General features: G+C 34.6%; 5 protein-coding genes and 5 pseudogenes across 5 annotated transcripts; all 10 read right to left on the bottom strand.

Annotated features, from left to right (window-relative positions):
* Positions 1 to 5,497: 5,497 nt before the first annotated feature.
* LOC114082344 (olfactory receptor 4K17-like) lies at positions 5,498 to 6,476 on the bottom strand (annotated as a pseudogene).
* Positions 6,477 to 13,604: 7,128 nt separating this feature from the next.
* LOC114082349 (olfactory receptor 4K13-like) lies at positions 13,605 to 14,546 on the bottom strand. The gene has a single exon (XM_027923615.2). It carries the CDS (start codon positions 14,544 to 14,546, stop codon positions 13,605 to 13,607), a length of 942 nt encoding a protein of 313 aa, XP_027779416.2.
* A 6,521-nt stretch (positions 14,547 to 21,067) lies between these two features.
* On the bottom strand, positions 21,068 to 21,981 carry LOC114082350 (olfactory receptor 4N5-like; annotated as a pseudogene).
* Positions 21,982 to 37,726: 15,745 nt separating this feature from the next.
* Positions 37,727 to 38,600, bottom strand: LOC114082961 (olfactory receptor 4K14-like; annotated as a pseudogene).
* A 12,563-nt stretch (positions 38,601 to 51,163) lies between these two features.
* On the bottom strand, positions 51,164 to 52,105 carry LOC139704619 (olfactory receptor 4K13-like). Its single transcript, XM_071607408.1, has one exon. It carries the CDS (start codon positions 52,103 to 52,105, stop codon positions 51,164 to 51,166), a length of 942 nt encoding a protein of 313 aa, XP_071463509.1.
* A 19,048-nt stretch (positions 52,106 to 71,153) lies between these two features.
* LOC139704549 (olfactory receptor 4N5) lies at positions 71,154 to 96,772 on the bottom strand. Its single transcript, XM_071607302.1, has 2 exons — positions 96,718 to 96,772; positions 71,154 to 72,091 (listed from the first exon to the last, which is right to left on the bottom strand). Exon 2 carries the CDS (start codon positions 72,078 to 72,080, stop codon positions 71,154 to 71,156), a length of 927 nt encoding a protein of 308 aa, XP_071463403.1. The 5' UTR covers positions 72,081 to 72,091; positions 96,718 to 96,772.
* LOC114087916 (olfactory receptor 4K3-like) lies at positions 84,744 to 85,672 on the bottom strand (annotated as a pseudogene).
* A 1,139-nt stretch (positions 96,773 to 97,911) lies between the features above and the next one.
* LOC139704618 (olfactory receptor 4K13-like) lies at positions 97,912 to 98,853 on the bottom strand. The gene has a single exon (XM_071607407.1). The coding sequence runs from the start codon at positions 98,851 to 98,853 to the stop codon at positions 97,912 to 97,914; it is 942 nt and encodes a 313-aa protein (XP_071463508.1).
* A 7,912-nt stretch (positions 98,854 to 106,765) lies between these two features.
* Positions 106,766 to 107,692, bottom strand: LOC139704548 (olfactory receptor 4N5-like). Its single transcript, XM_071607301.1, has one exon. The coding sequence runs from the start codon at positions 107,690 to 107,692 to the stop codon at positions 106,766 to 106,768; it is 927 nt and encodes a 308-aa protein (XP_071463402.1).
* A 7,335-nt stretch (positions 107,693 to 115,027) lies between these two features.
* On the bottom strand, positions 115,028 to 115,978 carry LOC114082960 (aldo-keto reductase family 1 member B10 pseudogene; annotated as a pseudogene).
* Positions 115,979 to 123,031: the final 7,053 nt, after the last annotated feature.

Genomic DNA, 123,031 nt, shown 5'->3' with positions numbered 1-123,031 from the left:
AAGCTAATTGACTTTACTGGACATTAGATAGAATTGTTATGCAAATGATTTGCTGAGTAAGTGCTCTGATAAGAAAGGAGTGAGGAAAACAGAGAAGTAAGGTGAAAAGTTAAACAGTGATTATGGTTTCACCTGGAATATAGGTTATATGCACTAGTAAGTGAAAAAATATCTGAGTGTGAAACTCCTGATCATTCCATTTTATAACAAAAATTAAATAATGTACTTCATATCATGGTGACTGATACTGCAGTGACAGGATCCTATCATTTCCTGGTCCTATATTTAATGATTCCTTCAAGTCTTGTTGGAACATCTTGTTAAGATATCGTAAGATTAAAGTTTTAATTTATCCCTGTAAAATAAAAATTGAGCCAACCTTTTAATACATTTGCTATGATGCATGCAAAACCAGGAACATAATTTACCATCGATTTCAACATATAAGAGAATGTATTTAATAGAGTAAACAGATTAGTAAGTAATAATAATCAATTTACAGTCACATAGACGTGGATTAACCAAAGTGTATACCAGTTCAAACTTAGATTAAAATACAATGAACTCTCAAAGTTTCATATAACAAAGTTATATGAAAACATTTGCCTTAAAATTTTTCATTAGATGCTGTAAAATACCTAGACTTTGAAATATTTGTCTTTTGACTATGAAAGATAAAAATCAGTCTCTTTACATACACAGATACATATTATTTGTAAGATTAAAATAAATTACATCAATGTGTAAGTAAAATGTATCTTCAAATAGTTAGTGCTGAGTGAATGTGAAGTTAAACCTTAAGTAGTGAACATCTGTTATTCACCTTTAATTATAAAGATGTTGCTAAGAGCATCTCTGAGGCACTGCAAATTAAAGTTGTGTACATTGTTGTTAAGACCATAGAAATTTTACTAGGAACAGAATAGGAGGAAAAAATCTATGGATTCTCAAATTGTCAGAAGCTAATGAAGTATTCTTATCTCCAGGCATAGGGGGCATCCTTAAAATAAAGGCATGAAAATAATTTAAGAATTTTCTTAAAGAAAATCAAATAAAAGGAATGATTTACTAAACACACAGTTTTCTCTTAGAGCAGATTCTGTCTTCTTCTGAAGTGTGCTTGTGACAGTGTCTGTGGATGTGCTCTCCCTGAGCATGACCTGTATTCACCACCTGAAGCCATCCCCAAATTTTTCTACTTTATGCTCAGAACACACACACATGGAAACAGTTACCTGGACAACTCTTGGGATCTTCTCTCTAAGAGTGATACCAAGTGTTGCATATACTCTTGAAGTCGGACAAATAAAAATTCATGCAAATCAGCCCAATGTTACAAATTATTGAAGTTTTAAATGTTATTCATTGAATCAATAAGTACTTAGGAGATATCACTGTGATCTTGATCTATAACTCTATAGACATAATCATATTTAAACAAAAATTTTATTTCCAATTGCCAGAGAGGTCATATATGATACATGACCACAAACAAAGTGAAACAGTGCTCTAACACATATCAAGATTGTCTGAATCAATAGGGAATCTTGGTCAAATGACTAGATCTGAGTCAGTTTATTCTATGATTACATGAGATACTGACTGGTGTGTATTTTATGCCAAATTGCTAAAACATTTTTAGGGTATTTTTTAAAGGACATTGATGCAATTTTAAAGTAAATTTATTTTGACCTGCTAGGTTTGAAAATAACTTTATTGTAGTAGATTAACATATAATAAATTGCTCATTTTAAAAATGTACAATTTTGTGAGTGTGGATACATGGATACAGCCATGAAATGGTCACCACAATCTAGATAGTCACATGTGCCTCTACCCCCAAAGCTCCTTTATCCCTCGGAATCTCTTTGCAGTCCTTGTACACATTCTCTCTCCACAGACAACCACCAACCTCAACTCATATGCTAACTTTGCATATGCCAGAGCTTCATGCGAATAAAGTGAAGTAGCATGTACTCATTTAAAAATCTGACTTATTTTACTCATCATAATGATTTTTGATATTCAACATGTTGTTTATATCAATAGAGCATTCCTCTTCATTGCTGGGTAATATTCTATTGTACTTTGTTACCCATTTATATCCTGAAGGAACTTTGTATTGTTTCTGCTTTATTAGCTATTACAAATAACCTTTGAACATTTGTGTACAAATATGAGTGACAGTTGAAAAGTTATTGAGACTTTTTTAATGGCCCAGAAATTGTCTAATTTAAAAATTTTTAAACATTTTTAAAAGGCGTATTCTCATATTTTATTCAAGGTATTCTGAAAATATCAATTATATCTAATTAATCCCTGATGAATTATTGTCTGCTTCTCTAAGTTATTGAGAATGGGATTTGAACATTTTTAAATCATGGTATTTTAAGCGTGCCTCTTTCTCCTTGTACTTTTCTTAGTTTTTTCACATATTGTAATGATCTATAATTAGAGACAAACATAATTGAAATTATTGTTTCATTCTAATTAATTGACCACTTTCTTTATGTGAGATGATTGTCATTTTATATTATTAACTTTGTTGTACAGTATAATATGCATGTTATTAAAATAGCCATTGATATTTTCTTTTGATTTGTATTAACATTGCATATATTTTTATCCTCCAAATTTTATTTTGTTTTTATTAAAGAGACTGTATTTTCCCCATTGTATGTTGTTGGCCACTTTCTTATTTTTTTGGGGGGTGGGGTCATTACATTATTTTATTCTCATATATGCTTGACATTTTCCATAAAAAGAAAGTTCCAAAAATTAAAGGTTAAATTGTGTTTTATCACAAATCTATGCAATCTGAAAGACAAGGCCACTAGAAATAACTGTGGTGCAATGTGTTTGGTATGTAATATATTGTCACTGATACTGAACATTGAGAGAACTTAAATAAACTTGTTAGGAACTCTTTCTTTCTTTCTTTCTTTCTTTTTAAAGAGAGAGAGAGGAAGAGAAAGAGAATTTTTTAATATTTATTTTTTAGTTTTTGGTGGACACAACATCTTTATTTTTATATTGTGCTGAGGATGGAACCCAGCGCCCTGAACATGCCAAGAGAGTGCGCTACCGATTGAGCCACATCCCCAGCCCACTGTTAGCAACTTTCTTGAAAACAAATTGATCAAAAAGGCACAGAATTCTTTCTGTACTCACTATTGTGTCCCCATTGAGGTGAATATATTTTTATGTCAAAACCCATGTTTTTTACTACTACACATTCATAGTAGATTTTACTACTACACATTCATGAATTGATAGATTGCTTTGCAAAACATGGACATTTTAGCAAGATTGATGCCTAAAATTCATAAATGTTTGGTATCTTTCCATCTGTTATGTTCAATTATTTTCAAAAAAGATCTTAAATCTTTATTTGTAAGTATTTCATTTTCTGCATCTATTAATAATGAGGTAGTTTGAGGATTACCTTATATATTCTAAAGGTAGTAAGTAGAAATACAACTAGATTTGGTATATTGATTATTTATCCCACAACTTTAATAGATTTGTTTACTACAATTCTTTTCTGCTGAAGTCTCTAGGAGATAGATGTGCTCTCTCTCTCTCTCTCTCTCTCTCATATTTTTTGCTATAAACTTCTTAGACCTATATTTGCTGCTATCCTTTAGTTTTGGTGTTGTATGTGTTCATTTCATTTGTTCACATGTTTTTAAATTTTCATTTGGATTTCTTCTTTGTCCCATTGTTTGTTTAGAATTGTGGTATTTACTTTTCATACTATTGTAAATTATCTTAAAATTCTTAGCTATTGACTTCTGATTTCATACCAATGTGGTCAGCATAGACACCTGAAATGATTTGAAGATAAAATTTTACAGGACTTGATTTGTGGTCTATATCTGGTCTATCCTGGAGAATGTGCTACCTGCCCTGGAGAGAATGTGTGCTCTGTTGCTGTTGGATGCTGTTGGATTGTGTGCTTTTTAGGTCCATTTGCTGTCATTGTAGACTAAGGCAGATATTTCTTTATAGATTTTTGTGTCTGCATGATATGTACGTTGTTGAAATTGTAGCACTGAAGTCCTTAATCATCACTGTATAACATTCTATCTCTCTTTGCAAAATCTTTCCCTCAATGTTAGTACACATCTATTAAAAAGTGTTAGGGTTTCATGACTTAATCATTTTGCAATTATATAATCACCTCCTGTGTTTCTTTGTACTTTGTGTATGTAATTGTATTTAACTTATATAAGCTTAACCACCCTTGCTCTCTGGTTTCATTTGCACACATCTCATAATACTTTTTAAAGTGAGTAAATATTTAACTTTTTTCATATAAGAAAGTATACTTTTACTCTATAACTTCCCATGTTTCTTCTAGGAAATATAAAAGATATAAAATGTTTTCTTTATGTATTTTATATTTTCTTTTATGTTGTTAGTCCTTCAAAAAGTTTTTATATGTTTTATATGATTTCAACAATTCTTTGGTATTTCAAATTTTGTTTATTGATTTTCTGAAATTTTTATCATTGTTTAATCATTTCTTTCTATAAGTAAGTTTGCTCAGCTTCCATAAAACTGTAATTGGAAATTCTTTGCCTGGTTTTCCATAGGTCTCCATTTCTTTGGAGTCTACTACTGAGGAAAATTTTGTATTCGTTAGGTAGAGGGAAGTCTTCATGGTTTTTCATGTTTCTTGTTGTCTTAAGTAGATTTCTGTGCATTTATTGGACCACTCAGCACTTTTAGACTTTATAGGGTTATTTCTGTGGGAAAAGATCTTACTCTGTATGGGTTTGTAAAAGAAATGACTGAAAAGGGCAAAACTGTCCTGGCTAGCATGGGATCATTGAAGAGTGGAGCAGGGATCTTTGATGGCTAACAATTTAGGTGTTTGCCATGGTGGAAACAGTTGATGTTCTCTGAGATTCTTTGTTTCTTACCTGAGATCTTGAGACTCAGAGAAGCCCTCTTGGCATTGAGTCTTTCCTCATGGAGTATTGTGATAGTGGTGGCATGAGGATCTGATAAGTGATGTTCTTGGGAAGCCGTGGAACTGAGAAAAGAAGCATGGGCAGGTGTTGCCTTACTATAGATCTGTTTTCTCAGGTAGCCATGACAGAAAACCAAACTTAGGCCCACAGTGAATGCCACTTACTCAAACTGTACAGGAAAACATTCAAAGGATTACCTTTGTTTCCCATCCATCTAGAGCCATCAGAATACTAGGGAAAAAAAAAAAAAAAAAAAAATATATATATATATATATATATATATATATATATATACACTAATCTGCTCTGAAGAACAAGTAAGTCTTTGACAATTATTATAATTCAGTCAACATCATTTTAAAAATTAATAACCATTTATATATTAATATTATATAGATCAAAATGTGACAGAATATCTGACTTTCATTATTTTTCTTCATTTGCTTACTTCTATATGACTCTAGTGACTCTCTTGTAAATAAACTTTTAAAGATTTGAAAAATACTATTTCTCTTCAATTATATTTTTAATCTGGAATTCACCAAAGCTCTCCAGAGTTTCCTCATGGCTGTCTTCATTTCTTAGTTTCCTAGAGTGTAGATAAGTGGATTGAAGATAAGGGTGATAATGGTATAAAATACAGCAAGGAACTTATCCATGGAGTGGTTGCTAAAGGGCCAGACATAGATAAAGATGCATGGACCAAAGAAGAGAATGACCACAGTGATATGTCATACTGGAACAGGCTTTGGACTGCCCAGTAGAAGAGCATCTCCTGATGGTTGTGAGGGTCACAACAGGAAATAAGAAAAATAAGGAAACAACCAATGGAGAGAATGCCACCATTGGCAACAATGACTATCTGTATAAAATATGTGTCTGTGCATGTTAGTTTGCTAACTAGACGGCGATCACAGAAAATGCTGTGCACCACATTGGGACCACAGAAAGGCAAGTTTACTGCTTAGACTAACTGAAGTCCTACATGAATGAGACCTGAGCACCATGACATCACTACAAGCAAAGTACACAGTTTCTTGTTCATGATGGTCATATAGTGTAGGGGCTTACAAATGACCACATATCTATCATAGGCCATGGAAACAAATAGTACCATTCAACATCACCCAGCACATGAGAAGAAATTTTTGAGTGAAACAACAGGAAAAGAAAATAATCATTTTTTTTTAACCAAGTTCATGATCATTTTACGGGTGGCAAAGGAAGCAAAGATCATATCCATAAAAGAGAGATTTCCTAGGAAGAAGTACATGGGGGTGTTCAAGTTTGGGGTAAAAAACACTGTAACCATTATGAGAAGGTTACCTAGTACAGTTACAACATAGATAGCTAAGAAGAATGCAAAGGGAATAATCTCTGCATCCTTGAAGACTCATTTAATAATTCCAAGGACTCTGCCATGTTGCCTGCTCTTGGGTGACCTGTGGAGAGAAAGAAGAGATGAATCATACCATGAATGTGGCCAAGCTTTTTCATTCCTTTGGGTTTTTCAACATAATTCAAAAACACAGAGAACAAAAGAAAACTAGACAGATGTGATTTCTTTAGACTAAAGAGCTTCTGTACATCAAGGGAAACAATTGACAGAGTGAAGAGATAACCTACTGAACAGGAAAAAGTATTTGCAAACTATAAATCTGATAATGGTTTAATATCCAGAATATATAAGGAACTCCAAGCACTCAATAAAATTTAAAAAATTAACAGATTAAAAGACAGACAATAGACTTATCTCACAAGAAGATATACAAATGGCCAACATACTTAGAAAAACTGTTCAACATCACTAGCCATCAGGCAAATGCAAATTAAACCACAATGAGATATCAACTCCCTGTAATAATAATGGCTACTTAAAAAAGAAAAAAAAAACTGAAGATAAAAATGCTGGTGAGGATATGGAAAAAAAGGAACTGTTGCACACATTACATTTTCAAAATGTGAATTAGTCCAGTCATTATGGAAACCATATGGGATTTCATTAAAAAAAAATTAGTTGAATGATCATGTCCATCAATCTCACTACTGGGTATATATGCAAAGAAAATGATGACAGAGTGGACCAAGTAGAAGAACAGTAATCATAATGATCTTTTAGGATAATGAATTAAACACATTAACATACTGATAAAAAACAGCCAAAGATCATAAGACATTAAAAATGCAAAAAATAGATTTTCAACAAATTGTGATGGAAAAATGGATATGGAAACAAAAAATAAATCTAAAATATTAAAAATTGGCAATTACAGCAGGAGCAAGGTTTTAGAGAGTGCTGGGTACTCTAAGGTCAGGACAACCCCTGGCCCTGTGCTGCCCTGCAACCTGGGCACCTTGCTTGTTTTCAGAAGTTTGGTCTCACTGGTTGGTATAGGCTTCTACCTCATCTGCTTTTGTCTGCTAAGGAGGCTGGAGAATTACCAGAAGGAACATCCATAAATTGAGCTGTTATTAAAGATGATATGCAGCATCAAGGGTTCAATGTCTGGTCTGATTCATTTGGCAGATAGATAGATGTAATTCCAATTGTCTAATTTTTAATTTCATTTCATGTCCTTTTAAAGTCAAATTCAAAATAATTTTGCCCAATCCATGTAAGTTTTCTTCTATTAGATACATATTTTAAAAGAACAAAGGATAAAAATCACATGATTATTTCAATAAGTGCAAAAAAAACATTTTCACATTTTTAAATGTATACTTGAAAAACAATTTACATAGGATATTTTACCTAATATTTTTACTTACAATATTTCTTGAATGTTTCCCTTAACATTCAGTTTCACAAGTCTTTATATGCCAGATTACAATTCAATTTGTAGTTGTATAAGATAAAAAAATTGTGTCTTTATTAGAAATATATAGGCTATCTACTTTTTTATCTATCCCACTCTATTTTATAATAATTCAACCTAAATTTCTATATGTATGTGAAGAATATATTTCTAGAAATGTAATTTGAGGGTCATTGTTAGTGTTTGTATAGGTGTGTGCCTGGAATATTTCTGACTTTTACCATTATAATTTATGTACAGTTATAAAAATAAACATTAAATAAACAGCAAAAACTACTTTTAATATGAATAAACATATGAACACAATTAACATTTTGATTCATAATATTTCCTTCACCTCATACTATGAACTTGTTTAAAAATGGCCGAGCCTTATCTTTAAGTGCATGTGCATTTTTTCATATGACATATTACATTTGGAGAGAATGTTGCCTAACACTTTATTATGATGTAAGAGGTCCAGAGCTTTCCATCTTCCAATATTACTGTCTTTACTGCTGTTGAAGAATCACTAGTCATTTACTCATGGCTGTTTTTAGTTAGCTTTTTTGCTGAGACCAAAAGACATGACAAGAAAAATTTTAGAGGAGGAAAAGTTTTTTGGGGGATCCCAGTTTTAGAGGTCTTAGTCCATAGATGGATGACTCCATTCTTTGGGACCTGAGATGAGGAAAAAGAGTGTGGCAGAATAAAATGGCTCAGGACATGGCCATCAAGAAGGACAGAAAGAGAGAGAGAGAGAGAGAGAGAGAGAGAGAGAGAGAGAGAGAGAGAGAGAGAGAGACCCATTCTTCAGTGACAAAATAAATATCTCAAAGGCAAACCAATGATGACCCACCTTCTCCATCCACAACCTGCTTTCAGTAAATCATTAGTAGTAGATGAATGCACTTACTAGGTAACGGATTTCATAACCCAATCATTTCACCTCTAAGTTTTCTTTCATTGTCTCACACATGAACTTTTGGGAGACATCTAATATATAAACCATAACACTAGCCTTCCAGCCTTTGTTGCTTGACCACAAATACAATGCCATATGTTTTCATTTATGTTTTAGAAGCATCCCAATACTGGTACCTATTTCCATTTCAATTTTTATAGCTCTATGCATATTACAATATGACAGCAGCACAAAATAATAATTTTAAATGGCAATGCCACTTTGGAAAGATAAATTCAGACAAAGAAAGAAAAGATTTATGGTACAAAACATTTTTGATGAATTACACTGGCCAAATTCAAAACAATCCACATGCAAGGGTTGGTGAAAATCTATCCCTTGGTGGGAATAACCTCAAGGAGGGGTGAACACTTTTTTTCCCAAAATCATTCCTCCTAGATAGGGTTTATTCTTGATTCCTTCTAAGAGATTTCTTACAAAAAATGCTCATTGAGTTATTCTATTTTTAAAAAATTGTCTATTTTTTTGAGTGGCAGTTTCTGCTGTTAGAACTGAATATCATAGACCTGAAAAATCTATGAAGAAACAAGGACCATTCAGCTTTTGTTTCTGAAGGCTGAGGTATTCAAGATTGGGTGGCAGCACCTAATGAGGTCCTTCTTCCAGCTCTGGACTCTGCAGACTCCCAAGGTGATGCTGGTCACTGCACTGTCTCTCTATTATCATAAAGTCACCCCTACAGTCATAGGGGCCCCACCCTAATGAGCTCATTTAATTATCTCCCTAAAGTACCACTGCAATACACCATAAACATCCAACTTTGGGGATTACATTTTGACATGAATTAAAGAGAGTACAACACCCACAGTATAGCTGAGTTTTCCCTCCTATAACGTTATTGGATTTTGTTTCTTTTTTCTCTATAAATCTTGAAGGTTTATTTAGTCAGCTTTTTTGTGCTCCTGTGACTAAAATATCTGACAAGACCAATTGTAGAGAGAGGAGGAAAAGCTTATTTGGAGGGTTACAGTTTTAGAGGTCACAATCCATTGACAGCAGATTCCATTCCATAGGGTTCAAGGTGAGGTAGAACATCATGGCAGAAGAGAGTGGTAGAAGAAAACAGCTCACTTCGTGATCAGAAAGCAGAGAGACAGGTCTCTACTTGCCAGATACAAATATATACTCCAAAGCCACACCCCCAATTTCTACATCCTCCAGCCACATCCAACCACTTCAGTTACCAGTTAATCCCTATCAGGGGGTTAATTCATTAATTGGGTTAAGAGTCTCACAACCCTACCATTTCTCCTCTGAACCTTCTTGCATTGTCTCATGTGTAAGCTTTTGGGTGATACCTCACATCCAAACTTGAACAAAGGTTTTGTTTCAGTGTCACATACCTTTTTAAAAGATAGTTAAGTGTTTTCTAGAGCAATACATGAGGAACCAACTATTTTGCCTCCCAATGAGAACTGTAGAGACTACACCTCTCTGAATGCTGTTAATAAAAATCCTTTCTCTGAGATTTTTTTGTAATTTATGTTTCATATTTTTTATTTTAGGAAAATGAACTATTTTAGTGTGTAATTTAAGAAACTATCTCCAATTTTGATACATAAATTATTTCCATTTTTATAAAAAGTATAACAGTGTGTTTTGTTCGCAATAGCTAATAAGACATAAATAAGTGGAATATAGACCCTAATATTTTAGATAAACCAGAGAGTTCTGTATTCTGTAAAACTATTTGTTTTATATCAAGCCACAGACTTTTTCCAGAGAATTTTCTCTAACTAAAATTTATGAAATATTGTGTGGCTAAATAAGTAAAATTTTAGGTATTCTAGAGTTAGAGATGTGATATTATGGTAATAAGACATAAGGTAGAAAAGAGAATCCATAATAATATTTACATATATAATATCTATACCTTTACTTCATTTTTTTCCTATTTTCATTTCTTTTTAGGTAGATGTTTGATCATATGTTAGAAAATCTATTGTTTCATCATTTCTGGGTAAAATGAACTCTATTCAAGATCTAAGAATCATACTCAAAACCAGTCTTTAAGTGTTTAAAATAAAAGTCACCCTAGTATTTGTTAGGTCCTTAGGCCAAAGTAACTCCATTTTGAGAATCACCACCTGTCCACCCAGGCAGAACCATCCCATTAGAGCCAACCTGAAAGAGTCCCTCACTACCAAAACCACAGCCAAGAAATCAAGTAACAATCTCAAAATCAAACAGACTATTTTTTAACTACTCCATTGTACTTGACTATGTAGTTTGGCGGGCTGCCTCACATTGCAGAAGGACAGCCTGGAAGATATTCTCAGTCAATGAACTTTTCCTTGAACTCAGAGATGTGTCAGCTACCCTAACAGTACTGAAGAAGGAAGCAGATGATTGCAAAACAAAATTCAATCTAAAAGAAACAGTCATGTCTTTCCCCAGTCCACATTGGATCATAACTGAAAACTATTCTTAGTGGAAAATTAACGTCTCTTTAGATAAATTGAACCTCTTATCCATCTTCTGTTATTCATTCATTTATTTTTGTTCATTCACAAGAAAATTGTAGAATTCCACTTCCCTGAGCTGCTAAACACATCAACTTCTTTCTAGCAGGAAGACTATGGCTTAATCAAGTTACAGGAAAGGACTTCTTCCTTTGATGATTCAGTTTCTTAGTTTGGGAGAAAATTTGATATACATACACAGAAAAGTCGTATGTTTTAAGCTGTGGTCTAAATCATAATGAACGGTCATTTATTAAAACCTTAGTTCCAGTAAAGGAAAAGTTTACAGAAAGAATAATTTATTGGTGTATTGAAATTTATTTTGTTGCAAAGAAATAGTGAATTAGAAAACACAATCCATTAAAACACGTTAGTGATTTAAATTTAACACATAAGACAAACTTACAGACAAATTACAAATTAAGACAAAGAGGAGAATGAAAAAAATACAAATAAATAATAAGACGTGCCTTAAGCCCAGCAAACAAGAATTTCTTTCCCCTTTACCTGCTTTGCGTTTGGGGAATATAATTAGCCACTGGCTATCAGAATGCAGAGTTGGCTAGAAATTACCTAAGGTGAGATTTTAAAAAAAGAGGTTTATGATAATGCAAAAAAGACACTGCTTTTTGATAACTGATAGGGTATCTACCATGTGCCATTTTTTGTTTTTGTTGTTGCCTATATGTTGAAAACATCTACCCTGAACACTATTTTAAACCAGTACATTCTTTTGGCTTTGCTATTCTTTTTCTTACCAATTGAATTTTAATTCCTATTATATGAGAATTGATTTGTAGATACTAAAGTTCAAACTTTTAAATGATAAGATGGAAATTTTTCCCCTCATAAATGTACCTAAAATTATCACATTTATCAATTATCAAATATTTTTCTCAAAGTTAAATTTTCCTTTATACACTTTGCAATCAGTATCAGTAGATACAATAACTATTCTTATATCTATGATCAAGTATTAGTTATGAAATAAAGATAAACAATTTAAAAGACATGGTCTAGGGCCAAATTGAAATAGGGAACAATAAAGGGGTAAAAAGGGAAGATATGTAAGCTTGATTTCCAGGTATTGGACATCACCCTGGAAATGGTCTGTTAGATTTTTTTTAAGAACTTTAGATTTTTATTTACCTTTAGAAGGCTTTATTGTACAGTTTCAATAAATTTACTATCATTTAACAGATTCAGTATATGAAGAAGAGCCTGCTCACCTCCCTTTTTCACTTATCCACTTAAGAAGACAGAGCTGATTAAAATCAAAGGTTACTATCTCTAATCCCTCCCATTAAAATTCCTTTATTCATAATTTTTATTAAACAAGAGGATTTACTATTTACATATTCTGGAGTCTTCACCTGTATTCAATCTCAGTATTAAACTTGCCACCTTTAATTCATAGAACTTCTTCATAAAGGTCTATCTTCAGTAGACACAGTTCTTTTTGACTCCACAATAGCTATATAGACTGACACTTCTGTCTGAAAATCTCTTCCTCTCTCTAATGTCCTATTATGCAATTTTCTTAATTTTTATATCCTTGGTTTAAATATCTCATTCTCACAGTGGTTTTCTGAGATCACTATGACAAACATAGATTTCAAACCCAATTCAACCTTGTAATCCTCTCTGGGACAGGAACTAGACAAATATCACAAACAATGTATTATATTGCTTGAAACAGACTCTGGTTCTTAGTAACTATAAAAAAGGTTTCTTTGCAAACACTTCAATTAATAATTAATTGAACAACACTTGTTATTTAGTATAAAAAATATATTGACACAGAAAAAGTTTTAGTTATTATTACTGCCATTGATTTTGAATTTTAGGAAATGAATTCAGAGCACAAAGAAGTGTTTGAAAATATTTTCCTAATTTTTATACCATTAGTATAATTACACTGTTGAGGCCATAGAATTGAAGGAAGTTTTTATAAATTCTAATTTAATACCACTAAGAAACCTTCATAATATTTATATATAATGGAAGATATTTTTAAGAACATTAAGTTAAAGAACACAATGGTAGAAGTAAAAATTTGACACCATCTTTGATATTCTTACTAAAAGTAAATAGTTTGCAGTTTCATTAACCAAAATATTACAAAGATTTTATAAGGAAACAAAGTGTTTACATATTTTTGATAACTTAAGACTCATGTTATAAAATGTCTGTTTTTCCAGGAACTGATCTCTGTTATGAACATTTTAAATCAAAACATTTAAAGTACCTTAATATATAGAATATGGCAGGAATTTAACTGACATCATGTAGTATTTTTATTTCAGCCACTTGATTAAGTACTTAAGACTCAAGTTTCTAAAATAGTAGAAGGCAGACAAATAAGCAAGAACACGAACAATATCTAAGAGAAAACACAGGAACCAATCTGTTGACTGCTCAGTCTCTTAATGGCTGCCTTCATCTCCTGATTCCTCAAAGTATAAATAATTGGATTAAGAAAGGGGGTGATTATAGAGTAAAACACAGACAGAAACTTATCTACAGAATAACTATTGAATGGAAAAGCATAGATGAAGATAGCTGGGCCAAAGAAGAGGGTCACTACAGTGATGTGAGCCGAGAGTGTGGACACAGCCTTGGAGGAGGCCCTGGAGGAGTGCTGCCAGAGGGTGACAAACATGATGATGTAGGATATGACCAAGAGGATGAAGCACACCAGGGACAGGAGCCCACTGTCTGCAATCACCAGGAGCTCCAGGATATAGGTGTCAGTGCAGGCCAGCTTGATGACCAGAGGGAGGTCACAGAAGATGCTGTCCACAACATTGGGACCACAGAAAGGTAAACCCACCGTGAAAACCATTTGGCTTGTGGTATGAATGAATCCAACTGCCCATGACAGCACCAGAAGCCCAATGAGCATCCTGCAGTTCATGATGGTCTGGTAGTGCAAGGGCTTGCATATGGCCACATACCTGTCAATGGCCATCGCTATCAAGAGAGACATCTCACCACCCCCAAAGAAGTGCATAAAGTACATCTGGACCATGCAGCCCCACAATGAGATGGTTTTGCGTTTTCTAAGGAAGTCTGCAATCACTTTGGGAGTTCCAACAGAGGAAAGACATAGGTCAAAAAATGATAGATTTGCCAGAAGGAAGTACATTGGTGAGTGAAGATGGTTATCAAATATCACAGAGATTACAATGAGGAGGTTCCCCACTACAATGGCTACATAGACAAGAAAGAAGATAACAAAAAAGAATATTTGAATTTCTTGGGAATGAGAAAGTCCAAGCAGGATAAACTCAGAAATACTTGTGTTTTTACTTAGGATATCCATATATCTACTTTTGTGAGTCTGTCAGAAGTTGTCTAAAAGAAAAGAGAACACAGAAATTCACAGAGAAAAATAAGGCAGTGTTCCTATTCAATACTTCTGCATTTCAGTTTATTATTTATTCAGAGCATCAACCCTTAAGTCTGTCTTCATATTTGGCTCCAGATCAGACCGTGGTTGAATTCTTAGTTTATTATGAACATAAAGAAGGACTTTGAAAATGAATAATGAAGTACATTTTTATCTTTGAGTTTTGCAGAAGTTCATTGACTGAAACATTCATATCCTATCTTCAGTATGCACTAAAAAGTTTCGTCATTGTCACATTAAAAAGCAGTGTTCAAACAAAATATGCATTGTATATTACTGAAAGGAAGTATATGAGAGAATACTCATATCATTAATGTAATGTTTAATGTTAATACAGTTACATTGTTAATTGAAATTAAAGTCAGTATGTCAAGAAAGAGGTTTTAGATTGGAATGATTCCTATTGCCTCTGTAACATTAATGTTATTCAGCTTATTTATCCAACAAAATAATTGCTTGCAAGTGTTTTACAAAACTGGATTCAAAATCTGAATGTGATATTTCTATATAGTGCATGAGTCTTCATACATCAACCATACACAGAACTTTCAAAATCACCTCCATAAGATTAGGATGTACCAAAGTTCACCATTATTATGTTACTCAACTTTTCTCAAAGAATTTGAGAAAAAAAATAAGAGAGATGAACCATTAATTTTTGTTTATTAAAAGAAAAAAAAAGACAATACCACAAAAATGTAGATGCACTCTATGTACAGTGTCATGAAAGTTATTGTCCCCTTTGGATCATTGTTTCTTCTCAATTATTTTCAAAAAGGCTTATTTAAACTTAAGATTTTTGAGGATGAATTAAATCAAAGACATTGTGACACTGACTGAGGCGGACTCAGCTAAGTGAATTTAAAAAATGAAAAAGGGCTTACATTTAATGAGGTCAGAACTTGATCTACTTTAAGCCATAAAGTGCAGAGCCTCCCCTTTCCCTTGATGTAGGGCTGCAGTGCAATTCTTATTAGAGGCCTGCGAATTATTTCTAGAACTTTTCTTGTGTGTATCAGAATCTTATAACCAGAGCCAATAATGATTATTAAGAAAGAAAATTAGATACGTGGGAATGTTTTTTTTTTTTTTTTTTTGTAAATTTTAACCTGTAAGTCACATGATTTAAATGTGAAAATACAGTGTGTGTCTAGCTAACCACACAAAGCATGCAATTACATACCTTCCCTTGCATAGCTAGCATTAAGGCAAATATCTTATCAGAAGTGTCCCAAATACCAACCATTATATTTGACTCCATCTTCCAGAGTTATGTAAAAATTAAATGAGCAGAATTTGAAAGTGGAAACGTCTGATTATTCTCACTGGCCACCAGGACTTGTTGATTGTGCTTGTACTCTTGCAGTAAGACTATCAGGTGAAGTTATTTCCTCTGGACAGTCTATATTTCTAGGAGGTATTAAATAATATACTTGCAGGAGCACGTGAACCTCCAAACTATTGATTGTTTTCCAGTTGAATTAGTGTTTAAATATTTACCCATTTTTAGACTGTTTCTTAGAGATGTTAGATTTTCTCTTATGTCATTCCTCTTAAATTCTAATGAATATAACAATAGTATCATGTGTGGTAACATGTTGTGACTATCTAAGCTATGGATCAGGTATTTTATGCTTGCAGTCTTGTTATTTATCCACTTTTAAAAATTACTGCATGCCTTAAAGAGAGTAGGTAAAGATTCTTATATCATGTGATAATATAAAACCATTCTATCTGATCAGTGTGGGCAAACAATTTAAACGCAACATCTCTTTTTTAAACATGACTTATTCAGCTAGGAGTATTAAATTAATTTCTTAGCATCCAATATAAGATGTATTTTTAATATTTTTTCAATTTGAAACAAAGTCAAATTTATTTCCATTTAGTTAGCTCTTTTCAATCCCCTCATTCTTTTAGAAATTTGGCATTTGTATTTATTATTTAGATACACATTCCATTTGTAACTTCAAAAACTGTGGCGTATGTAGTTTAAAGGTAGGGTAATGTGTCAGAGTCAGGAAACCTACCAGGTTGCCCATGGACTTTGGAAGTAACAACTTTATGAAATCCTGAAATGCTTAGTCTTCATCATCCAGTGAACTTGTCTGCTCTGGATTGAAAAGAGTACAGTATTTAAAAGTATCCATTGGTAAGGGACATATAGGAGAAAACAAATTTGATAGTTATTAGATCCCTCAGAGACTAGTGGTAAAAATACACTAGGGATTTTTAAAATATCCTTTTGCCATTTCATAAAATGTGATTATATTTTGTGGTGAGAACACTTAAAATACAGTCAGTAAGAAATTTTTAAGATCATAATATAAATTTTTAACTATGGTCTCCTTGATGTATAATAAACTTTTAAAAATTTATTCCTATTTTATAACAACATTCTGTGCTCTTTAATTAAACTATCTTCATCTCAGCCTCTAGTAACCACTTTCTACTCTATATTTCTATTTGGTTGACTTTTTTCTTTCCACATATAAGTGAGATCATGTGGTATTTGTCTTGCTATGCCTGACTTATCACATTTAACATGATATCTTCCAGGTTCATCCATGTTGTAACAAATGACAAAATTTCACCCATTTTAATTCTAAATATTATTTCACTGTGCATATATACCCACATTTCTTTATTCATTTGTTGATAAACACTGATGTTGATTCTGTATCTTGGCTATTGTGAATAGTGCCAAATACACATGGGAGGGCAGAAAAATCTTCAGATATTGTTCTTTGAATACATAGTCAGTAGATAGGTAACTGGACTATGTGCAGCTCTATTTTGAATTTTGAGAAAACCCCCATACTTTTTTCCCATTTAGGTTTACTAATTTACATGCCCTCAGTATTTTCCATTAATTGTGAATGAGTTCCCTTTTCTCCACGTTACTCTCATCTTTTTGATAGCAGCCTTTGTAACAGGTGTGAGGAGACATCTCATTTGAGTGAATCCTGATGACTAATGATAAAGGAGATTTTTCATATACATTGGCTATTATTTTTATACTTCTTTTGAGAAATTTCTACTCAGATCTACTGCCAATTTTTGAACTATTTTTTTCTTAACATTGAGTTGTTTGAGATTTTTATATATTGTATCAGATGTGTATGTGTTGCTAATATTTTCTCACACTCTAGAATGTTTTCTTACTTGAATTCTTTGCTTTGCAGAATCTTTTAATTTGGATCAATCCTTTCTATTTCTGTTTTTTTTTTCTGTTTGTTTTCCTGTGGTCATATTCAAAAAATATTGGCCAGAGTGATATCATAGCATTTTCTTTATTTCTGTGTTCTAGAAGTTTTAAAGGTTCAGCTATTGCCTCTGTAAAGACAGTGACTCACTATTTAAATATTTCTTGATTAATGAGTGTTTAAGTACTTACCCATTTTTTTTTAATGTTTTCAGGAAGATTAAATTTTCTCATCTATTGCTCCTCTTGAGTTCTAAGGATTGTAATGAGATCATCAGTATTTTATTGTGGTAACATTCTGTGATTTTCTAATGTATTTTATCCTTACAGTCTTATTATTTATCTATCTTTAAAAAAAGGCAGCCTAAAAGAAACTTTTATTTATATTATATAATATAACATTATAATTAATTTTTAATAAATTGACAATAATTTAGGAAATAATGCAACATATCTTTCTACAAATCTCTGGTCTCAACATTTTCATCAAACAATCAATACATTTTTTTTTATCTGTGTTTCTTTAAACAAAAGAGACTTCTATTTTAAAATGACCTCACTGCCACCAGCATCACTCCTGATTGAATGAAGCTTAACTAACACAAGCATTGGTCCCTAAGGCATATCACAGGATCATTGTGTTTTGGAATGTACTTAGCACTCTGATGGGGGCTCTTTAAACAGCAGAATCACCAACAACAACTGTAAATACATGGAAAACAGTGCTGTGAACAGACTGTGAAAAGGACACTTGTTACAGGAAGAGAGCTGAAAGAAAACTCAGTGTCACTTTGTGCCACCTTAGCTGGGAGTGCACACACAGGGTGATTCAAGGATTTTTGTTTTTGTTTCTGTTGTTCTCTGCATGTCCTCAAATCACTCCAAAAGCATAACAGATGTTGACTTGGGGTTTCAGATAAATTTCCTGAGTAGGCAAATAAACAAATATGGAACCCATGAACAACAAACAACAACTGTATTTATTTTATTTCAAACTTTCCTTTTATTTCAACTTTTTTCTACCTATTAATTAAATATGGAAAGCATTCATGCTTGAAGTTTAGCAATTCCAGAATTTAAATGAAGCTTTTAATGTTTATTTTTTGTAGTATATTTACTTTTCTGTTTTTTTCTTATTTCATAAACTCTTTCTTTCTCCTTTCTAGCTGTTTTCAGCCAAATAATCCTTTTTCAAAACTTATCTTGAATTTTACAGTTAGAAGACTTCTTATTAGTATTTCACAGGATTTCATAAAGATTAAACATATATCCAGAGATTCTACTCAAAGTATTAGTTTTACCAAATATTTTAATATATTAGAATCATAGAACACTTAAATTCCTTGTTTATTGTTTCTTTCATTGATATGACTCTTGTCATGTGCACATACAGACACACAATATGTATATTATGTATAATTACATATATGCTGTATGTATGTACTGTACATATGTATAATAAAACCTTTAAAATACACTACAGTTTGTACAGTCAATAGTCAGTCTGTACTTATTTACATGTATCAACTTGACAGTTAACGTATTCTTTATTCTTTCATTTAATTTATTGTTTCCTTTCAGGATTAGGGTCTCTTTATTGAAGAACTACTCCCAATACTGATTTAGTACAAATTTTCAGAAAACAGATTTTCTGTGTAAAAAATGTCTTTCTCTTAACTTAAATGGTTTTCTTTTTCTAATAACAATAATTTGACTTATTTTGTCATCTTTCGGCAATTTCAAGGTATCATTGTACTCTGATTTACATGTTTGTTTTATGGGGAAAAGCTGTCCTTACTGTTTATTCTTTCAAGTCAATATGTGCTTCCTTCTATCAGTGGCTTCTAAGAGTCTCTGTATCATTGACTTTTATCTGCTTTACATTCATGCATTTGGGTCTTCTTTTTCAAAACTTTATTCTGCTTATGGACCAAAGACTTGTGGTCCATGTGGTCCATGGTGATGCCCTTTATCACTTTGTAGAAGTTCTCTGCAAATATTGCATCTTTCCCATTTTCTCTTTTTCCCACACTACTTGGGTGTCAACTATACATAGGTAGGACATTTCCATTGTATCTTACATATTTCTAATACCCTTTCCTTATTTTCCTTTTTATCCAATTTGCATTTCATTTGAAATTTTTTATTCACTTTATTTCTAGATAACTTTTTTGTAGTTTCCTGTGTTTAATCAGTTTTAAAGTTGTGATGAATATATATATATATATAACTTGATTCCAAGTTCATAGGCTGCTTTTACCACCCATTCAACTCTTTCAAATATAGGATACTTGGCATTACCCTCATCCAAGCAAACAAATAAACAAAGAAATTGAAGTGGTTTAGTCATCTATAACTAAATAAAGATTAACACACCAAATAGCCAACATAATTACATTCAGGATGAAATCATTTGAAGGGAACTCAAATTTTTCTCCAAGATTAACACAACAGTGAGGGAAATCACAACACTTTTCAAATTTAGAAAAAAAATAACTAATTAAGGCTCTAATAAAATTACTTAACAGTATGAATTTTTTCTACTTAATGAAATTTTATTTCCCATATTCCTCCAGAGTCTTGAGGCTTTTTCCTTAAGGCAAGTAGAAAACATTAATACTCTCCAGTTTAATGCCTTTTATGACCTCATTTGAGGTTTAAATGGCATGAACTTTTTTTCATTCCTTGAAATACTTCAGGAGATTTTTACCTGCCAAACTCTTTTCTTTTCGATTCTTGCCACTTTCAAATGCTTCAACTCCACTAAGCTACATTGTTGTTGTGGTCTTCAAATGTATCAAACTTATAAAATTGTGGATCCTTGTATTAGTCATCCTTTCTGCCTAGAATATCTCAGGTAATTGTGTGGTTACTTCTTTCAGATCATCTTGTATCAGCTGAATCCCAAGGACCAGCTGGTTTGTGTCAGAATACCTTATTGACAATCAAAAGCAAGGTATTTAACACCTCCCCAGTCAATCTACAGTGTAGCACTGCTGTTAACATTTTTTTCTTATTTAAAAGTTTCACCTGTATTTATTCACTTGAATATAATCCTAGGACACCTGGATGTTGTTTATCTCCTTCATATGCCACACAGCCCCAAAATTGAAAGTGATTGAAAACAGTATGTTTACCTAATGAATCATTGTTCAGTGCATAAATAAATCATTTATTTCATTTTTATTGGACTTTCTCCGCTGTTGATTTACTCATGTTTCTACTCCATTTAGAACACTCTGTGCTGAAATAACAGCTTTATCATGGAGGCTTTCACTTCCTGATTGTGAAGTGTATAAATTACAGGGTTCAGCAAAGGGAAGATGAGTGTATGGAAGAGAGAAAACACTTTGTCAGCTGGGAAAACCCAGAAGGGGTGGGTGTAGATAAAAATAGCAGGTCCAAACATGAGGAACACAATGATAATGTGGGTGGTGCAAGTGGAGATAGCCTTGCTCTTCCCTTCTGAGGAGTGTCCCTTTACTCTGCAGAGGATGACAAAAGGCTCAGGAAGCACAGCAGGGTGAGCAGGCCACTGTTGGAGACCATCAGGAGCTCCACCACAAAGGTGTCAGTGCAGGCCAGCTTGATGACCTGTGGCACATCACAGAAGAAGTTGTCCAGCTGGTTTGGGCCACAGAAGGGCAAGTGCAGGATAAGGGCCACTTGCACAATGGAGTGGGCAAAACCCCCAAGCCACAGAGCCAACAGCAATGCATAGCAGACCCTGGGGCTCATGACTGTTGCATAGTGTAGAGGCCGACATATGGCAATGTAGCGGTCAAAGGCCATGATAACAAGGAGGAACATCTCTCCTACACCAAGGAAGTGCAAGAAAAACAGCTGGGTGATGCAGCAACTGTAGGAAATTACTTTCTTCTCAGAGAAGAAGTCCACCAGCATCCTGGGAGACACAATGAAGGAGTAGGAGGCATCCAGGAAGGCCAAGTTTCCCAAGAAGAAATAGAGGGGAGCATTAAGTCCAGGATCTGATCTTATAGTAAGAATGATAAGAACATTGCCAGGGAGGATTATGAGGTATAACATTGAGACTAGCACAAAGAGCAGGATTTGGGCATCTTGAGATTGGGTCAAAACAAGGAGGATGAATTCTGTTACCACTGTGCTGTTTCCTCCGTCCATCGCTTCCTAATCTGGAGAATCACAAAAAGCAAATTGTTACCTGTTATGACCAACCTTTTTCTGCTCAATAGATCCTCTCCTAGTAAAAATAATATTTGCTACATCCGAAATTAGCATAGCTGAAAGCAACTTATGCCCTATAATTCCCCTGAACCCTGAGTTCACCCTTCTTTCATTCTACTCATTCCTCACCAAGACTTTGGTTTTCTAACTACACTTTCATTCCATTTAACCATGAATTTCTATATAACTGTGCTTCTGTAGGACTCGAGGCTATTTTGCTTACAATGTCTTAAGAATTTATTCACTAACACACAACATAAACTTTAGCAAGATTCTCTGTTTTGGGGTTATTGATGACTAATCTTTGTTGTTAATGGTAATTCACTGTTTCTGATTGTCAGAATATGGGCAAAGTGTGGGTCCCTGCTTCTTATTGACACATAACAAAGTGCTTTTTCAAGTCCTACAGAAGCCCAAGTCCCTGCTTGTTATCTTTCTGTTTGTTTTCTGAATTGCAATGATAATTCTGATGTCATGCTCTGCATAGATAGCCTTATGAATTCTCAATCTAAACTGGTCATCAGGTTCTTAAAACAAGATCTGTACCTTTGGCTTGACTTAGAAGTATTACCCTGGTTATATACATGACCAGGTGCCGATCCTGTTTAGGCACTATATCCTGTTCCTAAATTCTAATTAGTAATCCTTTATTTGCTTACCATATACCTAAAATCTTCTTCTCTGAATGCCAGAATGGTAGCCAAATAATATCCTTCTCACAGATATTTTTTAATAATAAAAAAAAGGAATTTGACTATCCTAAGTAATATAATTAAAACAGAGTGCATTGGTATTGGCCATATACAACATATAATATATTCATTTAGGAGACAATTAAATTAAATTGCAGTTAACTTTTTTTCTGCAATGTATTTCCTTCTTTGTTATCATTAGCAAGTGATTAAATGAGTGTATATACCTCTGTCAAAACTAATTAGGAAAGTATTGGTATTTCATTAACTGACAATATTTCATCAAGGCATTAAATGACAAATCATGACTTTGTTTGACTTAATAATTCCCATTTTTGCCAGGTGAGGTGGTGCATGCCTGTAATCCAAAAAGCTTAGGAGGCTGAGACAGGACAATTGTGAGTTCACAGCCAGCTCAGCACTGTGAGGCACTAAGCAAATCATTGTGTCTCTAACTAATACACAAAATAGTGCTAGGGATGTCACTCAGTGGTCGAGTACCCCTGAGTTCAATTCCAGTACCAAAAAATAAGTCACATTTTCTGTCTAAATCTTTGTCTAAATAAGAGTTGCAATCATGTTGGAGAAATTGAGACATAATATTTAGTCTCTATACTAGTCTCTAATGTAGAAAGTATTCATTCTAGGATGGAGGGTAGCAAGGTAATCTGTTGGAGTGCTGAAATCAGTGGAATTTCTCTCTTTTACTACAGATGTTTTTAAAAATCATGTATTTGTGTTAGTCTAATATAAAAACATTTTACAAATACATAATTAATACTTTGAGACTACATAGTTCACTGTTGTAGTGGATTATATGGAAGAGAAATGACTACTGATTAGAACCAATTCTGCAATGTGAAATATACAGATGCTGGTTTGATTTTTAGTTACATGTAATACTTTTCAAAAGTGCTGTGAAATAGACAAATACAATTTGGCCAAAAAGAAAAGAAAAGAAAAGCAGTAAAATATTGATTGATACATGTTACAATAGGAAGGAACCTCAAAAACACTATACTGTATGAAAGAAAAAAGACAGCACAAAACAGTTGTGTAAAATATCCAGACAAGGAAACTGTTAGAGGCTGATAGGTACAGTAGAAATTTACATAATGTACATGAGGATATATTTATCCTGATGAAAAGGTTTTAGAGTTATATCATGCTGATTCTTGCACAGTAGCTGTGCAAGAATGTTATATTGTTATAGAATAAATAGTTAAAATACAGGAGCTCATTTTGATGAATGCACAAATACATAGTCCCACATGCATCAGCACAAACATACTGAGTCTAAGAGATCTGAAATTTAACAAAATGTCTTTGATGTCCTTAGAAGTAGCTGGAGAGCTCCTTTCTCTGAACCCACTTAACCCAGTTGACCTCCATATCCATACTTTCTACTGTCTGCAGAATCTGCTCCCAGGACAGTGAGCCTTGGAGCTCCCCTCCTGTAATTACACATGGTGCATCCACTGCTCCCCTGGGTTGGGCTCCTGTGCTACTTCAGGTTCAGGATGTCAAGACACAGGTAGCACCTGATAGTCACAGTTTCTCTCACTCTTCCTTTTTCATTTTCTACTGTGTCTATTCCCTGTCACCCAACAGATGGAATTCCATATCACCCCAAGTCTTTGATTCACTTCCTGCCCTCTTCTAGTCTCATTTCTGTACTCTGTTCCAGACAGTCTCAAATTGTGCTCATTACAGAGACTGAGGACAGCTGTGTCTGAGATGGACATTCCTCTGCACAAAAAGAGTTCCTGCACAAGAGGGTGTCACAGGTTCAAGTGAGTATTCAGGCAGGGAAGACAAAGAAATGCTGTTAGTGTAGGCTAAAGAGGAGCCCAAAGGCTTTCACCACCTCTAGCCTTCCGTGTCATTTTACCTGACACAAAATCCTCTGGCATTGAAGATGCACAGGCAGAGCATGTCAGCTGGATATGCATACCTGTTGCATGCTTGTGAAGTCAATGAAGTTTGTCTTGAGACTCTGCCTACATTTTCTGACTGATTGGGATTTCTTATTCCTTTTTCCACTTTACCTTTGTTTCTGGGGGTGGGAAGGTTGGAATCAGTCATTTGTATTACACCCAAATTAATATCCAAATAATTAATCTCCAAAAGTTCTTGGCATTCCCCCTTATTTTAATCTCTTTCAAATAAGGAATTAAATATAAAATGGGCTTCATTTCAGTTTCAGGGTAGAAAGTGCTCACCTTTAATCTATTTCTGCAGAATTTTTCTCTTCTCATAAATTTGAAGGCAGCAGATGTCCCAGATAAATGCATGATTTTTTTGCATTTATTTTTTCTATTTCAAGTACAAAAGATGAAAATTTCACTTTGTCAGGAATCCAATCCTACCCTCAAACAGCTATCCTCTTCCACCTACTGAAGGGGAAGTTCAAAGAACATTCTAAATAGTTTCTTTAAATATGGTCTCATGTTTGTATATCATAGATTCCAAAATATGCACTTCTAATTTATGATGCAATACAGAATGTGCTCTGGGTTTTATAACAACTTTCATCCATTAGAGTACTACCAGTGGGAATTAGTGGAATGCCATCTAGAAGCATACAAGGAAAATCATAAGAATATGTTTAATATTAAATAATCAAAGTATGTGCCCATTAAGGTTCCCACATTTATGTTTTCACTTTTATTTTTGTAATTAGTGTCTAATTATATACAAATAGTAGGTTTCATTATGGTGTATTTCTACACGCACATAACATACTGTGGTAAATTTCATTTCTTAGTACCTGTCCTTTCCCTGTACTCATCCCTCTGATCACCTTCTTCTCTACTAGTCTGTCTGATTTTGTTGTAATCTCTTTTTCTCATTGTTGTTTCTCTCCAGAATCCACATATGAGAGATTACATTTGACCCTTGATTTTGAGTCTGCATCATTTCACTCAACATTATGATCTCTAGTTCCATCCATTTTCCTCTAAATGACATAATTTTGTTCTTTATAACTAAATAAAACGCTATTGTGTATATACACCATATTTTCTTCATCTCTTCATGTGTTGATGGATATCTAGGCTTGTTCCATAACTTGACTATTTTGATTGTGCTGCTACAAGAACAGGATTACACGTATCTGTGTAATATTTGACAATTTGTTAGTGGCAGTGAAAATAGAATGTCAGATGTTAATCAGGCATAATGAAAGCAGTAAGCCTAGACAGGTTATTTTAGATATGTGACTCATATCTGGGATAAGAAGTCATAGATCTTATCTAGGAAGTTAAATAGTGGTCCTGAATCAATAATAAATATCATAGTATCTGCATATTTTTGGTGCAAAAGAGTAAGATGAAGAGAATACATTAGGTTTCTAATGAATTGTCAGAAATAACAAATTATGCTTATCTAAAGACCTTCATGGTGTCTTGGAGATCAATGCCTTTAGGTTTTTGTCCTCTCAAATAAAATAATAATCTATTGCACGTTTTGTATTGATAGTTATAGATTTTTTCTAAAAATGTGCTTGGTAACATTCCATTTCTCAATTAATGAAATGAAATAGAAGAAAATATTTAATCATTCAAAATTCTGCCTAGTTTTTCTTTTGTTTTAAATTTATTTTTTAGTTATAGTTGGACACAGTATCTTTATTTTAATTTTTTTTAAAATGTGGTGCTGAGGATGGAATCCAGGGCCTCACATGTGCTAGGTGAGCACTCTACCACTCAGCCACTACCCCATCACTGCCTAGTTTTTCTTATACATGAAAAATAACCATGGCGTTATTCTGAACCACATTAAAACTAAAATAAGGAACTTTAATTTTACAAAGTAAATACAATATTCAGTCAAGTATTCTTTCATTTAAATGTTTGTCAAGTTCAGACAGAAAGGAAATAGGAGATGATGAAAAGTGAATAAAAGAGGTAAAGGAAGGAAGATGATATTTGTAGGGATTTCTTTCCTATTAGAGTCTATGCTGCTAATAACTTTGAACATATATAAGTAATCTTGCATGAAAAATATATCTGTAGAGTAGATCCTCAGTAGTAAAAGTTAAACATATCAGAATCTGGAAAAGAAAGCACAGAAGAAACAAATAAACAAAAATACATATGAAAATATAGAAGCAAAGAGGAAAAGAAAGAGTGATGATGCCCAAAGAGATGGGTGAACTCAGAAAGTCATGATGACAGAAGGGAAGGAGCCTGAAGAGAGAGGGAGAGGGAGCCAGGGAGCATCCTTGGAAAGACAAAGTCTTTCACTTAATTTTGGATTTTTGTGGAGTTTTTCCTTTCCTTTTTTATATAATTACAGACTTTCTTTGGCTCCCATTTCTCAGTGTATAACATAGTACATTAGAATTAGTTAAAAGTAGTATCTTAAAGCTTTACTAGTCCAAAAGAATCTCTACCTCTGAGAAACTCTTTCATGTTAGGCAATTTTATAACATTATAAAGATATACTTTAGTGTGCATTCATGTGTAAGTTTTTAAAAATTACTTTTTAGAATTATTAATACTAATGATACACATTAGTGATACTTATTGTGATATTTCTATACATGAATATACATTGACTATTGATCATGTCCATCTCCTTTTCTACCCTCTCCCCTCATCCTTCTGCTTTCTTCCCTTTGCCTCCTTATCAATCACTAATTGTTTCTCTCCTGTTTTCAACTTTTTCTTCTCATGTTTCTACATGTGAGAGAAAGTATGCTCTACTTGTCTGTGTGCCTTGTTTTGTTTAACATGCTGCTCACTTGTTCCCATTCATTTTACTACAAATGATAGGATGTCCTTCTGCTTTATGGCTGAATCACAATCCCTGGCATAAAGACCACATTCCCTTTATCCATTCAGCTGTTGATGGGCCCATAGAATGATTGCATGTCTTATCTATTGTAAATAGTTTATGAACAGTATTGATATAAATGTGGGTCGGCCAGTATCTCTTACTACATTTCTTAAGGATATATACCTAGGAATTGAATAAATGGATCATATGGAAGTTCCATTTTTACATTTTTGATGAAGCTCTATACTCTTCCATTGCAGCTGTATTAACTCACATTCCAAGCAATAGTGTGTTGCTTTTTTCCCCCACATTCTTCAAAGCACCTATTATTTTCTATCTTGTTGTTGTTGTTGTTGTTCTTTTGATGGTAGCAATTCTACCTAGGATGAGATGGAATGTCATTTTACCTTTGACTTCAATTTCACTGATGGCTAAATATATTTATGTAACAAAGTATATATATATATATATATATATATATATATATATATATATATATACTTTGTTACATTCCATTTCTCAGTTAAGAAAATTAAATAGAAGAAAATATTTAATTATTCAAAATTCTGCATAGTTTTTCTTTTGTTTTAAATTCATATTTAGTTGTAGATGGACACAGTATCTTTATTTTAATTTTTTTTTAAATGTGGTGCTGAGGATAAACCCAGGTGCTCACACATGCTAAGTTAACACTCTATATAATTTGTACCAGGGATTGAACCCAGGGTCACTTGACCACTGAATCATATTGCCAGCCCTATTTCGTATTTGATTTAGAGACAGGGCTTCACTGAGTCGATTAGCATCTCACTTTTGCTTAGGCTGTATTTGAGATCCTCCTGCCTTAGGATCCTGAGCCTCAGGGATTACAGGTGTGCACCATTGCACTAGGATTTTTTTTTCATATAATTATTTACTGGCTGTTTTTATTTCTTATGAGAAGTGTCTACACAAGTCATTTGCCTATTTTTAACTAAAATGCTTATTTTATTGATGTTTGTGTTTCCTATGTTGTAGATATTAATTCTCTGTCAGAAAATTGTTGCCAAAGATTTTCCCCCATTTTTAAGTAGTCTCTTCTCTCTATAAATTATTCTCTTCATTGTGCTTCAGAAGCTTTTAAATTTGGTGTAATCCCACGTGTCACTTAACCAGTACATAAAAATATAACTTTGTACATATGAATGGAACACCAAGTAACATTGATAGATGTATATCTTCTGTAATGATTACATCAGGTGAAACAATTACCTCCTCAACCCTCATCTTTTCTGTGTGGAGAAAACTCATTACTTTTAAATGGGAGCTTTTTGATGACTTTGCTTTTACTTCCACTTTGAGTGAAAACATTGAACCTTGACCTTTTGAATCTGGTTTACTTCACTTAGCATTATATTCTGCAATTCCACCCTTTTGTTACCATTGGGATGTCCAGTAACAGTATAGGTCCTTGGTGTCTCATACAAAGAATTGAGTGAAACATGCGGAGGAAATAGATAGAAAGGGATGGCCCAAGCAAGATAGAGAGGCTCAAGGCCCCAAAGTTTGGAAATTAGGGTCACATATCCTGAACTCTGGAGTGGTCTATTTCCTATATGGTTGTGATTGAAGAACTAAAAATATTTTGTCCTATTGGTTATCTTATGATATCTGATTAGAATAATTTTCAATTTCCTCCCACCATTGGTTAGGTTAGAAAACCTAATTAGAATACTGCACATTTTACTTCTATTGGTCATGTTAAAATTTGAACTTGTGGGGGGCAGTTGTCATGGTCATAATTCCTCATTGATGGGAATTGTCATGGTGATGTCCTCAGTGGGAGGAGTTTTCATGGTAATGAGATTTATTATAAATAGGGACCAGACACTGTAAGTATTCTGACAGTGGAATTAGTCAGGGGAGCATTCCCCCAGTGAGCAAACTCCCAGCGGATAACTGGAGCCCTGATTCCCACAATCAGAATGCCCAGCCTCCTCCCTCTGAGGCAACTATGCAGGCCCTGCCTGGTTTCTTTAGCAAAGTCCTTGGAGAGAAGGGGCTCCATGTTTGTACTAACCTGGACCTTATGTCAGTTAGCTAGCACTTGGGTTAAAGAAATACTAATTAGAATATAGTCATGGTAATGGGAGGTATGTGTTCTTTGAGTTAACAAACTCCCAGGCCAGGAGGAACAGACACTTCACTTCTGCACTTCTCATTTACACTTCACTTCACTCTCTTTACTCCATCCTGTCTACTTACACTTTTGTATCTTTGATTGTTCTTTTTTTGTGCCTTCTCCACAGGTCTCCAGATAAGGGTGTTCCTTTGTAAGACACCTTTCCTTCTTTTGTCTAACACTTTGTCACCAACATCCTGATGTCCCTGAGCTCCTACCTAACCTTTTTCCCAACAAATGCTATAATTTCATTCTTTATGGTTGAATAAAACTCCATTGTGCATGTGTATCACATTTTCTTTATTCATTAATCTGTTGAACAGCGCCGGGGATGGTTCCAAACCTTTGCAGTTGTAAGTTGTATTGCTATAAACATTGATGTGCCTGTATCATATAGCATGCTGATTTAAGGTCTTCTCGATAAATACTAAGGAATGTGATAGCTAGGCTATATGGTGATTTTATTCCTAATCTTTGAAAAATTTCCATACAGCTCTTCAAAGTCATTGTAGTAATTTGTAGCCCCATCAACTTGTATGAGTATATCTTTTTCCCCATATCCTTACCAGTATTTATTATTACTTATATTATTGATTATTGTTCTTCTAACTAAATGTTGAACCATGATACAAAGAAAAGACCACTGTTTGATTTTTGCTTTAAATCAAATTAAAGCAAGCTTGTATTTGTGTACACAAAAGCTGGCCAGCAACTGTCTCTCCTGAAAACACCAGACTAGAGACCAGCACCCCAGCTCCCCAGGAAAAAGATTTTATAGCACAAAAAGTTGCAAAAGAGGGGTGTCTTGAAAAGTTACAGCTAAAAGGAATTTGACAAGCATAATATAAAGGCAGATAGTAGGTTAATGATCTAAATGGCATGATATTTCAAGGTAGGGAGTAAATTTAGATCCCAACATTAGAATTTCTAAGGGGACACTAGGTTTCAGACAGGGTTGTTATCTGGTCAGGGAGAGCCAGGCATGGCTGAGTTCAAGACATGGGCAGGAATTCCATACAAGTTTAGAAATCTCAGTAATTTATAGTAAAACAGAAATTAATTTTTCATGACTTTGTGATGAGATGGTTCTCAATCTTAAAATGGAATTAGGCTGGGTTCATCTTAAAACAAAATATGTACATGTGTGTGTGTGTGAAGAATAAAGTTCAGAAATGAAAGTTAAAGGTCAGCATTAGTGTGCATACCTGCATCTTCCTCTTATTTTTTTCTGAAATTTATCAGGTTTTAATTTATGTAAAATAAATGAACAATTCATATGAATATAATAAAAGTATAACAGGGGTCACTTGTTGCTTTGAAAGTTACATGCTTTTATTCTTTTTCCCAACTTTCTTCTCTCTGATCTTCTCCTGAGTAATGATGTCTTATTTGGCTCACAGTTCTGAAGTGGAGATGTGCAAGATCAGGCAGCTGCCTCTAGTGAGGTCCTTCTTATTTTGTGGGCTGTCTGCATGTGATATAGAACAAGATTTCTACCTTTTGTCTCTCTCCCTATTATTATAATGCAGTCATGGAGGCCCCACCCTCATGACCTGGTCTACCTACCTCCAAAAAGCCCCACTACAAAATACTATATAGCTTTGAGAATTAATTTCAACCTGAGTTAAGGAGACTACAAATACCCAGACCATCGCTGGCAGTTTACCTAAATATGAAATCCTTGGGTCAGGTGTTCTCCTCTAAAACTTGTCAAAGTTTTGCTTCAGTGCCACTTCCATTTTCTTAATGATAAATAATCATCTTCTGGAGCTATATATGGCTGACCAACTATATTCCTACCCAATTAGAACAATAGAGCTTACAAGTCTAATGAAGAACTTCTTTATCAGGGTGATTATTTTGTAATTTATATATTTCACATTTTTAATTTTAGTAAAATGAGTTATTTCAGTTTGTAATTTAAGAACCAGTAGCTGCAGTTAATTTTAATAAATATCACTTCCATCTTTTTCAGATATATAGCAAACAGACTCTTTTACTCAGGAAAGCAAATGAGGCATAAATGAGTCAAGTTGAATCGAATATTTTTGTAAAGTCAGAGAGTTTTTGATAGTGTAACAGAATGGGTGACTCAAAATCTTGTTTTATGTAATAATAAATTACTAATATTAAAAGCAGTTGATACCCAGGAGTTTGAAGGGGATGTAAGTGGAGGAAGCCATCTGCGATTTACATGAGAGTCATCTCCAGGTATGGTGGCCAGGGAGATTTTGGTTTGGTATTGTGAACTATTCAACTACTCGTGGCCCTCCCAATAGATTGCCCAAAGTGCCTGACTTCTATCTCTGCTCTGCTAGGAAGTCCCCCCATAGTAGCTCAGGAGATGGGTGTAACCTGTTGGGAACTGGACAACCTATCTTTAACCTTTTTTGATGAAGAACATTCTATGGAAGGCCTTTGCTATTTCCTAATATAAATAAAGCAGGCGCGGGCTCCATTTTGTCAGTATAGAAGCTTGATCTGTATGATCGAAGTGCCCGTCCTGCCCCCACTCTTGAAATTACTTTCTGTGTTCAGTGATTTTTTGCTGTTTTATTTCTCTTAGCTTTTATTTCTCACCCAGCCCATTCCACCAAGGGGAACCCCGTTTCCACCACCTAAGCTGGAAGAGGGCGAGATATAAATAGGAAAGAAACCCAGAAAGCCTAAATTCACATTGGTAAAGCTGAGCAGATGCTGTTGCTTCGCGTGTGAATTTGGTGTTGGCTGGCTGAAGCAGAGGCAGCAATGCACATCAAAGGCTTAGCTAGGAGGTTCTGTTCTACCTCTCTCTCCCATGCACCTGCCTTCTCTGAGCCCCACTATAGCATGTCCTCCACAGTTCAAGTTAGCTCTATGCTTTCTGAAACTTTCTTTCTACTTTAGTTCTTAAATTCTCATGTGGTTTTGAAGTTAGCCATACTTCATCGTTTTACAATGATCGTTTGTTTGTTTTAGGATCCATAACATTATTTAGATATGTATTACGTATTTTTTCATTTTTTTCTGTTTTATTTCTGTTAGGTGGATGTTTGATCCTATGAAAAAGTGTATTGTTAAATCATTTTTTAAAAGAAAACTCTATTCCAGACCTAAGTATTATAACTCAAAACCAGTCTTTAAGTTCTAAAATTAAAAGTCACCTTAGTAGTGAAGATGGAACCACATAGATGATTGTAGGAGACATTTGAATCTCAAAGAAGCAGCCATGTCTACCGCCTTTCCACATTGGAACATGAGGTGCAACCTCTATTTTTAATGGAACATCAGTACATCTTTAGATAAATTGAACCTCTGGTCTTGCTTCTGTTACCCATTCATCTTTGTTCATTCACAATGAAATTGTTGTAACCCAATTTCTTGAGCTGCTGAACACATCAACTGGTCAAATAAGAAGACTGTGGCTTTATCTAGTTACAGGAAAGGATTTCTCTCCTTGATGACTCTGTGTCTTAGATTGGGAAGAAATTTGATATACATACACAGACATAGATGAAAAGTTATGTGTTTTAAACCATAATGAATTTGGTCTAAATCAAAATGAATGATAATTTATTCAAACTTTTGTGCCAGTAAAGACAAAGATTACATAAAAATTTAATTTATTGGTGCAATGAAATTAAGTTCATTGCAAAGAAATAACAAATTATTAAGTGAAGTTAGCTAATCCCCCCCCCAAAAAAAAAACAAAGGCCAAATGTTTTCTCTGATATAAGGAGGCTGACTCAAAGTGGGATAGGGTGGGGGAGCATGGGAGGAATAGATGAATTCTAGGTAGGGAAGAGGGGTGGGAGGGAAAGGGAGGAGGCAGGGAATTAGCAAGTATGATTGCATATGATGGACACCATTATCCAAAGTACATGTATGAAGACATGAATTGGGTGTCAATCTACTTTATATACAAACAGAGATATGAAAAAATGTGGTATATATGTGTAATAAGAATTGTAATGCAAAAAGAAAACAAAATAAAGTTGGCTTGAACATACTTTATATACAAAGATATGAAAAATTGTGCTCTATATTTTTAATAAGAATTGTAATGCATTCGCTGTTGTGTATTTAAAAAACTAAAATCAATTAAATGAATAAAAGAAAAAATTAAGGACAAGGCTGGGATGTGACTTGGTGAGAGTGTTTACCTGGCAAGTGAGAAGCCCTAGGTTTAATGTCCAGCACCAGGGGCTTAAAATGCGGGAAATAGGATGTGTGTAATAATTTGATTGCAAGAGTATGCTTTACTCCATTGTTTATTATTTAACTAGATTAGGAAACACACCTACGATGAATTATTCTCAACCATTAAAAATAATATGGAGAAAATTTTAAGAAATAGTAAATTGGAAAACACTATCAATTAAAATACATTGGTGGATTAAATTTAACACATAAGACACAATTACATACAAATTACATTCATTTTCGTCCTTTGTCTTAACTTAATACAAGTTAAGACAAAGGACGAAAATGAAAAACTACAAATAAATAACAAGATGTTCCCTAAGCCCAGCAAACAGGAATTGCATTCCCAATTGCCTCCTTTCACCTTGGAGAATATAATGAGTCACTGACTATCATAAAATAAAGTTGGCTAAAAAGTACCTCAGGGGAGATTTTTAAAAAGAGGTTATGATAATGAAATAAAGACACTGCTTTTTAATAATTAATACTATATCTACCATGTGCCTAAATTTTTTTTGACCTGTATATTGAAAAGATCTACCCTGAACATTTTAAACTATTTTAAACCAGTACTTTTTTTTTTGTTTTGCCATTGTTAATTCCTGTTATTATATGAAAATTAATTTGCAGATATTAAGGTGCAAACTCTTAAATGAAAAGATTAAAATTTTCCCCACATAAATGTATCTGAAATTACCACATTTATCAACTACCACATATTTTTCTCAATGTTAAAAGTTTCCTTAATCCACTTTGCAGTTAGTATCACTAGAAAGAATGACTATTCTTATTTCTATCATTAAATATTCATTTCTCTATTTGTTTATTCCTATTAAATAAAACTTTGACAGGATTTACACTTGTTTTAAATATCTCCTTATCAATATAAATAATGTTTTAGACATATCTCTATACTGTTCATGTATCAATTCTGTTTATCTTGCTGTTTTCCCTGTGTGAGTATACTGGAATCCAGCTTTATGTCTGCCTCTCGGATTAGCCAAGCTTACACAACTAGGTAGGAGAATAGCTTGGGACAGTAGATGGTAAATGTGGATTTGTGGCTGATTCACTGAGCAACTTGGTGGAAAAGTAAGACTCAGTCCCAGGGACTATATGGATTCCAGTTCTGGAAGAAGATTCCTGATTGATAAAAGTTTTCACTGATGATCCTGGGGGAAAAAAAATTGGTCTTTGTTTTTAGTCTTGTTTTTAAATTTAGTTTCTTTCCACTTGCCCAGTCTGGCCTTGAAACCACAATCCTCCTGCCTTAGCCTGCCACCAAAACTCACTGGAAAAAAATATTCATTTGGAAATGAACACCCCTGCGGGAAGTGATTTAAGTGTTCAAAGATTAGGAATAGCCACTCCTTTCCTATAGGGGAGTTGTTTACTCATTGCTAAACTGTAGGAATCCCTTCAGAGGGATAGTGAACAGAAGGCTACAAACAAGTACTTAAAGATACAGTGTAAGGGCCTGAAGAAATATTTGGTAGGAAAAAAAACAGAAGCTTATTTCCTGTGGTGAAGGGACAGTACTGACCTACATTTAACATCTAATGCAATAACACAGCTCCAGAAATGTATAAGCACTTAGTCCAGATATGGGTGTTGTTGGGAGATTCCCCTGAGGATTCCTTGGGTTTTTCTCATAATGGGTCCATGAATGTAACATGGCGGCGGGCAAATTGCCAATGGGCGGATAACAGGTTATTTTAAACATTTTTCAGTTGATTCACCCACCTGGGCTTGTGAACAGCTCCTGACCCCCATGAATCCCATGCACCACAGATGATGACCTGACCGTTACTATGATTGGTCCCAGGGGGTTCCTGTTTTAGGATAACTGACTTTCATTTCCCTATATAAGCTGGCAGCAGCTTGCAATAAAGTGCTTCATTTTTGTCATTGCTATCTTTGTGTGTGCATTTTAATCTCGGATGACGAGCCTTGACTTTTCATCTGGTGCCGAAACCCGGGAGGGGGAGTTTCCTCATTCTGAGGACCCCCTCTCTCAAGGTTTGCCCTCCTCCTTCACCTTTTTGAGCGCTGCTACATTCCACCCAACATCGGCTCTCCAATAGGTGATTCCTTCTGATCGACAATCAGTGAGTTCCCCATCCCCTTTTTGGGAGTCCATCTCCAAATGGCTATATGCAAAGGCTTTGGCTGTGATCTTCAAGCAAGGCCCTTGACACTTAGTTTGGAGGAGAGAACGCACCCCACCACGACTTTCACAGTAACTGTGGACTCACTGGATACCCATTTCATAGATGACAAGTTATAGGAATGGAAGAATAAGTGCTCTCTGACTCTCTTCTTCCAAATTCTCCTTCTCCTCTCCTGGGAAAAGCCCTGACATCAGGTGGCCTGTGACTCCCGGCCTTCAGAAGGTCTCACCCTCCCGGCCCGACTCTCCCGAGTCTCTTTGGTTGACTTCTCTTTCGGGGATGCCTGTAGGAAACTCAACCAAAATCTGTTCCAGTCCAGGCCATTCACCACTTTTCTTCTTGTCAAGAGTCATTATGGGAGCCTCTTCTTCCCTCCCTGCTGATTCCCCTCTCAAATGCCTTCCGGCTAACCTCAACCGGTTGTCCCTCACTCCAGACATCAAACCAAAACTTCTCATCAAATTCTGTATGCAAGAATTGGCCATATTACCAATTAGACAATCAAAACCAATGGCCCCCAGAGGGGTCTCTAGATGCTTAAATTCTTCATGACCTTTTTAACTTCTGCAAGTGCTCAAAAAAGTGGAAGGAGATCTCTTACATAGAGGCTATTTCCCTCCTCTGCTCCCCCCCCCCCCCGAACTATGTTCCTCCTGTAATCCTCACCAGGTACTTTTAGCTTGTAAACATTCCCCCCATTATCCCCTTTCCAAACCTTCCCCTCCTGAGCTTTCAGAACCTCTTCTTGATCCTGCAGATAAACCCCCTCCTTATCGACCTCCCCCTGCCGCCCTTGCCAACCTCCCAAGGAATCCTCAGGGAAACTCCCAACAGGTGTTATGTTCAGATCAGGGCCCTGGCAGACAAAACCTAGAAGTCCAAAGTGTGGGAACAACTGGATGTTGCTCATGAAACATTTACCCCAGCAGTCTCCCTACCTTAGAAGAACCAGAACCTTACACTGCTCAAAGAAGCTTCAGCCAACAGAAGACCTTTTTATTTGCACCTGAATTCCTCTCCAAGAGGATTACTAAAGTCCCAGTGACACCCCTGGGCCATGCTAGGCCTGACAAATGAAGAAAAAGCCTACACACCAAATAAATTGAAAGAAATAGCTTTCATGTTTTGAAAAGTTCCATGGGAGTACTCTTAGAATTGGATTTTTAAAGAATAATCTTGTTGAGATAGAATTACCATACCATAAGACTCACTTATAAATGTGTGTAAGTTGAAAGTGGTATATTCACACAACTATGAACAAAGATGAGAATCTCATTTTAGAATGCTTTCATGTCCCACCAAGAAAAATCCACACCATTTTAGCAGACATGCTTAATGTGGTTCACATACAATGAGGTTTTATTTGGTGTCCTGTACTGATACATGCCACAGTGGGGATGAACACTAAAGTCACTATGCTTGCTTGTAGGTTCTTTTTCATATTATTAGTGGTGTGGAAAGACTGAAAAGATAATTTTTCCATAACAAAGGATTGTTCTTGTATGGATTTCAGGGAAATAATTCACAACATTGGCTGATAAGTAAAATTTAAAATCTCTACATTGCCTCAAATCTACAGATGTATATGGAAACTGGAACTATTTATAAGTATAAACTATATCCCTTGATTTTTAAACTATATTATAAGGTCAGTGTATTGTCAATTTAAACTACATGCAATGAATTTCTGGGCATTAAGCCTTTTCCTGGGAACCTACATAATAACCCCTGAGTCTTTTCAAAGCCTTTTTTATCTCTTTATTTCTTAATGTAAAAATGCTGGATTGAGGAGATGTGTAAAAACAGAATAAAACACAGCAAGAAGTTTGTCCAACCAGGTGATGTTGAGTGGCCACACATAAATGAAGATACAGGGCACAAAAAAGATAACCACAACTGTGATGTGGGCACTGCAGGTGGACAGGGCATTAGATGCACCAGTTTTAGATCTCTGGCAGACACTGAGAAGAATATATGTGTAGATTATCAGCAAGAGGATAAAGCAGGTTACAGCCACAAACCCACAGTCAACATTCATTAAAATGTCTAAATTATAGGAATCCATGCAGGCCAGCTTGATCACCAGAGGCATATCACAGAAGAAGCTGTCTGTTCCCCTGGGGCCACAGAACAACTGCACTATCACAGCTAGGTGACTCATGGCATGCACAAAGCCAGTAGTCCAGGAAGAAACCACCAGCCCAGTGCACCTTTGCAGGCTCATAATGGTGGAGTAATGAAGTGGTTTGCAGATGGCCACATAGTGGTCATAGGCCATGGACACTAGAAGCACCATCTCACTTGCTGCAATGAAATGGGCAAATAAGATTTGGCACATGCAATCTGCAAAGGAAATGGTTTTGCTCTCCCTGAGAAACTCTTTGATCATCTTAGGACTGGTGACTGAGAAAAGCCACATATCACAAAAGACAGGTTGCCCCAAAAGAAATACATGGGGGAATGGAGATGAGGGTCAGTGATGATTAAGGTCACAATGACAATATTTCCAGATACAATGATCATGTAAAGCAACAAAAATATCATGAAGAGTAAGACCTGCATACTCCATGAGTATGGGAGAGCCAGTCAGGACCCACCCGTTGCATTGGTCACCCGGCAAAGGGAAACGAACTGTCGATTTGCATGGGATACCACCATGGCAGAGAACTGACTTCACCAGAATGTGGCGGAGGGGATAACTTCATTTAAACCATCGGCGACAGTGACTTCTTCCCTTCCCTTCTAATACTTTTCCTCCCAAGCATCAAATAAATTTATAGGAGTAAACAGTAACTCAGCAGTCAAACAGAACAGAAGTAACATGAGCAGCATGAAAAAGCAAGGCAGAAAAGGAGTACAAACAATGCAAGACAGCCTACATATTCAGGAGGACCTAGAGTCATCAGAAAAAATGGTCATATAAAGAACTCAAGGAATACCTTAGACAGATGGAATGGAACCTTAAAGAGGATATGAGACAGCGAATTCAAACAGTGAAAGAACACATTGAAATTGAATTACATAAACAGATAAAAGAAGAAGTTAAGCATCTTTAGAGATTATAAAAAAAATCAAACAATAATTCTAGAAATGAAGGAAACCATAAACCAAATTAAAAACTCAATTGAGAGTATCACTAACAGAGTGGAGCAAGTAAAAGCCAGAACGTCAGATAATGAAGACAAAATATATCATCTTGAAAAGAGTCTAGCCAACTCAGAAAGGCTGGTAAAAAATCATGAGAAAAACATCCAAGAGATATGGGATAACATAAAAAAACCAAACTTAAGAGTCATCGGGATTGAGGAAGGTATAGAGATTCAAACCAAGGGAATGAGTAACCTGCTGAATGAAATAATTACAGAAAATTTTCCAGAAATAAAAAAGGAAATGGATATACAAATTGTAGAAGCATACAGGACACTGAGCATACAAAATCACAGTAGATCAACGCCAAGACACATTGTTATGAAGATATCCAATATACAGAACAAAGAGAAAATATTAAAAGCTACAAGAGAAAGGAGGCAGATTACATTCAGGGGTAAACCAATAAGGTTAACAACGGATTTTTCATCACAGACACTGAAAGCGAGAAGATCCTGGAACAACATATTTCAAACACTGAAAGACAATGGATGCCAACCAAGAATTGTGTATCCAGCAAAATTAAGCTTCAGGTACGACAACAAAATAAAAATATTTCATGATAAACAAAAGTTAAAAGAATTTGCAGCCAGAAAACCAGCATTGCAAAGCATCTTGAGCAAAACACTACATGAGGAAGAAATGAAAAACAATAACCAAAACCATCACTGGGAAGTGCTCAGTAAAGACAGAGGGCAGGGGGAAAGCTAATCATGGAGAAACAAACTAAATTAAAAAAAAAGATAAATAATCAAACATGGCTGGAAGTAAAAACCATATATCAATAGTAACTCTAAACGTTCATGGCTTAAACTCTCCAATAAAGCGACATAGGCTGGTAACATGGATTAAAAAAACAAATCCAACAATATGCTGCCTCCAGGAGACACATCTGATTGGAAAAGACATACACAGGCTGAAGGTGAAAGGTTGGGAAAAAATATACCACGCACACGGTCCTCATAAGCAAGCAGGGGTGGCCATCCTCATATTAAATAAAATCGACTTCAAGACTAAGTTAATCAAAAGGGATAAGGAAGGACATTATATACTGTTAAAGGGAACCATTCACCAACAAGACATAACAATTATCAATATTTATGCACCAAATAATGGTGCTGCGATGTTCATAAAACAAATTCTCCTCAAGTACAAGAATCAAATAGACCACAACACAATAATTATGGGTGACTTCAACACACCTCTCTCACCATTGGACAGATCCTCCAAACAAAAGTTGAATAAAGAAATTATAGAACTCAATATCACAATCAATAACCTAGACTTAACTGACATATATAGAATATATCAACCATCATCAAGTGGATATACTTTTTTCTCAGCAGCACATGGATCCTTCTCAAAAATATACCATATATTATGCCATAGGGCAACCCTCAGTAAATATAAAGGGGTGGAGATAATACCATGCATTTTATCTGATCATAATGGAATGAAACTGGAAATCAATGATAAAAGAAGGAAGGAAAAATCCTCCATCACATGGAAAATGAACAATATGTTACCGAATGATCAATGGGTTATAGAAGACATAAAGGAGGAAATCAAAAAATTCTTAGAGATAAATGAAAATACAGACACAACATATCGGAATCTGTGGGACACAATGAAAGCAGTTTTAAGAGGGAAATTCATCGCCTGGAGGTCATTCCTCAAAAAAAGAAAAAACCAACAAATAAATGAGATCACACTTCATCTTAAAGCCCTAGAAAAGGAAGAGCAAAGCAACAACAAAAGAAGTAGAAGGCAAGAAATAATTAAAATCAGAGCAGAAATCAACGAAACTGAAACAAAAGAAACTATTGAAAAAATTAACAAAACTAAAAGTTGGTTCTTTGAAAAAATAAATAAGATCGACAGACCCTTAGCCATGCTAACGAAGAGGAGAGAGAACTCAAATTACTAACATACGGGATGAAAAAGGCAATATCACAACAGATGCTACAGAAATACAGAAGACAATTAGAAATTATTTTGAAAACCTATATTCCAATAAAACAGAAGATAGTGAAGACATCGATAAATTTCTTAAGTCATATGATTTGCCCAGACAGAGTCAGGAGGATACATACAATTTGAACAGACCAATATCAATGGATGAAATAGAAGAAGCAATCAAAAGACTACCAACCAAGAAAAGCCCAGGACCAGATGGGTATACAGCGGAGTTTTACAAAACCTTTAAAGAAGAATTAATACCAATACTTTTCAAGTTATTTCAGGAAATAGAAAAAGAGGGAGATCTTCCAAATACATTCTATGAGGCCAACATCACCCTGATTCCGAAACCAGACAAAGACACCTCAAAGAAAGAAAACTATAGACCAATATCTCTTATGAACCTAGATGCAAAAATCCTCAATAAAATTCTGGCAAGTCAGATACAAAAACACATCAAAAAAATTGTGCACCATGATCAAGTAGGATTCATCCCGGGGATGCAAGGATGGTTCAATATACGGAAATGAATAAATGTTATTCACCACATCAATAGACTTAAAGATAAGAACCATATGATCATCTCGATAGATGCAGAAAAAGCATTCGACAAAGTACAGCATCCCTTTATATTCAAAACATTAGAAAAACTAGGGATAACAGGAACTTACCTCAACATTGTAAAAGTTATCTATGCTAAGCCTCAGGCTAGCATCATTCTGAACGGAGAAAAATTGAAGGCATTCCCTCTAAAATCTGGAACAAGACAGGGATGCCCTCTATCACCACTTCTATTCAATATAGTTCTCGAAACACTGGCCAGAGCTATTAGACAGATGAAAGAAATTAAAGGCATAAAAATAGGAAAAGAAGAACTTAAAGTATTACTATTTGCAAAGGACATGATTCTATACCTAGAAGACCCATTAGGGTCTACAAAGAAACTACTAGAGCTAATAAATGAATTCAGCAAAGTGGCAGGATATAAAATCAACATGCATAAATCAAAGGCAATCCTGTATATCAGCGACAAATCCTCTGAAATGGAAATGAGGACAACCACCCCATTCACAATATCCTCAAAAAAAATAAAATACTTGGGAATCAACCTAAAAAAAAAAGAGGTGAAAGATTTATACAATGAAAACTACAGAACCCTAAAGAGAGAAGTAGAAGAAGATCTTAGAAGATGGAAAAATATACCATGTTCATGGATAGGCAGAACTAACATCATCAAAATGGCGATATTACCAAAAGTTCTCTATAGGTTTAATGCAATGCCAATCAAAATCCCAATGGCATTTCTTGTAGAAATAGATAAAGCAATCAGGAAATTCATATGGAAAAATAAAAGACCCAGAATAGCAAAAGCAATTCTAGCAGGAAGTGTGAATCAGGCGGTATAGCGATACCGGATTTCAAACTATATTACAGAGCAATAGTAACAAAAACAGCATGGTACTGGTACCAAAACAGGTGGGTGGACCAATGGCACAGAATAGAGGACACAGAGACTAATCCACAAAGTTACAACTATCTTATATTTGATAAAGGGGCTAAAAGCATGCAATGGAGGAAGGATAGCATCTTCAACAAATGGTGTTGGGAAAACTGGAAATCCATATGCAACAAAATGAAACTGAATCCCTTTCTGTCACCATGCACAAAAGTTAACTCAAAATGGATCAAGGAGCTTGATATCAAATCAGAGACTCTGCGGCTGATAGAAGAAAAAGTTGGCTCCGATCTACATATTGTGGGGTCGGGCTCCAAATTCCTTAATAGGACACCCATAGCACAAGAGTTAATAACAAGAATCAACAAATGGGACTTACTTAAACTAAAAAGTTTTTTGTCAGCAAGAGAAACAATAAGAGAGGTAAATAGGGAGCCTACATCATGGGAAAAAATTTTTACTCCTCACACTTCAGATAGAGCCCTAATATCCAGAGTATACAAAGAACTCAAAAAAATTAGACAATAAGTTAACAAATAACCCAATCAACAAGTGGGCCAAGGACCTGAACAGACGCTTCTCAGAGGAGGACATACAATCAATCAACAAGTACATGAAAAAATGCTCACCATCTCTAGCAGTCAGAGAAATGCAAATCAAAACCACCTGAAGATACCATTTCACTCCAGTAAGATTGGCAGCCATTATGAAGTCAAACAACAACAAGTGCTGGCGAGGATGTGGGGAAAAGGGTACTCTTGTACATTGCTGGTGGATCTGCAAATTGGTGCGGCCAATTTGGAAAGCATTATGGAGATTCCTGGGAAAGCTGGGAATGGAACCACCATTTGACCCAGCTATTGCCCTTTCGGACTATTCCCTGAAGACCTTAAAAGAGCATACTACAGAGATACTGCCACATCGATGTTCATAGCAGCACAATTCACAATTGCTAGACTGTGGAACCAAAGATGCCCTTCAATAGATGAATGGGTAAAAAAAATGTGGCATTTATACACCATGGAGTATTACGCAGCACTAAAAATGACAAAATCATTGAATTTGCAGGGAAATGGATGGCACTAGAGCAGATTATGCTAAGTGAAGCTAGCCAATCCCTAAAAAACAAATGCCAAATATCTTCTTTGATATAATGACAGCAACTAAGAACAGAGAAGGGAGGAAGAGCAGGAGGATAAGATTAACATTAAACAGAGACATGAGGTGGGAGGGAAAGGGAGAGAAAAGGGAAATTGCATGGAAATGGAAGGAGACCCTCATTGTTATACAAAATTACATGTAAGAGGTTGTGAGGGGAATGGGAAAATAAACAAGGAGAGAAATGAATTACAGTAGATGGGGTAGAGAGAGAAGATGGGAGGGGAGGGGAGGGGGGATACTTGAGGATAGGAAAGATAGCAGAATACAACAGTAACTAATATGGCATTATGTAAAAATGTGGATGTGTAACCGATGTGATTCTGCAATCTGTATTTGGGGTAAAAATGGGAGTTCATAACCAACTTGAATCTAACGTATGAAATATGATATGTCAATAGCTCTGTAATGTTTTGAACAACCAATAATAAAAATAATAATTTGCAGGAAAAAATAAATAAATAAATAAATAAATAAATAAAAATTAAATTATACTGGGGAAGATAAAGGAGAACTGATATTGCAACCCAGTACAAATGATTTGACATTCTCTCACTGTTTCTATGTCCTATGTTTAATGATTTTAAGTCCTGATAAAATTTCCTCTTCAAAAATGATAAAATTAAAATTTTACTTCTCTTTCTAAAAGACTTCCTCAGCCACCCTTCATGGGAGAAGCTGAATTGAGGGCCATATAATAAAAATTTGGCATATGATTTGGATACAAAACCAGACATAAAATTTATTAGCATTTAAAACCTATCAGAGGATAGAATGTATTTAGTAAAGTGAATGGGTTAGGAAAAAAATTTTCAGAAAGCCTCTAAGATGAAAATCATCTGAAAAAAACCTGGGACATTTTAAGCAGGGATAGTTTTCAGGATATGGACATTTAAGCAGTAAATGTTGGTTTCTATAGGAAGAGAGAAAATGGATATTTACAAAAAAATCATTTTAATTAATAGAAGTGCCATTAACAATATTGCATGTTTTTCAGCCAGAGAGGCACAGAATATGAGAAATGTATGTTAAAATTTCATACATCTTGTTTGCATACATAGATTGTATCTAGATACATTTGTTGTTTCTATTATGAGTTCATGCATTTATGCTTTGTACCAGTTGGCCAACCTTTCCCCATTTCTCCATTCCTGTAACTTCCCCAGACCTTGTTAAGCAACATTCTAAACTCCACTTTTATGAGATCAACATTTTTTTAATTAATATATGAGTGAGATCCTGCAGTATTTTTTTCTGTGACTGGCTTATTTTGCTTAACCTAATATCTTCCAGTTCTATTCCTGTTGTGCAAATCAGAGATTACATTATTTTTATGGCTGATTAGTATTCCGTTGTGTATGTCTTCCACCTTCTTTTTATTCATTCTTCCATTAATGGACACATAATTTGATTCCATGTCTTTGGTACTGTAAATAGTACTTTAATGAACATGGGAGCACAGTTGTCTTGTAATATATTTGTTTCATTTCCTTTGGATGTATACCAGCTAGGGGGATCGCTGGATCATATAACAGGTTAATTTTTAATGTTTTGAGGAAACTCCACACTGTTTTCCTTATGGATATGCCCATGAACAATGTGGAAATGTTCCCAGTTCTCCACATCTTCACCAGGACCTATTATTATCTTTTGCCATTTTGATAATAGCCATTCTTACTGAAATGAATGGGTATCTCACTTGACTTGAACTATCTTTATAATGAAAATTATATAACTTCAATTAAAAATTAGAAAAGACATACAAAATGGAAAGACATCCTGTGTTCATGAATTGGAAGAATCAATATTGTTAAAATGTCTATACTATTTAAAGCAATCTACAGGTTCATTAGAACTCTATCAAAATATCAATGAAATCCTTCACAAAACTCAAAAAATGATCCTGAAATGCATATGGAACCCCAACAATTCTAAATAGACAAACACAATGTTGAGAAAAATGACCAATTTTAGATATCACAAAAAATAATTGACTTTAAAATATGTTACAACCCCTTAGTAATTCAAAATATCATGATGTGCACATGAAAATAGATACATAAACCAATGGTTCCAAATTAAGAAACTAAAAGTAAACCCATACACCCACAGCCATCTGGTCTTTGACAAAGGTGTTCAAACACATTGGCAAAAGGACAGTCTCTTCAATTAACAATGGTGTGAAGACTGTATATCCCTTTGCCAAAGAATAAAACTAGACACTGTCTTTCATCATTATATAAGTAAAAATTGGTTAAAGCATTAAATGTAGGACCTAAATCTAAGAAGGTAAATGAGGAAGAAAAAAATGGGAAATGCTTCAACACATTGAAATGAACAGAAATATTTTGAATAAGATCTCTAAAGTACAACAAAAAAACAAAAGTACACTGATGAACCCAGCCTAATTCCACTTTTGGATTGGAAGCCATTTCATCACAAAGTCATGAGAAGTTAATTTCTGTTTTACTATAAATTACTGATATTTCTAAACTTGTTTGGAATTCTTGCCCATGCTCTGAACTCACTCATGCCTGGGATTCCCTGACCAGATAACAACTCTCTCTGAAACCTCAGCGGTGCCTCCTAAGTTGTGATGTTGGAATCTGAATTTACTCCCTACCTTAAAATATTATGCCATGTAGATCACTAATCTAGTATATGCCTTTGTATCATTCTTGCCAAAATCCTGTTAGCTGTAAGTTATCAAGACAACCCCCTTTTGCAACTTTTTGTGCTTTAAAAACTTTTTCCTGGAGTGCTGGGGGGCTGTTCTCTGGCCGGGTTTTGGGAGAGACAGTCGCTGGCCAGCATTTGTGTACACAATACAAGGTTGCTGTTATTTTATTTAAAACTGCATTGTGGTTCAACATAGGCAATGGGAATACAGCTAACTGAATGTCTTTTGCATAGCAACACAATCATTAGAGTGAACATGAAGCAAGCCAGAGAGTAACATATATGTTCCTCTTAGTCTTGTTGGAAAGCTTTTTACATAGGGTGTCAGCAGAAACTTCTATAGAAGAGCATTATGGTTGGTAGTTTCCTGTTTTCTGTAAATGTCAGGTTTCCAGAAAAAAAAAAAAAAACAACAACAATAACAAAATAAATAAACCTGTAAATGCCTCTGTCTAGTCTAAACAAGATAGAACAAATAACACTTGTCATGTAAATCTTCAAGCCCCTCCTCACACTGATATAAAGTTCAAGGAATTTCTTGATTCTTTGTCCAGAGAATGCTTTAGGCCATAGTTGCCCTCTGGACCCTTCAGTCAATAACCTGCTTCCTGCAAGTTCCTCAGGTGTCCACACTTTCCTGTCATGTAAAACAGACAATTTCTAGAATAGAATAAATTATTTCTAAGCTATAATCTGACAAGGGGTTACATTCAGAATATATAAGAAACCAAAACAACTCAATCATCATCATCATCATCATCATCATCATCATCATCCCATTTAAAAATGGGCTATAAATCTTACTAGACATTTGTCAAAAAAAGACACACAAATGACCAAGAGTCCTACATGAAAATACTCAATATTGCTAATTGTCAGCAAAATTGGTCATACCCAACTAGACATTAACAATCTGTAGTGCTATGAAAAAAATTAATATATTAAATTTGTATTTGCTCTGAATATATATGCCACTTTTTTGTGTCACATTCCTTTTTGAACAGGCCATTCTGATACCACTAGTTATTGGTGAGGAATCCTGCTTCCTCACATGTTGAAATTTGAACACTAGAGAAGCAGGCCTAAGCCAGTATATAAAGCAGGGTTTATTTAAAAAGGGGTAACATAGGCTTCTCCTGGGAGGGAGAAGTGGGCCACAGCTGGTATCCTGGTATCCTAAGAAGCTAGGTGGTCTCCTCTGTTTATATTGCCTAGGCTTCCTTTTTTCTCCTTCCCTCCACCCCTGTCTTTCTCCTTCCTGAGTACTTGACTAGGCCTGGGAAATCCTTGTTGGGATGGACAAAAGATGGGAACCAGTGGATTGAAGGGGGAAGGGCAGGATGGCGCAGGTGAGGGCACATTAACAACCTTATCACTCACTGTAGGCAGGGGCAATTCCTGGGACAGTTTACCTTGGCATCAGGTTGGAGCAGGGACAGTTTCTTGATAAGGGTGGAGGAAGGGCTCTGAAGGAATTAACATTTCAATCCTTGGGGGACTGTCTCCAACTTCCCCAACTCACTCAAAATCGGCCTCCTTGATCCAACCTGACTCGATTTATCTATTGCCTGTCTAATTCTGGCTTCAATTCTCAGAAAGGAAAAATTCCTTAATAAAGAAATTAGAAATATAGTATGTGCAGAAATTGGGTGTCTAGAGTTGATTAACCAAATCAGTTATCAGACATAGCATTTTTCCAAAATAAAGCTAATTTTTTTGTTCATACTTTGTTTGGAGTTATTTATTTGCTTTTTTTCTTATATATTGACAAATTGTGGTTGTTTGGAATTATGGGTTAGAAAATAAGGTTATGATTCTTTTATTCAATGTGGAATGATTAAATCAAGCTAATTAACATGAGTACTATTGTAAATATTTAACATATTTTGTGATGAGAACATTCAGAATTCACTCTCATAATGATACTAAAATGTATGAGATCTAAGTATTAGCTATATTCACCAAGCTATGCAATAGATATCAAAAGAAAAATGTCTACCATTCCTCTGATCTGCCTGAGGCTGTGTGCTTTTTGGTTATCAACTCCTCATTTCTCCCACCCTACCACAAACTTAGTAACGATTATCAAATATTTTGGAATCTACATACAACTGGCAATAATTACTGTTTGTTTTTCTGTTTGGTTTTTTCAATTAGCATGGAACACTGGTCTGTGGCCAAGCTTAAGTACAGTAAAAGGCCAAACTTAAGTACAGTAAAAATACTTTAAAGGAAGAGGATAAGGAAGGAACTTAGAGGTACATATTCCATCAAATAAAAGATGTAACCCCAGAAAAGGCTCTGGAGGTGTTTTACCTAATTTTAGTTTTTTACTTGTCTTTATAAGTGATCATTGTAAAGTTTCAGTAAACTTACTATTCAATTCACTTCATAAATTCAAGTCCAGGCTTATTAACCAAATTGACCAATGACTTATTTTTCTGCACTTAGTTTCGTCACATTTATTTCATTTTCTGCTTAAGTGAATAGAGCTATATCAAACTTAAAAGTATATAGAATCTTTTCTTTTCTTTCTTTCTTTCTTTCTTTTGGTATCAGGGATTGAACCCAGGGGTGCTTAATCACTGAGTCACAGTGATGAACCCAACCTATTTCCATCTTAAGATTGGGAGCCATCTCATCACAAAGTCATAAAAAGTTAATTTCTGTTTTACTATAAATTATTGCGATTTCTAAATTTCTTTGGAATTCTTGCCCATGCTCTGAACTCACCCATGCCTAGCTTTCCCTGACCAGATAACAACCCTCTCTGAAACCTCAGCTGTACCTCATAAATTCTGATGTTTGAATCTGAATTTACTCCCTAACTTGAAATATCATGCCATGTAGATAATGAACCTACTATCTCCTTTGTATTATGCTTGTCAAAATTCTATTATCTGGAAATTCTCAAGACACCCACCTTTGCAACTTTTTTTGCTATAAAACTGTGTTCCTGGAATGATGGGGTACTGATCTCTAGTCTGGGATTTCTGATAAGATAGTTGCTGGCTGGCCTTTGTGTACACAAATACAAGCTTGCTTTAATTTGATTTAAAATTGGAGTCAGTGATCTTTTCTTTGAGTGGGGAGCAACACTCATCCCTTTTTATATTTTATTTTGCGAAGGGGTCTGGCTAAGTTGCTTCGGGCCTTGCTAAATTGCTGAGACTGGCTTTGAACTTGTGATCTCCCTGCCTCATCCTCTCGAGCTGCTGGGATTACAGATGTGCAGTTATAGGCATGCAGATTATGGTTGCACACACCTGTAATTCCAGTGGCTATGGAGGCTGAGGTCAGGGGATCCCAAGTTCAAAGCCAGCCTCAGCAATTTAGCAAGGAACTGTTTCAAATAAAAATAATAACAATAATAAAAAAGGCTAATGATGTGGCTCAGAGATTAAATGCTTCCCCCAAAAGTATATTGAATCTCATTCTCAAGACCCATTTGTATCTTTCCATTTCTGAATTTGAAAATGCATTCACTAGAATTGTCCATTTTGATGTCTTTCCTTCCATACAGTATCTCAGCATCAATCTTACTTACTTTTGTTTATCAATCTCCTTCATAGAGCTCTATCTTCTTTCCTACAAGCTATTTCTCACTCCCCAATTCCAGTATAGACAGGCCCTTCTGCCTGGAATGCTCTTCTCTTGGAGGAGGCATGGAGTGGTGCTGCAGAGGGTGTCAAACATGACAATGTAGGATATGACCAAGAGAATGAAGCAGACCAGGAAGGGAAGCAAAAATGTCTAATTCTGCAGCTTTTTAAATGCCTGGGCTTATGCATCTCCTCTTCCAAGTTCACTATACTTAACACAGGTAACTCTGTTAGGTCATCTTCCACAGGGTAGGACCAGAAATATATCATTAACAGTTTATCTATTGCTTAGAAAACAGTGTGGTACATAGTAAATATTTAAAAGCAAAAAGTTTCTAAATTGAATTGAATTTAAAAAAACAGTCATGTTTTTTGGTAGAACATGAAAGGGTAAAAGAGACATCATTTTAAGTTTTAATTGATTGGATATTCTTAGAGAACTATTTGTGCAGTCAAGCAAATGTTTGAATATTTTTTTCTTTTTTTGCTTAGGGCTTTTCTAAATTGCTGAAGCTGGCTTTGAACTTCTGATTTTCTGCCTTAGCCTCCTGAGGCACTAGGATTACAGGTGTGTGCCTCAACAATGAGCAGTTGTTTAAAGTATTAATTTCTAAATGAGTTCATATGTTTTATAAGAATGGATAGTTATTTGAAACAGAGAATAAAAAAAATTCACTAATTTCAATGCTGAACTTTACTAAATAACCTCCACAAAGTAAACATAGAGTGATAAAAATGTTTTTCAACTTAGCACAAGTTAAATAAACATGATTTTTAAAAACAGATGCCAAACACCATCTTCTGTATTATATTGAAAGTGTTCTAGTTTTACATATTAATACATTGAAATGTCATACAATTTTAACATGGAGACATTATGTTTACATATTGCAAACATTTTAAGACAAGCAGGTACATGAAAAAATATATTCATATCTAGGCATTATGTCTGTATTATGAACATTTCAATATAAATCTTAAAGAAAATATCTTAAAAATTCCAGTAGTTTGGAGGGAATGATATTAATAATATTTTATATTTTCATTTTAATTATTTGAACAAGTATACAATAATGAAAACATAAAAGTAGCAGAAGAAATACACAAAAATTAGAAATCATAAGCAATATTTACCTGTCCAGACAGAAAACTATGTTCTGACTGCACAATCTCTTAATGGCTCCTTTCATTTCCTGATTCCTGAGAGTATAAATAATTGGATTAAGAAAGGGGGTAATTAAAATGTAAAACACAGACAGAAACTTATCTACAGAATAACTATTGAATGGAAAAGCATAGATGAAGATAGCGGGGCCAAAGGAGAGGATCACTACAGTGATGTGAGCAGAGAGTGTGGACACAGCCTTGGAGGAGGCCCTGGTGGAGTGCTGCCAGAGGGTGATGAACATGATGATGTAGGATATGACCAAGAGGATGAAGAAGACCAGGGACAGGAGCCCACTGTCTGCAATCACCAGGAGCTCCAGGATATAGGTGTCAGTGCAGGCCAGCTTGATGACCAGAGGGAGGTCACAGAAGATGCTGTCCACAACATTGGGACCACAGAAAGGTAAACCTACCATGAAAACCATTTGGCTTGTGGTATGAATGAATCCAACCACCCATGACAGCACCAGAAACCCAATGAGCATCCTGCGGTTCATGATGGTCTGGTAGTGCAAGGGCTTGCATATGGCCACATACCTGTCGATGGCCATCGCTATCAAGAGAGACATCTCACCACCCCCAAAGAAGTGCATAAAGTACATCTGGACCATGCAGCCCCACAATGAGATGGTTTTGCATTTTCTGAGGAAGTCTGCAATCACTTTGGGAGTTCCAACAGAGGAAAGACATAGGTCAAAAAATGATAGATGCGCCAGAAGGAAGTACATAGGTGAGTGAAGATGGTTATCAAATATCACAGAGATTACAATGAGGAGGTTCCCCACTACAATGGCTACATAGACAAGAAAGAAGATGGCAAGAAAAAGTAACTGAAGTTCTTGAGAAATGGAAAGTCCCAGCAGGATGAACTCAGAAATACTTGAATTTTTGTTTAGGATAGCCATTTATCAATTTTCATGAGTTTCTTAGATGTCATCTGGAAGGTGGAAAAAAACATAAAAAATGATAAGGACTAACAAGACACCAAGACTTATCTTTACTTAAACATTTTATTTGTTATTTAGGGAGCCAACCCTTTTGGTAAGGTGACTGCTTTGTAGGTTTTCCTTGGTATTTTGTAGTCTGAGATATTTCACAGGGCAGAAAGTGAGTAGAAACTGTGGTGGATACCACTACACATAGATTAAATTTGTCCTTTGGTTAATATGAGACAAAGTCAGTAGAACATGCTTAAACCTTGTCTGTTTTCATGTTCAGTTCCAGGCAGACTGTGAATGAATGCTTAGTTTAGAATGATATAGGAGGCTTTTAAGAAGAATCAGAGAAATACATTTTTATATATGAAATCTTAAAATATTCCTTTCAACTTCCCCCTTTTTAAATTTTTATTATATTTTTAAAGTTTTCCTTTTTCCTGAATTCAAAAATAGGAACATAATCAGATTACAATTTTCATATAGATATGTTATCTAGTTTACCTTCAAATAATGAGGAAACCATTGATTACTACTTTTAGTACTGCTAAATAAAGCTGAATTTTCCACCTCTATAGTTTTATAAGAAGAAAGGAAATTGTACAAAAAAAATTCTACAATATGCACTATGGTTCCATGAAGAGAACTAATAAGTTGCTATCCCCATATTTTGATGTAAAGAAAAACATTGATAGATTTACAGTAAGTTGACATCAGACCATATTGCTGAGAAAGATTAAGGTCTTAGACTGAAATACTCTGATTCTCAAAAGTGTATTAGCTTATCTCACATATTCCTAGCTCTTTAGTTTTTGTATCCAGTAAAGTAAGTGTATGTTGTCTATTCTTCTTATGCAATTGTTGTAACATTGGATTAAAGACCATTTGTATCTGATATCCCTGTTTAACATGTTTTTCCCTTTCATGTTTGCATAGAAAAAACAAAATCATGGACATTAAGACCAGAATGTAGTGAAGTTGACTCGTATAGTCCTGTTCAACTTTTCTCTCTCAAGGAAGTTAAAGAGTGAGACAAATCATTAAACTTTGCTAAGGTAAACCAAAAACAGAAATAAAGTATATGATGTGTAGTTTGACCCATGTGACATCTGTTAGTACTTGTCCTCTTTGTACCAAGTACTTGTACAATGATTTTATTTTAACTTTCTTTAGCTTTTAACATTTTCTGGCATGGATATAAATAATAAACGTTGTGCTACTAACTGAGGAGGACTCAGGTAAGCTAAATGAATTTAAAAACATATGAACACTTACATTTAAGAGACCAGGTCAATGAACAACCTATATCAGTCCAATTAGTTCAGCGCATTCCTCTTTGGCCCCTGGTTGCTCTGTTTCCCGAGTCTCATTCTTATTGTTGCTAAGCTGTATACCTTTATTTTGTCAGGGTCTAGACACAAACCTAATGAAATATCATAAAAATCAAATCAAATGCATGCATGCTTTTAGACATTTTAACCTTTAAAACACAGTTTAGATTTTTAGAGTATCATAATTTTTGCTACTGAAATGAACATTTAACCATGTATATTTTTCCATGATAGTTAATATCATGAGGCAAATTTGTATCATTAAAAATGACCTGCATTCTAACCATTTTTGTTAACCATGTTTGTGAAACCACCCTTTAAAGTAGCTTGAGAATTTCTAAAGTAATAGAATTTGAAAACAGAAAGCTTTCGATAGTTCTTTCTCACAGCTGAGAATTTTTACTCTGCTTTGTCTCTTATAATAAGACAATTGTGTTCTTTGAATTATACCTTCTGCAGTTTTTTTACAATTAAGTATGCAAGTAAGTTAATTTGCAGGTGCAAATGGATCTGGCAATGATCAAGTCCTAGACATGACTTTTCGTCATATTCTTGGCAGCTTAATAGGTTTTTCAAAAATATATTTTTAGTTGTAGGTGGACAAAATATCTTAATTTTTTAATTTATTTTTTTTGTGTGTGTGTGTGCGCAACTGAGGATCAAACTCAGTATCTCACACATGCTAGGTAAGTGCTCTACCACTGAGCTACAACCCCAGCCCATTAACAGGGTTTTAAATGTTGGGCATTTTTAGATGGTTGTCATAGGAAAAATAAAGTTCCTATATATTCCTCTCTATCATTTTTTTTAATTTTTAAAAATCTGTGCATTGAAATTACACATAACATTGGGATTCGTTATACCATAGCAATACATATATACAACACAGTTTAATAAATGTAGTGATAGCATCAATATTTTATGGATGGTAACATATTATGATTTTTAAGCCATGGATCTGGCATTGTATCTTTGTGGTTTTATTATTTATCTCTCTTGAAATGATGTCATCCCTAAAGACAACAAAGTTACTTTATCTGTATCATGTAATTATCCAAAGAATAAAATAATACAATATAATCAGTATTGCTGAAAAGTCAAACATACATAGATCTCTCATCTCTAAAAGCAAGACTTATTTGGTCTGAATTGATAATTTCTCAATTCCACATACACATTGTTATGATGATTTTCATATTTTTCTCCTTATTTTAGCAAGATAAAATTCATTTCATTTGAATTTCCTCATTTCATCTCTTCTATAAGTCCTGATTTCAGCATTTTAATCTTTCTTATTTATGGACATATTTAACACTGCACATAGTGTGATAGATGTAGTAAGCAGGTTGAGTCACATAGATGAGGATTTTGTAACTTACCAGTTTGAAGTTGGACTTCAAAGGACAATCATTATGAAATCGGGATGCTCAATCTTCATCATCTTTATTTTCTACTCTGGACTTGCAAAAGGCAACAGTATATAAATGTATACCTGGATAGAAGGCATGAAGGAAGAATCTCATTTGATTGCTATTAGATTCCTCAGAGAATGGCAGTAAGAAAGCAATGGGGATTGTTAAAATAGACCATTCGACATTACAGAAAATGAGACACCATTTCTCCCCTATCAAATTGGTAATTCACTAAAGGCAAAAATGAATGCTCAGGAGGTGTTGGAAAAGTATCACTTGAGGCAAATAATAAGATTTTTCTATGGTGGCTATTATTTTCTTTTATTTTTTACAATAAGTATCAATAATTTTTACACTAATACAAGATAAATGATTTCTTACAGATTATTTTCATTCTAAATTTTATCACAAGTGAATTTTTCACATTTAAACTATTTTTTTTAAATTTATAAATAAATAACTTATAAATTAATGAGGTATCTTTTCATTGCTGTAATTAATTGATTCCTCTAAAATTGTGCAATGTTTCCTTTATATTTTTTTTAAATTTACAGATAGACAAGGTTCTTCTTTGAGTTTATCAATTTTCTTCTATTTTTGGTCTATTTTTCTTTCTTTTTATTTTAAATACACTACCATGTATTTCATTCTTTTGTTTTTTGTTTATTAGCTACACATTACATTATAATGAACTTGGCAATTCATACATTTGAATCAATTGGGGTATAATTTCTCATTTTTCTGATTGTATAGATTGCAGAATCACATTGGTCATAGAGTCATCAATGTACATATGGCAATCATGTCTATTCTATTTTCTGCTGCCCTTCCTAACCCCCCTTCCAGTCCCCTCCCCTCCCATCACTTCTCTCTATCAAATCTAATGTGACACACTGTTTTTTTTCTTTTTCTCCTCACAACATCTTACATGTAGTCTGTATAATGATGAGGATCTCCTTCCATCTTCCGTGCAACTCCCCTTCTCCCTCCTTTTCCCACCCACCTCTCTTCCCTATTTATTGGTAATCTTCTTCTCATGCTCTTCCTCCCTATCCCATTTTGAGTCACTCCCCTTATATCAGAGAAGATATTCGGCATTTGTTTCTTGGGGATTGACTAACTTTACTTAGCATAATCTGCTCTAATGCCATCCATTTCCCTGCAAATGCCATGATCTTGTTATTTTTTAGTGCTGAATAATATTCCATTGTGTATAAATGCCACATTTTTTAAATCCATTCATCTATTGAAGGGCATCTAGGTTGGTTCCACAGTCTAGCTATTGTGAATTGTGCTTCTATAAACATTGATATGGCTGTGTCCCTGTAGTATTCTCTTTTTAGGTCTTTTGGGTACAGTCCAAGAAGGGGAATAACTGGGTCAAATGGTAGTTCCATTCCCAGCTTTCCAAGGAATCTCCATACTGCTTTCCAAATTGGCTACACCAATTTGCAGTCCCACCAGCAATGTATGAGTGTACCTTTTCCCCACATCCTTGCCAGCGCTTATTGTTGTTTGACTTCACAATGGCTGACATTCTTATTGGAGTGAGATGGTATCTTAGAGTAGTTTTAACTTGCATTTCTCTGATTGCTAGAGATGGTGAGCATTTTTTTCATTTATTTGTTGATTGATTGTATATCCTCTTCTGAGAAGTGTCTGTTCAGGTCCCTAGCCCATTTGTTTATTGGGTTATTTGATTTTTTGTTGTTTAACTTTTTGCGTTCTTTGTATACTCTAGAGATTAGAGCTCTATCTGATGTTTGAAGGGTAAAAATTTGTTCCCAGGATGTAGGCTCCCTATTCACCTCACATATTATTTCTCTTGCTGAGAAAAAACTTTTTAGTTTGAATTTGTCCCATTTGTTGATTCTTGGTTTTAACTCTTGTGCTATAGGTGTCTTATTAAGGAATTTGGGGCCTGCCCCCATGTGATGAAGATTAGGGCCAACTTTATCTTCTATTAGATGCAGAGTCTCTGGTTTGATTCCTAGCTCCTTGATCCATCTTGAGTTGACTTTTTTCCATGGTGAGAAAAAGGGATTCAATTTCATTTTATTGCATATGGTTGGTAATCTTTTGATGGCTTCTTCTATTTCCTCACTTGATATTGGTCTGGTTAGGTTGTGTATATCATCCTGACTCAATCTGGGTAGTAGATATGCCTTAAGGAATTTATCAATGCCTTCACTATCCTCTATTTTATTAGAGTATAGGGTTTCAAAATAATTTCTAATTATCTTCTGTATTTCTGAAGTGTCTATTGTGATGTTGCCTTTTTCATCCCATAAGCTACTAATTTGGGTTCTCTCTCTTCTTCTCTTTGTTAGCATGGTTAGTGGTCTATCAATCTTATTTATTTTTTCAAAGAACCAACTTTTAGTTTTGTCAATTTTTTTGATTGTTCCTTTTGTTTTGATTTCATTGATTTCAGCTCTGATTTTAATTATTTCTTGGCTTTTAAAGTATTTTCTGCTGATTTGTTCTTCTTTTTCTAGGGCTTCAAGATGTAGTGTGAGGTCATTTATTTGTTGGCTTTTTCTTCTTTTAAGGAATGAACTCCATGAAATGAATTTATTACTCTTATTACTGCTTTCATAGTGTCCCAGGGATTTAGATATGTTGTGTCTGAGTTTTCATTTACCTCTAAGAATTTTTAAATTTCCTTTCTGATGTCTTCTGTAACCCTTTGTTCATTCAGTAGCATATTTTTTATTCTCCATGTGATGTAGGAATTTTTCTTCCTTATTTTATCATTGATTTCCAATTTCATTCCATTATGATCAGATAAAATGCATGGTAGTATCTCTACTCCTTTGTATTTACTAAGATTTGCCCTGTGACATAATATGTGGTCTATTTTTGAGAAGTATCCATATGCTGCTGAGAAAAAAGTGTATCCACTTGATGTTGGGTGGTATATTCTATATATGTCAAATACGTCTAAGTAATTAATTGCATTATTGAGCTCTATAGTTTCTTTATTCAACTTTTGTTTGGAAGATCTGTCCAGTAGTGAGAGTGGTGTGTTAAAATCTCCCATGATTATTGTGTTGTGGTCTATTTGACTCTTGAACTTGAGAAGAGTTTGTTTGATGAACGTAGCTGCACCATTGTTTAGGGCATATATATTAATGATTGTTAAGTCTTGTTGGTGTATGGTTCCCTTGAGCAGTATGTAGTGTCCTTCTTTATGTCTTTTGATTAACTTTGGCTTAAAGTCTATTTTATTTGATGAGTATGGATACCCCTGTTGCTTCTGAGATCCATGTGAGTGGTATGATTTTTCCCAACCTTTCACCTTCAGTCTGTGTATGTCTTTTCCTATCAGATGAGTTTCCTGTAGGCAGACTATTGTTCGATCTTTTTTTTTATAATCCAGTCTACTAGCTTATGTCTTTTGATTGGTGCATTTAAGCCATTAACATTTAGGGTTACCATTGAGATATGGTTTGTACTTTCAGCCATATTTGTTTATTTATGTTACTTAACATGATTTGTTTTTCCTCTTTGATTAGTTTTTCCTTTACTGCACTACCTCCCACTGTTGGTTTTCATTGTTATTTTTCATTTTCTCTTCCTATAATGTTTTGCCTAGAATGTTTTGAAGCACTGGTTTTCTATCTGCAAATTCTTTTAACTTTTGTTTATTGTGGAAGATTTTTATTTCATCTTCAATCCTGAAGCTTAATTTCACTGGGTACATGATTCTTGGTTGAAACCCATTTTCTTTCAGCATTTGAAATATGTTGTTCCAGGATCTTCTAGCTTTCAGAGTCTGTGTTGAAAGATCAGCTGTTATCCTGATTGGTTTACCCCTAAATGTAATCTGCTTCCTTTCTCTTGTGGCTTTTAAGATTCTCTCCTTTTTCTGTATGTTGGGCATCTTCATTATAATGTGTCTTGGTGTGGATCTCTTATGATTTTGCATATTCGGTGTCCTGTAGGCTTCTAGGATTTGGATTTCTGTTTCATTCTTCAAGTCTGGGAAGTTTTCTAGAATTATTTCATTGAACAGATTGCTCATTCCTTTGGTTTGGAACTCTATACCCTCCTGTATTCCAATAACTCTTAAGTTTGGTCTCTTTTTGTTATCCCATACTTCTTGGATTTTCTGCTCATGGTTTCTTAACATTCTTGCTGAGCTGTCTGTGTTCTTTTCAAGTTGAAATACTTTGTCTTTGTTGTCTGATATTGTATCTTCTAAGTGTTCAACTTTGCTGGTAATACTCTCATTTGAGTTTTTAATTTGGTTTATTGTTTCCTTCATTCCCAGGATTTCTGGTGGTTTTTTTTTTTTTTTTTTTTTTTTTTTTTTAATAACCTCTATCTCCCTGTAAAGTTGATCTTCTACTTCTTGGATTTGTTTATGTAATTTATTGTCAAAGTGATCTTTTATTGTCTGATTTTGCTGTCTAATGTCTTCCTTGAGACTCCAGATCATCTGAAGCATGTATATCCTGAACTCTTTATCTGGCATTCCATCTGCTGCAGATATTACCTCTTCTAATGTTGAATTGATCTGCATTGTTTGTGGTCCTTTCTTTCCTTGTCTTTTCATACTGCTCATGTTTCTTTCCAGCTTTGTGAAACTGCTGTGTTAAAGATTTCCCCCTTATATATTTATATTGCTCTTGTATAGCTCCAAAATGTCTCTTTTGTGGAGAAAGACAATGTTAACAGTTCCAAATATCAATAGTACATCATCTAAGCACAAGTTTTCATTATTAATACATTTATAGTTAGACTCTAAGTTTACAGATATTGGCTCCAATTATTATGTAAAAATATGGTCATTAGTTTCATAAAAACTTACCAATTCTGGTGGCATATAGAAAACTAAATTTCAGGGGCTGGGGATGTGGCTCAAGTGGTAGAGCACTCCCCTGCATGCATGCAGCCCGGGTTCGATCCTCAGCACCACATACAAACAAAGATGTTGTGTCTGCCGAAAAACTAACTAAATAAATAAATATTAAAAAAAATTTCTCCCCCCGCCCTCTCTCTTTAAAAAAAAAAAAAAAGAAAACTGAATTTCAGATGTAGGATGTTATGCTTAGGGGGAAAGGAGTGAGGGTATGAGGTTAATCTAACTTAACAACTTTGGAGAACTGTAAGCAATAGACTGGTAATTTATGGAAGAATGTATAGATTCAACCTCCTATCTGTATTTAGAAAGTTAACAAACATAGAGATAGTAAAATTTAGGAGGCTGAAAGTGCGATAGAGGGGGTAAGTATGAAGAAAAAAAATAACAAGGAAGAAAAGAGACAAAAGAGAGAGGGAAAAAGAAAATAAGAAAGAAAAAGAAAAAAAAGGGGGGAGGTGGGGCATATGCAATTCCTCTATATTATATTATTCTGGTGATTCAGTTGTTAAAGTCCTATTTCAACAGTTCTTGTTTTCACATATGTTGAGGTTGTGAAAGAGAGAGAAGAAAAGATATGCAAAAAATAAAAAAGTCTCAGAACTCTGTTTTCCTTTCTTCTAGTAGGTGGCGATGTCTATTCCTAGCTTGAGCCTCTGTGTTCAGGGTGGTGGATGAAGCCAGTGTGAAAGGACATGAGCTTCCACCAGTAGCCTCCCTACTCTAGTCTCTGAGATGGAAACTAGGTGCCTGTACAGTTTTTGTTTTGCATTGATAGCTACACCCCTCAAAAGCTTGTGGGAAAAATTTTGAGTTATCCCAGCTAAGGGTGGGGGAGTTGGATCAATGGCAGAACCATGCTGGTAGCCACGCCCTCAGTTGATGGGTTTTAAGGATTGATGGGCTTCCTCCTCCAGGCTGGCATGCAAGGGCGGGGCCAGGCTTCCTCCTCCAGGCTGGCTTGGGCCGGGCTTCCTCCTCCAGTATATTTCATTCTTAGTCATTTTATTTTATAGAAAATGTCAACATCAGGAAACTTCAATGCTCACATATTGATATAGTCATTTAAATTTTTCTTATATATCTCAGTATTTCTTAATGAATAAATTCATTTTTATATGTCATTTCTTAAGATTTTCAATCATTATAGCATCTGACTTACAATAAGTGTAAGGAAAATGAACAACTGAAAAATTGAGTTTTTTAATCCAGAAAACATTTTATTGGTCTTTAAATACTTATCTTCTTTATACTTCACAGAAGTTTTGTCATTATAATTTTCTCATAAACACAATTTGGTATATTTCATATTTTATTGTTATAATTTAAGGCTATTCCTTAACATAAATTATTTTATCTGCAAATGTAATTATTCATATATTTAAGGGTTAAGTAGAAAAATTATAAAAAATCTCTCTCTCCTTTTCTGTGGGATGGGGATGAGTTCTTACTATGTTGTCCTGGATGCTCTCCAACTTCTGAGCTCAAGTGATCCTCTTGCCTGTAGAGTGGCTAGGATTTCCGGCATATGCTACCATGTGACTCAATCTTGAGCACATTTTGTCCAATGGGTCATTGTGTTTTTACGTTATAGATAAAGCAATCTACAAATATTAAAATAGCTTTCATTTTATTTTCTCAGGCAGACATTGCTAGTTTTCCAATCATGATTTGTCCTTCTTCCTTGATAATTGAAACCAATTTCTTTGGAATCAATGAACTATATACTTTGGTGGAGTCTCAAACCCTGTCCACAAAGAGCCAGATTTTATCCACTTAGACCAATCACAGCACTTCCATTTTCTCACAAGAGACCAGGTTAGCAATGCACATAGACCATGTGTCAGAGTTATACTGCTGAGTGCCTCCTTGCCACTCTCCCCTTTGTAATAGACATCTGAATTCATTTATTACCATCTTCCTTGCAAATAGAAATGGCGGATTACATGAAAGCAATATTTTGAGTGGCTATTTGGTGAAACTTCAGTATAGGACCTGGCTTGGTAGAGACTTACAGAGACTTATGTCCTTTATTTCCCTCCAGCTCACAATTCTCTGAAGGCTACTTAGTGAAAGCCAAATCACTGCACATATTTAAAAGGAAAAAAAAATTGTTACTAACTGACAAAATGAGATTATAAACAGGGTATGTACAGGGTATCCAAAGTTTAGCATCTGATAGCCCCTCCATTTCTAAATTGGAGTGAGAAGAGAAATAGCTTTACCATAACCTCCTTCTGAAGACATGTGATTACATTGTGTGTACTATGATATTCCAGGATAATTTCCTTAGATCAAAGTTTATAAACTTAATCACATCAGAAAATTATGTTTGCATTGTAATGTAAAATATCCATAGGTTTGGGGATTAGAATATGAACTTTGTGAAGTTAGTATTCTGCTTAAAGCAGTTTATGTGAAGAGTGAAAAATATGGTAATTCTTTCCACATAAGAACTGCAGCCATGGACCTGATACAACTACTTCTTCAGAGGCAGTGTGCTCCAGTGGAGGTGAGAGGTACAGGGAAGGAGATACTTCTTCCTCCCTTTCTAACTCCCTTTATTAATTTTCTCATGACTCCCAATTGTGACTATCAGAAGCCAGGGTCCGACTAGGCACTGGATATTCAGTCTTCATGGATTAAAGTTTCCTGTAACAGAGCAAAGCTGATAAAATGAAACAATGAAAATAATGGGCTGGAAGACAAATGGTTCCAGACATTAAACAGTTCTTTTATTTTTCATTATATCTAAAATATAAATTAAAGATGTGAAATTCCTACAGGCATTTTATGACATTGAGAATAGAAGATACATGCTATGAGAAAAAAAAGAAAAAAAGGAGTTTTCAGTCTTTGATGATTTTCTGCGTCTATAATACAAACACTGGACTTATATGGATTTGTTTCACACTAAGAAATAATTCTAATTTATTTATAACCATAATCTGAGTTTATTAATAGAAGAATAACAAGCATGAATATGATTCTGGTTATGGATGTGTGAGACACAGTCACCTAAAATGTAGGTAATTTGAGTTTCCAATACTCCCTTATATGAGATGGAAGAAAAGCAGTATTTTCTCTTCCAGCATTAGGTCATTATAAACCTTCAAGTTTAAGGACAAAAACTTCATTTAAAATAAACAAAAACAACAACAACAAAATGCAGGATCTTTCCACATTTATGAAGTTTTTAGCAGTCCATTCACAGCAAGTGTGCTGGGACCTCACCCTAAACATTAAGGGCAAAGTATCATATTTTGCACTTCAATCTCTCCACTGTTAAGAAGAAGGTATGATCTGGTGGCACTCTTTATGACCTGGAGGCAGTATATTCCAGTCTGGGAATATTGCTTTTCACCCTTTTATTGGACTGGAGGTCCAGGTTTTACTGGAACTTAATTCAGGAAAGTAATCTTAGAAGTCTTATTACAAAGAAAAAGTAACCTTACCAAAATAGCCATAAGTCTATGGAAAACCTATGATACTAAAGTTATTTTTACTGAGAAATGCATCACATAAATTTTGACAAATCCTACTAGGAGAATTCTAGTGTAGATCCATAGGATTATGCAGTCTGACCACACTATATACAGCAGAGAACTATAGATGATTTGACAATCATCACCTAGGTATTTATTATGCTCTAGTATCCCTACCATTTGACTATAGAATATCATAGGATCAGAGCTTTCCAACATGATCTGGGTTCTGTGGCAGTAGTATCCATTAGAGAGCATCACAAACAGGCTGTTCAATAGCCAAGGAGACAGAGTGATTGAGTCAGTTGACATCACCTGCTATGATTATAACAGCCATAGTGGCAGAAAGAGAAGATATGTATAATCCCTACTCACCATGAGTGATCTTGCTTTTGGCCCAACAAGCATTCAACTGATTACCAGCAAACACCAACCCACACCACCTGTATGGCAGCATTCCTTGAAGAGACTGACAAGCCACCAAAAAATAAGCAGGTTATATTAGCCCATTGCATTTTAGTTGAGACAATGATATATCTTCACAGAAATCATGGTATGACTCGCTATGTTTCTCTTTCATGTCCATAGTCTTTTATGTTATAAACAATATCTAAGGGCATATGATAAAAGAGAGTCCTTCTAGTACCACCAAATCAAAGCAGCCTATTTGCAGGAAAGGAAATGCAACAATTGGTCAGTTATCATGAATGTACTTGTCCTTTCACTTTCCGTATATCAGAATATACTGAGTTAACAGTACAATAGAATAGTCATTTATAGACAGAGGTAAAATATTATGTTTTACACAATATCCTATATTGGAATGACATCATCAAGGACTGGGTGTAGACTCAGTCAATGATAGTTACATATTACTGTATTCCCAATAAGAAAATTTTGGGGGCTTTGGAACAAGCCCAGTTATTATCATTCTCTATAATCCATTGATGCTTGAGCTATTTGTGCCTCTCTCCTATGGCATATAAATTCTACTTCTCATGCTTTCACTAGAAGACATAGTAAATGGTGTATAAAATTCAAATTATTGCTTACAAATAATATTTTCTATTATATATGTGAATATATTTGCACACACACACACACACACACACACGACCTCAACAGAGGAAAAACAGTATAACTCTACTTGAAAGTTAGAGTGCAGGAGTGCAGTAGGGATATGAGAGAGATTCCACAGAGTGGCATGCATGGAGAACTAGTATGGACTTATGCAGAAGGTAATGAAGCACATGGTATCTACCAACCCGTTCTTCTCAGTTAAGATTAACCATGCTGGGAGCCATCTGTGAACTGTGCATGAACCAAATCAGCATAGAAACCAATGGATAGGAAAGTCTGGTATCTGCGAAGTTCAAGCAGCAATCCTGCTGGTTTGAGACTTCCCATTACATGGGACTGCCTACCCAGCTCTGTCAGGTTCAACAGAGTACCTGAGATGGGGTGACCTGCTGGAGCCACAGCCACATAGCCTCTCAGAGATAGTATGGCTTTCCAAGATGACAATCAGCCTGTTTGCTGCAAGACCCTTGCCACATAGAGAAACAAAACTTCTCCTGCTGAAACCTTATCCCTGCCTTTGATGTACTCGCCCTTATATAAAGAACTGGAGCCATCTTCTGCCATTTTCTGGTTGTTCAGTTCCAGCTCCTATATGGACTGGAGGATCTATCAGGCACTCTGCTTCCTCTTTGATCTAATTTATGGCTGAGTTTTAATCTTTATTAATTATTTCAAACTCTTTTCAGCAGGTGTCTTACATCTTCTGAGCAAGAGACTACCCTGGCTGGGTGCTGGCTGCCCCGCAATACAACCATAAACGAAAAGGCCATCACATGGCAAGGAAAGAATAAGCAAGAGTCCCCCGGCAATTCCCAGTATTTCCATGGATAAAAAAAGAATTTACTGTGGACAACCTTGTGACCCTTACAACACTGAGCCAAGATTTGAAATCTGCTACATTAACCCATAAAAGATCCTAGTTCACATGGTGCCACCGCATCCAGTATTCTGCTACATGGTGCCATCCTGAGACCACACTAACCTGAAGAAGTTGCTAAGTAAACCCACCCACCTTTCTCTGCCTCCTATTAAACAGCTGAAGATCTTACCCACCAACTCACATCTTCAGGAATCAGTTGGACAGCCTACCATGAATGGATTGAGCTGCTGAATTTCATGAAGTCTCTGTACAGTCCTCAGACACAGATGGATACTCCACTTGGGTACAGTCATGCAGTTCAGTCGTTGCATGGCCATCAGATACTGACAAGTGCCCCATCACCACTGTTGGGACCACTGAACTATGTGTACTTAGACTACCTTATCATACCCACCCCCATGCAAACCTTGAAATCTGAGAACTGCATTGCCTCTATTATTCTACCAGTTGTTGCTTGTCTGCTGGGGCCTAAGGAAGTGGACATCACACCACATGAACCTGGAAAATTGTTGAGTGCCCCCTACCCACAACCATCTCATACAACACACAGAGAGGAATCCATTTTGTAGAAGAAATCCACATCTCACCCTAGACCAGATGCTTACTGTTATCACCAACATTGATTACAAAAGGAGAAGCTACATGAAAATCACAGTTCTGTTCACACTTTGAACGAAAGTTTACATTGCTTCCCAATTGACATTCTAGAACGCATCACCAGCCTAAAGTGTTTTACTACAAAAGTCAATGTATAACATTAGTAAAGTACATATCAATATAGATAAACAAGAAGTATGAAAAAGAAAGGTAATGTGATACCTGATAATAGTCTAGTTATAGACCCAAAAGCAAAAGGAATCAGTGAATTGCTTAATATTGGAAAATATTCATTTTAAGAAAAATCAAGGAAGTACAAGAGAATATGGAGAGATAATTCAAAGAAATAACAAAATAATTAATGATTTAAAAAAGCTAGTGATCATAAAAAAGAACCCCAAACTCTTGGAACTAAAGAATAAATGAAATAAAATAAATAAAATAAAATAAAAAATAGGGTTGGAAACCTTAAGAAAAGACTAGGTCAAGGAGAATAAAGAATTTCTAAGCTTAAAGAAAGTTTTTTTTTTAAATAATCTAGTTAGATTAAAAAAAAAAAACTAGGAGAGAAACAATTAATGAGAAGAAAGAAAAAGGGAATTTTAAAAACTTGGAAGATTTTTGAGATATAAAACATGAAATACAAACAATTGCATTATGGAAAGTCTAAAAAAGGAAGAGAAGAAATGAAGTGAAAACATTAATTAAATAATATCTAAAAAAAATCCTTAATTTTGGAAAAGATAGATATATCCATATCAAAAGAACTTAACAGATCCAGATTTGATCTGACCAAACTGGTCATCTCCAAGACTTAGTATAATCAAATTGTCAAAAATAAAAAGCAAAGGCAGAAATCTAAAAATATACAAAGTTTCAAGGATCTTTAATGGAATCTTCATTAGACTAAGAAGAAATTTCTCTGTGGAAACTTTATAGGTCAGGAGAAAATGGCGTGGTATATTAAAAATTCTGAAAGAAGTAACTGAAACCAAAAATATTATACCAAACAAAGCTAACCTTCTGACATCAAGGAGAAATAAATTCTTTCTCACACATGCAGAACTGGAGAGGATTCAACACCAGACTATCCTTACATCAAACTTAAGGACATCCTATTGCTGTCTATAATAGAAATAATTCACAGTAAAGACACATATAAACTGAAACAAAGGGATGTAAAAAGGGATTTTATTTCCATGCAAATGAAAATAAAAAGTTAGCAGGAATAATTACACTTACATCAAACAATACAGATTAGAAGTCAAAAAATGTCAAAATAGAATGTTTATATAATATAAGAAATCAATACAAAAAAGGAAATTATATATATATATATATATATATATATATATATATATATATGTGTGTGTGTGTGTGTGTGTGTGTGTGTGTGTGTGTGTGTATACACACATATATCTCCAGTAATAGAGTACCTAATTTAATGAAGAAAAGATTATTAGATCTAAGAAGACAGATATATTTCAACACAGTAAATGACCATACATGCATTATTGAAAAGATTGTTCAGAAAAAAAATCGACAAAGGAACATTGTAGATAAACTATATGGTAGATCAAGAGGACCTAATGTATATTTGCAGAATATTTCACCAATAGCTGCAGAATATATATTCAGATCAGCAACTGGGACTTTTTCCAGCATGGCCAATATGTTAGGTCACAAAACTAATCTTAATAAATTAAAAAAAATATTAAAATCATATCATATATCTTCTCTGACCACAATGGAATCTGTCCAAATAGCTAGATATCAACAACACATAATTTACAAATAGTACAAATACATGAAAATTAAGTGACTTGCTCTTGAATGAACAATGACACATGAAAATATTTTAAAAAATTAAGTATTTCCTAAAAAATCAAAATAAAAGGAAGCACAGCATATCAAAACACAAGATAATGCAAATGCAGTACTAAGAAAAACTTTCAAAGCAATAAGTGTATATGTCAAAAAGGTAAAGTGTTCAAGTAGACAATCTAATGTTGAAAAGAAAAAAAAGCCCAAAATTCATAAAAAGAAAATAAATTAACAAAGATCAGAGGAGAGACATATGAGAGACCAAAAAGAATACAAAAGTTATCAAAGTGGAGAGCTGCTTTTAAAATACATTTTAAAAAGCACAATTTTTAGCTAGATGAATCAACATAAAAAAGAGATTACCTACAAACAAAGATACTAAAACAAATGCAAATAAACACAAAGGAGAATCATGGACTGCTATGAACAGTATTTGTCAATAAATTTTAGAATCCAGAAGAAATGTATGAATTTTTACATACATATAACATAGTGATATTGAACTGTAAAGACATGGAAAATGAACAAACCAATAATCATAGTGATATGGAAATGTAAAAAAAACCCAGAAAGTTAACAAAGCCAAGATTGAATTAGTGATAGACTTCCAACAAGCAAAATCCTAGGACTGGATGGTTTCACTGCTGAACTATACAAAAACTTCAAAGAAGAGCTGATATCAACTATCTCAAACTATAAGAAAATAGTAGAAAAAGAAGGAACTCTTCTTAGCTAATTCTATGAAACTAGTCTCCCTTGATAGCAATACTAAGAAAAAAATATATATAACAAAAAGGACACTTAGAACAATATCCATAATGAACATAGATACAAAAATTTTCAAGAAAATTCCAGTAAACAGGATCCAACAGCACATCTGAATCCATGATGCATTGTATATTTCTTGATTATTCATGGTAGAACACACAGAATTCTGTAAATGTATCAATGGGCTTAAGGAAAAAGCCATATGAGAATCTCATAGATGCAGAAAAGCATTTGGTAAAATTCAATATGATAAAAATAAACCCTCAAAAATATTATATCTACATAGAATATGTCTCAACACAATAAAGGCTATATTACAAACCCATAATAGCCAATATCATGCTGATTGAAAAAAACACTGTAAACATTTTTTTCTAACATCAGGAAAGAGAAAAGGGTAGAATGATGGTTCCAGAGGCTGGGGAGAGTAGGGTTAAGAGGAATGGGAAAAGGTTGATAAGGGGTAGTATATTACAGTGAGATAGAAGCAAGATGTTCTGTTGTGCTCTTGAACCATAGTATGACTCTAGATAACAAAAATGTACTCTACATTACAAAAAGCAGGAAGAAATTATTTTGAAAGTTTTACTATGAAGAAATGACAAATAAGAATATACGGAAAAAAAGCAAATATGAATGCTTTGTCAGATATAAGGTGACTGACACATAATGGGATAGGGAGGGGGAGCATGGGAGGAATAGATGAACTCTAGATAGGGCAGAGGGGTGGAAGGGGAAGGGAGGGGGCAGGGGGCTAGCAATGATGGTGGAATGTGATAGACATCATTATGTGTGAAGACATGAATTAGTGTGAACATACTTTATACACATAGATATAAAAAATTATGCTCTATATGTGTAATAATAATTGCAGTGCATTCCGCTGTCATTATTTTTAAAAAATCAATTGAATATTTTTAAAAATGTATAGATACCTTTACCATGAGTTAAAAATTACACAACGTATACACGTATCAAACCATCCCATGGTACACTCTTAATGTGTACTATCTGTAAGTTTTTATGTATCAGAGAAAAATAAATTTAATTAAAAATCTCTGGCTGGGGATGTGGCTCAAGCGGTAGTGTGCTCGTGTGGCATGCATGCTGCCCAGGTTGGATTCTGAGCATCACATACAAACAAAGATGTTGTGTCTGCCGAAAACTAAAAAATAAATAATAAAATTCTCTCTCTCTCTCTCTCTCTCTCTCTCTCTCTCTCTCTCTCTCTCTCTCTAAAAAAAAATCTCATCAGTGAAAAGTGGTAAAAATTAATGAATAAGTAGAAAACTGCATAAAGAAATAGACAAATGTCACTAAAGCAGAGTTAGAGTATGTGAAATATGTAATTAAAAGTTCTTTTGATAATGAATTGTAGTTTCTTTTGATGCATGTTAAGCCACATATGTGTTACATAATCTGCAAGTAACATTCACTTATCAACAAGAAAATATCTTTATTTTACCTCATTTAAAGAATTTTTAAAAATCCCTTGAACATACGTATCTGAGAATTATCTTCTTTCAGCAACCTAAATATATCACCCCATCTCTGGCTTTCATGTTCCTGTTGTGGATAAAGGGTCAATCTTGCTGTTGCTTCTTTGTGTTTCCTCATCTAAGTTTTTCCTGAGATTTTCTCTTTATTTTTGATTTTTATGTGTCTTACATTAATATGTCTATCTCTCTCTTTTTTGTTGTTTATTCTGTTTTTTGTTTCACATTTTTTAATCTGGGTTGATGGCTTTGCAAGTTTGTCAAAATTATTGGTGATTACCTTTTCAGATTTTCCCATTCTCCCTTTTACCTATTTATTAGGACTTCAATTACACATAGATTTCAAACTTACTGTTTTTCTAGAAATGTTTATTAAATCATGAATGTTGTTTACTAAAAATTATTAATTATATGTGCTCCAGTTTATGCTGCTCTCCCCAGAAAAGGTTAATTCATCTCACTATGAGATCAATATACTGGAAGTAAATAACCTAATGCTATGTTTCTCATTGAGGAAAATGTTCCCTTTATAGAACATATGGTGATATGCAGAGATAATTTTTGTTGTTACAATGAAGAAGATACTACAAGTACCTTTTAGTAAGTAGATATCAAGGAACTGCAAAAGAATTTACAGATCACATGAAATTATGTGGCCCTAAATGACAAAAGAGTCAAATTGACAAATTCTGCCTTACCCTAAACAGAGAGGTTTGGTGGTTTAAAGCTGGTATTTAGCCATTTAGTCTACATTGGATTTATCTATTAAGTTCCAGGATTTTAAAAATGACCCTGACATATTCTAAAGACTTCTAATTTACTTATACAAGATTTATATTGAGAAATGAGGGAAGTGGGCAGAGATTACAGAATACAAAATTTCCATTTTTTGCCATGATATCTAGTAGTGCTAGGATACTTCTGGATTATTTTCATGATCTTAAGCTATGGTTGAAGAATACTGGAGACTGCAGTTAAATGATTTCTGCATTACCCACACCCATAATTCCTATGAGAATAGTAATTTCTTATTATGAGAGTAGTTTCTAAAACAGTTCTCTGATAATTTTAATAGATTTACTTGTCTTTATACACTTGAATGCAACCTCAGGAGACCTAGAATCTTACCTGTCTCATCAATGTGCCTAGAATAATGTAAGAAAACTGGAAGTGCTTAATATAGTTTTTGCTAAATGATAGATTCAGCACATGAATGAGGGCATGATTTAATTGATTCAAACTGCATTTTCTTCTTTTTTGTTTTGCTTATTATACTATTCAGCAAACCACATACTGACTTAACAACTTTATCATGGAAGCTTTCACTTCCTGGTTGCGAAGTGTATAAATTACAGGGTTCAGCAAAGGAAAGATGACTGTATGGAAGAGAGAAACCACTTTGTCAGCTGGGAAAGCCCTGAAGGGGCGGGTGTAGATAAAAATGGCAGGTCCAAACATGAGGAACACAATGATAATGTGGGTGGTGCAAGTGGAGATAGCCTTGCTCTTCCCTTCTGAGGAGTGTCCCTTTACTCTGCAGAGGATGACAGCATAGGAGGCCAGAAGGCCCAGGAAGCACAGCAGGGTGAGCAGGCCACTGTTGGAGACCATCAGGAGCTCCACCACAAAGGTGTCAGTGCAGGCCAGCTTGATGACCTGTGGCACATCACAGAAGAAGTTGTCCAGCTGGTTTGGGCCACAGAAGGGCAAGTGCAGGATAAGGGCCACTTGCACAATGGAATGAGCAAAACCCCCAAGCCACAGAGCCAATAGCAATGCATAGCAGACCCTGGGGTTCATGACTGTTGCATAGTGTAGAGGCCGACATATGGCGATGTAGCGGTCAAAGGCCATGACAACAAGGAGGAACATCTCTCCTGCTCCAAGGAAGTGCAAGAAAAACAGCTGGGTGATGCAGCCTCTGTAGGAGATCACCTTCTTCTCAGAGAAGAAGTCCACCAGCATCCTGGGAGACACAATGAAGGAGTAGGAGGCATCCAGGAAGGCCAAGTTGCCCAGGAAGAAGTAGAGGGGGGCTGTAAGTCCAGGATCTGATTTTATGGTCAAAATGATAAGAAAATTTCCAGGGAGAATTACAATGTAGAAAAGTGAGACTAGCACAAAGACCAGGAGCTCAGCATCTTGAGATTGAGTCAAACCAAGGAGGATAAATTCTGTCACCACTGTGCTGTTCCCTCTCTCCATCACTTCTCATTCTGCAGAATAAAAGCAAAACAGAGGTCATCTGTTAGAAACACTTTATCTTTTGCTTTACAGGTCCACACCAGATAAAAGCAATATTTGCCATAGCCAACACATCGTAGTTAAATACAATTTATACCCCATAAGACTTCTGTGTCCTGGATCAACCCCTCTATCCTTCTTCTAATTTCTCACTAAGGCTCTCTTTTTTCTAGTCACATGCACATTTACCTTTTAACATGTGCTTCTACATAACTGTCTTCTGTAGGACCCTGGGACGTTTTGCTTGGGGTATGTTAGAAATTTCCCATTTAAAGGAATATTTAACCATTATCAAGGTCGTCCTTTTGGTGGTGTTATAGGCCTATTATTGTTGTTAATGGTTCTTCATTGTTTCTAATTGTTAGATTATTGGCCAAGTTTGGGTTCCTTCTCTTTATCCTCAAAAAACAAAATGCTTTTGCACTTGCTTTTCTATTCAGGTCCTATGCAAGCCTGAGTTCCTGCTTGCTATCTTTCTGTTTTCTGAATTCTCCCTCTAAACTGGTCATCAGGATCTCAAGCAAAATCTGTACATGTGACTTGCCTTAGGGGGTTCCTTTAATTAACCATGGTCTGGGTGCCAATCCTATATCTGCACTATATCCTGCTCTTAAATTCTAATTAATATTCACCCAGCCTTATTTGCTTAATCTATTTTCCCAAATCTCAGAATGTTAGTCAAATGATATCCGTCTCTCTCACAAATATTGTTTTGTAATACAAAAATTCATCAGAATATATAGAATATTTTATCTATCCCTGCTAATAATATTAAAGCCTAGTAGAGTGGGAATTGGCCAGATGGAAATATACTATAACATATTCATTTGAGAGATAAGAAAAAAATAAAAGTTTTAAATTTATGAATAATGTACTCTTTTTATCTTATTAACAAGTGATAGGCAAAATTATGAGTGTGTATTTTTCCATTTCAACTAATTAGATAATTATTAATTAATGGTTCATCTACTGGTGCAATTTTATTTATGCACTTTAACAAATCATGGTATTGCTTCTCAAAAGATTTCCCCTTTTCTGGCTGTAATGTTTTTCTAAATATTTATGCTAGAGAAATTGAGAATTAAGGTGTAGTCCATATGCTGGTTTGCAAAGTAGAATATTCATTCTAGGGAGGGGGCACAACATATTTAATTGGGGTGATTAATAGTAGTGGACCTTCTTTCTTTGTCACTCTAAGCTATATTTTTGAAAAATCTTATATTTCCCAATGTGTTTTAAATTTTGTGTTAGTATAATTGTACAAATATTTAATAACAAATAAATTCTCACACATTGTTAGACTGTATATTTCAGTACTGGAGTGGATGACTTAAAAGATGAATCATTACTAATTAAAACTAATTGCTGCCATATGACATACAAGTAGTACCACTGAGTTTTGATGATATGTAATGCTTACTTTTCAGAAGTTCCACCAACACAATGTAATGCAATTTGGCAATGAAAAGTAATGAAATACACATGCTACAACATGAATCAAAAGAAAAAGCATTACACAATGTTAAAGGGGACAGTCACAAAAAAAAACAATATTTAAAAAGTCCAGAAATGGAAAATTTAGAAGAAATGTAGCATAATGATTGCCTAGGTTTAGGGGGTGGAATGAAGATTGACACAACATATATGAGAAAATTTTAGCCTTATGAAAGTGTTCTAGAATTATATCATGATGATTTTTGCATGATAAACTATGATTAAATAGTGAATTTTAAATGTTGTGTTTTATGATGTGCTAATAATATCAATATTGAAAAATATTTATTAAGTAAATGTGGGGTGATACTAATGTAAATGTAATATAAATTACTAATGACATCACTATATAGATGAGATGGGAAGGGAAAAATGTGTGAAAGAATAAAAAATAGACAGATCCAAAAGACCTTAAAGAACTCATGGGACACTTAGGCAGTGTGTTATATTTTACAACACACCTGTGAGGAAATATCTAAACATTTATTTTATGTGATTAGTAACATTCGTAACTAATAGCTAAATATTATAGAACAAGTACTCACAACACAGGAGCACATATTTAGACACACAAACACATAATCCCACATGAAATAGCACACGTAGAGTGAGTCTAAGAAATCTGAAATATGACATAATGCCTTTGATATCCTTAGAAGTAGCTAGGGAGGTGCCTTCTCTGTACCTACTTACACCTCCATACCCACATTTCATACTGTCTGCAGAATCTGTTCCCAGGACAGTGAGCTTGGGAGCTCCCCTCCTGTACTTACATCTGGTGCATCCACTGCTCACCTGAGTTGATCACCTGTGCTTCTTGAGGTTCACAATTCTAAGACACAGATAGCTCTCACTCTTCCTTTATTTACTTTCCATTGTCTGTATCTATTCCCTGTCACCCAACAGATGGAATTCCATACCATCCCAGGTCTTTGGTCTACTTCCTACCCTCTTGTAGTCTCGTTTCTGTTCCTGAGGTTCTCAAATCACACTCATCAGAGACTGGAGAACAGGCTCAAACAATGGGTGTCACAAGTTAAAGTGAGTGTTCAGGCAGGGAGGACAAAGAAGTTATGTTAGTGTGGGCTAAGGTGGAGCCTGAAGGTTTTACCACCTCTAGCCTTCCTTGTCATTTCACCTGCTACAGGCAGAGGGGAGCTCATATCCTTCACTCTTTTTCAGAATTCAGTTGCACAGCATCTGCAGGCCAGATTGTGCATAACTAGGTAGCTATTAGTTCATCTTCTAGAGCCAGGGGCTTAAAGACAGAATCACTATCCTAGCACCTCTCTCCTTCATCATTCCCAATTGATTTCCTTTTGCTGCTTTTTCTTTCCTCGTCCTTCTGCTAATTCTATCATCATATATTCATAAGTATTTTTTCACATTGCTTTCAATTTTGTTGTTTCTTTCCCTTTTTTTTCCTTGTAGTTTTCCCTCTATTCTCTTCTTTTCCTCATTTGCTGTCTTGCTTATTCTTTTCTCCTCCTCCCATTTGACCACATTATTTGAGACTTAAGTATTTTTCACTATCTTTTCTACATACATAATTTCACTACATTCAATGCTCATTTTTTCCAACAATTCTGAAGTAGTGGATTGTTTACCTTTGGTTAAGTGAGGTAGGGATCAATTATTTGTATTAAAATCAAATTAAGATCTAGTTGGTGAATCTTCCTAACCTACTAGAATTTTCACTTTTTAATCATTTAGGTATGGCAGAAACTTTATTTAAAGGTCACGATAGAAAGTTCTATACATCTGAATTTAGAGCTCACCATTGCTCTGTTCCTACAACATTATTCTCAAGTGAATTTCAAGGCAGCAGATATCCCAGACAAATATATTATTTTTTTTTCTAGTTCTTCCTTCTTTTCATTTATTTTAAATATAAAGGAAAACAGAAAAATTTCACCTTATAAGGAGTTCACTGCTACTCCCAGACTTCCCAGGGACTGAAAGGGAACTTAACAGATCTTTCCAGAAGTTGTCCTTAAATATATGTTCTCATGTTGGAACATTATGAATTTTGAAATCCACTCTTCTAATTTATGATGCAATAGAGAATGTACATTGGGATTTTATAACTAACTACTTTAACCCTGTAGAGTACTGCCAATGGGAATTAGTGGATGTTGACTACAAACAGAACAAAAGGAAAAAAAAGACAAGAGAGAGAGAGAACATTATGTAGTCAAAGTATGTACCAGTGAAAGCCCAATTGGATCATGTTAGGTTTTTGAATTTGACATTTTAACAGTTGTACAGATAATGGAACGACACTTGTGTTTATTAGGCAAAATGAAAGCAGTAAGCCTATGGAGGTTATTCTAGATCTTATACAACTCATGGGTATAATGAGAAGCCATTCATCTTTAAGAAATTAAGTTGTAGGACTAAGCCAAAAATCAGTATGTTATTATTTGTATAAATTTGGGCACAAAAGAGTCAGGTAGAATATATTATGCTCAAAAAAGATTTTTCAGGAATTATTGTTCTTAAATAAAGATCTTCATGGTGGCTTATAGACCAGTTGGTCTATGCCCATATCCTCTCAAATAAAAGAATAAATAATATATTGTTATTTTTTATTTATAATTACTTATTGTTTAGCTCGGTAGTTCATGTCTTTCTTTCTATTTCTCAATTAAAGAATTTTATGTAGAAGAAAAATTTTAAAACCTCCTATTTCAGTTTTTCCTACCTATTAAAATAAAATTTGGCATTGCTTAGTCATTAAACTTAGAGGAAGGCATTTTAATTTTATATTTTATTGTATATAAATACAATACATGGTCAAGCATAATTTTATTCAAATTTATACCCATAAGTTATACTCATATTATCCAGAGTGCAATAGGAGATGATGAAAAGTGAACAAAAGATGGAAAAATGTTATTAATATTTGTAGCAATTTATTTCCCTTTTGAGTCTGTGCTACAAACATATAAATTTGAATGCATGTCATTAATCTTGTATAAAAGTCCATCAGTAGGGTAAAACTACAGAATGAAAAAAAAGTTAGAAATGCAGGATAGCTAGAAATGAAATAATGGAGGAAAGAACTGAAAAGACACATGAAAATGTAGAAGCAAAGGTGAAGAGAAAAGGTAACTGTGCCCACAACTGTAGACGTACCCATGAAGTCATGGTGGGATATACAAGAAAAGGGGAAGAAGGAGGGAAGGGGAAGAGAGAAGAAGAAAGGAAGACAGAAAGTGACTGAAACCCTTGGAAAGACAAAGTCTTTTGTTTTAATTTTAACTCATTTTTAAAATTTTACATTTTTAAATATAATTACAGACTTTCCTGGCATTTCACCTCTCAGCATTTACCACAGTGCTTTAACATTAGTCAAAAGGAATAACAGATCTGAACTTGTCCACAATTTTCCCTGATGAGAACTTTTTTCTCTGAGGCAATTGTACAGCATTTAAAAAAAAAATACATGTTTGTGTTTGTGTTCAAGTATGTGTTTTTTCTTTTACAATTACTCTTTTATTGTTTTTTAATTACTCTTTTATTGATGTTTTTATTTTTTATATAATTTAATTATTTTGAACTGATACATAAAAGATAAAATTGTACATATTAATTGGACATCAATTTTTCAGAGATCATGGTTTCAGAGGTTCAGCCCATAGATGGTCATCATATATATATAATGCTAACATCAGGACAACCATATTTCTCTCATCAAACATTTATCATTTCTTTATGGTGCAAACTTCCCAAAGACATCCAGATTTCTGAAATGTCCAATACATTATCTATAGCACATTATCTATAGCACTGCATTAGCACACCAGAACTTCTTATTCTTTTCTTTTACTTGGTATAAATTTGTTTTAGTTAGCTTTTGTGTTTCAGTAACCAAAATACTCAACCAGAGATAAGAACAACCTAGAGGAGGGAAAGTTTATTTAGAGGTCATGGTTTCAGAGGTTCAGCCCATAGATATTCAATTTTATTACTCTGCACCCAAAGTGAGGCAACATATCATGGGGAAAGGATCCAGTGGAAGAAAGCTGCTCAGTTCATGGCAGGGTCAGGAAGGAGAGAGAGAGAAAGAAAGGGAGAGAGAGAGAGAGAGAGAGAGAGAGAGAGAGAGAGAGAGAGAGAGAGAGAGAGAGAGACAGCCACAGGGAAGATGCATCCTTCCAGGAAATATTCCACTGACCCACCTCCTTCATCTACATACTATTTACTTGCTTACTGTTATCAACCAGTCAGTCCATTCAACCTAGGAATAACTAATTAGGTTATGACTCTTATAATATAATCATTTTATCTCCAAACATTTCTGCATCAAAAGAAGATTCATAGAGACACCTGATATCCAAACCATAACATTCTGCTCCTTGCACAAAAGTGTCCATCTCACAGAGCAAAATGCATTTGGTTCATCACCAAGAATCTCATAGTCTTAACAGTTTCAGCATTATCCATGTACAGAGACTCTCCTGAGACTAATGGTAAATTCTTGTCTGTGAGACCCTATAAATCTCAAGAGCAAGTTACACATATTCAATATTCAGTGACACAATGTTTACAAAGTAAACATTCCCATTCCAAAGGATGAAATAGGGCACATTAGTATTCCCTGTGTATTAATCTTACACCGAAGACAGTTTAGTATTAATGATTTTTTTAAGTGATACCAGCACAATTTCTTTTTTTCTTTCTTTTTTGTTTGTTTCACATAATGGCCACACCTTACTTATTTTGAAAAAAAAATAAAACAAAACAAAAACTATGACTATGGGGTAAACCACTGTTGATTTGTATTTCCCTGATCATTACTGATGTTGAATATATTCTCATGTACCTATTGCTATTTGCATGCTTTCTTTTGAGAAATGTCTACTTAGATCTATTGCCTATTTTTAAATCAGGTTATTTATATATTTGCTTTTGTTGTTCTTTGATTTCCTTGCATGTTTTGGATATAACTCCTTGTCATATTTTGCAAATATTTCTCCCATTTTGTAGGTGGTATTTTTTTCTGTTGATAACTTCCTTTATTATGTAGAAGGTTTTTATTTTAGTGTCACCCCATATGTCTATTTCTGTTGTTGATGTTGCTTGTGCTTTTTAGGACTTATCCAATCAGTTTTGCCAAATCCAACTTCATTCAATATTTTCTCTAACCTTTCTTCTATTTGATTTTAAAAGAATGAGGAATGAAAATCACATGATAATTTCAACAGATGCAGAAAAAAAAATTCTTCCTTTTAAACATACCCCTGAAGATTATTTTATGTAATATTTTGAACCTCATTTTTTAACTTACAACTCATCTTGAAAGTTTCCCTTGTTAACATTCAGTTATATATCTCCTGTTTACAATTCACCTTATGAATATACAATATATATAAAATTTTGTCCTATTTAGGTATATATAGGTTATGTGTAAATTTTTATCTATCCCAATCTATTTTATAATCATTAAATCTAAATATCTAAATGTTTACGTGAAGATATATTCCTAGAAATCTAAGTTTAAAATCAAGATTGATTTTTATGAAAATGTGTGATTTGGAACATATCTGACTTTTACTGAGTTACAATTTATGTATAATAACAAAAAATGTTAAATAAATAGCCAAGGGACTATTAGCATGCATAAATCTATGAACAACACAAAGATCATGATGTATAATATTTCCATGAACTTGCTTAAAAAATGACTGAGCCTTATCTTCAAATCCAAGTGTATGTTTTCATATGACATATTAATTTAGGTAACAGTGTTGCATTATGATAAAAGAGGGTCTTAAGCTTTCCATCTTACAATGTACTCTCTTTATGGCTCTTCAAGACGCATCAATCATTTCCTCACTAAACTTCTAGAATTTGTTGTTTGTTTTCAAAGCCAATGCCATATATTCTTATTTTTGTTTCAGCAGCATCCCTAAACTGTTACTATTTCCATTTCAAATACTTTCAACTCCATGAAGATCACAATATATCAGTGGCACAAAATAATTTTTTAAATGAGAATGTCACATTGAAAGAAAAATTCGGGTAAAGAAAGGAGGAATTTGTGGTACAAAATATTTCTGCTGAATTAACATGGGCTAAATTCTAAACAGTCCACATGCAAGGACCAGAAAAATGAAATCTATCACTCGATGGGAAAACTTCAAAGACAATTTTTTTTTCAACTTGCTCCATCTAGATAGTGTATTCTTGATTTCTTCTCAGATATTTCCTTTTAAAAAATAATAAATGAATTATCGTATTTAAATTTGTCTATGATTCTTTAATTTGAGTGACAAGTATCTTGGTCTGTTTCTCCTATTAGAACTGAATACCATAGACCTGAGAAATTTATAAAAAACAAGGAACAATTCAGCTCATATTTCTGAAGGTTGAGGTATTCAAGATGGGATGGTATACCTACTGAGGGGCTTCTTGCTTCTGTGGATTTTTGAAAACTACCAAGGTGGTGCCAGTCATTGCATGTTTGGACAGAACAATCTTGCTAACTTGGGTCTCTCTATTATTTTAAAGTTACTAATAGAGTCATAGGGCCCCACGTTCATGATGTTATCTAATTACCTTCCAAAAGCCCTAATGCAAAATATGTAAACATAAATTTGGAGGATTAAGTTTTGACATGAGTTAGGGAGGGTACAAACACCCACACCAAAGCTAGCCATTTTTCCAAAATGAAATCCTTGAGTTTTGTTTTTCTGCCCTGAAAATTTTGGAGATTTTTCTTTAGGGTCACAGCCATTTTTTAATGAGGGTTTACTATTTTTTGGAGCAATACATGAGTGCCTAACTAACTTGTTCCCCAATTAGAACTTAAAGATTACATGTCTCTAAATACTGATAATAAAAAACTGCTTTCTCTAGAATGGTTTTTATTTTGTAATTCATGTTTAATGTTTTTGATTTTAGTAAAATGAGCTATTTCAGTTTATAATTTTAAAAACAGCATCTTTAGTTAATTTTGATAAATTAATTATTTCAATGTTTATAAAAGGTATTATCTACTTTTTCAGGATAGCTATCAAGACGTGACTAGGTGGCAAATAGACCCTAAAATTTTAGATGATCCAGAGAATTCTGGATACAATGATATGATATCTATTATATTAGGCCACAGTCCTATTAGAAAACATTGCATGATTAAATAGGTAAAATTGCAGGTATTCTAGAGTTAGAGATGTGATATTATGATAATAAGACATAAAAGTAGAAAATATGGTTGATAACTTATTTACATAAATAATACATATACGTTTTCTTTCATTTTTCTATTTTCATTTCATTTTTAGATAGATTTTTGATCATTAAAAAAATTTTGTTTCATCATTTCCAGGGAAAGAAACTCTAATAATTATAACTCAAAACCATTCTTTAAGTTCTAAAAATAAAAGTCACCTTAGTACTGAAGAAGGAAGCAGATGATTTGTAGGAGAAAACTAAATCTAAAAAACCAAAGTCATGTCTACCCCCATTCGACATTGGATCATGAAGTGTAAACTCTATTATTCGTGGATCATCAGTATATCTTTAGATAAATTGACCCTCTGGTCTTGTTTCTGTTACATGTTCATCTTTGTTCATTCACAATGAAATTGCAGAAACCCACTTCCCTGAGCTGCTGAACACCCCAACTGGTCAATAAGAAGACTGCAGTTTTATCTAATCACAGGAAAAGACTTCTCTCTTTGATGACTCTACTTCTCAGTTTGGACGGAAATTTGATATACATATACAGACATAGACAAAAGTAATGTATTTTAAGCAGTGGTCTAAATCATAAAGCATGATACTTTATTGAAACCATAGTATTAGTACGAAAGGAAAGGATTAAAAATGAAAAATTTATTGGTATATTGAAATTTATTTGGCTATAAGGAAAATAGCAAATTTGAAATTATAAGGCAGTATTAGTTTAAATATAATAATGGAGCAAAATTGCAGGCAAAGTACAAATTAAGGCAAAAGTGGAGATTAAAATACACTAAGAAATAACAAGATGTTTATTAAACCCAGCCAACTTCCCCCTTTGCCTATTTGACTTTGGAAAATATAATTAGCCACTGGCTATCAGAATGCTGAGCTGGCTGCAAACTATGTTAGGGGAGATTTTACAAAATATGTCTGTGGTAAAGGAATAAAAAAAGACACTGCTTTTTAATAATTAATACTATATCTACCATGTGCCATTTTTTAATTGACTGTACTGTTGAAAGATACTGCCCTGAACATTATTTTAAACCATTTAATTTTTTGCTGTTGCTTCTTCTTTCCAGTCTACTTTTAATGCCTCTTACTATATGAGAAATAATTTACAGATGCAAGTGAATGAAAGTTTTTTTCTCCTATACATATATCTGAAATTACCACACTTATCAAACTATAAAATATTTCTCTCAACCTTAGGCATTTCCTTGGAGCTTTTTATGGTCAATATTACCTGAGACGATAGCTATTTCATTCCTGTTTTTACATATCAGTTTCATCTATTCTTGAATCTGTATAAAATAAAATTTCATAGTTTTTTCATTTTGTTTTAAGTTTCTTCTTCTAAACATAAATAATTTTTTAGAGATATCTCTGTGGTTAGTGTATCTGTTCTATTTTTCTTACTGGGTAGCATCTCACTGTGTGAATATACTTTAATCCTATCATGACATCTACCTCTCACATGAGCCAAGGTAACATGTCTAGTAATGAGAAGAACCTTGGAAGGCAGGTGGTAAATGTAGAAGACAGGACCCCAGCCCTGGAACAAGATAGAGGAGGCCTGCTTGTTAAAGATTGTTAAATAAGTAATATGGGAAACATTTCTTCTTTTTAATGTGTCTTTTTTTTTAAAGACTTAGGATCTTGCTATGTTGTCCAAGCTGGCTTTGAAGTCACAATCCTCCTGCCTTATCCTCCCGGGCGGGTGTTATAGGTGTGCATCCCCAAGCTCTGCTGGCAAAACATTCTTTTGTAAATAACACAACTGCAGGGAATCAATTGAGGGTTTAAAAATGAAAGGCTATTCCCACAGTGGAGCTCTTTGCTCTTTGCTAACCTGTATTGGCTCATCGTAGAGGAATAGTGCATAAAAGGCCACAAACGAGTATATAAAGGGCCAGTGTAAAGTCCCAAGGAAATATTTGGTAGTTCCAAAAAGGTACTTATTTCCCATGGTAAAGGGATATTTACTAGCATTACTGAATATCTAATACAATTATATAGCTGCAGAAATACATCTATTTTTTACTTGGTCAGGTATGTGTGTTCTACTCAGGTTAGGGCCCTGGCAGAGAAAACTTGGACATCTGAAGTATGTTGTTGGTACACCTGAATGGACGATCCTGAAGGCTTTGACCTAGCATACTCCCTCCTTGAATAGAATTAGAACTTCACCCTACTCAAAGAAGCTTCAGATGACAGAGGACCTTTTGTTCTGGCCTGGCTTCTTCACCATGATGATAACTATAGTTCCAGTAAAACCACTGGGACCCACTAGACTTGTAAGAGAGGAAGAGACAGCAATTGCAAGAAATAGCTTTCTTGTACTGATAGGACCCATGGGAGTGCTCTTAGAATTAGATATTTTTTTAAAAAATCTTCTTGTGATAAAATTGCCATACCATAAAATTCACCTATATTTGTATGTAAGTTCCTATGCTTGTTACATTCACAGAATTATGAACAAAACATGACAATCTAATTTTAGAATATTTTCACGTTAAAAAACAAAAAACATATCCTTTTAGCACATTTCTAATGTGATAACAATACACATGAGATTTTATTTGGTGTCCTGTAACGATGCATGCTGCAGTGTGATGAATATTAAGGTCACTAGGCTAAACTAAATGATACAATCACAAAAGATTACATGTTACCACACTTCCACAGCTCTGGATAATCATTAATCTATATTCTGCCGCTAAATTTTGCTTATTCTGGACATTGGATACAAATGGATTTATGTCTTTTGGTCTTTCACGGAGACTGATATTTTCATGATTCATACATATTTTAGTATACATCAGTTTTTGATTATTTTTTATTGCAAATAACATTTCATTGTATAGATACATCACATTTTATTTATTCATTCACCAGGTAGTAAGTATTTTGTGCTGTTTTTACTTCTGAGCATTTATGATTAGAGTTGCTATTATTCACAGACAAGTTTGCATATGGGCATTGGATTTCACTTGGGGGAGGAATATATAATTGGAAATTCTAGGTAACAAATATTGTAGTTTGTATTTGAAACATTCCTCAAAGCCTCTTGTGTTGAAAGCTTGGTCACCAATGCCAAGCTGTTTAAAGGAGTGATTTTAGGGAAGGTGATTGGATCTTGATGGCATTTTAGTTTGGTGGTAATGTTCTTTAAAAAATGATAAGGTTGATTAAAGGGGAAAAAAAACAATTAACATGCCAAGACATGGTCACTCTCCTCAGGGATATTATATTTTAGGATTCTAGGCCAATGGTAAATAATAATTGAAATAATATATATTTAGTCCTTATGATTTAAAAACTGAAAAGATAACAGAATAATTTTTATTTATTCATTTTAAATTTATTATTTAATTTTATTTCACTTGAGTTAATGAAACCAAAACCATAGGAAACTCTAATGTTATATTATAATTGTTATTCAATTTTGTTTCCTTCTTTCTTCATTTTTCTCTGTTCTGTTCTCCCTGTTAGAATATTTCTACAAAAATAGTAATGAAGTTCCTTTTCACAAAGAGTAAAATGAAAGAATGGCAGGGAAATGTTAAAATACCAGATAAAGTATTTTAAATGGAATTAAGACAATACTCAAGACCATTCATTAAAATTATTCATTAGGATGAACACATGAGTATGTCAAACATATTTTAGGTCCTTCTCATATCATTAATGGAATAAGAAGAATGACCAGCTAATTTCCCCATAATGAAGAATCATTCTTGTTTGGGTATTAAGGAAATAATTCACAATATTAAGCTGTGTGGTGTGCAAATGTAAAAAAAAAAAAAAAGAAAAATCTGTGAATTGCCTTAAATGTATACTTGTGTCTACAGAATGGAACAATTTGTAGTTCTTCACTCAATTATCTCATTTTCAAACTGTACTATAAGGTCAGTGTATTTTCAATTTGAAGTACATTCAATGATTTTCTGGCAAAAGTCTTTTCCTTAGAACCCATGTAATAGCTCCTGAATCTCTCAGAGCCTTTTTCATCTCTTTATTTCTCAGTGTATAAATGGCTGGATTGAGAAGAGTCATAAAAACAGAATAAAACACAGCAAGAAATTTACTCAACCTGGTGATATTGAGGGGCCACACATAGATGAACACACAAGGGACAAAAAAGATCACCACCACTGTGACACGTGGGCACTGCAGGTGGACAGGGCCTTAGATGCACCAGTTTTAGATCTCTGGCAAACACTGAGAAGAATATACGTTCAGGACATCAGCAAGAGGAAAAAACAGTTACAGTCTCAGTCACATTTAACATTCATTGATATTCCCAAGTCAGGAGAATCCATGCAGGTCAACTTGATCACCAGTGGCATATCACAGAAGAAGCTACCTATTTCCCTGGGGCCACAGAAAGGCTGCACAATCACAGCCAGGTACTCGGGTACTTTTTGCTTGCACAAAGTCAGTAAGTAGTCCAGGATAAAACCACTATTCCAGTGCACCTTTGCAGGTTCATAATGGTGGAGTAGTGGAGTGGTTTGCAGATGGCCACATAGCAGTCATAGGCCATGGACACCAGGAGCACCATCTCAAAGGCTGCAGTGAAATGGGCAAAGAAGATTTGGCACATGCAACCTGACAAGAAGACCATTTATCTTAGGAGTGGTGATTGAGGACAGCTACGTATCAACAAAGAACAGTTTGGCCAAAAAGAAGTACATGGGGGGATGGAGATGAGGGTCAGTGATGATTAAGGTCACAGTTACAATATTTCCAGATACAGTGATCAGGTAAAGTAACAAAAATATCATGAAGAGTAGGACCTACATACTCCATGAGTGGCCAAGTCCCACAAGTATAAATTCTGACAGTGTGGACCGATTCATCCATTTTATTCAGTGTGTTCCCTGAAATAACCTAGAGTAGGTAGATTAGCAGTTAGTGGGAGGAGAAAGGAGACTTAATTTTGAGAATTTGATATTCACATTGAAATTCTGTTCTATTCTAACACATTCTAATAGAAATTCTATTCTAACATTAAAAGGCAGATTACAAGGAGAAATCTTGGTTAATCATGAATGGCATTATGTTCCAGAAAGAAGCTAATTGACTTTACTAGACTTAGATAGAATTGTTATGCAAATGGTTTGCTGAGCAAGTGCTCTGATAAGAAAGGAGTGAGGAAAGCAGAGGAGCAAGGTGAAAGGTTAAACAATGATTATGGTTTCACCTGGAATATAGGTTACATGCACTAGTAAGTGAAGAAAAATCTGAGTGTGAAACTCTTGATCATTCCATTTTATAACAAAAATTAATAATATACTTCATAAGATAGTGACTAATACTGCAGTGACAGGATCCTATCATTTCTTGGTCCTGTGTATAATGATTCCTTCAAGTCTTGTTGGAACATCTTGTTAAGATACCATAAAATTAAAGTTTTAATTTATCCCTGTAAAATAAAATTTGAGCCAACCTTCAAGACAGAAATTGTATAAAAGCTGTATAAAAGTCCGTATAATAGATTTGCTATGATGATTTGCATGCAAAACCAGGAACATAATTTACCATCAATTTCAATATATAAGAGATTTATTTAAGAGAGTAAACAGATTAGTAAATAATAATCAATGCACAGTCATATACAAGTGGATTAACCAAACTGTATACCTGTTCAAACTTAGATTAAAATACAATGAACTCTGAAAGTTTCATATAACAAAGTTATGAATAGAAAACATTTGCCTTAAAATTTTTCAGTAGATGATGTAAAATTCATTGACTTTGAAATATTTGTCTTTTGACTATGAAAGATAAAATCAGTCTCTTTACACACACAGATACATATTATTTGTAAGATTAGAATAAATTACATCAATGTGTAAGTAAAATGTATCTTCAAATGGTTAGTGCTGAGTGAATGTGAAGTTAAACCTTAAGTAGTGAACATCTGTTATTCACCTTTAATTATAAAGATGTTGCTAAGAGCATCTCTGAGGCACTGCAAACTAAAGTGGTGTGCATTTTTGTTAAGACCATAGAAATTTTACTAGGAACAGAACTGGAGGAGAAAATCTATGGATTCTCAAATTGTCAGAAGCTAATGAAGTATTCTTATCTCCAGGCATAGGGGGCATGCTTAAAATAAAGGCATGAAAATAATTTAAGAATTTTCTTAAAGAAAATCAAATAAAAGGAATGATTTACTAAACACACAGTTTTCTCTTAGAGCAGATTCTGTCTTCTTCTGAAGTGTGCTTGTGACAGTGTCTGTGGATGTGCTCTCCCTGAGCATGACCTGTATTCACCACCTGAAGCCTTCCCCCAATTTTTCTAATTTATGCTTAGTGCACAAACATGGAAACAGTTAAAACTCTTTTGGAATCTTCTTTCTAAGAGTGAAACCAAATGTTGCATATACTCTTGAAATCAGATAAATAAAAATTCATGCAAATCAGCCCAATGGTAAAAATTAGTGAAGTTTTTAAATGTTATTCATGTTAAAAATTAGTGAAGTTTTAAATGTTATTCATTGGATGAATAAGGACTTAGGCAGTATCTTCTGTGATCTTGATCTGTAACTCTATATACATAATCATATTTAAACAAAAATTTTATTTCCAATTGCCAGAAAGGTCATATGTGATACATGACCACAAACAAAATGATACAGTGCCCTAACACATGTCAAGATTGTCTGAATCAATAGGGAATCTTGGTCAAATGACTAGATCTGAGTCAGTTTATTCTATGATTACATGAGATACTGACTGGTGTGTATTTCATGCCAAATTGTTAAAACATCTTTAGGGTATTTTTTTAAGTACATTGATGCAATTTTAAACTACATTTATTTTGACCTGCTAGGCTTGAAAATAACTTTATTGTAGTAGATTTACATATAATTAATTGCTCATATTAAAAATGTACAATTTTATAAGTGTGGATAATGTATACAGCCATTAAATGGTCATTACCATCTAGATAGTCACATGTGCCTCTGCCCCCAAAGCTCCTTTATCCCTCGGAAACTCTTTGCAGTTCTTGTACACATTCTCTCTCCACAGACAACCACCAACCTCCACTCATATGCTAACTTTGCATATGCCAGAGCTTCATGTGAATAAAGTGAAGTAGCATGTACTCATTTAAAAATACGACTTACTTTACTCATCATAATGGTTTTTGATATTCAACATGTTGTTTATATCAACAGAGCATTCCTCTTCATTGCTGGGTAATATTCTATTATACTTAAACACCACTACTTTGTTACCCATTCATATCCTGAGGGACCTTTGTATTGTTTCCAATTTATTTGCTACTGTAAATAGCCTTTGAACATTTGTGCCCAAATATGAGTGACAAATAGTTGAAAAGTTATTGAGACTTTTTAATGGCCCAGAAATTGTCTAATTTAAAATTTTTTAAACACTTTAAAAAGGTGTCCTGAAAATATTAATTACATTTAATTTATCCCTGATGAATTTTTGTCTGCTTCTCTAAATTATTGAGAATGAGATTTGGACATTTTTAAATCATGGTATTTTGAGTGTGCCTCTTTCTCCTTGTAGTTATCTTCTTGTAGTTATCTAGCCATCAGAATACTGGAAAGAAGTATTTATCTACCAATCTTCTCGGAAGAACAGGTAGGTCTTTGACAATTATTATAATCCAGTCAACATCATATTAAAGATGCATGGAACAAAGAAGAGAATGACTGCAGTGATATGAGATGTCATAATGGAACAGGCTTTGGACTGCCCAGTAGAAGAGCATCTCCTGATGGTTATGAGGGTCACAATAGGAAATAAGAAAAATAAGGAAACAACCAATGGAGAGCATGCCACCATTGGCAACAATGACTATCTGTATAAAATATGTGTCTGTGCATTTAGTTTGCTCACTAGAGGGAGATCACAGCAAATGCTGTGCACCACATTGGGACCACAGAAAGGCAAGTTTATTGCAAAGACTAACAGAAGTCCTACATGAATGAGACCTGAGCACCATGACATCACTACAAGCAAAGTACACAGTTTCTTGTTCATGATGGTCATATAGTGTAGGGGCTTACAAATGACCACATATCTATCATAGGCCATGTAAACAAATAGTACCATTCAACATCACCCATCACATGAAGAAGAAATATTTGAGTGAAACAACAGCAAAAGAAAATAATCTTTTTTTTAAACCAAGTTCATGATCATGTTAGGGGTGGCAAAGGTCATATCCATAAAAGAGAGATTTCCTAGGAAGAAGTACATGGGGGTGTTCAAGTTTGGGGTAAAAAAACACTATAACCATTATGAGAAAGTTACCTAGTACAGTTCCAACATAGATAGCTAAGAAGAATGCAAAGGGAATAATCTCTGCATCCTTGAAGACTGAATTAATAGTTCCTAGGACTCTGCCATGTTGCCTGCTCTTGGATGAGCTGTGGAGAGAAAGAAGAGATGACTCAAACCATGAATGTGGCCAAGCTTTTTCATTCCTTTGGGTTTTTCAACATAATTCCAAAACACAGAGAACAAAAGTAAAAGTAGATAGATGTGATTTCCTTAGACTAAAGAGCTTCTGTACATCAAGGGAAACAATTGACAGAGTGAAGAGATAACCTACTATAAACTATAAACCTGATAATGGTTTAATATCTAGAATATATAAGGAACTCCAAATACTCAATAAAATTAAAAAGACTAACAGATTAAAAGACAGACAATAGACATATCTCACAAGAAGATATAAAAATGGCCAACATACTTAGAAAAACTGTTCAACATCACTAGCCATCAGGCAAATACAAATTAAAACCACAATGAGATATCAACTCCCTGCAATAATAATGGCTACTTAAAAAGAAAAAGAAAAAGAAAAATGCTGGTGAGGATATAGAGAAAAAGGAACTGTTGCACACATTTTCGAAATGTGAATTAGTCCAGTCATTATGGAAAATCATATGGAGTTTCATTAAAAAAAATTAGTTGAAACTATCACATCCCTCAATCTCACTACTGGGTATATATGCAAAGAAAATGATGACAGAGTGGACCAAGTAGAAGAACAGTAATCATAATGATCCTCTTAAGATGATGAATCAAACACATTAACATACTGATAAAAAAAAACAGCCAAAAGATTATAAGACACTAAAAATTCAGAAAAGAGATTTTCAACAAATTGTGATGGAAAAAAGTGGATATGGAAACAAAAAATAAATCTAAAATTAAAAATAGGCAGTTACGGAAGGAGCAAGGTTTTAGAGAGTGTCGGGTACTCTAAGGTCAGGACAACCCCTGGCCCTGTGCTGCCCTGCAGCCTGGGCACCTTGCTTGATTTCAGAGGATTGCTCTCACTGGTTGGTACAGGCTTCTACCTCATCTGGTTTTGCCCGCTAAGGAGGCTGGAGAATTACCAGAAGGAACATCCACAAATCGAGCTGTTATTAAAGATGATATGCAGCCTCAAGGGTTCAATGTCTGGTCTAATTCATTTGGCAAATAGGTAGATGCAATTCCAATTGTCTAATTTTTACTTTCGTTTCATGTCCTTTTAAAGTCAAATTCAAAATAATTTTGCCCAATCCATGTAAGTTTTCTTCTATTAGATACATATTTTAAAAGAACAAAGGATAAAAATCACATGATTATTTCAATAAGTGCAAAAAAGCATTTTTCCCCTTTTTAAACATATACTTGAAAAACAATTTACATAATATATTTTACCTCATTTTTTTACTTACAATATTTCTTGAATGTTTCCCTTAACATTCAGTTTAACAAATCCTTATATGCCAGATTACTATTCAATTTACAGTTGTATAAGATAAAAAATTGTGTCTTTATTAGGAATATATAGGCTATGTACTTTTTATCTATCCACTCTATTTTACAATAATTAAACCTAAATTCTATATGTATGTGAAGAATATATTTCTAGAAATGTAATTTGAGGGTCAATGTTAGTGTTTGTATAGGTGTGTACCTGGAAGATTTCTAACTTTTGTCATTATAATTTATGTACAGTTATAAAAATAAACATTAAATAAACAGCAAAAATTACTTTTAACATGAATAAACATATGAACACAATGAAGATTATGATGCATACATAATATTTCCTTCACCTCATACCATAAACTTGCTTAAAATGGCTTTAAGTGCATATGCATTATCTTTCATACATTTGATTCAAGTGGATTATGAACTCCCATTTTTGCCCCAAATACAAGTTGCAGAATCACATCGGTTATACATCCACATTTTTACATAATACCATATTAATGACAGTTGTATTCTGCTACCTTTCCTATCCCCTACTATCCCCCCTCCCCTTCCCTCTCATCTTCTCTCTCTACCCCATCTGCTGTTGTTTAATTCTCTCCCTTGTTTTTTCCCCCTTTCCCCTCACAAACTCTTATATGTAATTTTGTGTAACAATGAGGGTCTCCTTCCATTTCCATACAGTTTCCCTTCTCTCTCCCTTTCTCTCCCCCCACTTGTCTCTGTTTAATGTTAATCTTTTCCTCATGCTCTTCTTCCCTGTTCTGTTCTTAGTTGCTCTCTTTATATCAAAGAAGACATTTGGCATTTGTTTTTTAAGGATTGGCTAGCTTCACTTAGCATAATCTGCTCTAATGCCATCCATTTCCCTGCAAAATCCATGATTTTGTCGATTTTTAGTGCTGTGTAATACTCCATTGTGTATAAATGCCATATTTTTTTTTTATCCATTCATCTATTGAAGGGCATCTAGGTTGATTCCAGAGTCTAGCTATTGTGAATTGTGCTGCTATGATCATTGATGTGGCAGTATCCCTAGTATGCTCTTTTAAGGTCCTCAGGGAATAGACCGAGAAGGGCAAGAGCTGGGTCAAATGGTGGTTCCATTCCCAGCTTTCCCAGGAATCTCCATACTGCTTTCCAAATTGGCCGCACCAATTTGCAGTCCCACCAGCAATGTACAAGTGTACCCTTTTCCCCACATCCTCGCCAGCTCTTATTGTTGTTTGACTTCATAATGGCTGCCAATCTTACTGGAGTGAGATGGTATCTTAGGTTGGTTTTGATTTGCATTTCTCTGACTGCTAGAGATGGTGAGCATTTATTCATGTACTTATTGATTGATTGTATGTATTCCTCTGAGAAGTGTCTGTTCAGGTCCTTGGCCCATTTGTTGATAGGGTTATTTGTTATCTTATGGGGCAAAAATGGGAGTTCATAACCCACTTGAATCAAATGTATGAAAGATGATATGTCATGAGCTTTGTAATGTTTTGAACAACCAATAAAAAAATAAAAATAAATAAAAATAAAAGGGAAAAAACAGAAAAAAATAAAAATAAAATAAAGATGTTGTATCTACCAAAAACGACAAAAAAAATATTAAAAAATTCTCTCTCTCTCTTTAAAAAAAAGGTAATTCAAAGTATGTGACGTGTTTAAACGAGTTAAAATCTCCAAAAAAAAGTGCATATGCATTTTCATATGACATATTAATTTTGGAGAGAGTGTTGCCTAACACTTTATTATGATATAACAGGTACAAAGATTTCCATCTTCCAATATTACTGTCCTTACTGCTGTTGAAGAATCACTAGTTCTTTACTCACTAGCTGTTTTTAGTTAGCTTTTTTGCTACTGTGACCAAAAGACCTGACAAGAAAAATTTTAGAGGAAGAAAAGTTTTTTGGGGATCCCAATTTTAGAGGTCTTAGTCCATAGATGGATGATTCCATTCTTTGGGACCTGAGATGAGGAAAAAGATGTGGCAGAAGAAAATGGCTCAGGACATGGTCATCAAGAAGGACAGAAAGAGAGAGAGAAAGAGAGAGAGAGAGAAAGGGAGGGAGGGAGGGAGATAGAGGGAGAGAGAGAGAGAGAGACCTATTCTTCAGTGACAAAATTAATATCTGAAAGGCAAAGGACCAATGACCCAACTCCTCCATTCAAACCTGCTTTCAGTAAATCATTAATAGTAGATGAATGCATTAATTAGGTAACGGGTTCCATAACCCAATCGTTTCACCTCTAAGCTTTCTTGAATTATCACATACATGAAATTTTGGGAGACATCTAATATATAAACCATAACATTAGCCTTCCAGCCTTTGTTGCTTGGCCACAAATCCAATGCCATATGTTTTCATTTTTGTTTTAGTAGCATCCCAATACTGATACCTATTTCCATTTCAATTTTTATAGCTCTATGTATATTAAAATATGACAGCAGCACAAAATTATAATTTTTAAATGGCAATGCCACTTTGGAAAGATAAATTCAGACAAAGAAAGAAAAGATTTGTGGTACAAAACATTTTTGTTGAATTACACTGGCTAAATTCAAAACAATCCACATGCAAGGGTTGGTGAAAACAAATCTATCCCTTGGTGGGAATAACTTCAAGGAGGAGTGAACACTTTTTTTTCCCAATTCATTCCTCCTAGATAGAGTTTATTCTTGATTTCTTCTAAGAGATTTCTTACAAAAATGCTCATTGAGTTATTCTATTTTTAAAAAATTATCTTTGATTTTTTGAGTGGCAGTTTCTGCTGTTAGAACTGAATATGATAGACCTGAAAAATCTATGAAGAAACAAGGACCAATTCAGCTTTTGTTTCTGAAGGCTGAGGTATTCAAAATTGGGTGGCAGCACCTAGTGAGGTCCTTCTTCCTGCTGTGCACTCTACAGAGTCCCAGGGTGATGCTGGTCACTGCACTGTCTCTCTATTATCATAAAGTCACCCCTACAGTCATAGGGGCCCCACCCTAATGAGCTCATTTAATTATCTCCCTAAAGTACCATTGCAAAACACCATAAACATCCAACTTTGGGGATTACATTTTGACATGAATTAAAGAGAGTACAACACCCACAGCATAGCTGAGTTTTCCCTACTATAAAGTTATTGGATATTTTTTTCATTTTTCTCTATAAATCTTGAAGGTTTATTTAGTCAGCTTTTTTGTTCTCCTGTGACTAACAGATTTGACAAGAACTATTGTACAGGAGGAAATGCTTATTTGGAGGGTTACAGTTTTAAAGGTCACAATCCATTGACAGCACACTCCATTCCATAGGGTTCAAGGTGAGGTAGAACATCATGGTGGAAGAGAGTGGCAGAGGGAAACAGCTCACTTCGTGATCAGAAAGCAGAGAGACAGGTCTCTACTTACCAGCTACAAATATATACTCCAAAGCCATGCCCCCAATTTCTTCATCCTCCAGCCACATCCAACCACTTCAGTTACCAGTTAATCCCTATCAGGGGGTTTATTCATTAATTGGGTTAAGAGTCTCACAACCCTACCATTTCTCCTCTGAACCTTCTTGCATTGTCTCATGTGTAAGCTTTTGGCTTATACCTCATATCCAAACTTGAACAAAGGTTTTGTTTCAGTGTCACTTCCATTTTCAAAAGATAGTTAAGTATTTTCTAGAGCAATACATGAGGGACCAACTATCTTGCCTCCCAATCAGAACTGTAGACACTATAACTCTCTGAATGCTGTTAATAAAAATTCCTTTCCCTGGGATTTTTTTGTAATTTATATGTTTCATTTTTTTTATTTTAAGAAAATGAACTATTTTAATGTGTAATTTAAGAAACTATCTCCAATTTTGATACATAAATTATTTCCATTTTTATAAAAAGTATAACAGTATGTTTTGTTTGCAATACCTAATAAGACATAAATAAGTGACATGTAGAGCTTAATATTTTAGATAAACCAGAGAGTTCTGTATTCTGTAAAACTATTTGTTTTATATCAGGCCACAGTCTTTTTCCAGAGAATTCTCTCTAACTAAATTTTTTGAAATATTGTGTGGCTAAATAAATAAAATTTTAGGTATTCCAGGAATTAGAGATGTGATAGTATGGTAATAAGACATAAGGTAGAAAATAGGATCCATAAGATTATTTACATATATAATATCTATACCTTTACTTCCTTCATTTTTTTTTTCTGTTTTCACTTCTTTTTAGTTAGATTTTGATCATATGAAAAAAAAATCCATTGTTTCATCATTTCTGGGTAAAAAGAACTCTATTCAAGATCTAAGAGTTATACTTAAAACCAGTCTTTAAGTTTTTAAAATAAAAGTCACCCTAGTACTTGTTAAGTCCATAGGCCAAAGTAACTCCATTTTGATAATCAGCACCTGTCCACCCAGGCAGGACCATCCCATTAGAGCCAACCTGAAAGAGTCCCTAACTACGGAAACCAGAGCCAAGAAATCAAGTAACAATCACAAAATCAAACAGGTTATTTTTTAACTACTCCATTGTACTTGACTATCTAGTTCAGCAGGCTGCTTCACATTGCAGAAGGGAAGCCTGGAAGATATTCTCAGGCAATGAACGTTTACTTGAACTCAGAGATGTGTCTCTGATGGATATTTGTGTCAGGTACCCTAACAGTACTGAAGAAGGAAGCAGATGATTGTAGGACAAAATTCAATCTAAAAGAAACAGTCATGTCTTTCCCCAGTCCACATTGGATCATCAGAGAAAACTATTCTTAGTGGAACATTAACGTATCTTTAGATAAATTGAACCTCTGATCCATCTTCTGTTATTCATTCATTCATCTTTGTTCATTCACAAGGAAATTGTAGAATTCCACTTCCCTGAGCTGCTGAACACATCAACTTCTTTCTAGCAGGAAGACTATGGCTTAATCAAGTTACAGGAAAGGACTTCTTCCTTTGATGACTCAGTTTCTTAGTTTGGGAGAAAATTTGATATACATACACAGAAAAGTCATATGTTTTAAACTGTGGTCTAAATCATAATGAACGGTCATTTATTAAAACCTTAGTTCCATTAAAGAAAAAGTTTACAGAAAAAATAATTTATTTTTTTGCGAAGAATTTATTTTGAAATTTATTTTGTTGCAAAGAAATAGTGAATTAGAAAACACAATCAATTAAAACACATTAGTGATTTAAATTTAACACATAAGACAAACTTACGGACAAATTACAAATTAAGGCAAAGAGGAGAATGAAAAAAATACAAATAAATAACAAGATATCCCTTAAGCCAGTAAACAAGAATTTCTTTCCCCTTTACCTGCTTTGACTTTGGGGAATATAATTAGCCACTGGCTATCAGAATGCAGAGTTGGCTAGAAATTACCTAAGGGGAGATTTTTAAAAAGAGGTGTATGATAATGAAAAAATTATTAAAACACTGCATTTAAATAATTAATACCATATATACCATGTGACAATTTTGTTATTGTTGTTGTTGCCTATATATTGAAAAGATCTACCCTGAACACAATTTTAAACCACTGCATTCTTTTGGCTTTGCTATTCTTCTTCTTGACTTTTAATTCCTATTATATGAGAATTGATTTGCAGATACTAAGGTTCAAACTTTTAATTGGTAAAATGGAAATTTTTCCCCTCATAAATGTACCTAAAATTATCACATTTATCAACTATCAAATATATCTCAAAGTTAAAAGTTTCCTTTATATACTTTTCAATCAGTATCATTAGACACAATAACTATTCTTATATCTATGATCAAGTATTAGTTATTAAATAAAGATAAACAATTTAAAAGACATGGTCTAGGGCCAAATTGAAGTAGGCAACAATAAAGGGGTAAAAAGGGAAGATATGTAAGCTTGATTTCCAGGTATTGGGCATCACCCTGGAAATGGTCTGTTAGATTTTTTTTTTTTTTTGCATAACTTTAGATTTTTATTTACCTTTAGACGCTTCATTGTACATTTCAATAAATTTACTATCATTTAACAGATTCAGGATAAGAAGAAGAGCCTGCTCACCTCCCTTTTTCACTTATCCACTTAAGAAGACAGAGCTGTGTTAAAATAAAAGGTTACTATCTCTAATCCCTCCCATTTAAATTCCTTTGTTTATAATTTTTATTAAACAAGAGGAATTACCACTTACATATTCTGAAGTCTTCACCTGTATTCAATCTCAGTATTAAACTTGTCACCTTTAATTCATAGGACTTATTCATAAAGGTCTATCTTCAGTAGACACAAGTTCTTTTTGACTCCACAATACCTTTATAGACTGACACTTCTGTCTGAAACTCTCTTCCTCTCTCTAATGTGCTGTTATGCAGTTTCCTTAATGTTTATATCCTTGTTTTAAATATTTCATTCTCACAGTGGTTTTCTGAGATCACAATGAGTAATATAGATCTCTCACACCACTTCAACCTTGTAATCCTCTCTGGGACAGGAACTAGACATATATCATTAACAATGTATTATATTGCTTGAAAAAGAGTCTGGTTCTTAGTATAAAAAAGGTTGCTTTACAAACATTTAATTTAATATAAAGAAACATTGAACAATGCTTGTTATTTAGTATAAAAAATATATTGACACAGAAAAAGTTTTAATTATTATTACTGCCACTGATTTTAAATTTTATGAAACGAATTCAGAACACAAAGAAACGTTTGAAAATATTTTCCTAATTTTTTATACCACTAGTATAATTAGACTGTTGAGGCCATAGAATTGAAGAAAGTTTTCATAAATTCTAATTTAATACCACTGAGAAACCTTCATAATATTGATATATAATGGAAAATATTTTTAAGAACATTAAGAACACAACTGTAGAAGTAAAAATTTATCACCATCTTTGATATTCTTACTGAAAGTAAATAGTTTGCAATTTTATTCACCAAAATATTACAAAGATTTTATAAGGATACACTATGTTTATACATTTTTGATATCTTAAGACTCGTGTTATAAAATAATGTTTGATATTCCAGAAACTGTATCTCTATTATGAACATTTTTTTAGAGAGAGAGAGAGAGAATTTTTTAATATTTATTTTTTAGTTTTCGGTGGACACAACATCTTTATTTGTATGTGGTGCTAAGGATCGAACCCAGCGCTGTGGGCATGCCAGGCGAGCGCACTATTGCTTGAGCCAAATCCCCAGCCCTGTTATAAACATTTTAAATTAAAACATTTAAAGTTCTTAATATATAGAATATGGCAGGAATAAAACAGATATCATTTAGTGTTTTTATTTCAGCCACTTCATTACATACTTAACACTCAAGTCCCTAAAATAGTAGAAGGCGGACAAATAAGCAAGAACACGAACAATATCTAAGAGAAAACACAGGAACCAATCTGTTGACTGCTCAGTCTCTTAATGGCTGCCTTCATCTCCTGATTCCTCAAAGTATAAATAATTGGATTAAGGAAGGGGGTGATTATAGAGTAAAACACAGACAGAAACTTATCTACAGAATAACTATTGAACGGAAAAGCATAGACGAAGATACCAGGTCCAAAGAAGAGGGTCACTACAGTGATGTGAGCAGAGAGTGTGGACACAGCCTTGGAGGAGGCCCTGGAGGAGTGCTGCCAGAGGGTGACGAACATGATGATGTAGGATATGACCAAGAGGATGAAGCAGACCAGGGACAGGAGCCCACTGTCCACAATCACCAGGAGCTCCGGGATATAGGTGTCAGTGCAGGCCAGCTTGATGACCAGAGGGAGGTCACAGAAGATGCTGTCCACAACATTGGGACCACAGAAAGGTAAACCCACCGTGAAAACCATTTGACTTGTGGTATGAATGAATCCAACCGCCCATGACAGCACCAGAAACCCAATGAGCATCCTGCGGTTCATGATGGTCTGGTAGTGCAAAGGCTTGCATATGGCCACATACCTGTCGATGGCCATCGCTATCAAGAGAGACATCTCACCACCCCCAAAGAAGTGCATAAAGAATATCTGGACCATGCAGCCCCACAATGAGATGGTTTTGCGTTTTCTAAGGAAGTCTGCAATCACTTTGGGAGTTGCAACAGAGGAAAAACATAGGTCAAAAAATGATAGATTTGCCAGAAAGAAGTACATTGGTGAGTGAAGATGTTTATCAAATATCACAGAGATTACAATGAGGAGGTTCCCCACTACTGCAGCTACATAGACCAGAAAGAAGATAACAAAAAAGAATATTTGAATTTCTTGGGAATGAGAAAGTCCAAGCAGGATAAACTCAGAAATACTTGTGTTTTTACTTAGGATATCCATATATCTACTTTTCTGAGTCTGTCAGAAGTTGTCTAAAAGAAAAGAAAACACAGAAAATCACAGAGAAAAATAAGACAGTGTTCCTATTCCTTTTTTCTGCATTTCACTTTATTATTTATTCAGAGCATAAACCCTTAAGTCTATCTTCATGTTTGGATCCAGATCAGACCATGGTTGAAATCTGAGTTTATTATGAACATAAAGAAGGACTTTGAAAATCAATAATGAAGTACATTTTTATCTTTGAGCTTTGCAGAAATTCATTGACTGAAACATTCATATCCCATCTTCAATATGCACTAAAAAGATCGTCATTGTCACATTAAAAAGCAGTGTTCAAACAAAATGTGCATTGTATATTACTGAAGGGAACTATAAAAGAGAATACTCATATCATTAATGTAATATTTAATGTTAATACAGTTACATTGTTAATTGAAATTAAAGTCAGTATGTCAAGAAAGACAGAGGTTTTAGATTGGAATGATTCCTATTGCCTCTATAGACATTAATGCTATTCAGTTTATTTACTCAACAAAATAATTGCTTGCAAGTGTTTTACAAAACTGGATTCAAAATCTGAATGTGATATTTCTATTTAGTGCATATGTCTTCATACATCAACCATACACAGAACTTCCAAAATCACCTCCTTAAGACTAAGATGTACCAAAGTTCACCATTATTATGTTACTCAACTTTTCTCAAAGAATTTGAGAAAAATACTAAGAGAGATGAACCATTAATTTTTGTTTATTAAAAGAAAAAGAGGGGTGGGGATGTGGCTCAAACAGTAGTGCACTCGACTGGCATGCGTGCGGCGCCGGGTTCCATCCTCAGCATCACATACAAACAAAGATGTTGTGTCTGCCGAAAACTAAAAAATAAATATTAAAATAATTCTGTCTCTCTCTCTCTTTAAAAAAAAAGAAAAAAAAGGAAAGACAATACCACAAAAAATGTAGATGCACTCTATGTACAGTCTCATGAAAGTTGTTGTCCCCTTTGGATCTTGATTTCTTCTGAATTATTTTCACAAAGGCTTATTTAAATTTAAGATTTTTCAGGATGAATTAAATCAAAGACATTGTGACACTGACTGAGTCGGACTCAGCCAAGTGAATTTAAAAAATGAAAAAAAAAGGACTTACATTTAATGAGGTCAGGACTTGATCTACTTTAAGCCATAAAGTGCAGAGCCTCCCCTTTCCCTTGATGTAGGGCTGCAATGCAATTCTTATTAGAGGCCTGTGAATTATTTCTAGAATGTTTCTTGTGTTTATCAAAATCTTATAACCAGAGCCAATAATGATTATTAAGAAAAAAAATTAGATAAGTGGAAATATTTTTTTGTAAATTTTAACCTGTTAATCACATGATTTAAATGTGAAAATATACTGTGTCTCTAGCTAACCACACAAAGCATGCAATTACATACCTTCCCTTGCATAGCTAGCATTAAGGCAAATATCTTATCAGAAGTGTTCCAAATACCAACCATTATATTTCACTCCATCTTCCAGAGTTATGTAAAAATTAAATGAGCAGAATTTGAAAGTGAAAATGTCTGATTATTCTCACTGGCCACCAGGACTTTTTGAATGTGCTTGTACTCTTGCAGTAAGACTATCATGTGCAGTTATTTCCTCTGGACAGTCTATATTTCAAGGAAGTATTAAACAATATACTTGCAGGAGCACATGAACCTCCAAACTATTGATTGTTTTCCAGTTGAATTAGTCTTTAAATATTTACCCATTTTTAGACTGTTTCTCAGAGATGTTAGATTTTCTCTTATGTCATTCCTCTTAAATTCTAATGAATATAACAATAGTATCATGTGTGGTAACATGTTATGATTATCTAAGCTATGGATCAGGCATTTTATGCTTGCAGTCTTGTTATATATCCACTTTTAAAAATTACTGCATGACTTAAAGAGAGTAGGTAAAGATTCTTATATCATGTGATAATATAAAACCATTCAATCTGATCAGTGTGGGCAAACAATTTAAACACAACATCTCTTTTCTAAAGATGACTTATTCAGCTAGGAGTATTGAATTAATTTCTTAGCACCCATTATAAAATGTATTTTTAATATTTTTTTCAATTTGAAACAAAGTCAAATTTATTTCCATTTAGTTAGCTCTTTTCAATCCCTCCATTCTTTTAGAAATTTGGCATTTGTATTTATTATTTAGGTACACATTTAATTTGTAACTTCAAATAGTGTGGCATATGTAGTTTAAAGGTTGGGTAATGTGTAAGGGTCACGAAACCTACCAGGTTGCACTTGGACTTTGGAAGTAACAACTTTATGAAATCCTGAAATGCTTAGTCTTCATCATCCAGTGAACTTGTCTGCTCTGGATTGGAAAGAGTACAGTATTTAAAAGTATCCATTGGTAAGGGACATATAGGAGAAAACAAATTTGATAGTTATTAGATCCCTCAGAGACTAGTGGTAAAAATACACTGGGGATTTTTAAAATATCCTTTTGCCATTACAGAAAATGTGATTATTTTTGTGGTGAGAACACTTAAAATACAGTCAGTAGTAAATTTTTAAGATGATAATATAAATTTTAAACTATGGTCTTCTTAATATATAATAAATTTTTAAAATTTATTCCTCTTTTATAACAAAATTTTGTGTTCTTTAATTAAACTATCTTCATCTCAGACTCTGGTAACCACCTTTCTACTCTGTATTTCTATTTGGTTGGCTTTTTAGTTCTGCATATAAGTAAGATCACATGATATTTGTCTTGCTGTGCCTGACTTACCACATTTAACATGATAACTTCCAGGTTAATCCATGTTGTAACAAATGACAAGATTTCACCCATTTGAATTCAAAATATTATTTCACTGTGCATATATACCCACATTTCTTTATTCATGTGTTGATAGACACTTATGTTGATTCTGTATCTTGGCTATTGTGAATAGTGCAAAATAAGCAAGGGAGGGCAGAAAAATCTTCAGATATTGTTCTTTGGATACATAGTCAGTAGATAGGTAACTGGACTATGTGTAGCTCTATTTTGAATTTGAGAAAAACCCCATACTTTTTTCCCATTTAGGTTTACTAATTTACATGCCCTCAGTATTTTCCATTAACAGTGTATAAGAGTTCCCTTTTCTCCATGTTACTCTCATCTTTTTGATAGCAGCCTTTGTAACAGGTGTGAGGAGACATCTCATTTGAGTGAATCCTGATAACTAATGATAAAGGAGATTTTTCATATACATTAGCTATTATTTTAATCCTTCTTTTGAGAAATTTCTACTCAGATCTACTGCCAATTTTTGAATTTTTTTTTAACATTGAGTTGTTTGGGATTTTTATATATTTTATCAGATGTGTATGTGTTGCCAGTATTTTTTCACACTCTGGAATGTTTTCTTACTTGAATTCTTTGCTTTGCAGAATATTTTAATTTGGCTCAATCCTTTCTATTTCTGTTTTTTTTTTTTTTCTGTGTGTTTTCCTGTGGTCATATTCAAGGAAATATTGGTCAGAGTGATATCATAGCATTTTCTATATTTTTGTGTTCTAGTAGTTTTAAAGTTTCAGCTATTGACCCTGGATTTTCTGTATCTCTGAAAAACATATTGTACAAAAAAGAACATAGACTTACAGAAGCTCATGAGACTGTAAAGACAGTGTCTCTCTATTTAAATATTTCTAGATTAATAAGTGTTTAAGTACTTACCCATTTTTTTTTTACTGTATTCAGGAAGATTAAATTTTCTCATCTGTTGCTCCTCTTAAGTTCTAACGATTGTAATGAGATCATCAATATTTTATAGTGGTAACATTCTGTGATTTTCTAAAGTATTTTATCCTTACAGTCTTATTATTTATCTATCTTTAAAAAATGGCAGCCTAAAAGAAACTTTTATTTATATTATGTAATGTAGCATTATAATTAATCATTAATGTTTATTAATAAATGACAATAATTTAGAGAATAATGCAACATATCTTTCTACAAATCTCTGGTCTCAACATTTTCATCAAACAATTAATACATTATTTTGTTTTATCTGTGCTTCTTTTAAAAGACTCCTGTTTTAAAATGACCTCGCCACCACCAGCATCACTCCTGCTTGAATGAAGCTTACCTAACAGAAGCATTGGTCTCTAAGGCATATCACAGGATCCTTGTGTTTTGGAACATTGTTAGGACTCTGACTTTAAACAGCAGAATCACCAACAACAACTGTAAATACATGGAAAACAATGCTGTGAACAGACTGTGAAAAGGACACTTGTTATAGGAAGAGAGCTGAAAGAAAACTCAGTGTCACTTTGTGCCACCTTAGCTGGGAGTGCCCACACAGGGTGATTCAAGTATTTTTGGTTTTATTTCTGCCGTTCTCTGCATGTCCTCAAATCACTCCAAAAGCATAACAGATGTTGACTTGGGGTTTCAGATAAATTTCCTGAGTAGGCCAATAAACAAATATGGAACCCATGAACAACAAACAACAACTGTATTTATTTTATTTCAAACTTTCCTTTTATTTCAACTTTTTTCTACCTATTAATTAAATATGGAAAGCATTCATGCTTGAAGTTTAGCAATTCCAGAATTTAAATGAAGCTTTTAATGTTTATTTTTTGTAGTATATTTACTTTTCTATCTGTTTTTTTCCTATTTCATACACTCTTTCTTTCTTCTGTTTAGCTGTTTTAAGGCAAATAATCCTTTTCAAAACTTATCCTGAATTTTATAGTTAGAAGACTTCTTATTAGTATTTTACAGGATTTCATAAAGATTAAACATATATCCAGAGATTCTACTCGAAGTATTAGTTTGACCAAATATTTTAATATATTAGAATCAAAGAACACTTAAATTCCTTGTTTATTGTTTCTTTCATTGTTCAAGACTCTTGTCATGTGTACATACAGACACACAATATGTATAATATGTATATATTGCATATATGCTGTATGTATGTACTGTACATATGTATGATAAAACCTTTAAAATACACTACTGTTTGTACAGTCAATAGTCAGTCTATATTTATTTACATGTATCAACTTGACAATTAACTTATTCTTCATTCTTTCTTTAATTTATTGTTTCCTTTCAGGATTAGGGTCTCTTAACTGAAGAACTACTCCCAATACTGATTTAGTACAAATTCTCAGGCAACAGATTTTCTGTCCAAAAGTGTCTTTCTCTTAACTTAAACGGTTTCTTTATCTAATAACAATTATTAGACTTGTTTTGTCGTCTTTCAGCAATTTCAAGGTATCATTGTACTCTGATTTCCATGTTTGTTTAATGGGGGAAAAGCTGTTCTTACTGTTTATCCTTTCAAGTCAATATGTGCTTCCTTCTATCAGCGGCTTCTAAGAGTCTCTTTATCATTGACTTTTATCTGCTTTATATTCATGCATTTTGGTCTTCTTTCTCAAAACTTTATTCTGCTTATGGACCAAAGACTTGTGGTCCATGTGGTCCATGTTGATGCCCTTTATCACTTTGTAGAAGTTCTCTGCAAATATTGCATCTTTCCATTTTCTCTTTTTCCCACACTACTTGGATGTCAACTATACATAGGTAGTACATTTCCATTGTATCTTACGTATTTCTAATACCCTTTCCTTATTTTCCTTTTTATCCAATTTGCATTTCATTTGAATTTTTTATTCACTTTATTTCTACCTAACTTTTTTGTAGTTTCCTGTGTTTAAATCAATTTTAAAGTCGTGATGAATTATTACTTTAACAATTTTTAATTAATAGAATTTTAGTTGATAATTTCTTGAATTATAATTTTCTGTTGAAATACTTTTATCTTATTTGAGGGGACAGGGATTGAACTCAGGGGCACTCGAACAATTATCCATATCCCAACCCTATTTTGTATTTTATTTAGAGACAGGGTCTCACAGAATTGCTCAGTGCCTTACCTTTGCTAGGACTGGCTTTGAACTCATGATCCTTCTGCCTCTGCCTCCCGAGCCACTGGGATTACAGGCATGTGCCACATGTCCAACCTTTTACCTTTTTTATACATTATTTTCTGCCATTTTGAACACAGTCATCATAGTTAGTTTAATGAAATTATTTTCTTTCATAATCTGGATAGTATCGAAAAATACAAATGATTTTTTTCTTATATTTAGATAGCATACTAATATTTTCCAGTGATGTTTTTATACTATGAATACAGTTTTTTAAAAATCGTAGGTTGCATAGGCTCTAGATCATGTACTAATTGCAAAATGAGGTTGTTAACCATATTACTATAAGATCTACACACAGGAAGCTAATCTTCTTAACCCAGAATGTCTCAGGTGTGTACAAACATTACCTCTAGTAGTTTGAGGTCAGAGATGCTACCCAGCAATCTACAATGCACAGGGCAGCACCTCACAACAAACAATTAGAAATCCCTTGTTCATCCAAAGAAGACTGTAGGTTGAAGCTGATTTCCAGTCTTCTTAAGACAGAATCCAACTTTGTCTTCTCCAGAGGCATCATGGCTAAAAATTAAACCCTAAAGTCTTCTTACAACTTCTGATTGACTTACTTAGTCTTAAATTCAGAAATCAGGGAAGTGGCATAGGGACTGAAGGATATAAGGTTTCCGTTTCATATGGAGATATCTACTATCTACTAGTGCTAGAGAAGCTCTGAGCTATTTTCCTGAGTATTGCACACAGTTTCAGTTCTGTGATCTTATAGCCTGCAATAGAAAAATAATTGCTGTATTCTACATATTAATAATTGCTATGAGGACAGGATTTCTTTAATTGAATATATATATATATATATATATATATAGTCAATTAATATATATATATAATTTATATATAATTATAATTATATATATATAATTTATATTATATGTTACATATAATATAAATTATATATATAACTTGATTCCAAGTTCATAGGCCGCTTTTACCACCCATTCAACTATTTCAAATATAGGATACTGGTATTACCCCCATCCAAGCAAACAAATAAAGAAAAAAAGAAATTGAAGTGGTTTAGTCATCTGTAACTAAATAAAGATTAACATAACAAATAGCAACATAATTACATTCAGGATGAAATCATTTGAAGGGAACTCAAATTCCTCTCCAAGATTAACAACAACAGTGAGGGAAATCACAACACTCTTCAAATTTAGGAAAAAAATAACTAATTAAGGCACGAATAAATTAATTAACAGTATGATTTTTTTTACTTAATGAAATTTTATTTCCCATATTCCTCCAGAGTCTTGAGGCTTTTTCCTTAAGGCAAGTAGAAAACATTAATACTCTCCAGTTTAATGCCTTTTATGACCTCATTTGAGATTTAAATGGTGTGAAATTCTTTCCATTGCTTGAAATACTTCAGGAGAATTTTACCTGCCAACTTCTTTTCTTTCAATTCTTGCCACTTTAAACTGCTTCAATTTCACTAAGCTACATTATTCTTCTTGTGGTCTTCAAGTATAACGAACTTATAAATTGTGGATCCTTGTATTAGTCATCCTTTCTTCCTATAATATCTCAGGTAATTGTGTGGTTACTTCTTTTAGATCATCTTGAATCAGCTAATCCCAAGGACCAGCTGGTTTGTGTCAGAATACCTTATTGACAGTAAAAAGCAAGGTATTTAGTACCTCCCCAATCTACAGTGTAGCACTGCTGTTGACATTTTTTTTTTCTGATTTGATACTTTCACCTGTATTTATTCACTTGAATATAATCCTAGGACAACTGGATGTAGTTTATCTCCTTCATATGCCACACAGCCTGAAAATTGAAAGTGATCGGTAACAGTACGTTTACTAAATGACTCATTAGTTCAGTGCATAAAGAAATAATTTATTTCATTTTGATTGAACTTTCTCTGCTGTTGATTTACTCATGTTTCTACTCCATTTAGAATGCCCTGTGCTGACATAACAGCTTTATCATGGAGGCTTTCACTTCCTGATTGCGAAGAGTATATATTACAGGGTTCAGCAAAGGAAAGATGACTGTATGAAAGAGAGCAACCACTTTGTCAGCTGGGAAAACCCGGAAGGGACGGGTGTAGATAAAAATGGCAGGTCCAAACATGAGGAACACAAGGATAATGTGGGTGGTGCAAGTGGAGATAGCCTTGCTCTTCCCTTCTGAGGAGTGTCTCTTTATTCTGCAGAGGATAATAGCATAGGAGGCCAGAAGGCCCAGGAAGCACAGCAGGGTGAGCAGGCCACTGTTGGAGACCATCAGGAGCTCCACCACAAAGGTGTCAGTGCAGGCCAGCTTGATGACCTGTGGCACATCACAGAAGAAGTTGTCCAGCTGGTTTGGGCCACAGAAGGGCAAGTGCAGAATAAGGGCCATTTGCACAATGGAGTGGGCAAAGGCCCCAAGCCACAGAGCCAACAGCAATGCATAGCAGACCCTGGGGCTCATGACCGTTGCATAGTGTAGAGGCCTACATATGGCAATGTAGCGGTCAAAGGCCATGATAACAAGGAGGAACATCTCCCCTACACCAAGGAAGTGCAAGAAAAACAGCTGGGTGATGCAGCAAGTGTAGGAAATTACTTTCTTCTCAGAGAAGAAGTCCACCAGCATCCTGGGAGACACAATGAAGGAGTAGGAGGCATCCAGGAAGGCCAAGTTTCCCAAGAAGAAATAGAGGGGAGCATTAAGTCCAGGATCTGATCTTATAGTAAGAATGATAAGAACATTGCCAGGGAGGATTATGAGGTAGAACATTGAGACTAGCACAAAGAGCAGGATTTGGGCCTCTTGAGACTGAGTCAAACCAAGGAGGTTGAATTCTGTCACAATTGTGCTGTTTCCTGTGTCCATCCCTTCCTAATCCGGAGAATCACAAAAGCAAATGTTACCTGTTATGACCAACCTTTTTCTGCTCAAGAGATCTTTTCCTAGCAAAAATAATATTTGCTACATCCCAAATTAGCATAGCTGAAAGCAACTTATGCCCCATAATTCCCTTGAACCCTGAGTTCACCCTTCTTTCATTCTACTCATTCCTCACCAAGACTTGGGTCTTCTAACTACACTTTCATTCCATTTTACCATGAATTTCTATATAACTGTGCTTCTGTAGGACTCGAGGCTATTTTGCTTACAATGTCTTAGGAATTTACTCACTAACACACAACATAAACTTTAGCAAGATTCTCTGTTTTGGGGTTATTGATGACTAATCTTTGTTGTTAATGGTAATTCACTGTTTCTGATTGTCAGAATATGGGCAAAGTGTGGGTCCCTTCTCCTTATTGACACATAACAAAGTGCTTTTTCAAGTCCTATAGAAGCCCAAGTCCCTGCTTGTTATCTTTCTGTTTGTTTTCTGAATTGCAATGTTAATTCTGATCTCATGCTCTGTATAGATAGCCTTATGAATTCTCAATCTAAACTGGTCATCAGGCTCTTAAAACAAGATCTGTACCTTTGACCTGACTTAGAAGTATTACCCTGGTTATATACATGACCAGGTGTCGATCCTGTTTAGGCACTATATCCTGTTCTGAAATTCTAATTAGTAGTCCTTTATTTGCTTACCATATACCTAAAATCTGTTTCTCCAAATGTCAGATGGTAGCCAAATGATATCCTTCTCACAGATATTTTTTAATAATACAAAAAGGAATTTGACTATCCTAAGTAATATAATTAAAGCAGAGTGCATTGGTATTGGCCATAGACAACATATAATATACTCATTCAAGAGATAATTAAATTAAAGTTAATTGCAGTTAACTTTAAATTTGCAGTGTATTTCCTTCTTTGGTCTCATTAGCAAGTGATTAAATGAGTATGTATACCTCTGTCAAAACTAATTAGGAAAGTATTGGTATTTCATTAACTGACACTATTTCATCAAGGCATTAAATGACAAATCATGACTTTGTTTGACTTAATAATTTCCATTTTAGCTAGGTAGGTGGTGAGTGCCTGTAATCCCAATAGCTCAGGAGGCTGAGCCAGGTCAATTGTGAGTTCACAGCCAGCACAGCACTGTGAGACACTAAGCAAATCAGTGAGACCCTGTCTCTAACTAATACACAAAATAGTGCTAGGGATGTCACTCAGTGGTCGAGTGCCACTGAGTTCAATTCCAGTACCAAAAAAGAAGTCACCTTTTCTGTCTAAAGCTTTGTCTAAATAAGAGTTACAATCATGTTGGAGAAATTGAGACATAATATTTAGTCTCTATACTAGTCTCTAAAGTAGAAAGTATTCATTCTGGGTTGGAGGTTAACAAGGTAATCTGTTGGAATGCTGAAATCAGTGGAATTTCTTTCTTTTACTACAGATGTTTTTAAAAATCATGTATTTGTGTTAGTCTAATATAAAAAATTTTTACAAACACATAATTAACCCTTTGAAAATACATAGTTCACTGTTGGAGTGTATTATATGGAAGAGAAATGACTACTGATTAGAACAATTACTGCAATGTGAAATATACAGATGCTGGTTTGATTTTCAGTTACATGTAATACTTTTCAAAAGTGCTATGAAATAGACAAATACAATTTGGCCAAAAATAAGAAAGAAAAGAAAAGCAGTGAAATGTTGATTGATACATATTACAATAGGAAGGAACCTCAAAAACACTATACTGTATGAAAGAAGAAAGACAGCACAAAACAGTTGTGTAAAATATCCAGACAAGGAAACTGTTAGAGGCTGATAGGTACAGTAGAAATTTACATAATGTACATGAGGATATATTTATCTTGATGAAAAGGTCTTAGAGTTATATCATGCTGATTCTTGCACAGTAGCTGTACACGAATGTTACAATGTTATAGAATAAGTAGTTAAAATACAGGAGCTCATATTTGATGAATACACAAACACATAGTCCCACATGCATTAGCACAAACATACTGAGTCTAAGAGATCTGAAATATAACAAAATGTCTTTGATGTCCTTAGAAGTAGCTAGAGAGCTCCTTTCTCTGAACCCACTTAACCCAGTTGACCTCCATATCCACACCTCACAGTGGATGCAGAATCTGCTCCCAGGACAGTGAGCCTTGGAGTTCCCCTCCTGTACTTACACATGGTGCATCCACTGCACCCCTGGATTGGGCACCTGTGCTTCTTCAGGTTCAGGATGCCAAGAAACAGGTAGCACCTGATTCCTTTTTCATTTTCTACTGTGTCTATTCCCTGTCACCCAATAGATGGAATTCCATATCATCCCAAGTTTTCAGTTCGCTTCCTGCCTTCTTCTAGTCTCCTTTCTGTACCCTGTTCCAGACAGTCTCAAATTGTGCTCATTACAGAGACTGAGGACAGCTGTGTCTGAGATGGACATTCCTCTGCACAAAATGAGTTCCTGCACAAGAGGGTGTCACAGGTTCAAGTGAGTGTTCGGGCAGGGAAGACAAAGAAGTGCTGTTAGTGTAGGCTAAAGAGGAGCCCAAAGGCTTTCACCACCTCTAGCTTTCCTTGTCATTTTACCTGACACAAAACTCCTCTTGCCTAGAAGATGCATAGGCAGAGCATGTCAGCTGGATATGCATACCTGTTGCATACTTGTGAAGTCAATGAAGTTTGTCTTGAGACTCTGCCTACACTTTCTGACTGATTGGGATTTCTTATTCCTTTTTCCACTTTACCTTTGTTTCTGGGGGTGGGAAGGTTGGAATCAGTCATTTGTATTACACCCAAATTAATATCCAAATGGTTAATCTCCCAACATTCTTGGCATTTCCTCTTATTTTAGTCTCTTTCAAATAATAGTAGGAATCAAACATGAAATGGGCTTCAACTCAGGGCCAGGGTAGAAAGTGATCACCTTTTTCTATTTCTGCAGCATTATTCTGTTCTCATAAGTTTGAAGGCAGCAGATGTCCCAGATAAATGCATGATTTTTTGAATTTCTATTTCAAGTACAAAAGATGAAAATTTCACTTTGTCAGGAATCCAATCCTACCCTCAAACAGCTATCTTCTTCCACCTGCTGAAGGGGAAGTTCAAAGAACATTCTAAATAGTTTCTTTAAATATATGTTCTCATGTTTGTACATCATAGATTCCAAAATATGCACTTCTAATTTATGATGCAATACAGAATGTGCTCTGGGTTTTATAACAACTTTAACCTGTAGAGTACTACCAGTGGGAATTAGTGGAATGCCATCTAGAAGCATACAAGGAAAATGACAAGAATATATTTAATACTAAATAATCAAAGTATGTGCCCATTAAGGTTCCCACATTTATGTTTTCACTTTTATTTTTGTAATTAGTGTCTAATTATATACAAATAGTAGGTTTCATTATGGTGTATTTCTACACGTACATAACATACTGTGGTAAATTTCATTTCCTACTACCTGTCCTTTCCCTGTACTCATCCCTCTGATCACCTTCTTCTCTACTAGTCTGTCTTATTTTGTTGTAATCTCTTTTTCTCTTTGTGGTTTCTCTCCTGTATCCACATATGAGAGATAACATTTGACCCTTGATTTTGAGTCTGCATCATTTCACTCAACATTATGCTCTCTAGTTCCATCCATTTTCCTTTAAATGACATAATTTGGTTCTTATTTATAACTGAATAAAACTCTATTGTGTATATACACCATATTTTCTTCATCTGTTCATATGTTGATGGATATCTAGGCTTGTTCCATAACTTGGCTATTTTGATTGTGCTGCTACAAGAACAGGATTACATGTATCTGTGTAGTATTTGACAATTTGTTAGTGGCAATGATAATAGAATGTTAGATGTTAATCAGGCATAATGAAAGCAGAAAGCCTAGAAGGTTATTTTAGATATGTAACTCATATCTGGGATGAGAATTCATAGATCTTATCTAGAAAGTTAAATAGTGGTCCTGAATCAATAATAAATATCATAGTAAATGCATATTTTTGGTGCAGAAGAGCAAGATGAAGCGAATACATTAGGTTTCTAATGAATTGTCAGAAATTACTAATTATGCTTAACTAAAGACCTTCATGGTGTCTTGGAGACCAATGCCTTTAGGTCTTTGTCCTCTCAAATAAAATAATAATCTATTGCACATTTTGTATCGATAGTTATAAATTTTTTCTAAAAAATGTGCTTTGTTACATTCCATTCCTCAATTAAGGAAATGAAATACAAGAAAATATTTAATCATTCAAAATTCTGACTAGTTTTTTTTTTAATTTATTTTTTAGTTGTAGTTGGACACAGTATCTTTATTTTAAAATTTTTTAATGTGTTGCTGAGGATGGAACCCAGGGCCTCACACGTGCTAGATGAGCACTCTACCGCTCAGCCACTATCCCTTCACTACCTAGTTTTTCTTATACATGAAAAAGAACCATGGCATTATTCTGAACAACATTAAAACTAAAATAAGGAACTTTAATTTTACAAAGTAAATACAATATTCAGTCAAGTATTCTTTCATTCAAATATTTGTCAAGTTCAGACGGAAAGGCAATAGGAGATGATGAAAAGTGAATAAAGAGGTAAAGGAAGGAAGATAATGTTTGTTGGGGCTTCTTTCCTATTAGAGTCTATGCTGCTAATAACTTTGAACATACATAAGTAATCTTGCATGAAAAATATATCTGTAGAGTAGATCCTCAGGAGTAAAAAAAAAGTTAAATATATCAGTATCTAGAAAAGAAAGCACAGAAGAAACAAATAAACAAAAATACATATGAAAATACAGAAGTAAAGATGAAAAGAAAGAGTAATAATGCCCAAAGAGATGGGGGAACTCAGAAAGTCGTGGACAGATAGAGAGGAAGGGGCTGGAAAAGAGAGGGAGGGGGAGCAGGGGAGTATCCTTGGAAAGACAAAGTCTTAATTTTGGATTTTTGTGGAGTTTTTATTTCCTTTTTTATATAATTACAGATTTTCTTTGGCTCCCATTTCTCAGTGTATAACATAGTACATTAGAATTAGTTAAAAGTAGTATCTTAGAGCTTTACTAGTCCAAAATAATCTCTACCTCTGAGAAACTCTTTCATGTTAGGCAATTTTATAACATTATAAAGATATACTTTAGTGTGCATTCATGTGTAAGTTTTTAAAAATTACTTTTTAGAATTACTAATACTAATGGTACACATTAGTGATACTTATTGTGGTATTTCTATACATGAATATACATTGACTATTGATCATGTCCATCTGCTTTTCTACCCGCTCCCCTCATCCTTCTGCTTTCTTCCCTTTGCCTCCTTATCAATCACTAACAATTTCTCTCCTGTTTTCAGCTTTTTCTGCTTATGTTTCTACATGTGAGAGAAAGTATGCTCTACTTGTCTGTGTGCCTTGTTGTATTTAACATGCTGCTCACTTGTTCCCATTCATTTTACTACAAATGATAGGATGTCCTTCTGCTTTATGGCTGAATCACAATCCCTGGCAAAAAGACCACATTCCCTTTATCCATTCAGCTGTTGATGGGCCCATAGAATGATTGCATGTCTTATCTATTGTACATAGTTTGTGAACAGTATTGATATAAATGTGGGTCGACCAGTATCTCTGACTACATTTCTTAAGGATATATACCTATGATTTGAATAAATGGATCGTAAGGAAGTTCCATTTTTAGATTTTTGATGAAGCTCTATACTCTTCCATTGCAGCTGTATTAACTCACATTCCAAGCAATAATGTGTTGCTTCCCCCCCCCCAACATTCTTCAAAGCATCTATTATTTTCTATCTTGTTGTTGTTGTTTTGATGGTAGTCATTCTACCTGGGGTGAGATGGAATGTCATTTTATCTTTGACTTCCATTTCACTGATGGCTAACTATATATACATACACATACATACATACACACACGCTTTGTTACATTCCATTTCTCAATTAAGAAAATTAAATACAAGAAAATATTTAATCATTCAAAATTCTGCCTGGTTTTTCTTTTGTTTTAAATTCATTTTTTAGTTGTAGTTGGACACAGTATCTTTATTTTAAATATTTTTAAATGTGGTGCTGAGGATCGAACCCAGGGCCTCACACATGCTAGGTGAGCACTCTATATAATTTGTACCAGGGATTGAACTCAGGGTCACTTGACCACTTAATCATATTGCCAGCCCTATTTTGTATTGGATTTAGAGACAGGGCCTCACTGAGTTGCTTAGCATCTCACTTTTGCTCAGGCTGGATTTGAACTCCTGATCCTTCTGCCTCAGGATCCTGAGCCTCAGGGATTACAGGTGTGCACCACTGCACAAGGATTTTTTTCATATAATTATTTACTGGCTGTTTTTATTTCTTATGAGAAGTGTCTATGCATGTCATTTGCCTATTTTTAGTTGAAATGCTTATTTTATTGATGTTTGTGTTCTTTATATGTTGTAGATATTAATTCTCTGTCAGATAAATTGTTGCCAAAGATTTTCCCCCATTTTTAAGTAGTCTCTTCAGTCTATTAATTATTCTCTTCTTTGTGCTTCAGAAGCTTTAAATTTGATGCAATCCTACTTGTCAATTAACCAGTACATAAAAATATAACATTGTACATGTGAATGGAACACCAAGTAACATTTGATAGATGTATATGTTCTGTAATGATTACATCAGGTGAAATATTTACCTCCTCAAATCTCATCTTTTCTGTGTGGAGAAAACTCAACATCTTTTAGATGGGAGCTTTTTGCTGACTTTGCTCTTACTTCCACTTTGAGTGAAAACATTTGACCTTGACCTTTTGAATTTAGTTTATTTCTTTATTTTTACTTTCATTTTTTTTTATTCTTTTTATTTTTGCATCCTCAATGGTAGCAGAGAACCTGTTGTTTAACAAACATTTGTTCAGATCAAATAAATGGAAGAAATAGTCTTTTGCTCATCTGAGTCATACTTCCCTGTGATAAGTCTTTTCCTGGCTCAACATATGGATCTAAATAAAACCTTGCTTAGGGGAAGGGAGGAGGAGAAGGAAAGAAGGTTCTGAGAAGGAGATTGAGCAACTAATATTGGATGCATGGATGATTAGAGCATTAAAAAAATCCCATTATGTACAATTATAATACACTAATAATTTTTTTAAAAAAAATTTGCCTAGATTCTGAAAAGATCAAGCACAATATAATTTCATATAATTTTAGCTAAAAATGGACCTCAGGGAGACTAAATTCCACTTCAGTGAAGAGAAAGAATCCACCAGGTGTCTCATCAGGATATTTACCTTTAGTAATCAGCAGTGAAGGGGTAGTCCAGCAAATTAGCCTGGTCAGCCAGGACACAGATCCTCCAGTTTGTGTTGAAGCTGAGTAATGTCGCCATCTCCTCATCACTCAATTTGAAGTCAAAGACCTGAAAGTTCTCGAGAATACGTTCTAGGGTCACAGACTTGGGGATCACCACCACATTCCTCTGGATATGGAACCAGATCAGAACCTGGGCTGGGGATTTTTTGTGCCTTGCAGCAATCTCCTTGATCTTAGGGTCCTCCAGTAGTGAAGGGTCTGCTGGTTTGGCCCAAGGTCTATCTGGAAAGCCCAGGGGGCTGTAGGCTGTGACTGTGATGCCCTTAGAGTGGCAATATTGGATCAGTTTCTCCTGGATGAGGTATGGGTGACACTCGACCTGGTTAGTCACTGGTTCATATTTGAGTCCAGGCTTATTCAAGATCTTTTCAATCTGGAAGTGGTTGACGTTGGAAACACCAAGAGCTTTCACCAACCCCTCATCCGCCAGCTCCTCCATGACCTCCCAAGCATCCAAGAATGTTTCTTTACTGATGAGGTTGTTGCCTTTATCATCTTTGGGGAATAAGTCCTTCCCAGCCTGAAATCTCTGGGGCCAATGAATAAGGTAGACATCCAGATAGTCCAGTTTCAGATCTTTGAGGGTCTTCCGACAGGCTTCCTTCACAAGCTTCCTCTCAAAAAAGGTGCACCACAACTTGCTCACAATAAAGAGGTCCTCCCGCTTCACCACCTTCTCTTGGATCTTCTCTTGGATGGCTTCTCCCACCTCATTCTCATTCTGATAGACGTAGGCACAGTCTATGTGGCGAAATCCTGCATCAATGGCCACCTTTATGGCTTCTTTGACTTTGTTTGGGGGAGACTTCCAGGTGCCCAGATCCAACATGGGCATCTTGGCGTTGGTGCTGAGCTCCTCAAAGGTGGCCATGGTTGGTGCAGAAATGGCTTTGAGAGAGCAAATCAATGTCTGGTGTCGAATTTGGTTTATTTCACTTAGCATTATGCTCTGCAATTCCACCCTTTTGTTACCATTGGGATGTCCAGTAAAAGTACAGGTCCTCAGTGTCTCGTACAAAGAATTGAGTGAAAGACACGGAAGTAATATGTAGAAAGGAATGGCCCAAGCAAGAGAGAGAGGCTCAAGGCTCCAATGTTTGGTAATTAGGGTCACATATCCTGAAGTGTGGAGTGGTCTATTCCTATATGGTGGTTATTGAAGAACTAACTATATTTTTCCCATTGGTTATCTTATGATATCTGATTAGAATAATTTCCAATTTCCTCCAACCATTGGTTAGGTTAGAAAACCTAATTAGAATACTGCACACTTTATTTCCATTGGTCATTTTAAAATTTGAACTTGTGGGGGGCAGTTGTCATGGTCATAATTCCTAATTGGTGGGAATTGTCATGGTGATGTCCTCAGTGGTGGGAGTTTTCATGGTAATGAGATTTATTGTAAATAGGGATCAGACACTGTAAGTATTCTGACAGTGGAATTAGTCAGGGGAGCATTCCTCCAGTGAGCAAACTCCCAGAGGATAACTGGCACACTGATTCCCACAATCAGAATGCCCAGCCTCCTCCCTCTAAGGCAAGAAGACAACTAGGCAGACACTATCTGGTTTCTTTAGCAATGTCCTTGGAGAGAAGGGGCTCTGTGTTTGTATTAACCTGGACCTTATGTCAGTTAGCTAACACTTGAGTTAAAGAAATACTAATTAGAATATAGTCATGATAATGGAGGTATGTGTTCTTTGAGTTAACAAACTCCCAGGCCAGGAGGAACAGACACTTCACTTCTGCACTTCTCATTTACATTTCATTTCACTCTGTCTACTCCATCCTGTCTACTTACACTTTTGTATCTTTGTCTGTTCTTTTGTATGCCTCCTCCACAGGTCTCCCGGCACAGGTATCTCTTTATAAGACACCTTTCCTTCTTTTGTCTAATAATTTGTCACCAATATCCTGATGTCCCTGAGCTCCTACCTAACTCTTTTCCCAACAAGTACCATAATTTCATTCTTTATAGTTGAATAAAACTCCATTGTGCATGTGTATCACATTTTCTTTATTCATTAATCTGTTGAACAGCACCTGGGATGGTTCCAAAACTTTGCAGTTGTAAGTTGTATTGCTATAAACATTGATGTGCCTGTATCATATAGCATGCTGATTTAAGGTCTTCTGGATAAATACTAAGGAATGTGATAGCTGGGTTATATGGTGATTTTATTACTAATCTTTGAATAATTTCCATACAGATCTTCAAAGTCATTGTAGTAATTTGTAGCCCCATCAACAATGTATGAGTGTATCTTTTCCCCCACATCCTTACCAGTATTTATTATTACTTATATAATTGAATATTGTTCTTCTAACTAAATGTTGAACCATGATACAAAGAAAGACCACCATTTGATTTTTGCTTTAAATCAAATTAAAGCAAGCTTGTATTTGTGTACACAAAAGCTGGCCAGCGACTGTCCTTCCTGAAAACCCTGGGCTAGAGACCAGCACGCCAGCTCCCCAGGAAAAAGATTTTATAGCACAAAAAGTTGCAAAAGAGGGGTGTCTTGAGAACTTACAGCTAAAAAGATTTTGACAAGCATAATATAAAGGCAGATAGTAGGTTAATGATCTACATGGTATGATATTTCAAGGTAGGGAGTAAATTCAGATCCCAACATTGAATTTCTGAGGGGACACTGAGGTTTCAGAGAGGGTTGTTATCTGGTCAGGGACAGCCAGGCATGGGTGAGTTCAAGGCATGGGCAGGAATTCCAAACAAGTTAAGAAATCTCAGTAATTTATAGTAAAACAGAAATTAATTTTTCATGACTTTGTGATGAGATGGTTCCCAATCTTAAGATGGAATTAGGCTGGGTTCATCATTAAACAAAATGTGTATGTGTGTGTGTGAAGAATAAATGATCAGAACTATAAGTTGAAGGTCAGCATTAGTGTGGACACCTGCATGTACATCTTATTTTTTTATGAAATTTATCAGGTTTTAATTTATGTAAAATAAATGAACAATTCCTACGAATATAGTAAAAGTGTAACAGGGATTCACTTGATGTTTTGACTCTATCCCTTGTTGCTTTGAAAGTTACATGCTTTTTTTCTTTTTCCCAACTTTCTTCTCTCTGATCTTCTCCTGAGTAATGATGTCTTATTTGGCTCACGGTTCTGAAGTTGAGATGTGCAAGATCAGGCAGCTGCCTCTAGTGAGGTCCTTCTTGCTATGTGGGCTGTCTGCATGTGAGATAGAACAAGCTTTCTACCTTGTGTCTCTCTCCCTATTATTACAAGGAATTCATGGAGGCCCCACCCTCATGACCTGGTCTACCTACCCCCAAAAAGCCCCACTGCAAAATACTATATAGCTTTGAGAATTAATTTCAACCTGAGTTAAGGAGACTACAAATACCCAGACCATCACTGACAGTTTCCCTAAATATGAAATCCTTGGGTCTGGTGTTCTCCTCTAAAATTTGTCAAAGTTTTGCTTCAGTGCCACTTCCATTTTCTTAATGATAAAATATCATCTTCTGGAGCAATACATGGCTGACCAACTATATTCCTACCCAATTAGAACAGTAGAGCTTACAAGTCTAATGAAGAACTTCTTTATTAGTGGTGATTATTTTGTAATTTATATATTTCACATTTTTAATTTTAGTAAAATGAGTTATTTCAGTTTGTAATTTAAGAAGCAGTAGCTGCAGTTAATTTTAATAAATAAATCATTTCCATCTTTTCCAGATATATAGCAAACAGACTCTTTTACTCAGGAGAGAAAATGAGGCATAAATGGGACAAGTTGAATAGAATATTTTTGAAAAGTCAAGAGAGTTTTTGATAGTATAACAGAATGTGTGACTCAAAATCTTGTTTTATGTAATAATAAATTACTAATGTTGAAAGGAGTTGATACCCAGGAGTCTGAAGGGGATATAAGTGTGGGAAGCCATCTGTGATTTACATGAGGGTGTTCTCCAGGAATGGTGGCCAGGGAGATTTGGGTTTGGTATTGTGAACTATCCAATTACCCGTGGCCCTCCCAATAGATTGCCCAATGCATGTGATTTCTATCTCTGCTCTGCTAGGAAGTTCCCCCATAGTAGCTCAGGAGATGGGTGTAACCCGTTGGGAACTGGACAGCCTACCTTTAACCTTTTTTGATGAATAACATTCTATGGAAGGCCTTTGCTATTTCCTAATATAAATAAAGCAGGCCCCGGCTACATTTCTCATAGTATAGAAGCTCCATCTGTATGATTGAATTGCCCATCCTGACCCCACTCTTGAAATTACTTTCTGTGTTATGTGATTTTTTGCTGTTTTATTTCTCTTAGCTTTTATTTCTCACACAGCTCATTCCACCAAGGGGAACCCCTTTTCCACCACCTGAGCTGGAAGAGGGCGAGATATAAATAGGAAAGAAACTTAGAAAGTCTAAATTCACATTGGTAAAGCTGAGCAGATGCTGTAGGTTCAGCTGTGAATTTGGTGTTGGCTGGCTGAAGCTGAGGCAGCAATGAACATCAAAGGCTTAGCTAGGAGGTTCTGTTCTTCCTGTCTCTCCTATGCACCTGCCTTCTCTGAGCCCCACTATAGCATGTCCTCCACAGTTCAAGTTAGCTCTATGCTTTCTGAAACTTTCTTTCTACTTTAGTTCTTAAATTCTCATGTGACTTTGAAGTTAGCCATACTTCATTGTTTTACAATGATCGTTTGTTTGTTTTAGGATCCATAACATTATTTAGATATGTATTACCTATACTCCCTTCATTTTTTTCTGCTTTTATTTCTTTTAGGTGGATGTTTGATCCTATGAAAAAGTGTATTGTTTTATCATTTCTTTTTAAAGAAAACTCTATTCCAGACCTAAGAATTATAACTCAAAACCAGTTTTTAAGTTCTGAAATTAAAAGTCACCTTAGTAGTGAAGAAGGAACCAGATAGATGATTGTAGGAGACATTTGAATCTAAAAGAAGCAGCCATGTCTACCGCCTTTCCACATTGGATCATGAGGTGCAACCTCTATTTTTAATGGAACATCAGTACATCTTTAGATAAATTGAACCTCTGGTCTTGCTTCTGTTACCCATTCATCTTTGTTCATTCACAATGAAATTGTTGTAACCCAAATCCTTGAGCTGCTGAACACATCAACTAGTCAAATAAGAAGACTGTGGCTTTATCTAGTTATAGGAAAGGACTTCTCTCTTTGATGACTCTGTGTCTTAGATTGGGAAGAAATTTGATATACATACACAGACATAGATGAAAAGTTATGTGTTTTAAACTATAATGAATTTGGTCTAAATCAAAATGAATGGTAATTGATTCAAGCCTTTGTGCCAGTAAAGACAAAGATTACATAAAAAATTAATTTATTGGTGCAATGAAAGTAAGTTCATTGCAAAAAAATAACAAATTATTAAGTGAAGTTAGGCAATCCCCCCAAAAAACAAATGCCAAATATTTTCTCTGAAATAAGGAGGCTGACTCAGAATGAGATAAGGTAGGAGAGCATTGGAGGAATAGATGAATTCTAGGTAGGGAAGAGGGGTGGGAGGGAAAGGGTGGAGGCAGGGAATTAGCAAGGATGATTGCATGTGATGGACACCATTATCCAAAGTACATGTATGAAGACATGAATTGGCTGTCAACCTACTTTATATACAAACAGAGATATGAAAAATTGTGGCATATATGTGTAATAAGAATTGTAATGCAAAACCAAAACAAAACAAAGTATATGTAAAAAGACATGAATTGGTGTGAACACACTTTATATAAAAAGATATGAAAAAGTGTGCTCTATATATGTAATAAGAATTGTAATGCATCCTGCTGTCATGTATTTAAAAAACTAAAATCAATTAAATAAAAAAAATTAAGGACAAGGCTGGGGATGTGACTTGGTGTAAAGTGTTTACCTGGCAAGTGTGAAGCCCTAGGTTTAATGCCCAGCATCGGGGGTGGGGGGGGAGGGGGAGAGGAGGTGCCAATGAGGGAAATAAGGATGTGTGTAATAATTTGATTGCAAGAGTGTGCTTTACTCCATTGTTTATTAGTTAACTAGATTAGGAAACATACCTACAATGAATTATTCTCAACCATTAAAAATAATATGGAGAAAATTTTAAGAAATAGTAAATTAGAAAACACTATCAATTAAAATACATTGGTGGATTGAATTTAACACATAAGACACAATTACATACAAATTACAAGTTAAGATAAAGGACGAAAATGAAAAACTACAAATAAATAACAAGATGTTCCCTAAGCCCAGAAAACAAGAATTCCATTCCCCTTTGCCTGCTTTGACCTTGGAGAATATAATGAGTCACTGGCTATCATAATACAGAGTTGGCTAAAAAGTACCTCAGGGGAGATTTTTAAAAAGAGGTTATGATAATGAAATAAAGACACTGCTTTTTAATAATTAATACTATATCTACCATGTGCCTAAATTTTTGGGGGGGCCTGTATATTGAAAAGATCTACCCTGAACATTTTAAACTAGTACTTTTTTTTTTGTTTTGCCACTCTTATTTCCTGTTATTATATGAGAATTAATTTGCAGATATTAAGGTGCAAACTCTTAAATGAAAAGATTAAAATTTTTCCCTCATAAATGTACCTGAAATTATCACATTTATCAACTACCAAATATTTTTTTCTCAAAGTTAAAAGTTTCCTTAATCCACTTTGCAGTTAGTATAACTAGAAAGAATGACTATTCTTATTTCTATCATTAAATATTTGTTTCTCTATTTTTGAATTCCTATTAATTAAAACTTTGACAGGATTTACTCTTTGTTTTAAATGTCTCTGTATCTACATAAATAATGTTTTAGACATATCTCTATGCTGTTCTTAAATCAATTCTGTTTTTCTTGCTGTTTTCCCTGTGTGAGTATACTGTAATCCATCTTTATGTCTGCCTCTCAGATTAGCCAAGTTTACACAACTAGGAATGAGAATAGCTTGGGAAAGTAGGTGGTAAATGTGGATTTGTGGCTGAGTCACTGAGCAACTTGATGGACAAGTAAGATTCAGTTCCAGGAACTATATAGAACCCCAGTCCTGGAAGAAGATTCCTGATTGTTAAAAGATTTCACTGATGGATCTGAGAAAATCTTTCTGACTTTGTATTTAATCTTGTTTTTAAATTTATTTTCTTTCCAGTTTCCCAGTCTGGGCTTGAAATCACAATACTCCAACCTTAGACTCCTACCAGGCCTCACTGGAAAAAATATTCATTTGGAAATGAACACCCCTGCAGGGAAGTGATTCAGGTGTTCAAAGATTGGGAATAGCTATTCCATTCTTATTGGGGAGTTGTTTACTCATTGCTAAACTGTAGGACTCCCTTCAGAGGGATAGTGAACAGAAGGCTACAAACAAGTACTTAAAGGTCCAGTGTAAGGGCCTGAAAAAATATTTGGTAGGAAAAAACAGAAGCTTATTTCCTGTGGTGAAGGGATAGTACTGACCTACATTTAACATCTAATGCAATAACACAGCTCCAGAAATATATAAGCAATTAGTCCAGATATGGGTGTTATGCTCAGATCAGGGCACTGGCAGAGAAAACCTAAGAGTCCAAAGTGTGGGAACAACTGGATGTTGCTCATGAAAGATTTACCCCAGCAGTCTCCCTACCTTAGAAGAGCCAGAACCTCACCCTGCTCAAAGAAGCTTCAGCCAACAGAAGACCCTTTTGTTTGCACCTGACTTCCTCTCCAAGAGGATAACTAAAGTCCCAGTGACACCCCTGGGCCATGCTAGGCCTGATAAACGAAGAAAAAGCCTACACACTGAATAAATTGAAAGAAATAGCTTTCATGTTTTGATAAGTTCCATGGGTGTACCCCTGGAATTGGATTTTTTAAGAGCAGTGTTGTTGAGATAGGATTACCATACCATAAAACTCATTTATATATATATATATAT

The sequence above is a fragment of the Marmota flaviventris genome, chromosome 2 (assembly GCF_047511675.1).
Source record: "Marmota flaviventris isolate mMarFla1 chromosome 2, mMarFla1.hap1, whole genome shotgun sequence".
NCBI lineage: Eukaryota > Metazoa > Chordata > Mammalia > Rodentia > Sciuridae > Marmota > Marmota flaviventris.
The sequence above is the reverse complement of the archived record's forward strand: the minus strand, read 5'-3'. Positions and strand labels throughout refer to the sequence as shown.

Bases quoted from the DNA above. Each gene is read 5' to 3' on its own strand.
- LOC114082349 (XM_027923615.2), bottom strand. From the start codon at position 14,546: ATGGATATCCTAAGTAAAAACACAAGTATTTCTGAGTTTATCCTGCTT.
- LOC139704619 (XM_071607408.1), bottom strand. From the start codon at position 52,105: ATGGCTATCCTAAACAAAAATTCAAGTATTTCTGAGTTCATCCTGCTG.
- LOC139704549 (XM_071607302.1), bottom strand. From the start codon at position 72,080: ATGGAGAGAGGGAACAGCACAGTGGTGACAGAATTTATCCTCCTTGGT.
- LOC139704618 (XM_071607407.1), bottom strand. From the start codon at position 98,853: ATGGATATCCTAAGTAAAAACACAAGTATTTCTGAGTTTATCCTGCTT.
- LOC139704548 (XM_071607301.1), bottom strand. From the start codon at position 107,692: ATGGACACAGGAAACAGCACAATTGTGACAGAATTCAACCTCCTTGGT.